Source organism: Tympanuchus pallidicinctus, unplaced genomic scaffold (genome assembly GCF_026119805.1).
Source record: "Tympanuchus pallidicinctus isolate F22 unplaced genomic scaffold, pur_lepc_1.0 scaffold9, whole genome shotgun sequence".
Classification (NCBI taxonomy): Eukaryota; Metazoa; Chordata; class Aves; order Galliformes; family Phasianidae; genus Tympanuchus; species Tympanuchus pallidicinctus.
In genome coordinates this window covers 6,621,701-6,744,801 of record NW_026294813.1, presented here as the reverse complement: position 1 = coordinate 6,744,801, position 123,101 = coordinate 6,621,701, and the positions used below count along the sequence as shown (strand labels likewise).

The 123,101-nt window shown below is 39.7% G+C and overlaps 2 protein-coding genes across 4 annotated transcripts; both read right to left on the bottom strand.

The window, feature by feature from the left end:
- Positions 1-6,815: 6,815 nt before the first annotated feature.
- IL6ST (interleukin 6 cytokine family signal transducer) lies at positions 6,816-41,969 on the bottom strand. Of its 3 annotated transcripts, none has more exons than XM_052670418.1 (16): positions 41,864-41,969; positions 34,129-34,209; positions 32,729-33,040; positions 30,852-30,984; positions 29,998-30,158; positions 29,513-29,664; positions 27,842-28,001; positions 22,912-22,994; positions 21,616-21,835; positions 18,043-18,216; positions 17,261-17,362; positions 16,592-16,738; positions 15,556-15,696; positions 14,222-14,318; positions 13,291-13,372; positions 6,816-12,495 (listed from the first exon to the last, which is right to left on the bottom strand). In XM_052670418.1, exons 2-16 carry the CDS (start codon positions 34,193-34,195, stop codon positions 11,776-11,778), a joined length of 2,751 nt encoding a protein of 916 aa, XP_052526378.1. In that variant the 5' UTR covers positions 34,196-34,209; positions 41,864-41,969; the 3' UTR covers positions 6,816-11,775. The 3 variants fall into 3 exon arrangements, with proteins under 3 accessions (XP_052526378.1, XP_052526379.1, XP_052526377.1); XM_052670419.1 differs by lacking the exon at positions 41,864-41,969 and adding an exon at positions 41,203-41,330; XM_052670417.1 differs by lacking the exon at positions 41,864-41,969 and adding an exon at positions 38,395-38,417.
- A 29,407-nt stretch (positions 41,970-71,376) lies between these two features.
- Positions 71,377-122,715, bottom strand: ANKRD55 (ankyrin repeat domain 55). Its single transcript, XM_052670486.1, has 11 exons — positions 122,383-122,715; positions 114,812-114,934; positions 113,043-113,173; positions 110,850-110,959; positions 107,181-107,241; positions 103,231-103,359; positions 90,336-90,520; positions 88,474-88,641; positions 86,327-86,988; positions 81,158-81,259; positions 71,377-72,034 (listed from the first exon to the last, which is right to left on the bottom strand). Exons 1-11 carry the CDS (start codon positions 122,420-122,422, stop codon positions 71,766-71,768), a joined length of 1,980 nt encoding a protein of 659 aa, XP_052526446.1. The 5' UTR covers positions 122,423-122,715; the 3' UTR covers positions 71,377-71,765.
- Positions 122,716-123,101: the final 386 nt, after the last annotated feature.

Below are 123,101 nucleotides of genomic sequence, written 5' to 3'. Positions count from 1 at the left end.
CTTCTGTAGGTACAACTCATCTGCAATTACTGGCATGGGTGTTTATTTTTTTCCTTTTATTATTTCCATAATGGTTGTAAACATTTCAGACCTTACAGGAAGATACAGACAGATACTGCACTTTTTTGCATGTATGCCTGTTTTTACTGAATAAGCTTGTATAAGAACACTGAAGTCTTGTGGTGATGACAACAAAATTATATAGACAGTGGGCAGCATATTATTTCATATCTGTGTGCAGTACAGTTTTCCAGTGTGTTGAATGTTCACAAGTAAGGAAAGCTTATATGTTACATTCACAGTTTGCTTCCTTGTAGTGTGTGAAAAGCAGAGTGTCTCAGGATGTAGACTTTCAGGAAGAGACAATGAGCTGGCCTCATTGCTGTTGCAAGCTAGTATAGCTTCAGCAGAAGAGATGCAATTATACAGATATGTCATCTATGAAACTATAACAATTCCTCTGAGAAACTGTCCAATGATTTGCTTTTGTACATATAAATACATGCGCAGTTGTGTCTGAGCCCAGATACAGAGAAATATCACAATTAATCTATTGTTTGTGCAGCAAAACTTGCACCTGTTTGTATAATTTATATTGCTGATGCCCATTGTTCATCAGAATGGATGAGATTGCAAGCTGGGATCTTTTATTCTAAAATATGCATGGAGTCTTGCCTAAAAGCCCACAGGATCCCACCCTTTAACCTGAAATACTAATCTGTGTATTTCCCATATTTGATGTTCTGCTGTTCTTTGCTGTTCAGATGTGGCTTCTTGTTTCAACACGTGCCTTGACTTGAGCACGTGGTGCTGGAAGGAGGATGACTGTGCCTAGTCCAAGGCTGTCTTCCTCACCTCTGTCAGTACCTCTGCACTTCCCATGTGGGAAAGCAGTGGGCTTGTTCCCTTCTCTGCTGAGTGCAAACCAACACTTCAGCAGTATGGGTGGTTGAGAAGCTTGAGGCACAGGCAGGCTGAAGTCCTGAACTACAGTGAGAGTATAGATGTTATCTTCCAGTGCTCCCATCATACAGATGGTTACTAAGATCAGTAGTAAGATAATCACTTTAAATGCTTGGTGATTGCAGCTGATAGAGACTCATGGTTAAGCTGAGCAGATGTTTGCAAATAAGGATCTTAGGGCAGTGGTGTTTGGCTGTGTTGGGTATATTTCAAAGTGGTGCTCTAAAAGGCTGGGAGGAACACATTCTGGGGATCGTTTGGTCTGCAGCTTGTACTGTGGTGCATGCAAGCATGCTGTGGTCATGAGAGCGAGCTTTCAGCTGGTAGCCTTTGCCATTACCAAATCTTCTGGTCTTATGCTGCCGACGATTAGAAATATCACAGGAAAAGATAACCTGAAACTCTAATTCATCTGAGAAATCTGAGATTTTAATTTTGAAATCTCCCTTAACAGATTTGAGCTGTAGGGCTTTGTTTTGACAGCCACAGGGTTTCAAGCATTAGGTCATAGCATTTTAACCCTGCCAGCCCAGATATCAAGATGCTAAAGATTGAATATCCTGATGTTTTTGTAACAGGCAATCTCAGTGGTCACGTGCACAAAACAGTGCCTTAACAGCAAATGTCATACTTGTTATTGCGAGAGGTAATCTGTGAAAATTTATTTAATAGCTTTATGCTTTGCTAGCAGCTGTTCTGAAATACTGAGCTAAGATACTCTCCCGAATGTTACTTAACGTTTAACAGATAGAGCTTATTTAACATATACATGATTTAAGATTGTGCAAAATTGATTTTGAACAGGCTGAAATGTGTGATGGAGCTAGCGTTCTGTGTAGCTCTGGGTTCCAGTACTCTGCAAAGAGAGCGAAGGGCTCGCTTTGCTGCTTTGTGTCAATGTTAATAGCAGGAAGCGGGGCGCATCCTCGCGGTGTCTAAGTCTGGAGCCCACAGCTGTATGGACCAACAGCTGGTAAGTCCAGGTAGTTGTTAATAGCACTATCCTTTGCCTCTTAGCAAGAAAGAGTAAACACGCAAAGAGGAGTAAGCACAGTGGTTGTAATAAGTTATTGTGATGAGCCTGTCTTACGGCTATTCATTGCGGCCGCCCCATCTTAAAGATAGTGTTGCATAAAGTGGTTGCTTTGTGTGCACTGTTCTGTCCTGCATGCAGAGAACAGTGTTTGTAAGCGGAGCCAACAGAGGGGCTTATGCATTCATTTTGTAATACTGTTCCTAACCATGAGGTCTGATTTTGTGAACTTGTTGTGTGTTCCAGTCTGATAACTTAGGAGCAGGGCTCTGTGTGAGAAGCATTTATTTAGCCTTTGTTTTTCCTCCTTCTTTGCTGTTCTGTTATTTAAAAGAAATTGTCTTTTTTAGTATTCGAGAAAGACGCAATTATTGTAGTGAATTTTTTTTTCGTTTTCAAAATCTTTCTTATGATTATTGTTTGTCGTTTTTCCATGAGTAAACAATCATTTTTTCTGCCATCTTGCTATTTAATTTAACTCAAAACTATTTTTGGCTGGCTATTTTGAAACCAGAACAGAAGAATGAACAGCGACAGTCTGGAAGTTGGCACAGACATCTGAATAAAATGTTCTTTCATGGAATGAAGTTTTGTTAATAGCATATCAAAACATGAACTGAAGCAGATGTGTGTATGTATGGTGTAGATTTATTCTCTAAATTTGTTTAAAACAGAACTTGCCAGAGAAGTAAGTGCAGAGGTGTTACTTAGTGCTGTACTTTGCTCATCCAGTGTCTTTGACTCTCTTCAGCCCTTAACAGGATGGCACACTTCTAAGAAGGGTTAAGGGGACGCAGTCAGTGGAGCAGCCTAGGGAAGCTCGCGGTGCGCTGGCGCCGTGCCCTGCAGTGCAGGCAGTGTCAATCCCCTGCTCTCTGCCCGCGGGGCTCTCAGCTGTGGGGCTGAGCTGTGGGATCCCGCAGCCCAACGGGAGAAGGAGCTGCGCTGTAGTGCGGCGCTTCTTGTTTCCAAAGCACCGCTTTAGTGTTAACGAGTCGCTCAGAGCAATGAGGGCAAGGCTTTCAAGTTTGAATGAACGCCACTGATGTTTTTCGGAAGCCTTCCTCCTGTTCTTCAGGCATTGCTTAGCTCCGGACTGCTGAAAGCCTCTTGAGCCAACTTGTGTGTGTTTCTAGACTGCCGTGACTGAGTCAACGGAACAGAAGCTTTGCAGTGAGTATTTCTCAGAAAAGCAGCCTGAATTTCCTGGATCTGCCATTGCTATCCTGAGAATGCCGTACTCCCTTGCCAAGGATCAGACAGCAGAATTTTCTCCATTAGATGAGAAACTGTACGTGCGGTGGATTCTGATGAAGAAATAATACTGTGTTTCGTAACCATGGGATTAATCAGTTGTACTCAGGGATGCCAGAAACAAAGCTCATGAGATTAAAATCAGGGTTAGTGCTCTGCCTTGTCCACTTGGAATGTCACTGAAAGGAACTCTTCGGCCTGAAGAAAGGGAGCTGGAGAGGCTCCGGAATCAAACTACAGCAAATTCTGCCATAATGTGAGAAAATCTGGACTATTCTTCTTACTCTTTTTTCTATGAAGTGAGCACTGCACACCTCTGGGACAAATCCTTGTGCAGCCCTTCTCTGTTGAGTCTGCACATGGTCTTTTGGGGATTCTGACTTTTTTTCTAATTGAAAACATATGTTTAAAAAACCTTCTGAATACAGGAATTAACCCTAAAGGCACAGTGTCTTTTTTAACAGGAGGCTCATTCTGTAGCTGCCCCACACCTCGGACCCCTTCCCTCCCATAGTCTCTGTGGCCATTGCTTTCTGTTGAGAGCCAACATCTCCCAGCATGATCCCTGTATTTGCTTCTGTCTGCAGTGTGTTCTTCACTGTTACACTGCTGGCTTTGCTCATTTTTGAGGACCACCTTTTCCCTCCTTTTGCTTTCCTTTGGTTTAATTGCTTTTGCACTGGTGATGAAGCTCTCCACGGTGCCATCTTAACGTGATTTCATACTGCACAGGCATTGTGAGGCAGGAAGCTGTGAATCATATTTGGTGCCAATTGCCTCATACGGCTTCAGTCTGTGCTCATTTTCACCTCTCCTTCTCACTTGCAGCCTTCTCTGTCCTTTCTCAAGGGAGAAGGAGGAGGGCAGCACCCACTACTGCTGTACCTCCACTATGCTGCACTGTGTGCTGCCCCAGAACCAGCTGTCTGCTCCCTCTGGCATCGCCTGCCAGCTGGGACTGTGCAGTGCCTCGGCCCCAGGCTTGTTGCCCATGTGCTCCCCAGGTTCCTGCCCTGAGCTGAAGTCTGTTCTCTGTGCCCATGTGCTGCCAGGGCCACCTCAAGCAGGGGATGGTGATGCCTATGCCCCATGCGCCTGGAAACTGCACTGTGCTGCTGTGTGCCACCCTGTGCCGGTGTGTGCCCCCTGTGCCACTGCAGTCCCAGGGCTGCTGCTGTGTGTCTGCCTGTGCCTGCATTGCTCAGTTCCTCCCACACCCATGGGAACAACTCCCACTGTTGGCAGATCCATCCATGGGGATGGATCTCTGTGTCATTACCTTTAAAGGAGTTGTACTGTGGTTGTTTTTGTTTACTTTGGGCGTTTCTATGTTGACATTTGTATTTAAATGACTCCACATGTTTGCCTGACCCTGCATTGCCTTCAGGCTGATTTCAAAGAGAGAAGTTGGCCACTATCTTTCCCAGTTGTGTAATCACAGAATCACTTGAGTTGGAAGGGGACCTTTAAAGGTAATCTCCTCCAACTCCCCTATAATGAACAGGGACACCTACAGCTACATCAAGTTGCTCAGAGCCCTGTTCAGCTTCGCGTTGAATGTCCACAAGGACAGGGCATCTGCTACTTCTCTGGGCAACCCATTCCAGTGCCCCACCACCCTTACTGTAAAAAACATCTTCCTTATACCCAATCTAAATCTCCCCTCTTTTCATTTGAAACCATTTCCCCTTGTCCTGTCACCACAGGCCCTGCTAAAGGGTCTGTCCCATTCTTTCTTATAGCCCCTTAGATACAGAAAGGTTGCTCTCACGTCTCCCCAGAACCTTCTCTTTTCCAGGCTGAAAAGCCACAGCTCTCTCAGCCTGTGCTCACAGGAGAGGTGTTCCATCCCTTGGATCATTTTTGTGGCCCTTCTCTGGATGTGCTCCAGCAGATCCATGTCTCTTCCGTCCTGAGGACTCCACATCTGAATGCACTCCAGGTGAGGCCTTACCAGCACAAAGGAGAGGGTCAGGATCACTTCACTCATTCTGCTGGCCATGCTTCTTTTGATGCAGCCCAGGATAGGTAAGTTGGTAGTCTCTGCGTCATCTCTTCTGTGCTCAGGTTTGGGCACCTCAGTACAGAAAGGATAATATGATGCTGGAGCAGGTCCAAAGAAAGCTGGCGAAGGGCTTAGAGAACATGCCCTGTGTGGAGTGACTGAAGGAATTGGGGCTGTTTAGTCTGGGGAAGAGGAGGCTGAGGCAGACCTTCCAATATCTGAAGGGTGCTTGCTGCGAGAGCAGGGCTGGTCTCTTCTCACTGGTGACAGGTGACAGGATGAGGGGAAATGGCCTCAAGTTGTGCCAGGGCAAGTTGAGGTTGGATATCAGGAAAAATTTATTCACAGAAAGGGTTGTAGAACTGGAATAGGTTCCCCAGGGAGGTGGTTGAATCACCATCCCTGGATGTGTTTAAAAACTGTTTCGATGTAGTGCTCAGGGACATGATTGTGAAGGGTTGTTAGGGTAGTATGGCTAGGTCATGCTTTAAGGTCTCTTCCAACCTGAGCGATTCTGTGACTCTATGATTCTTAAAAATGGGTGTGACGTGTCCATGTTTGCAGTCACGAGGGACCGCACCGGGCTGCCACGACTTCTCAGATACCAATGAGCGCCATGGTGTCAGCCAGTTCGTTTCCATCTCCTGTGGCCCGGGAGGCGCTGCCTCGAGTGGCAGCCTTCCTCCAGACCCGGGTACCGGCGGGAAATCGCCTCACAGCGTTTTTCCCCCGCCCGCGGAGCGCGGGGCTTTCCCAGGAAGGGAGCGCAGGCGGGCGCTGCCCGGTGACGCAGCCGCTCGGCGCCGTTCCCTCGGGACCGAGGTCACCGGGTTTGGGACGGGGCAAACGGCGCGGCCCGTGGCTTTCGGGGCGGGGATGTGCGCTGCCGCGGGGTCGGAGGCCTCCGCGGCGGGACCACGCGGAGACGGTGCGTGCGCGGCTCTCGGTCGTGCCTTCCTGCCGCGCTCAATCTCAGCGCGGGGGAAAAAGCTGCATCCGGTCCGCGGGAGCGCGTTTGTTCCGAATCGCACGGAATGCGGACGGGTCGCGCTGGGGCCCGGCGTCCCCCGGCCCGGGCGTCGCCGCGCGATGATTCAGCGGCGGAGCTGCGTGAGAAGCGCTTTGCCTCCGGCGCCGAACGCGGCCGGGAGGGGGAGGCGGAGGCGCGGCCGCCCGAAGGCCGCGCTGCGCTCTTGGCACGGGCTCGGCGGGAGCGAGGACTGGCGGGGGGACGGCTGAGCCCCGCGAAAACGAACGCGCGACCGTAACAAAAACAAAACGCGGAGAACGACGCGGCTGACGGCGGCCCCGGCTCCCGGCACGTCGCGCTGCCGCCCCGTCCGCCGGCGCTGCCCCGCGACGCGTACCCGGCGGAGGGGCTGGGCAAGGAGCGCAGCGCCGGGAGCGGCACCAACGCCCGTACCAAGGGACCCGAACCGCCCGGTGCTGCCACGCGGCGCGCAGCCCCGGCGGCAGCCGAGTGCCCCTGCCCGCACCGTGCCCGGGACGAACGGAGAGGGGAGAGAACGCCCCGCAACATCGACAGCGACTCCGACAGAGTTTGGAATTTTGTTCGTTTTTTTTAATATCATGTAGTAGACAAATGCAACGTTCAGGCTCAGCTGGGTAACAAAGACATTCAAACGTTACAGTAAAAAGTAAATTGTAGAAAGCAGCCTATGACAATACATCTATGACAATAAACATGCAGCTTGCAAAAGAAGTAAGGTGACATAGTGCTGTGAAAACACTTCTGTATCGACAGCACACGCACCCACAGCTCAGCCGGCTGCCACAGCATGCGCTCAAAGCTGGCAGAGGTTACACATCAGCAGTAGCTCAGGCAGCCGTTAACTCCATATGGTACATAATAAAATCTATTTAACGTTACATTCACTAAGTGTTCAGCATCAAGGCACTTTCCTTGTTAAATATCCCCATGTCTTACGACTACGCTTACCGAGATGTACATGGTGACATAACCTCAAGTACACCCTTATCCATTCTGCCCCACAAGAAGCACGTGAGGAGCAGACTGCCCACCACTGCGTGACATCGAATGAGTCCAGTCCATTAAAAAGGCCACGGTGAGCCAAGCGGATCCACGAATGAATGTGCTTTGCTGTGAAGAGTGGCTGCTGGGAGCAGTTCCACAGTCAGCAGTTCCAGAAGCGCAGTGCATTTGGTGCAGGTCAGGGCAGAAGGAAGCTGCACTGCAGCCGGCCACTGCCAGCAGAGCCACGCACTCATTTCTCACTGATCACCAAGGCGTGCTCCTGCAGCACATCCGCGATGTCATTGCCTGCGTCCACCACCAAGCTGTCCCTGCACACACACACCCTGCCCCTCACTGCACACCGTCAGTTTTCACTGCCCACTCCACCGCGCTCTGGCCGTAGTCATTAGAGTAGTCTGCAACAAGTCCTGTGGCCTTGATGTGCATCCTTGCGCACAGAGTCAGCACTGCTCTGTCTTATGAATGGCTCAGATTGCACAAGTGCTATGAAGGGAACGACAGAGAAAGCAGATACACACGTTCTAGCTTCATCTTAACGAATCCTTTCACTTTTAGGGAAAAGAAACGGGAGTTGGAGGATCAGCTGGAGAGTATGTGATTCTGCCATGCTCCAGACTCCTGCACCAGGCTCCCTGCAATACTGAGGGCAGGTGATCGCCAGCGGGCTGCTCCGCCACAGGTGACATGATAATTCTGCTGTTATAAACTGCTTCCAAATAACATTAAAGGCAAATACAGGAATATAAAATGCCTGTACGTATCCATCTAGCCAAGAGATCAGCATTTATAGGGAAGCAGGGAATTTTTAGGATCCAGCCATCAGTGGAACTTTTTAATGCACTTCAAGGAATGTACCTAAGTAGCTCTTAGTCTCAGTCACAAAACCGTCTCACAGAAGACAAACTGGTCTATTTAGTCCCTTTTAATGCATATAAATCACAACTGAATGCATACACATCCTGGAGGGGCTGACTACACCAGTTCTGAGTTGCTCTGAATTTCTAGATCCTATTGTGAAGTCAATAGGATAGCAGTGTATACTGATGTGAGTCTTAGATATTTAAGACCTGGCATTAATTAGATATGTTACCTAAGTTAAAGCAGCACGACTCCCACACTCCCTCAGTGTGCTCACACAGCCATCTGGTGGTGCTCGCAATTTACAGTCAAAGCCTAAGCTGCCAAACCCTGGGGCAGGCATAGGGGCTCTCCCAGTGTTGAGAACAACAGCCCTTGTGAGCAAGGGGCAGCCACGGGGACACTTGGCCCTGTGCCCCAGTGATATGGCCAAAGTTTCTGCAAATCTGGATAAATTATCACTTGGCTGGGCTGCTGTCACACAGATAATCCTAAGCTAATTTAAGAACATTTCTGCTCTGCTGTCCTTCGCCCTTGTTAGCCTGATGCTTAGCAGGTAGTTTAGCTTAAAACAGTAAGCAGAAACACAACCCCAAGACTTTTTCACTGCAACAGAAGATATTCCCATGCCAAGTGCCATGGAAACAAGCCAACACAGCCACAGCATCAACTCCACCAACCTCCTGTTCTAACAGAGCACACTGATCATCACTACAGAAATAACATAAGTACTTTTCTTGCAAACAGAGGAAGAGTTAGTCTGCGCCTGAAAGCAGCTCCAAGTGTGATTATACAGGAGAAACATTTCCTTATTCACCACGCCTACCTGCTGTAGAAGGGAAGCAGAATGCTTTTCTCACCCATTATCCCCTCCCTACTTGAAAAATTCCAGTCTGGGTAATCAAAATGGGCACTAAAGTGTCAATAGTAAAGTATAATTTTATTTTATTAATGCTTTTATTTAGTAAAGTGCACCATAGTTATTAAAAGAAAAAAAAGCTTTTCCTTTAGTTATCATGTTGAGGCCAAATTCGGAGAATTTCAGTGGCTTGATAAAATGCATTACGTACCCTCTAAAACCTGCGTGCAACTCTTAGATACAGCTCTGTTGCTGTAATGCATACTAAGTACAAAACGTTAAACCCAAACGCTGTACAACACAGCACTTTGGCACAAAGGTTTATGAAGTTGTAAGCAAACCTGTTACTCAGACTTTCTGTGGCTTCTGTAAGCTGTTCACCCACAAGTATCTCCTGCTTCGTCTTCGCAATTTTATTCCTAGATGCATGCATGAGACAGAAAGAGAGAAAGTGAATCTGCCACACAGAACCCATGCCAGGATATTCTGCACAACTATGTGAGTTCATTACCACTGACCCCCCGAAAAGAGGGAATCACTTCAAAATTTAACTTACTTTGGAAATGGTTCATGGTTAACAGCAACTGAGAACAAAATGCTTTCCCTCTACATGAGGGAAAGAGAACACTAACTTTAGGAACAACTGAAGTGGTCTCTCAGATATAACATATGTTACTGAAAGTTAGTATTGCTGGATCACAGATGAAAGATAGCCTGTTTAAAGCAACACTCATTCAAGCTAAGCAGCCAGACTGTGGCCATAAAAATTGCAGCACAAAACATTTCAGAGATCAGCAGAAGGTGAATGAGACAGCATGTGGCTGTAGGGCACTTCGAGCAAGCATGCACACTGACTTTCCCTTTTACTCATGGTTTCCATGGCCACAATGAAGTTTGACTGAAGAAGACACATCCATCCATGCACAAACTCACTGCTGCCATTTTCCAAGAGGAAATTCTGACAACAAGAATGCTCCTCCAGCCTTTGAAAAATCAGACACATCCTCCTCTGCCTCATGACAGCTGCAAGAAGAGGCTGAATGTGCTGAGGTGACATAGGGAGGAAGGAAGGTGATCTGTTCTGAAGAAAAGTACAGTTACAGTAACCTGCAACGTCACATTTTAGTTTAAAAAAAGTGCCCATACATGAAAAATACTGTAAGCAGAAAGGAACTGCAGAATGTTGAATGTTATTGAAGTTTAAGAACTCTGTTTTGAGTAGCCCAAATAGCATATTCTGAATTCACACTAGCACTGTTTCTTTGAAACAAAAGCATGAGAGGTGAACATCATACTTCCATCTGTTCTTCAAAGGCCTTTAGTAAGTACTCTGCAGGACAGCAGCACCATGTATCACAGCACTGAAAGGTTCTGGAGGTCTCCCTTCTGCTGAAGGAGAATTAAAACTCTCTTTTTGTTCTCACAGAACAGCATGTAGTGTTTTGAATGAAGGTTATTAGTGTCAAGTTAGAAAAGCTGACTAGACTAAGTTAAGAAAAACATCTACAAGAGTGTCGTAAAATTTCATCATTAGGGAAGAGGGCTATATTAATGCAATTGTATGTACCTGTAATAAAGCACAGACCATCTGAACAGGGTGAACTGAGACACGAGGAATTTTAGCAGCCACAGATATTATCTGTGGATTATGCTGGATAACAGATTCATATTGTCAGTAACTGTCAATTTCAGGGTAGTTGCTTTTTTTTTTTTTTTCTTTCTCCCCCTGAGCATTCAACGACTTGAGCGCTTTGGTTTTTGCTATGTTCTCTTTCAAGGAAGTCCTGTAATTCTGTCCTGTCCTGTATCTTCATAGTCAGTCAGGAAGAAGATCCTATTCCCCTTCTCCTGAGCAGTTATAGGGACTGTGAAATCCGTCAGCCCATTATTTATCTCTCAAGCAGTACACTGCCAAGGGGGCACATACTGTACAAAGGCAATTAACATGACCGGAGAGATGCAGTGTCATCAGGAAGCGACTGGGGTTCAAAAATCTTTGACTGATTCCTCGTCTGCATTTTCATCTGGATTCAACATTTAAACACAAAGGCTGAACTGTTGTGCATCCAATAGCAAGGCACACTTCTAGGCCAAATTATTATACACTTCATGTGCAAGCGTATCTAAATACAGAAGGAGTATCAGTGACTATGGTAGCACTCAGAGTCAAGCAATCATAGCATTTTTTACCTGCACACCATCACAACTTCTATGTAGGTTTTAAATGGGGATGCATGACTTGCACACTTGAGTTTGGTAAGTCCGAAACTGTGACACTGGGCCAAGTCAATTCAGAAGGTTAATCAAGCTGTTGAAAAGTGTATGATACAGTATTTTTATGCTTTAGAATACTGAACTTCAGTCTCATTTTTGCACAAAGATGCTCCAAGCAACCAAAGCTGGCTTTTTAGGCTTGTACACTGTCACAAATCAAAGTATTTCTTCTAGGAGGTCTGTTGGCCAATGTGATTAACTGAAACTTGCTATTTTCAATCATACGTAAATCGGATATGACAAGACAAAAAGCAAGGTAGCACATAGGCTTGTTCAGCTTTTCAGACAAATATGATTTCATGTAGTGCATAAAAGTAAGTCTCCAGTAGGTCTGGACTGCAGATTTTCCACGGAAACATAGTCCTTATTGTACTTTGTCAAATTATTCTTCACCTAATTTCAATATTTCTATCTGCATTCAGATAAAAATACCTAGCTTAATTTATCAGAAACACAGGAAAAAAAAATGTGAACAGGCACTAACGAAGGCCTAATATAGCCAGTCTCTTCTCTCACTGAGGCATATAACCCCCTTGTCTCACAGTCTGCGGGAGGTAACTTTTTGGCATTTCATCAACTGATGGTACGTTTCCCTCCACTGTTTCAGGTCTCACAGTTTGTCCTTCAGTACTTGTCTGCAAAACATCCGGCAGAGGAGCTTCCTGTGTATCTTCTTCCAGATCGAAGCCTAGAGATCTCTGACCTGAGATCTGCAGTTGTGCAAACCCAGCGAGATCCTCCTCATTAGCAGAAATAATCTGCTTTGCTCTTTCCAAGAATGGCCTGTCTGTCTTGGTTTCATCCTGACCACAATTCTGTTTGAAATACTGCTGCCTTTGTGGCATACCGTCACTCCCTCCAGCATGATCCTCTAATCTCTCTTCTGAATCTAGCAGAGGCTGAGTAGATTCAGACCTTGAAAAGACTTGTACAGGTGTTTGATCTCTGTAGCCATTAAGTACTACAGTTGAATACTGCACAGTGCTTGAAGTGTTCTGTGTAGTTTCACCTTCATCACTATCAGAGACGCTTTGCCTAGGAGAAGACATGCATGAGGATCCTCCAATACCACTGCTGTGCCCTTCTGAAGTACTTTTTTCCTTTTTGAGCAAATCAAAAGGTTTTAGATCTTGTTCTGAAAAAGACTTCTTGTCATCAGCTTCTATTTCTACGACGCTCACATCTGTGAAACTGCCTTCTGGGTACATCTGATCTTTAGAACTAAAGTTGTGCTGAAAGAAAGAGAAGGATGTTGCCTAAGAGGAAGGTTATTTAAGTTGAAAACAAGCAAAATATTTAATAACTTATTTCCTTTCCTGTAGTAACTCCAACATTCTTTATACAGTTTGCCTCCTTATTGAGCGTGGCAATACTCTCCAACTATCTGTTACAGAATGAAAGATGTTGTTTTATATTCATAATTCCGTAAGCACTCTAAGCACTGCAACTGGATGTGCAAGCTTTGCTCTAATTTTTAATTGTTCTGAAGAACTGTAAACAGAAAACCATTCACTATGCAGTACGGACCATTCTGTACAGAGGCCATGCACACATACTCTCAATAGCATGTTCAAAATCAGAGCTTAAGAAGATGTTAGACACAGTTTACTGAACAGAATTTCTTGTCATCCATCCCACACAGGGCACAGATTTTTCTGCCACACTTAGCATCCGTATTTTAGATCTCCCTCTCTTTCACACTTAACTGTACAAAGTGTTAAGAATCATAAGCTGTTTAATTAGTATTCTTTTCCCATTAATGAGTATAATAATCGGGGCTTGGCCCTCCAAACTAGTAAATTCAAGCTCTATGCTGTGAACTTGTGCTAAGGATCATGTATTTCCAACACTGGACCTACATGACAATTAAATCTTCTAGCCGTATCATATAATAATGTTGTGAAACTTACATCCAGTCTTATTTTGAACTCATAATTCTGTGTATTTCAGAAGGGAGAAGACTCCCTCTGATTAGTTTGAGGTCTTCTATATCAGGAAAATTAAGGATGCGGAAAAATGAGTATTACCTTAGCTGGAACTTGTGGGGACCACTGAGCAATGTTACTCTTGGATGGATCAGGGACGTTAGGCCAGATATGCTTTTTAATTCTGCAGAAGATTAAAAACAAGATTAAAAGATGCACTTCTAAATTCCTATGTGGATAATCTATTGCTATGTGGATGAGCAAATATTTAGTTAGAAAATATTACCTACGTAGGTATAAGCATACACTTTCATTATTCTGAGGTAACTATGAATATCACAGCAAACTTCACAACTAAAAACAAAATTTGGACATGTTCCAAGATGGCTTTTTCAACTATAGTCCATTAAGAATTGATTTTAGAAGCAGCAGGGATGTCAGAATGAGGAGGACAAATAGTTTTTTTTAAATCAGAAAGAAATGCTAGTTGACTGGGGACATGTAAGAGATGCTCTTTCTCAGGGAAAACACTTCAGCTCTCAGATAAAGCCACAGAGAAGAACTCTGAGATAAAATGAGCTGGAAGAGGACACGATATATGCCACTACATACTAAATAAGAACTGAGTAAACTTAAAGTTTGTTAACACTAAATAGCTTGAATATAGTTAAACAGAATATTCTGTAATTTGTGAAGACACCATTTTAGTCTCATCTGCTGACTTACACAGATGGTATATCCTAATAAAAACCTAACAAACCTAACCCTAACCAAGACTAGCACAAAATTCTCTTGAAGATTGATCTGTGGGACATTGTTTCAGTGATAATGATTCTCAGTAATAAACAAAATCAGTACAGAAAAGCCCTTGATTTTTCAAGAAAAATACAAAGATGTTTATTAATAACATGTTTTACTTTTTTCTTCCAAAGTAGCTGTAGAACACTTACATGTTCATAATGAATTATTGCCATATCTCATGTTACACCAAGACATACCAAGAAGAGGAAAGAAAGGCTTCTTTTACACTTACAAGTCACGTTTGTTGAAGCAAAACAAAACTCCAAGGAGTACAATCAACAGGAATGCTAGACACACAGGTACAACTATGGCTTCAATTTCTCCTCTCCCTGAGAAAAAAAACACAAAGCATTTTCCCTGAGAAAAGAAAACACAAAGCATTTACAGCCCTTTTTGGCATAAAAGAAAATCAGCAGCAACACACAGTTCCTTACAGGCAGGGACAATCTGAAACCAAACACATAGCATAGCCACAAGATTCAGCTTCAGAAGAATCTCTTAACTCTATGGAAAAAAATCCTTGTTTTTAAACTTAAGAAAAGCTCAGTTCAAATAATCTAATGCCTTGCATCAATAAAAACCACAGATTGCTCTGTAATGTTACAAATAATTTTTATAATTTAGGCAGATACAATTTCTAAGTGAATGCATCCGTGGTCCAGTTTCAGAGACCTACCATTTGCCGTATCATTATCATGACCAAATAACTAATGTAAGTTATCAGTTTATTCTGTACATCAAAACATCCTTTACCTATAAACACTTACAACTGCATTGTTGGCATGTATCCCTTCCCAAATGATGCATATATTTTATAAGTAAACCTTACAGAACGCTTAGGGAAGAGCAACACTATTCTGAAAAAAAAAAAAAAAAACACCTAATATTGCTGCTCTTACCATTATAAACAGAAAGCTCTGTAAATCTGCACATACAAGTTTGACTCTTCATAATGAGTTTCTGTAGAGAACTGTAACAAACTAATTGCCATTAAAATAGGAATGTCGAAGCTGAATAAGAGTTGTAAAGAATGGCATGTGCTGACAGGCATCCACATCAACAGGTTGAGATTCCCAGCCCAAACCTGCAACTTAGCAGAGCACCCCAATAAAGCAAATGAAGGCAACCTACATTCACATTAAAATAAAGATTCTAGACAATGTCTTTGAGACAAGAATAGGAGCCATCCAATAAGGATACAGTGACATTAAGAAAATTCTAATTACTCACACAAAGCAGGCCATTCACTGTACTCTAAGCAATACACGAGAAGCACATCTCAAGCCAGCATGTTTGCCACATGAGGAAAATTCAGAAAAAATGCAGAAAACACAGCCCAAAGGAACTGTACACGAATTCAAATAATAAAAAAAGTCAAATATCCTTTTGTGCTTGAATGTTAGACAGTTTCTTGCACTTTGTGAGTATGATGAACAACTGAAATACTTTTTTTTTTTTTTTTTTTTTTAAATCATCTTCCTCTCCTATCAGATTAGAAATTGAGCCCTTCTATACTGTTGCAACATCAATTCCTACTTCTGTTGATTTTTCCCAATTCTTCCTTACCAAATTTCTGTGTAGTAAAAGTAAAATCAGGACCACTTCTGCCTCCTTCATCTGTGTATGCCATCATCCGCACAGTATACAGTGTGTCACTGGTTAGAGAAGAGAGGGTATACTCTGTCTTGGATGGATCCACTGACACAGCTGAAGAGAAGAAAAATATACTAGTTTTCAGTATGGTTTACTAGATTTCCATAAACACAAAGGCATTAAGACATTACATCTTAAGAAACAACAGTTTCTGTGCAACGTGTGGCTGCACGGAAAACAACCATCACAGAAAGATTACAAATGTGTACAATGAATGCTGAGGTTAATTTGTTTCTGTTCATGTTTGAATTTATTCCTTCTATGTGATAATTCATTTGTCAATTTGCTATTTTTTCAGAAAGCAAACTGAAAGTAAAACTAAAGCTTAAAGGCCTCTAATATGCAAAATACACAGTTAGCTAGAAAAAAAATCTAGTGGATAACGAGAAGTAAGTTGCTCTTCCAGCTTATGTAGATCTAAAAAACCCCACCTTTCTACAGTGTCATCTCCCTGTCTTTGTCTGGTGCTCATAGAGACTATGAAGAACGAAAATGCACTTCAAGCAAAAACACAGTTTTAAATAAATAAATAACTAATCCTTCGCAGACTGAATGGTCTAGCTTCATCTTCAGTCTCAGAATGGTTGAGGTTGGCAGGGTCTCCTGATGGTTAGTCAGAACCTCCTGTGTTCCAGCTTGTGCCCATCTTGTTACATAGCCTCCTTGTTCTGTATTTAGACAGACACATGGACTACAGTAACTGCCAATCAGCCTTTGGAAACCAAACTCAGCAGCCAGTTATACAAAGACCGCACGTTCTTAATTCTTTATTGGTAACTTTCTTCTGTTGACTGCATGGGAGAGCTACACCTCTAACATCAGCTTTATATCATCAGAATAAGACTGACAAACATACTTGAGGCTGTTTCTTTTTTTCCAGGAACATGTATTAGGAAGGATACAGACTGAATACTTCAACACCACAAAGCATGTCTCTGCCTTCTGTTACCTGTTTCATTTCCATCGACAGTTTTGTACAGTATTGTGTAACTTCTGATGAATCCATTTTGCTCATCTACTGTGAGATGGTTCCATGTCAAAACAGCTTCAGCTTTTCCTACTTTTTTTGTCTGAACAGTTGGTCCTTTTGAAGGACCTGTAATGGTAGATGAACATTATTTTCTATTGCATATCCTCCCATCCATAAAAGTAGTGCATTAATGAGAACTGGATTGCTATTTCATAAAAGCTTCAATAGAATAGCTGGGCTAACTTATCTATAAAGCATTATTTTAACACAACATTATTTTCAGGCAATACAGCAATTTCAAAGAAGCTTTAAAAGGAATATCTAGAAAAATGCATGAAAAAGTAACCAGCACTCGAAGTCTTCCACTAAAGTCTATTACTCCTGACTTGGAATCTCAAATAAATCAAAGAACTAATATTATGTTGATAAAGTAACAAAATCCTGTGCTGGCAAAGGGTAACTCATACGAAGCCATCTATTTAATTAAATACTGTATACTAGCAGAATGGATGTTAAAATAGAGGAAAACAAATTTATGTCAGATTGCCCTTATGTGTAGAGCCACTGTCAATTATGTATGAAAGCAAAGGTTTCACTATTTTAGCCAAGATGTCAGTGAATGTGCTCCAGGGTGACTTCTGTACTCACGATCCTGCTGAAGGTAAGCCTTCACAGACTGTCCACTTCCCTGGCCATCAGCATACAGAGGGTACACAGTTATCAAGTAACACTTGAATGGCTTAATGTCACCTAATAAAGGGAATTTTAAGATAAGTTGTGTCAGAGAGTTAAATTTCTCACTATCTATGCCATTTACCTTAGATGCAGGGTCCCAAGCCTTGCCTGTTTTGTTAAATGCGCTTATAACTAATGCAGTAGATTGTTATTCTAGAGCTCATTTACATATTGCTCCAAAGAAATAACTAAGAGAAAAAGTGATTCATTAAAGTATAAGCAGACTTCAGAGATTTCTGGCTGTTTTCCTAATTCATTCTAATTAAGACTTTAACTGCCTACAACACTGAAACACATAATTATAGATGTGAGCCACTGATTACCATCTGAACAGAACAGTAAAGTTGATTGAGTTTCACTGTTTGTCCTAAAGATGCATGACAATTTGATACGGAAGGACCTCATCCTTTTTATGATTTCAGTCGCTCCCAAGAACGAAGAGATTAAAAGCAAAACGCAGGTAAGACTTCTTTTAGTTTAACATGAATTTATTTCAAAATGTAAAAATGAGTTGATCTGGCAAAAATATAGGTATTTCCATATACTTGTGATAAAATAAGACTAGTCCCTGCATTACTCCAGATTCCCACCCTATAAAGAGAAACCTAGTTACCATGAATATATTATTCCCTTTGAGAATATTCACTAGGTTCTTAGTGTTCTACAAGATATTTGCAAATTTGTAAGACAAGTACCTTTTAAGTATGTTCCCTGAATGCTTCCTGGTTCTACCTGCCACTCTGTGATGCCACCTGAGCTGTTAGACATCAGACTCCATTCAATTACGTATTTAAGAACATTATTAGGAGCAGTCCATCCTACCCACAATTTGCCATCTTTAGGTAGTGTTCTAATATTCCTCACAGGAGCTGAAATGAAAGAAAATAGAAAAGTACTAGTGACATTTCTTCCACTAGATAGTCAAAACAGCAGCTGTCTTGTCAAATGAAGATACTTTTGATTATTGTAATGGTGACAACTTGACAGAACCTAACAAAATGTTATCATTTGCTGAAATTTAGAAGGTTACATTTGAATTTGTATCAGAGAGACAAACAACACTATTCAACAACTGTAAATTAGACACACTTTTTCTTTTGTAGAATAAGTTGTCTTATTGCACAATAAAGAGTTACCATATTTCTTCCAAACTAAAGGGTCTGTTTCATAGTAAAATCAAATCTGCAGACCTTCTAAATTCCCATTCCAATCCTCAATATACTCTCGTACCTTATGAAGTCCTTCCAGCTGCAATACTACTATGTTGAAACATATCTTTAGTTGGGTCATTTAGTAGTTTTAGAATCTGTGGCTCTCCCCTAGTGTTTATGCACCAAGTATGAGACCCACTGATGACTTAATTTTTGTTACCTATGCTCCTCATTCTTGGATTGTGTAAGAGTGTAAGAGGCTAGATTCAGCAGATGAGGGCATTAAGAAGAAACCAGCCTGCATTTACTACTACCAGTGCGCAATAAAAGGAACACGATAAAAAGGAAAACGAACAGAGTTGTCTGCTTCCACCATTTCACAAGATACAGGAAACACCAGAGGGTAAGACAAGGACAGGATCAGAAAGGGGAGGTGAGTGGGAGGGAATACCACAAAGCAGAAGGAAGAAGAACAATAGCTAAACTGAATATGCACAGAGTAGATGACACTTGCTTCCCCAAATATTTTATTTTTAGAAAACAAATGTCTGCTATTCTAGAAGAAATAAAAAATACAGTGCACAGTTGCTCTGTGGACCACAAAGAGCAGTAAAATAACACACATATCTTGCAATTAATTCATGAATGCATAAAATAGTCATGAATTCCGGTATATGTAAGTTGCTCCAAAAGTAATGCCTCCTATTTTTGGAGTTTTTTTAAGCTGCTGAGAGAAGCTTGAGGATTATCTAAAAGGGGACTGGGGCAGTTAGTGGATGGAGTGGGTGTACAAGCTGTAGTTTCCTCTGTCCCTTCAGTGGCAGTGAATGATACTTAATGAAGAAGGAAAGCCAATCTCATAAACACGTGGCTGCGAGGCTGATGCAAACAAGAATTTCATCTTTTTTGACCACGGGATGGTTTACTCAGCACCTGGCCTGGTGGCTGCTGATGGGTCTCACCTGTCTCAAAGGGGGAGCAGGATCCTATCCCAGGAGCTGGCAGGGCTCGTAAGAAGAGAGAAGAGGAAGGATAAAACCAGGCCTGCTAGAAATGTGCCTAGGGGAAAGACTATGGGACTGGAGTTGAGACAGGCAGCTCAGCTGAAGTGCATCTACACCAATGCACACAGCATGGGCAACAAACAGGAAGAGCTGAAACTCATTGTGCAGTAGACAAACTTCCTGATGCAGCTGGTAGGAGAGCCTACTAAGGGAGATACCCTGCTAGAATCTCATCTACCTGCAGGGTCATAAAGAGGATCTAGGGAACCACTGTCAGCCTGAACTCAGCGCCAAGAAAAGTTATAGAGCAGATCATTTTGAGGGAGATCACATGGCATGTGAGGGCCAGCCAGGAAATCAGATCTAGCCAGAACGGGTTCATGAAATGCAGGTCTTCCTTGACCAACCTGATTTCCTTTGATGACTCACCTGGAAGATGAGGGAAAGGCTGTTGATGTAGTCCACCTAGGCTTCAGCAAAGCCTTTGACACTGTCTCCCACAATACTCTCCTGGGGAAGCTGGCAGCCTGTGGCTTGGACAGGTACATTCGTTGCTGCGTAACAAACTGGCTGGAAGGCCAGGCTGAGAAGTGATGAATGAAACTACAACCAGCTGGCAACTGCTCATGAGCAGTGCTCCCCTGGAGTAAGCACTGGGGCCTGTTCTCTAATATATTTACTGATGACCTGGATGGAGGCACTGAGTGCACCCTCAGTAAATTTGCAGATGACACTAAGTTAGCAGGAAACATCAACCTGCCTGGGGGTAGGATACCCCTAAAGAGAAAGCTGGACAGGCTGGATAGCTGGGCTGAGGCCAATGGGATGAAGTTCAACAAGACCAAGTGCTGGGTCCTGCACTTTGGTCACAACAACCCTAGGCATTGCTACAGGCTTGGGGCAGAGTGGCTGGAAGAGGAAACGGACATGGCGGTTTAGGTCAATGCTTGGCTGAACATGAGCTAGCAGTGTGCCCAGGTGGCTAAGAAGGCCAAAGGCATCAAGGCCTGTTTCAGGAATAGCGCTGCAGCAGGAACAGGGAAGTGATCATCCACCTGTACTCAGCCATGGTGAGGCTGCACTTCAAGTACTGCGTTCAGTTTTGGGCCCCTCACTATAACAAAGACATTAAGACCACAGAGCATGTTCAGAGAAGGGCAATGAAGCTAGTGAGGGGTCAGAAGCACAAGTCTTATGAGAAGCATTTGAAGGAACTGGAACTGTTTAGTCTGGAGAAGACAAGGCTCAGAGGTAACCTTATTGCTTTCCATAACTATCTGAAAGGAGGTTGTGGTGAGGTGAAGACTGGCCTCTTCTCCCACACAACTAGCAATAAGACTAGAGGGAATGGCCTCAAGTTGCACCACAGGGACTCAGGTTGAATGTTAAGAAGTATTTTTTCCTCCTAGAGAGTGGTTAGGTGCTGGAACAGGCTGCCCAGGGAAGTGGTGGAGTCACTGCACCTGGAGGTGATCAAGAAACATTTGGATGTCGTACTGAAGGACCTGGTTTAGTGGAAAACACTGGTGATAGGTGGATGGTTGGATTGGATGCTCTTGGATGTCTTTTCCAACCTCGGTGATTTTATGATTCTATTATTTATTCCCAAGGAAACCACAACATTTACAAAGAGGACAATAGCATTATTTGGTAGAGCAAATAGCTACAAAACACTGTTTTTGAACACAGTTACCACCATTAGCTGTGCTGGAAGAATTAAATGACACATCTTTGCTTCATAAGCACTTCCATGTCACATGCCAGTTTGTCAGACCTTCCTTCTGCTGCCACCAGTCACGCAACAATGAAATGTAAAGGAATATTGGAAGGTTCAACTTCTACTTCTGCCCCATCCACCAACATGTCTCTGATGTCACAGACCAGCACTCTAAAATAGGAGGCATTACTTTCAGAACAGCCTGTGTTCAAACTGCAGCATAATTAGAAGGAGTAAAGAGCGCACACGCATTTAACAGTATTACAACTCTATGTTAATGTAAAAGGTATAATTTTACAACACTGAACATTTTTTTTTTTTTTTTAAATCAGGGAAGACACAGAGATTCTATTATTCTATGCATTTGAATGTTAGAGAAGTTATTGTAACACTAACCTTTTGAATTACTTGATGGAATAAGCAGAACTGATGGAGGGGATGCCCCAACTCTGTTATGTGCAATCAGAGTCACTTCGTAAGTTCCATTTGGCAGCTTTAATGTAAGGCTTGTGGTAGTAACGTTGTACCTCCATGGCGGATGGGAGAGGGGTGGTTTAGCTCTGACAGTCACTTCATACTGCAAGATCACTCCATTGGCTTCAAATGGCTCTAGTGCCTGTCAAAAATACATTTTTTTGTTATATCAATACTGAACAAATGTGACAACCTTTATTAGCTTCGAAGCATAGTTTAATGGTTTAGAACTGAGAGAAAGACCCGTATATAAACAAGTCACATGATTAAGAGAATTGCAAATGGCTTTAGAGTTCATTTCTGTAAAACAGTACTCTCTAGAACTATTTCTTGTTTAAATCTTCTCACTTGACTCGTAATCCTATCCAGCTCTCTAACAAAAACACCTCTGTCAAGATTTCTGACGCTGTGTGGAAAAAAACTACATTTTCTACAACTTCACAACATAATGACATCAAAAGAATTTCATTTTATAGATTGGGTTGACCTTAAATGCAAAACAGAATGAGCAATTTTATTATAAGTAGAAAAATATTTGTGTCTATATTATCTGTAACAATATTAACTATCAGTGAACATTGAGAAAATGGTTAGATAGGGTGAACTTAAGTAACACCAGCTTTCCAATTCTAAGCTAATTAATAATGTCAGAGTGGCATATCACATACAAGTTAAATCAGAAAAGGATCCACATACAGGGAAGTTCACCTAAGGCATCTATTAAGAGAAAAATACTAATAAAAGAAAGCTAGATCAAATATAACAAAGTTCAGAAACCAGAAGAAAGCAGGAGATGGGGATTGATCATTGCATTCACTTTCACAGTAAGCCTACTCCATGCAAACACACAGAGCTATATTTAATAAGGCTGGTCTCTGGAATATTTCTAGGCTTAATGGATTTTGCAGCTGAAGGATTCCTGTATGATAGATCAGAAGGTGGAATGTCAAACTTTACTATGTGCAAGGGAGTTTCCAATTCCACACAATGCCTAGGAAGACAGCAAGAGGGAAATCTTGAAGTGGATTCTGGATTACTCACAAGCCTTAAAATCTTACTTTCAACATACTAGATTAAGAAGTTATGAAAAAATTAAGTTATTTCTTGTATCGATAACTGTTCAATCTCAGATATCTGCTAAATCTGTTGAGGTAAGTTTCCACGTAAAATCATTTTTAAAATAATATTCAATTTCTGCAGTTTAGCACATTGTTTTACCTTCCACATCAGTCGTACAGTCCAAAAAGCTGGTGAAGGAGATGCATCAATGGTCCTCCATACGGTTGGCCCTTTAGACGGTTCTTAAAAAAAAAAAAAAAAGTTGTTTCCTTACTTCCCTGAGATGAAAGAAGGCTTAGATGCGTTAAGTGAAATAGCTTAATGGAAAGGTTTCTTGAAGGGATGAATGAAATACCAGTTCTGCTCCAAACTCACAATATCAAAGTGAACATCACCACACTGAGCATCAGTGACAATGGCCAAACTTGTCAGGGCTAAGGCACAGCTAAATCCACAAAGTGCAGCTTGTGTTCAGAAGCACAATACCACGCTTCTGCATACTGACAACCTTACTGCACTTGGTAACCACTACACCTTCCCTACCATTCAACATCAAGTCACCTCAAAATGGCAACTACAGAATAGTTAATGAGGAGACTGGTTTCTCCCATGAAAAAATACCCTTTTATTACAAAAACACTGGAGGAATTTGAATAACAGAACTGCAGTATTTTTTGCACAATGCTACAATAGTTTTTGCTGTCAGTACCATTAGAAATTTAAGCAGTATTTCCATTGTAAGTTTCAATTAAACACAGAATGAATCTATCATAGTGCATAAAGTAAGAAAAAATGGCTAACTCTTGGCAAGGACTTCAACCACAAGGGAAAAAATAGGTCTTGAAATGCATTTAGATTTATAATCTTGCTAGACTGTGTTTGTGTGGGAGTTCTTTTATTGCATTTTCAAAGTTAATAATTACAAGTTTTGGCAGTTTCACATCTAAAAAGTGATGTCAAGTCTACAGGGTGCATCTTGCCTGTGCCTCTTATGCTCTACATCAGGAGGAAAGAGCTGGGAAATGAGGTCAAGTTCTTTATCTTATTTCAGTACACAGCTTTGATTCACAGAAAGTGGAAGCAGTACACACAAATACTTCACTTAATGCAGATCACGACTGCAACATGACCTGCCTTATGTTCTTTTTCTACATTAACACCTTGGCTCTCAGGCTAAAATAAAATATAGATGCTCAATCACTAACAGCGGTTTACTTTTTTCCTTTGCAAAGCAAGCTGCAACAGCCAAGCAGCAATGCAGTCTAGCAAGCAGGAAATTCGAAACTCCCATTGCTCAGTTTGAGACAGTAACCACAGAACACATCTCTTCCATGCAACAGAAAGCAGAAAAGCACTGTCACTGAAGTTGAAAAAAGTGGCTAGGCTATTGAAAGAATATTTTTATAATACCTCCCCAGAAAAAAATAATTTTTGACTAGAGCTGAAGGCAAGTAAGGCAAGTCATTTCATACTTACAAATTCCACTCTGCTTAATGGCAGGTTCTACCTACAAGTGTTCTTTCTGCTCAAATGTATACTCAACCTAAAACTTCATTTCCTAAGAGCTAGTTAGGATAAATAAGGACAGACTTCTGACCCAGTGCAGTAGTGTTTTGAAATAAAATTCTTTACTGTTTTTACACTGTTTAGAGACAGATGTACTGAAGTACTTGGAAGGCACTAAAGAACTAATTAGAAACTGCCAAAGGAAGACCAATCAAAAAAGACTAAAAGCACAGAGAAGGGGAAAAAAAAAAAAAAAAACAGACTTAGAAGCTAAACAAATACCACAAAGCGTTTATATTGTTCTGAGGAAAAAAAGAGGTTCCCTGTCAGCTATCAAGTATGGAAGTAGAAGTCAGTGTACTGTCTTCGTATTGGGTAGGATCATTATGGAACAGATATAAAGCTAACATTGCAAAGTAGAAATGAAACAGAACCAAACCAAACTACAATGGTTTCACACCTCACAATGCAAGAATTGGAGAAGTTCCTAACTAGTAATAACCAAGTTACTTGAGAAATAAGGCTTAAAATCCCAACAGTGCTTATTTCTCTTTAAAGCCAGAAATCAGCATGTGATTTCCAATTCTGCTGCTGATGATTTACAAGGAAACCAATCAAGCTTCTAAAAATCAATTTGCTCTGAAGGTAACTTATTCTTGCAATCCCCAGAAATCACTAGATATACAACTGTAATACACACAATTACATAGCTAGTCTCTTCTGCTGGACAAAAATACCTTTAGCTACAGTTGCTATTTGTGGGTACAAAATATATGTTTCCTGATAAGGATTATGAAGTAAAGCTGCTAAATCATTTCAAAATTGTCAGAATTCTCACATTACTGTTCAGCATCAATACCATACATTTGTGTCTTTGCCATTAATGTAGCATGTCACCAGGACATTTTGAACACAGAATGTAAGCACTGTGCAATTTTCTAGAATACTGGTCTAACAGTCTTAAACAAAACATACTGCCTGAAATTCAGTTTTCTAATTTGATTATACAGGCAATAATAATGGCAGAAGTAACTTAAACATCCAGCCATTTCATTTAACATTTGCAGCAGGTAGCTGTGTAGCTTTCATATAGGTTTTGCTGATCCTGTGAACTGGATTTCCTTGTCTGAGCCTTGCACTTAGTAATAATAATAAAAAAAAAGATAAATAGAATGAGAGACTTCTTGAAGTTCTTTCCTGCTCAAGTTATCCTTTTAACTCTACATATTTGCAAGTTTATCTAGCTATTTGCAGGAGGTGACACCACCACTGAAGATGTAAGCAAACTCAGAACAGAGTTTCACTCTCAACTAATCTATAAGTAACAAAAGTACTGACTAATTAGCAAGCAATACAAAGGAAGAATGAATATTCTGTTTTCACTAGGAGGTACAACTACAGACATTTGTTGAACAGAAGAGACTATATTAACACTTACTAAAAGCACAGCAGACCATAACAAGAAATTAGTTCACTTTAGCTGTAGCAAGAAACATATCATTGCAAGGTGTTTTGACACCAACAGAGGTTCAGATTCAAGAAGATAGCATTTTGCACCTCTTAAAAGATATATTTAATATTTAACATTCTTAAGTTAGTTCCAGTCCATTCTAACAGATGGGTCATCCAAATGAATGACAAATGTTCAATGGATCACAGAACATTGATGAACATCAACAAAGTCTGGGCTTGTATCTGGAGACAATGGTTCAAATCTTGTGGATGAACACAGTGCAGCAGACTGTTAGAAATTTGTTTGTCCCATTAAACAGCAGTACGCATAGATTTAGACTGTGTTTGTATACACATTTCACAGCTTGCTTTCCATTTGATGGAAAAAATGTAAGAATCCAGCCTTATATCCTAGAAGGTTTTGCAGTAACAATCATATGGATGTGATTTTAATATCAGTGTTCCAATAATTATTGCTCACTTACTGTTTTGCAATTTGAGTTTACAGTTGCTACAGGAAATGCTAAGGCATAAAGTGCTACAAAACAATAAAAATACGTAACAGAAAAATGCTAAACATAGTATGCTCAACTAATAGTTTTGGCAAAAACTCAGTGGCAGAAGGAACCGCCACCGTACTTAAACACAAACTTGCAGGACTGCCTCACTAGCAGGATATACTGAAATTACTTCCATTAGCTGTAAAAGCTAATACATACAGTAGCAAGGTGAGGTGTAGCTACTTTTCAAATAATGCACGTGTTCATGAGAAACTGGAACCAAACAATGCTGCTACGAAATACAGAATACACTGAATACGTATTTTAATGGAAGATGCCCCAGTGCAGTGACAGTCTTAGTACTATTGTCCGGAAGGAATATGACAGTCTATGATTAAATAGCACAAATACAGAACAGTTTATTAACAAGAGACAAACAGCTGACTGAATCACCGCAAAAAGCCAAATGGCCATGGCCAGTCAAGTTTATCAGTTGGATGCAGTGTGGATGGACCTTACACATGATGCTGAGTATTCGTCCTGCAAAGCTGAGGAGGCTGACCTTTGACTCCTCAGCAGCTTTTTCCCACTAGGGCTGTGAAATTAAAACTTAGCCTACTGGTTAAATATGCCCTATCTTTTGTGTTTGTTAATTGTGAAATATTTGGTGTAAATTAGACACTATGCACATCCTAGTGTGAGATACAGAGGTTGGTGGCCCTGCATGTGTTAGGGGGGTTGGAGCCTGATGATCCTTCAGATCCTTTCCAACCCAAGCCATTCTACAATTCTATGGTTCTATGATCCTGCTTGCCAAGTCCTTTATGGCAAGACTGAATATGATATGAACACTGCCCTTTAAGAGCTGCTACAGGTAAAACATCTTCCTCACTAACTCACAATAGCAGCAAATCCCTTTTCAGCCATATTGCAAAGGGAAAGGATACCTTAAATCTAGATCTACAGGATTTCAACAAAATCAATAACTATCATAAAAAAATAGAAACTGTGGCAAAATAATCATTTTTTGACTAAATATTGCTCAACTAAAGCCATTCTTCACATAGGCTCAATCTTGCTTAAAGACAGTGACTTATCCACGGTGTTCTCTTTTTTAAGACCACCCATATCAATGGCTACCTGACTAAGGATGAGCAGCAAGATGTAGCAATTGTGGGCAGTGTATCATAAATCAGTGGATGCAAGACACTGCAAAACTAGGCCTTGGTACTGTGACAAACAAGAAAGAGTAGCAGATGCAGGAAAAGTTAAAACAGTGTTCTATTTACATGCTTCAGTGAACAAGAGGCCACACTTCCATATGCATGTTCTTTTTTCAAGTGCTTCTGCTTGAAAAACAATCTTCTTGTTCATAATTAAGTGATGCTAGCTCACTTACTACTTTATTTGATGGCCTCCTTAGCTCTGAACTGTTCATGAACTAAGGCACTCTCTCTATTGAAAGAAAGCTTTCATACAGAAACAGATTGTGTTGCAGAATCAAGCATATCAATCAATCATATCAAATCAAATAGCTCAAATGAGGATGCAGAATTTCAATTGGCTATTGTCAAACTGCTGAGCACTCAGATATTTTTAAAGTTGGCAATCAGTTTTGGTATATTACTTACTATCTTCAGTTGTAACCCCAACTTTTTCTTCACTCCAGTCACTCCAAAACCCTTCTCCATCTTCCTTCATGCATCGAATTGAAAAGACATACTCTGTGTAAGGTCTGAGGCCTTGAATGCTGAATGAAGTCCTTGGTGAAGCTGTATCTTCAGGAGGAACCTGTAAAGGAAGGAAGATTTTACAAGCTGATCAAAAAAAGAAAATTTAGTCCTGCACTACTACAGCTTCACATTCAAGAGTAGTATCCACTTCAAACAGCTTAAACACGATATTACAGGATCAATACAACATTGTTCTTGTCCCTTTTATTTCTAAAAGCTTAAATTCTCAACCAGTGATGTGGTAGGAGCTCAGTCACAGCTCTATATATTTATCAGGTGCATCATGAAGCATATATACAAAAACAGGCAAGCAGCTATCTCAGAATAACTCTTACATTCTGTTGAATCTTTTCATATTTGTGCAACTCTCATAAACATAAGGAATACAAAGTTTCTTCCTTCTCCTGTAACTCCTCTTATTGATATGTAATGCTCTGAAACACGAGGATGGGTGTCTCCTGGATTAACCACCGCAGAATACCTGTGCTAGAAGGCATCTATCAAGCTAGAGTACGCAAGATCATTACTTCCAGTCTCCTGTAATTGACATGAAAATACTTTGAGATATTTTGAAAGTCTGGCATTTTCTTTTAGAGCAGTGTAGAACTTTATTAATAAAAGAATTTCTCTCCCCATAATTCTTTTTTCCTTTTAAGATGGCAACTGAATGCAAAAAAAAAATCTTACTGTATAAACAGAAAAACATATCAGGTAACAGATTAATGTTTTCATACACACTGATTCCAGCACAAGTAATTCTACATGTAAGTGAGAGTCTTTGGAGTTTTTTTCTTTTTTAATCAAACACTTCTGATTCAATATGTTAAATGGGGAAGTTAAAAAAAGACTTAATAGTACAACAGATCAACAAATTCTGAAGTTGCAGGATAAACTGTACTGAACAGTGTTGCACGAAATATCAATACAGGAAACCTTAAGTTGTAAATCTCTGCATTTAAAGCAAATGTTCCTTGAATGAGATACACTATCCTAGTCACAAGCAGTTTGCTATGCTACCTGATCCAACACTGTATTTTGTGAAGCTAACATCAACTACTTTTTCAAGAAGTCTCAAAATTCAAAATACTTTTGGATCTATATAGTGAAACAAAAACTGGACAATTTTTTATTAAAAAAAGAGTTTCTGGAATACCACTGCTCGGAGAATGTTAAGAAGAAAGGAAAAACTGACAAACTACTGAAGATACAGCCAGGGAATGACATAAAAGAAAAAAATTTCTTGAGGACATGAACATATTATACACGTATGACACACACTCATTTTTTCCGGTTGTGACTGTGTCAAGCTCAAGGCATGTATGCAAGACAATCAGACTGTTGTACCATATTCTTATAGCTATAACCAGTTTAAAAAAGCATCCCAGCATTCTAAGCTACATTTAGATCAGTAATTTTGCATCAAATGGGTAAAAATAGGCAAAATGAACTGTTCGGTTACCACATAAATTACAAGATGAGATGAAACACTAAGTAAACTTCAGCAGTAGTTTGACAAACTAGTGCTGGTTTACAGGTTAGCAGAATAGTCAGAAGAGACATTCTTGTTACCTGCATCCAGTTTGTATCACTACTGATCCTGTAGCGAATATTGAATTTCAGTTTCATCACAGCTGCTGAAATCCGGTTCTCCCAGGAAAGCTTCAGAACAGTAGGCAGTATTCCTGAGTTGACTGATAGGTTGTGTGGAGGCAGTGGTTTGACTAGAAGAGAAGAAGACAGTCATCCCTGCAGCTGCATTATTTTTCCATGCCTCTAGCAATTAGCACACTGTGCTGCAACACTGTCATTAAGGCCTTCCACAAGCCCAAATGGCTGCTATTTCACAAAAATTTCTAAAGCAGGCTGCCTAAGAACTTCTGGCTCTAAAAGCAATCTTCCAAATTCTGATTTTTGTTCAGCACAGTTCTATTCTATCTAATAATACTTAGAAGTGTTATATTTATAATTGAAAATATGAATAGCTGTTTAGCAATATGTACAGGAATGGAAGTCATGCACAGTACTGAAACTTTATTAATAGGGATATTGATTACCAATCTCAATGGGGTCAAAAACAAGATGTTCAGATTCAGCCTTCCCAAGAGCATTTGCCGCTTCTACCCAGACCTCCAGGTTAACAAAGAACTGAACATCAGAAATGGTACAAGAATTATTTACAGATTTCGGTATGCAGTCAGGAAAGCTTTCTCGTGACCTAAGTAAAGAAAAGCATATAAAATTTTATTTCCCTTAGAGAGTTTTCAAATTTAAGGTTTTCTAGCTACTCATACTTTCTACCACATTCATTACCCAAGCACTTTACAAAAACCAGGGGAGATGGGAAGCGGTAGGAGTTATTCCCAGAGAGGGACTGCAAATCTGTCTGTTCTGCTTTACATGAGAAGACATCATCTGAATGAGTTTGAAAAACATTTTAATTTGACTTCACAGGAGAAAAATTTTTGCTGAAGATTAAGATTATACTGTTCACCAACAACACTGAGTTCTTAAGGAATACACAGTAAACAACTACAAAATCCAGTTACTACATGCTGTTGTCTTTACCTGCTTAGTATGGCACAGAACCATCACCTAAGAAAAACAGTATATATTTTGGATCCACCCACATAACAATTAGGTGTACTGTACTCAAACTATCTTATATACTTCAGAACAGAAAAATTAAGATGCTACTGCTGTAAAATGACTGCAGTAAACAAATTTCAAGTTGGAGTTCTAAATTACTGTGAGCTGCTTTAGCTCTGCCCTCCCCTCAAAAGCAGGCAGCAATTTTTCAAAACACTGAATTTAAGAATGATTTCAAAGTATCAAATAACTTCAAGGAAGTTTGGTTTAGTCTACAAAAATTGCTTAAAATTGTTTAGATATTATATAAAGAGCTACTTACCACCTGTATTTCAACCTAAAATGAGTGTCCAGGAATGTATGATTTCCAGGGTTCCAGGTACAGTTCATAGGATATCTGAGATTCGACAGCTGATACACAATACAACTCAAGTTTTCAGGCTTCTCTGGGGGCACTGTACAAAAAGAATTAGCAATAATTAATACATACATTTCATCATGCACACAATTCCATAAGAATCATACTACACATTCTATTACAGCAACTTCAAAAAGCACCAGAAGTATTTTTAATCACATGTATTTTTAAAGGAGGAGGAAAACCAAAGTCGCTAAGTTTAAGCATCTACTCTGAGAAACCACATGCAAAATCAGGGGCAAATGCCTCAAACAGATACAAGGCAGATAAAAGTATCAGGTATCTCATCTACCACCCTACACATTTTAAATGACATGGAACAAAAATGATGATGAGCAGTTGAGCTGCAATGGCATATGCTGACTTTGCCAATAACTCGAGATATAAGGTAATAGTTACATCTCTTCTCACTCAACCCATATATGGGAGAGGGAAGATTTAGTCCCAGATACCTACAAGGAAGATACACAATCTTCACCAGCACACTTCAATAGCATGTAAGAAATTTTCCAAGAGCAGCTGATTTTTATTTATTTATTTTTGCTTCTTGAACTCAAATAATGGCATACAGAGCTAACACTGAGTTTGTAGCTTTTAGGATATCACCATTTACATCGGTCTAATATATTTAATCTATCTTCTTTTTAATATATTTATCTTCTTTTCAAGCACAAGATCCTATTTTAAGCAATCACCAACTTACAAACATACAATTTTGTTCCTCAGTATTTGTACTGTTCTGAAATATACCGTTTCTCTCACTGTTCACAAGACACTAACAGAATGAAAACAACTATGCACCTCAAAATTCACATGTGGATTACAACTCAAGTTATCTGTACTGTCATTTAATTTATCACAGGGTATTCCAGCTGTCCTCTACTTTCCCTATATTTCATCTGTTCCACCTCTCTTGGGAAGAAATGTACTCATCAGGATTTATAATGAAAAACTACTTCTCTGCAAAATCTTTTCAACTCATAACAACTCCGAATTGTATTATCTTAAATAGCAAAGCTAGAGCAGCCGAGTAATTCCAGTACCTTCTGCTGACAGTAGGAGGCAATGTAATTCACCAGCTATACTCAGGAAGGAAATTCAGGACACAGAAACACTTAACCAGCATTCTGTGAAGCGTTCACCAGTTAAGTCATTAATATTACAACTAAGTCTTGCCTCAAAGAACACCTGCTCAGAACTATGCAAGCGCAATCTAGATTGAATAAAGAAAGTTTACAATTAGGATTTACTTTCTCTAAGAGTACAGTAATTCAAGAAGGATCTTTCCTTCTAAAGGTTTAATTTAGTGGTACAGATGGACTAGATATTTCTCAGTCCACTAATGAAGGAAATAGTAAGCTTACTATGCTATTATGAAGGTAGTATTTATAAATTATTGCACTTCTTTGCACAGTGGGGGGGGAGAGAGGGAAAAAAGAAATCAAGGAAAGTTCAATTTCTCTTCAGCACCTTTTCTCAGTTAAACTCCTACCTTCTTTCTGAAATTCAAGGCTGCTTAAACACTTTTATCTGTGTGAAATACTCCAGAATATTTTCCATTTTTTAGAAAACTATTCTATGCTTATTCACCAGCTTTGATGACATAGATTTTGTAGTATTTTTATATAATTATCCAGAAGGTGAGGGGCTGGAAATAAACACAAAGGTGAACACATTTTTCATTCTTATCCCTTTTTCCACAGAAGCAATTTTCTTGGGAGCTACTATTGAAACAAGAATTAAGCCCCTCCAAAACAAAACAAAACAAACCCAGTACTTACAGCCTACTGTAACTGAAATTCCATAAATATTCTGCTCAATCTGTCCATCTGCTAAAACGTTGCATGTCAGTGGAGAAGCCAGAGAAGAAGTGTCATTAAATGTGACACTAGAAACAGTTACGTTTATTTCACGGTATTGTTCTTTAGGTACCACCTTATTTTTCATTTTCCATATAATCTGACTAGCATATATATTGCCAAAGTCAAGGCAACTCTCATTCAAAATGCACAATGCTGTGAAATTGGAACCCATGGCCAACACTGGAGACTCTGGAATGATGTGACCACATGATTGTACAAGTCCACCTGAAACTAGAAAAAAAAAAACATGTAAAAAAACAACAGCGCACTCTGCAACAATTGCTGCTACAACACTGCTGTAATATTGAAGACAGTACAACATCTGCCTAAGCAGGAAACTAGTTACCTGACCGTTATAAAACAGACCTGAGGGGCACAACCAGCCTACCATTACTTAGGCTTCCAAAAAAACGTTCCACCGAGAAGGAAAATCTCAACTAATAACCACGGGCTTTTAAAGAGACTGAGAGAAAAGTCAAGGACAGAAACATTGAGTATATGTTGAAGGGCAAAGAAACCGAAGTTATATAAGAAGTTATTTTCTGTTGAGAGTTAACAAGATCTGATGTGTGCACCTTTGTTGCAGCAGACTAACTGTAGAAGAATCACATGCAAATACTTGAGTTGAATACTTGGAGTTACTTATTTCAGAATCATTGTTATGTACAATAGTATTTGGGAATGAATGTAAACAGACATGTTTTTTTTTTAAACAATTAGCAATAAAATTGTGATTATTGCTATATAGGCATACAAACGTCAGCTCTTAGATTAAACATCAGATGACTGAAATGCTACCTTAATTAAACAGCCACAGAAAACATCTTTAGAATGATCACTTCCCACGCAACAGAGGTGGCCCATGGTTCCAGTTGATGACAGAGACCACAACTAATTCACTGAAAGCTTACTGCTTTAACAGCCGCTTAGTCTGATCAAGGTAAGCTTTCACCTTACCAACAACTTTGAAAAACCCACAACTTTGAAGCAATATTGCATTTAAATTACAGAAATCACATTATAGGACCTAACCCACCACTGCAGTCTGCTACAGTGACCCTACAGAGCAAGCTGTTACTGATGCGAGTCAGTTTCTCTGCCTCTTTACATTAAACAGCTGTAACCAGAAGCAGAGCTGAGTATTAGTTAAGCACTGCATTACTTCACTGCAAGATTAAGAACATAGCCTAGATATCAATAGATCTCTCATTTTCTGCCCCAAATCTGCCACACATAACTAAAGAAAAAGCAGATGTGTGCCTCAAGCATCCAATTAAAGAACTTCTGTAAATCTATTATGCTTAAGATAGATGACTTACCTTCAAAGGAACAAATATTCAAAAACAGATACAAGCAATGGACCGCCCAGTTCCACCCAGAAAACATGCTGGACAGAATTCCTGTTAAGAGATGAATGGAAAAAAAAAATTTTAATGAACTACTCTTCCCTTTAGATCATGGTCAGATTCAAATTCCTATTTGCTCTGTGACAATCTCTTAGGTATACCCTTCCTCCTCTCTGACCCTCCAGAAGTACTGTCTCCTTACTCTCTGGGAAAAGAATGGGCATTTATTTTTCCATTCTACTCACTGCTAATGTGCTCACAAGCTCAATGACTATTTAAGACAACTGATGGAGTTCAAAGTCTATTAACTTACACAAAAGAAGCTATCATACATGAAAAACTTCACTGGTACTTCTGTAGGAGCTCAGCAGTTCTAACAGTATAACACCATGACTCAGGTTTTAAAGTCTGTGAATTTGATTACCATTATCTAGCTTTGAAAGATGCTAATATAAGCGCCTTACATTAAAGTTCAGAATAATAGACCACAAAACCAAGTATCTCATTCACACTTAAATTACTTAAGAATTATGAAGCACGGCTTTCACCTTGGAAACTTTTGACTGCCACAAAAAAAATCACTACCTAGCTCATACAATAGTTGCAAGAGCTTCTAACTTCTGAGAAGCTGTTTAAGTTTCTAAACTACAGCAGAATTCTCTTGCTCTCAGTCTTGAGAAGTCCACGGAACAGTTCAAAGAAACTGAAGCCAGGGGTCAGCTTTCACCTCAGTTCTTTTGAGGCCAGTCTCTTCTCGTTTTCTTAACTCTCAGTTAGGAAATAGTCCAAATTAATAAAAGCAAGCTATATTATGTTTAATCTACCTCTATGTGGTTTGCCTACTGAAATGTAGCATCGAGTCCACAATGTTATTTCCAAAAACACTGTTCTAATAGGTAGGAACTAAACCTAGATTCTCTGGTTATAAGAATAATTCCAGAAATGCTAGGTTCAGTTCATCTTCTGAAGTTTTCACCAATCTGACAAAACTTAGTTGAAAATTATTCTGAACTTAATCCCAACAAAAGGAAATTCACTGAGAAATTTAAAACAACTCCACAGTATCCCCTAGAAAAGAAAAGCAGAAATTACTAATACTAGAAGGAAAGGAAACTGCAGATGTAACAGAAAACACTCCTGTTTTTTGACTACGCACTGTTCCGTGGTTACAAAAAGATGCAAGGCATGCCTTATATATATGTCATGCTAGAATGAGACTGTACAAATCATTTATGTACAAACATATCAATATCAATCTAGACTCACATTCCTTACACATTAGCATACCTAAACCCGCAGATTTAAAAAAGAATCTAAGTAGTATGATGTAAAGAAAATTTATTTTCATAGGAATTAGAAGCCAACAACTGAACAAAAGCTAATCTCAAGCCTCTAAAGCAGTGTCTTATCAACACAGATGTATTACAGTTTGGACTAAAATAATAGCTATTTAGCAGAACATTTGCATCCATACTTTAGAGTTCATTATTCAAATATAAAAAATTATTAAATAAAATTCAATATTACAAACACAGCTGATTAGAAAATTCGGTAACTTGGTATTTATAACTGTCACTAGATATTTATTTATAAATAAGATTACTGTTAAGCAGTAATCAGACTGCATGGAGTTCAGAATCAAAAAGCTTTTTCTTTTTAAATATGCAATGGTTTGAAAACCATCAAACGGTTTTCAGTGCAGCAAATCTTTAGATAAACTAAATGAAAGCGTACAGTGAAAATAGAGCAACTGACTTCTGTTCACTACAGATGCATCTTCTGCTACATCAAAGATTAGATTTTTACGCATCCATTTCTCTCTGCGTTTTAAAATCTCAATTGGTTCCACAAATTTAAGTAGATCCAGGCAGTGAGCAAGAGCAATGGCATTCTGTTGACTTTGGTCTTAAGTCCATGAGGAAATACTTGCACTTAGCCACCTCTTCCAGTGTCTTAACATACTCCTACATCCTACAGAAAAATGTGGAAGAGGTGAAAAGAAGGAATATGCACCACTTTCCTGCTGATTGCCAAAAACTGCTAACAAGAGCAGATGTAAATTCTATGCTAGAAAAAAAAAAAAGGAAAGAAAGGAAGCAAATGTAAAAAGGCAGAAAAAAATCCAACAATAAACAACACAGCATTTCTCTCCCAGAAAAAAAAAAAAAAAAAAAAACAAACTAAAAATGCTTGCTATCATTATTAGTGACATATTAAAAAAAGCTGTAACATCAGCTAAGTATTGTAGCAAAGTTATTAGTTTTCCTTCTAGTAACCATTTGGTTTGAATTAAACAAATTCACAAGGCTAAATCAAAAACTGTTGATGTTAAAATCACTAAGCTAACTTAAATATGACTCAGACTAATCAGAGAAAAGATCTCAGTCACCTGAAGGAACATAAACACAACTTAAAAAAACAAAAACCAAATCAGAAGTTAACAGGGACATAGAATTATAACATCTCTTCTGAAGTGTAATTCTTTTTATATGAAAACAAAATAAGATGAAGTCATCATTTTAAATAAATACCATTACTGAGCTTCAACCCTTTTCCCTACTTACCTTTCCTGTGCATAATCTGATTTACACATGAGAAACCTGAGGTCTGATTCCTTGCTACTCTGTACTTTGGAGAGCTTAGTATTCATTTTAAAGGAGGGAAAAAAAACCACACCACCAAAACAACAATCTCTCCACAGTCTATAATATCACTTCACTGTACTCAGCTCCTGAAAGGCAGAACTCAGAGTCATGCTCCATCATCTACAAAGGAGCATTTAATTGGAAATCCCACTTGCCTACAAGGAAGCAAGCAGATGTGAACTGTATCTTCAAAAAAATCACACTGAGCTCAGCATACATCAGAATAGCCTAAAAGCAGATAGATCTCACATATTCCTCCTGCTAATTAATCCAATTCTAAGATTTAAGCTGCAGACACCTGAGTCCACAAATAGGCTACTACAATGCCCTCTAATGCATGCTATTTTTAAAACAAAACATTAATTTCTCTTTTCGTAAGATTGATTCTTAAGTGAAGTTTAATTACGAAGGAAAGAATCCATCCAATTTACACTGAACAGTTCCATTCATCTTGCTGAGAAGACAGTTGTAGGAAAAAAAAAAAAAAATTATGGGCCTAATACTTAACAAAACAAACAGCCACACTTTACAGTATGGAAGAGATTTGTACAGATATGTTTGCTTTCCAATCCAAGCATGTAAAGGTTTGCCAGTACAGAAAACTTGCATATAAGCAAAGTACACAAACCTTGGCAAGATGGTGCCACTCAAGGAGACATACTACTAAATACTTATTGTTTACTGCTAACAGCTTTGTATGTCAGACTAAGTAGCAAGTCTGTACAAAAGAAAATTCAGACTCGGCAATTAGACAGCACAGCCAGAAATCTTCTCTTACAAACGGGTGCTTTGTGTTTGGAATCGAATGTGAAAGTTCAACCTGACACTTAACTAATGCTGGCAAAGCTAGTCTGTTCAGAAGCTTCTTTAGGAAAAAAAAAGCTAGATCAGCAACTTATCGACACTATGTACTTGTTCCAGATCACTAAAACAGTTTTTCCTAGCCAAGCTTAGATAGGCACAAAGCTAAATAAAGAAGAAAGGGAAGCAGAGAAAGAAATGGATATTGGAAAATATCATCATAGTAAAAACAAAAAAATATTATGATCAGTTTAGAACTACTTGTGGTGACAGTCTCTAACTCACATATTGTTACTTTTGAGAGGAAAAAAACTGTTAAAAATGCGGAGATTACTTCAGTAAATAAATATATGTGAAATACCTGCCATGAAATCACTGAATTTAATTTCCAAATCATACAGGACTTTTATTATTTTTCACATCCTCCTAGTATTTTGATACCAAAACACTAAGCAGCACTGGCTCCTGAGTCTTCAAACCAATAGCTCAAGCACTGCTCTATGGAAACTTAGAAATCTGCCTGAAGTCAAGCACCATATGCATGGAGTAGCAACAGCATTTGGTTATCACAGTTTTAAAATACTTTTCGAAGACATATAAGGGATTCAAGCAAAAGGAGTGGCTCTACTTATTCTAAGCAACATACAAAAACTTACTATTTTAACCTTGTAAGTTATGAAAAAATCCTCAAATGAATAACATGACAACTATAGTTCAAGTGACACACAAATGACAATTTCAGTTAAAGAAACTACAGCAAAGTGGCATCATCTTGCCAGAGAATTCCACTTACAAATCAGGCAGCACAGGTTACACCAAGACTTCACAATCAGTTGTTAGGTCTAGTAAGGCTAATCACCAGGTCACAGAAGCTCAAAGGCTGCTGGCAAACTGATTCCTGTTTATGAGGAACTTCTAGAAAAAAAAGACTCAAGCTTACACTTTTAAGCACTAATCTTTCACCCAGAATCCACATATCTCTGGTAAGCAGAGCGAGAAAGCTGTATATAGAAGTTACATTGCAAATCAGAGCTACTGGTTGAGGTTTCATAACAAGCAAAGGAGTGACTTTTAAGGTCCCTTCCAACCAAAGCCATTCCATGATTCTATAACCTTACACACATAGTATACTGTGAAATTCATACTGGGGTACCTTCACACTGAGGGTACCAATACTCCACTACAGAATAACCTCTATTGTTTATTTTGGAAGGGATCTCTGGGTCCACCTGGTCCAATCCTCTCTGCTCAAGCAGGACCACCTGGAGCACTGTGCCCAGGCTTACGTGCATGCAGCTTTCAGAGATCCCTTAGGAGAAGACTACAATCTCTCCAGGCAACCTATGCCAGTTCTCCACCAGCTGCACAGCACAGAACTGCTGCCTGGTGTTCCAGTTAGTGCCCATTGCCTTCTGTCCTGCACTGGGCACCACTGAAAAGGGTAGTACTATCCACTTTATCTAAAAATACATGGAGGGTACATTGATAAGATCCCTCAAATCTTCTCCAGACTGAACAATCCCAGCTCTCTCTCAGACTAATGTCATATGAGATGCTGTTGCTCCTTCATCACCTTTACTGACCTTTTTCAGCATGTCCACGTCTCTCTTGTACTGTGGAGCCCAAAACAGTACTCCAGAGGAGGCCTCACTACTGCTGAGCAGAAAAAAAAAAAAAAAAAAAGATCACCTTCCTAGACCTGCTGGCAGCACTTCATCTAATGCACCCCAGGGTACTAGTATCCTACTTTGTGACACAACCTGTTGGTTCATGGTAAAGCTGGTGTACACCAGGACCCTCTGTTCTCCTCTGCCAGGCTGCTTTCCAGCTTGGTGACCCCCAAGCTGGTACTGTTGCCTGTCTTCCATGTACAGACTCAGCATTTCTTGTTGAAATGCAATGCAATGGCTCTTTTTAGCTCACTTTTCCAACCTATGGAGGTCCCCTTGGATGACAGTATCTCTCAATTCTGGATCATCTGCAAATACAATGAAAGTGCACTATGGCTAATCATCAACATGTAAAACAGGAATGCACAGTATGGTGCACACAACTAGTCATTGCCACTCCACCTTCAACCACTAACCATCACTCTCTGGGCCCAGATGCTCACAGTTTTTCACCCACTTCACTGTCCACCCATACACCAACAACTTGTCTATGAGATTCTTATGGTAGTCAGTGTCAGAGGTCTTAGTGAAGGTCTGCAACAGCCCACTCTTTAGTTCCTACTCTTCAATTAATTAAAAATGCACTCACAGAAGCCTTTTCTGATATGTGTGATATCCCTTGGCTAGATTTAATTCCATTTAAAATTTAGCTTTTTTAACTTAATCCTCTGATGCTTGAACAACATCTGTACTCCTTTCAGACTCCTCATCCTTGCCTCCACTCTTCCTTATGATTCCATCTTGTATTTGAGTTTGGCCAAGAGCTCCTTGCTCATCCATGCAGGCCTCTCAGCACTTTTGCTTAACTTCCTCTTTCTGGGAATACACTGCTCTTGAACTTGGAAAAGATGATCCTTCAGTATAAACTAGCTTTCTTGGTTCCTCTTACTCCCCACAGCTTTACCCCAGGGCAATTCTTATTTTTCCAAGCAGATCTTTGACGAGACTGAAGTCTACCCTCCTATAGTTTGGGATATTACTTTTCACGTTCCTCTCTGACCCAACAAGGATCCTGAACTCTAGAGCCTTGTGGTCATTGCAGCCAAAGCTGCTTTTGACCTTCACATTCCCAAGTAACTTCTAACTGCTGGTGAATATGAGGTTCATAAGACCACATCTTGTACAGAAGTTACCAGCATACTCCAGAAACCTCCTGAATTGCTTATGCCCTGCTGCATCATCTCCTCTCACTTTCCTGTTGCAATACACCAACAAATATAGCTTGTCAAATTCAGAAATTACTTGATTTCAGCAGATGATACCTTTCATGAATCATTACTCCTTTGAAATTAACAACATTTAGGATGAGAAGTAAAACTAAATTTATGTTGTATGAAGAGGATAAGCATTCTCAACTGCAGCAAGTGTCTGAACTCTTCCGTTTGTAGACCTCTATTTTTTCTCCCTCTTCTAGCACATAACACCAGTAACAAAACTGTAACTCTACTGGATTCTACCTGGTTTCTCTGTCAGAGATACCTCACAAGCAACAAACAGCAACCAGCTGGCAGCCGCCTAGTCAGCCTGAAACAAGGGTGAGAACTATGAGACTGGAATTTATTTGCTCTTCACTGCCAGTGCATTTGGCAAACTGTTCTCCTTTGTGCCTGAATTTCATCAACTGTAAGATGGAAATACTGACAACAGTCTTCTTGAGGAAGACTGTCAGAGACTCACCACAAGGACAGGTGGAGTTCAGGGACACACCGGATGTGCACAAAGGACCCAGCCTGCAACTGCACCCACACATCATGAACTTCCTATGCTCTCGGCACTGGGCACAGTGTAAAACAAAACGTATGCTGCTTCCAAGATCACGAATTTTCTACATCCTGGACTACAAGGTACATGAAAGACCAGTACGTGCTACAACGCAAAGCACATTTCAGTGACAAAGAAGAGGCGCGCTGATACGTTCAATCTCACCAGACCTAAGGAAGTCTGGAAAACATACGTTCGAAAGACACAGCCACGAGCGGGGCACAGCACCTCCGTTAGGATCGCCAGCACACCGCACCACCGGAGGAAAACGCAGATAAACCACTCGCCAGGCCAACGGCTCGGTCAAACGGCACCGGCCCAGGACGGAGGGGTACTGCCGAGGCACTCCCTGCACACGGGATCCACAGCCAACCCCCGGCCCGACAGCGGGTAAAGCCACTCCGCGCCTCCGGGCTACAACCCACGGCGGCGAGAAGCGGCGTCCTCCCGGGGCCCGCACCGCAGGCTCCGGCCCGGGAAAGCCGCAGGGGGGTGGCTGGGCCGCAGGGACAAACGAAGGCCCGGCGATCGGCGCGGGGCGGTGTTCGCTCCCGCCCTCGCAGAGCCTTGGCCGCACGCCCACCCACCAGGCCCGCCCGCGTCGCACGGCTCAGCCAGCGGAGCCCGGCCCTGGCGCGGCGCAGCGCGGCGCGGCCCGGAGCGCCCCACCGGCCCACCGATGGCCGCCCCACCCCCTACCGGGAGGGGCGCGTCGAACGCGCGCGTCGAGCCCCCGCCAAAACCGCAGAAAAACGGGGCGACGGAGGTGAGGACGAACCAGCAAAAGGGAACCGCCCGCGGCCACGAGCCCCCTTCCGCACCGCGCCTTACCTGCTGTGCGGCACCGCCTCCCGGCGCCCGGCCGCCAGCTCTAAATAACGGCCCCGCCGCCGCCGCCGCCACCCCGTCGTCCCGCACGCGAGGCCCTACGCCCGGCTACGTCCTCCCCGCCCCCACCGCCCGTCCCTCCCGGCGGCCGCCGCCATTGGCGCGCGGGGCGCTGACGCCTCCGGCAGGGGCGGGGGGCGGAGCTTCCCGTAAGGCGGCGGCCCGTGCCGGGAGCCGGGCGCGAGGCACGGCGGGGCCGGCTGGCTCCTGAGGGGCGGCGGATGGCGGCACCCGCTCGCTTGCTTCCCCCGCTTCCCCCGCTTCCCCCGCTTCCCCCGCTTCTCTCGCTTCTCCCGCTTCCCCCGCCTGGTGCCTGGCTCCTCGCCCGGCCCCCCGGCTCCCACCTGCGTGGTGGCCGCTGGCTGAGACGCGCGGTCCTCGCTGCTCCGTCCGGGAGCTTTTCCCGGCTCTCTCGGTGTTTTCCGGTGTTTCGCAAGCTGCCCCGCGAGCGCGGGAGGCCGGAGCGCAGGTTTATCGACGACAGCCGTGTTAGCCGAGCGCTGTTATCAGGACAACCCTAGAAGAGGTGTTCGTGGAGTGTTGGGCTGCTAGGGTATACGCATGGTTTTTGTGATTTCTCGTGTGCCATGATTCACTAAGTCTCAAAAAATAACTTAGGTGCATGGGACACAGGTACTGTCAAATGCCCTCTTGATTTCAAATTGAATTTTCCGGTTCAGAAGTAAGAAGAAACGTGCTAAGTGCCACATTCACAGACTTGCACCTTTTAAGCGTCTCTGGCTATTTTTATTGGGGAATGTACTGGATGTCCACAGTGTACACCAGAGTTGCTTCCTGCCACTTGTGTTAGGCTTTTGTGTAATGTGTAATTCCGTTACAACTTATGGCCTTGAGTGGAGCATGAGTATATCTTCATGCTAGTTACCTCATGAGAGCAGTAGGCAGATAGGCCAGGTGTGTGAACAGGGTGTCTAGACTGATATTCTGCTTCAGTCACTGGCTTGCACGATCTGCTAATGGGAAAGATCGAGAACTTTCTAAACGGTAGTGGGAGATAATCTCACACATTTAATTCCAGTCTCTGTGTTTGATTTACGTCCTGAAATTGTTTAATATGCTCAGCTGTTGCTCTGTTACCAACTGAGGATGTTATGTATGAAGCTGGATCTGAAAGTAACGCTTCCTATTTTATTATATTGGCCAGCAGCATCACAGGTGCATGTTGGTGGTATGGCAGTAGAGATTGAACCTTCCCACCAATATCCCATTACATTTTTTTGCCATGTGACAGATGGCAGCAGAGGGGCAGTCTGGCAAAACAGTGGATGACATAAAATGCATGTGAAGAAAAAGCATGTCATTGAATTCTGCCACATGGAAAAAATGGCACCCATTTGACATTCATTGATGCTTGCTGAACACTGATGGAGACCAACCAGTCGATGTGAGCATAGTGAGGTGGTGAGCGATGTGTTTCAGTGACAGTGGATCACTTCCACTGGTGCAGACTGTTACAAGTGCAACATGCAGGCTGTTAGCCATGCAAGTTGCAAAAATGCATGGCTAATGGTGGTTACTATGTTGATAAATTTTGCTTTGTAGCTGAGAATGTATGCTACTAAATAGTATTATTGTGTACTTTGTATCTTTTCCCATGGAAATAAACAGGAGGCATTACTTTTCAGAGCAACTTACACATTTTATAGATAGCATAAAGTAAAGCTGGAAGAGCTTTTCAGAGGTTATTTAGTGTTTCCCTTTCCTCAAGACAAAATCACAAAATCAACTATCAATCACTGAATAATTCTGATAGGTATTTATCTTGCCTGCAGTTTAAACTTACAAGTTATGTTCCTATATTCAGCTGGCACACTTTCCAGCAACCTTAAATACTTGTGGTGTTACTATTTCTCCCATTTATAATCTCTGCACTTAGGAGGCTTTCCTAGCAGGCTTTTGTATGTTTAAACCATTCTTAAAGCATGAGGACAGAAGAGAGTTAGGCAGCGTTTCACAGTTTATTCACTAAGAAGAAAAGTACCAGCATTAAAATTTGTCACATTCTGGTTTCTCTTCAGGTTATGGTTCCAGGTGCGTTTGTGCTCGTGTTGATGTGAGAATGGTGTATAATTACATATTAGTATTTTTATGGATGTTGAAATGAGTATCTTTATGGATATCTCTGCTTCAGTATCCTTAAAAGAAGTCTGTGTTTGGCAACAGAAGTTTAAGTGAAGCTAGACTTCTGAGAGAGGAACAGCAAAAATAAATTTTTTTTCCCTCCTTTCTTTCTTGTTTTGGTGTCCTGTCTGATCATTAGGGTTCTTCTGGTAAATAGGTCTTGCCAAGCGTGAACTATCTCCCCACATCCCCCAGCCAACGGAAAGCCTCTTGTGACATTCTCATCCCGAAATCTGATAGCCTGAAGCAATTCTTGATTTATTTCCAGAACTCCTAGAACAACACACTCTCACACTTCAAATCCATTCCTCTATCAGGCGCGTCAACATATGTAGTGATTCCTTAAATAAGAAAGAATTTTTGTGTTTCACAGGCTGTTTATGGCATCAGTGTAAAATGATTTTTGCACAGCTGAAGTTGTGTACAAGAATAAAACAATTTGCTTGCAGTTTTACTTTTTGTATTGGCACAAACTATGATTAATGTAGTAACAATTGAGTTGTGTTATTCTGTATTGTGTGAGCTCTTTTGGGCTTTTACAAAAATTTCCTGCAGATTGGGAAAGCAGTGATAGCATCCTTTCCAATATATATATTATCTTCTCTTCAGAGCCTTCTCCAATCTCTCAGTGTACTGGGAGACTCTACAGTCACACAGTGGGTACAAGTCAGTCCTCTGTTTTCGATCAGCCCTAACAGCAACTGTGTCACTGTTGATGGTGCAGCTGCTGTCCTGAAAGATGTCCTGAAGACAGTCTTGATGGCTTCTGTTGATCAGTTTTTGCCTTGTCAGTCCTGTGATTTTTTTGTCAGGACTGCTGTTTGTCTTGCTTATGCTACTCCAAATAACTGGTTTGCCATCGATGTTGCAAATGTGTGGGGTTTAAACCCAGCAGCAGCTCAGCATCAGACAACCATTTGCTCACCCCACCCCACTTCTCTGGGAGACAGGACAGAGAATTGAGGGAAAAAAGTAGAACTTGTAGGTTGAGATAAAAAATAATAATAACAAAAAGGAAGAGAGGAATAAAAGTAATGATAAAAAGATATACACATAAATGTCTCTCTACAAAACAAGTGATGCACAATGGAATTGATCACCACCCATCAACCGAAGCTGAACCTGTTGTTAAACAGCAGCAGATCCTCCCAGCCAGCTCCCTGCAGTTCTGAGGTTTTTGCATGATGCCACATAGTACGGAATATGTTTCTGTCCTGGTTCTGTCCAGCTCCTTGCGCCCCTCCAGTTATTCACTGGCAGGGCAGTGTAAGAAGCTGAAATGTCCTCGGTTCTGTGCAGCGCTGCTCAGCAACTACTACAACACTAGTGTATTATCAATACTGTTTTTCTCCTAAAACCTAAGTACCAGATATTATGAAGAAAATCAACTTTGTCCCAGCTGAAACCAGGACAAAGTGGAAATAAGTGAAATTAAAATTTGTAACTTATATTTTCCCTAAATGTTTACCATCACTCCTAGATGTGATTTCTAGTAATATTTTCCTTCTTTTGCAGGCAGGACCGAATGTTGTGGGCAATTCTGTTACATCATTCAGTGAGTGAAGTTTTGTTATTATTCTTATGAAACTTATGTTTTTAATCTAACAGGCAGTTTGTTCATGTTGCAGTGATTTCTAGTTTTCTGTCACCATCTTCTCCAGTAATAAATGCTTCATTTTGAACCTTGTTGGTGGAGATAAAACTTAAAAGTGTGATCTTATACGCTGGGCCCAAAGTGTGTAAACAATATGGTACTTAGGAAGAGTAATCTTGCAAGGAATCCTCTAACCTGGAATATGAAGTAAATTGTCTGGACTATGTCCTTTTAAATTGTATAGACTGTGCTATCTACAACACACAAAGAATAGGACTGTTTTTAGAACATCATTAAACACATACCAGGTGCAAATACCTCTCCAATTTAGAGATAAGGATGTGGTGTGGGACCTTGTCAGAAGCCTTGCACAAGTCCAAGTAGATGACATCAGTTGTTCTTTCTTTGTTCACTGATGTCATCACTCCGTAATAGGCCACCAGATCGATTAGGCACGATCTGCCCTTGGTGAAGCCATACTGGCTGTCTTGGAGTACCTCATCTCACACATGCCTTTACGTCTCATCTAGGATGATTTGTTCTATGGAGATGGGCAATACCACATGAGGAACACTAGGGACTGGCAAAAATTTCTAGGTGCTGCTTGATTGTGAGAATAGAGAAATTTTTAGAGATGCTGTAGAGACTGCCTAGGAACAAACTTGTACCTTTTATAATGGATCATTTCAGCCATTTTGTGGCAGGTTGTGACAAGGTGTGCAGTTGATGCAAAATCTACTGAATCCCACAGCAGATGTGTTACAGGAAAAGATCTTTCTGAAATCTAGAGTTACCTTGGTGTAATGACATCAAGCCTCCCATCTGGGGTGTGAAAAGACTTCTCAGTCCAGGATGCCTGTGGTTTTGTTAGAAATGAGACACTGCCAGCACCAGGATTTTGGGGAAGATTTTTAGTCGTGGAGACATTAAACAATGAGACAGTGGTGATGTTCTGACCCAAGACAAGTCAGAGACATTTTCTGTGAGATGGTTGAATCACTGTATATAACTATTCATCTGGGGGGTTCAATGACACATCCAAACCTCTTACTGAAGTGATGGTGTTATTTCAGCTTCTGTTACTGTCCTGAATTTGAACTTGCAAATTTACAGTTTTCAGGATCCTTATGCCTAAGACATATCTCTGCATTCTGACATTATTTGGCAGTAAGAAATGTCACTTTTTCCTCCAAGAGTGAAAAGGACCAGTCCTTTGACCTAAGTGGCCAGTAAAGAAGTACTCTGGTGCTGAAGGCATTGTTCTTTTGGCCATGAAGTCGTGGTAAAGTCCCCTGAAGAAGAAAGGAAGATATAAGCTCTGAGGCAGCAGCAAGGCTAAGTGGGTGACGTAACTATTAGAAATGATTTAGTGAGGGTCGCAGCATTTCCCAGCCTCATAACTTACATGAGCTGCTGAGTGGCAGCAGAAAACAGACTTAGTAATTCATTACTTGCTTTTAAGAGAGATTAGAGAATGCTGTTTGTTCCCTAGAATGATAAGATGTTTGCAGTCTTTGTGAGGATGGGATAAAAGTTCACTGAGTCAAGCAGCCTCAGTTGAAACCAATGAAATACAAACAACCTAGGCAAAAGCAAGTCCCCTTGATACTGGGTAACACTTTTTGCACCAAGCAGCATGGTGTGGCCACTGGGTTTGCCGTGATGAATGAGTTGGTCCTCTTCTTTAGTACCCTTGTAGATAGTCGGTTACTAAAAATGGGTCTTAGAACAAGGTCTTACAAATTTAATTAGGACACACAGAACTCTAAACAGGCCCCAGCAATTCAGGAAAGGTCTTGTAATCATTGGAAGAAGTTGGAAATGATAATAGCTGACACCTATACAAGTGATGAAGTTGTCAAGAGATTTCCTGTTGGAATGAGCTTGATACAATATTTTTGTTGTGATTACTCCTTGATTCTCAAGAAGAGGAATGACATCATCATGAAGTTACAGCAGGGCATATGGATTAGAAAGAAGATTGGTTATAGCCCACAAGAATAAAAATAATGGCACATATGATAGACCAGTACTAAACCAAGAAATCAGCTTCTTTTTTTCTGGGGTGGAAATTATAAAGCTGATATTTTATACCTAGACTGGAAGTTTTAACTAATGGAATATGCTGCTAAGTAGTGGTTTTTTTTTCTTCTTCTTTTTTTTTTTCTTCCCCAAAAGACAGTGAGTTGAACAATCAAAAAAACTGGGATCTTACCTTTGCTGGAGAAACTTGGCCAAAAGTGAGGGGAGAAAAAAAGGAAAAGTCTTTTAAATCAAAACAAGCAACGAAACAGCAGAGGAGATAAAATGCGGAAAAAACTGAAATTCTGCAAACAGAGGAAATTCTTAAGTTAGAATGAGAAATACAGTGAAATTGCAGTTCACCATGCGGAAATGCTGACTCAGACTTGTAGCTGAGATGAACTCAAATGGTTCCATGAAGGTGTTAGGACATACTGCACTTATGCTGCCTGTGAATTTAAAATGCTTTTGGCAACTACGAAAAAAATCTTTGTATTTGTATTTGTAAATCTTTGTGATTCTGCATACACAGCCTAAAGTGTAGATGTGTCCTTGAACAAATGCTTAGGGCAGAACTCTTGGAAATTGGGCAAGAGGGCCCAACTAGAAATAGCAGAAAGGAGGGTGATGTGCTAAGAAGGACTGGGATTATCTTTCCTATGTGGCCACAAAGATGTTTATGAGATGTTTATGAGTCCAACAAGAAGTTGGACTATTCCAGAAAACATAGGTCAGTCTTTGCTGAGTAGCTTAATATTTGAACAAGATAAGATCATGTGTGAAGGACAGTAAACTGAGCCTAAATATGGGCTGGCAGATGTAATAATAGCAATAGAAAAAGTTGTTCTAAACTCAAGGCCAGAGTTGAGTCTGCTTTGCTGTAGGATGTTTCTTCACAGTCACTCTGTGTTAGGTTGATGTAATTTTGGATTCCTTCTAATAATGAATTCTTAAAATGTGACCCTTTTCATTCATTTCCAGTGAGCAAGGAAATAATCCTAGTCAAACTAATAGTGACTAATAATGGTTATTAACACCTTCCTTGTGTTTTGTTCCTATAACAATTTTCCAGTTAGTGCAGAACAAAATCACATGAAATACCTCTTCAGATTTTACGGCAATTGCATTGCAAGGCATAGAATTTCAAGTGGAGCTCTTGCTTGCGGCCCTCAACTTCAAAATGGAGCAGGGACAGCTGAGCTCTGCATTTTGGTTTCTCTGTTGCGTAGTGGAGCTTGCCATGCTGAGACTACAACTATCACAGAATCGCAGAATCACAGAATGGCCAGGGTTGGAAGGGACTTCAAAGATCACGAATCTCCAACCCCCTGCCACATGCAGGGCCACCAACCTCCCCATTTAATACCAGACCAGGCTGCCTAGAGCCCCATCCAATCTGGCCTTGAACACCTCTAGGGATGGGGCATCCACAACCTCTCTGGGCAGCCTGTTCCAGAACCTCACCACTCTCTCTGCAAAGAACTTAAAACTAGTCTGTGTGAGAGCTGGTCCTAGGTAATGGAATGACTAAGCACAAAGAGATAACACTGCCTTTTCATCCTTTTTCCAAATGCAAGGCATAGTTCTTAATTTGTATAGAGAGAGCAGGATCATAAAACAACACAACATTAGAAAAAAACTGCCCTATTTAAAATAGAATGAGGTATCAGGTATGCAAGATTCCTGCCATATATGTTCCCATACACAAAGAGAAGATGTTATAACAAACAACAATCTTGTACTTCAAGCTGCTCTGTTTCATAACTGTTAGTCATGCTGTTTGAGGTTCTGTCTCGCTGGAAAGTGCTTAGCAAGATAACTGTGCTTTAAAAACCTGAATGCAGTAGAAAATAGTTCAGCTTGACTTACTTTGACAACCTTAAACCTGCTTCCTGTGAATTCACACATCAGGGTAACACCCAGCTTCTAAAGACCTTTTCTGTTGTGGCATGCCGTGCATGTATTGAGCTACTGTTATGGTTAAAAAGGTTGGCTTTCTGATATTACAGTGAATACGGAGATTACAGAGGTGAAAACTACTAACAAATTCTACTTTTCCCCTGCTATACATACTGTAGACATAAATCGATACAGTGAGATAGCACTTGATTTCCAGGAAAACAGCTATCAGCAATGATATACAGTAAATTGCTTTAAAGTGATGCATATTGAAAAAGGGGTCTTGACAGCTTTGTGCTAGAAGTTTTCTACTTGAGCAGTTTTAAAACACAAAGGGCTGGAGACTGTCACTACAAGAAAAATGATGTAGGCATCATGGGGAAATACATTCTCATCCATAAAACCAAAGCTAAATTCTGTATAAGAGAATCCCTCATTCATTCATTGACGTTATTCAGAACAAATAAGTCTGCATGTAGAAAAGTATATTCAGCTGTGAGCATTTTAAAGAGAGAAATGTCACCACAAAAAAAAAAAAAAAGCATTCTCACTAGGAATCTTGTATGATTGAGAAATGGAAAGAATGGTAAAAATAGAGACCAGGAACAACTGAAGAAATTGTAACAAAATTTAGCACACTGGGTGCATATGAATGTATAAATAAAAAATACAAGAAGGAGTATAGAAATTTGTACATGAGATTGTAGTACAAAAAGATTGTGTATAAAATGAGATAAACAATAGAATGAAAGGAGAATAAGCTTTCAGTAATGATTTCCCATTGTTAAGACATACTAGACTGTGGTATAGCTTGCATCAGCTTTGGTCTTAAATCATTTATTATCTAGAGTGAATTATATGTTTAGATACCTAGGAAACTTATGCATTCTCTGGAAAACAGAAGAAACAGTAATGATTTGTATTAACCAACTCATACCACAACTGTATATCTGGTACAAAGTCAAGTGGTAAACATTTTTGCCCCACATGATTCATTGCCTTTGAAGATCTACTTTGTATTTCACATTTCCAGTCTCCCTGATCTATGTTCTCTTTCCTCTACTTTACCATTATTGCTTAGCATTTACTATTATCTTTTCCAATTACCTTCTGGTGCATGCTTTTTCTCTTCCATTGTCAATCTTACTTTCATATTTTCTCTGTTCTCATTAGTTTAAATATAGCTATTATAGCCAGAACTTGTGCAGAATCAGTCCTCCAGAATAACTGCTTTTAAAGTGTCTTTATAGCAAGAAAGCTAATATTTATGTATCTTATTTATACTATCATTCATACATACAGCAAGACGTGATTTTTCACTCAATTCTGCTGAAAATCTAAAGTTGCAGAGAATTCCTTTAGGTCTCATCTCACCATCTGCAGTATCAAATGCTTTGCAGTCAGAACTTAGCGATTAAAAATTGTAGTGGAATAAGGCATAAGAAAGCTGATATCCCAGAAGCTCATGGTCTTGCTGCACTATAACATATGGAAAGATACAGGCTTTCTAGCATAATCAAAGAAACGATCAAAGAAAATGACAGACAAATGTTCACAGTTAGAAATGTAACATGCAAACCAAATTGTCATGCTAATAGTAGACTAACTTTCCTTTACAGTAAAGAACATAAAAACAATATAATTGTCTACTCCTTTCTTTCTCACTCTCCTGTCATTTCTGGCAGAAATGTAAAAATGGTATTTTCTGTCATTTTTCTTTTGCCTTTCTTCTGTAATTGGGACTACTTCTCATTCAGTGTATAAATGCTGACTGAAATATGCTCTGTAAGCTGGGGGAGACCATGTCAATCTTGAAGATATGCACATATTCTAGATGAGATTCAGTATTGATATGTCTTTGAGACACATAGGCTGCTCCTGTTCATCTGCAAGTACCTACTTTAAAAAGATCTCTCTAGACTCTTCACCATCTTTGTAGCCCTCATTTGCTGCTTTCTAATACTTTTAATGCCTGTTCCGAACAGAAACAGAAACTTACAGGAAAGTGTGCTAGTGTTTGCTCCAAAGTTATACTTTACAACAAACACAAGAAAGAACTTCCTAACTGTGAGGGTGACAGAGCACTGGAACAAGCTGCCCAGAGAAGCTATGGAGTCTCCTTCTCTGGAAATATTTCAAGAACAACTGGGATACTTTCCTGTGCAATCTACTGAAGGAATCTGCTTTAGTGGGATGTTGGACTAGGTGATGCCCAGAGGTTCCTTCCAATACCTGCACATCTGTGATTTTATAGTATTGCTTGAATTTTTTTTATATGTTTCATAATCAGTATGAATAAGAGTAATTCAGTCACCAATTACAATTTATCCAACAGGTGTCAACGTTTTCACAATTACAGTATGCTTATATGCAGTCCATAGCAGTTTGAATAAATGTATTTTAGAAATGCTTATGAATACTTAGCTATTGTGAACCTCTCCCAGACCTTTGAGAGAACCACAGATATGTAAATTATGGTGTAAATTTGATTTGCAGTTTATTTGCAGCTTTAGGTTTCTTAGAACCTTCAGCATTCTTGAGAATAACCTAAAGTTGCTATCTCTGTTCTTCTGCAGTATAGTGCAGTGTGTAGGTATCAGGCTCTCCTTTTCCTGCCCCGTCTTCCTTTTTTTCTTCTTCTTTTTTTGTTTTTCTCTTTATTATTTGCTCTACTATATTTCCTCCTTCCCTTGACTTTTCTTTCTGGTTTTACTTGGTGCATGTCTTGGTGTCAGGAGGTAGATTTGGTAAAGTGGACTGACATCACAGCATGTAATCTAGGAGCAGATATGACCAGGAAAGTAGAGGCATGTGTGTTTGCAAGCTGCTGCCCTTGCATCTCTTTTTGCGTGCAAAGCTGACAACTGTAGCACTTAAAACAAGATTAGGTGTGGCAGAGAGGGGAGGGAGCTCAGGCCCTACTGCCTCCAGCATTACGATTTTGTGGCAGCCAGAAACAAGTATCTCTCGTACAGACAAGCTATTGATGATATGATGACAGGATCTTACAGCTTGCAAGGCAGCAGTTCCTGGCATCAGCTGAGTTCTTTCCAGCAAGTTCAGCCACTGATGTAGAAAAGAAAAATGCACACAATCTGACATATAAGCCTTGTTAAGTTGCTGACCCTTGTGTCTGAGGGATGAGAGGAAACTATTTTCAATGTTAACACAGTTCTCTTTCCTGTAAGCAGTAATTCTTTGTCCGCAGTCTTAAAAAAAAAAAGAAAAAAAAAAAAAAAAGAAAAAAAAAAAGAAAAAAGAATGAAGACAGAAGGGGTTTAGTTTCATTCATCTTCATGAGAAGTCCTCTTTACTGATGACTGATTTCAGCAATGTCTGGGATGAATGTAACAATTGTTTAATAATGTAAAGCTTTAAATTATATTCAGCCGACTATGTAGGGGAATTTTGCAGGCAGGAAGAAGTTAATTATCCAAAGCTGGATCCACATCAAAATTAGGCTTATTAACTCATACATTGTAAGCTTGATAGCTCTGCAGTGGTAATGGCTATACTTTTTTAATATCACTTGTGAGTATATGCTGTACTCTAAGAAGGTTCTTTGCCAGTCTGTTCAGGAAGCAACTTTTTGCCTGCTCATTAATCAGTTATGCTTTTCTTGAGAAAAGGAATGTAACTTGACATATTTAGTAGCCTCAAAGTTTACTCTGAAGAAAAATGAGTTCTATTGGTAATAATATTATGACTGGTTTTTTTTCCCCTCAAACCTAGTCAGAATCAGTGCAACCAGTACATTGTTGGTGTTCTTATTGGAAATAGCATAAAGTTATCTTGACATTATTTTGAAGAAACATATAATTTTTTCATCATACTAAAGATGCTAAACTAAACTAGCTGATTTGGTTCCCAAACTGTAAAATGGAACTTTCAAATAAAATTATAGACCAATAAAGCTAATAAGCATTTCCTATGAACCTTGTACAGTGAAGATGTCTGAGGAATTAGATTTTCATCCCCTGTTAGAAAAGTAAACATAAGTTTATATTAATTCTAATTTCAATTTAAGTTAATATGTATTTGATATTGAGTTATTTAATAATTGGATTAAACTGCAATTATAAAATTCTTCATAATTCTGTTCACTTCTACTAACCCCTCTTGTTCATGTGGAAACAAAATAATCAGTACCATGAGTTTGTAACAATCTACTGGAAAACAAATTGTCAGAAGAATTGTCTTAGAATCATAGGATCACAGAATATCCTCGAAAGGACCCACAGAAATTGTCGATCCAACTCCTGACTTTATACAGCACCAGCCAAAATCCAGACCCAGTGCCTGAGAGCATTGTCCAAAGTGCTCCTTGAACTCTGGCAGCTCTGGGCCATGACCACTGCCCTGGGCAGCCTGTTCCAGGGCTACCCTCTGGTAAGTAATGTTTTTGTAACACCCATCCTGACTCTCTCCTGAAGCAAATACTGATTTCAGAAGTATTTCCCATTGTCTTTTGAAAGTTTTCATCTTCAGTTTTCCAAAAACAGGCTACCCAACTGAGTGAGAGTTAACCAGAATTTTAAAAAAATGTCGCAGTAACAGAGACCTCCTATATTTTCAGCCTTTTTTACAGTCAGTGCTTTTTCAGTTACCATTGATTTTTCAAATATGTCAGTGTTGTTGAAACATAGATGATACCTCTGGTGTCAAGTTCTTTAGGACAGGAAGCTCCGATATAATTGTGAAGTAAAATAGAAAAAGAAGAAAACAAGGACAGGATGCTTTCTGCTTGGTTGACTGACATTCACATGGCTTGAAAAGAAAGGAAACACAGCAAATCTACTTCCTATTTGAGTCAAACCATAGTGCTAAAAATAAAACCAGAGATAACAGCAAGTACGTTTTCTGAAAAGGGCTACAAGTGACTATTGAAAAGTCACTGAGAACATAGTGATTCTGTCACATGTCTAATTATTAATAATGTGTTATGTTTCTGAGTTAATTTATTTGAATTTTTCTTGCCAATGGTAATATTTACCTACTCCCATAAAGTATGTAAAGATCTGAGAGGACCACAGTAGGTTGTCCTTCTAATATCATGCTGCCCAACACTATTATGGGAAGGGCTTCCTAGCTCAGCAGCTAGGAATGACACAAGAATGACAGTTGATAGTTTTGTCATCTTACTGTAATACTGCTCATGCTACACTGGTAGCATGGTGGAGACAAATCCTGTACTAGCATCTTTAGATACAAGTCTTTTCCTGCAAATACACAATAGTATGTAAGTGGGATCGGACATGCATTTAAATGAAGGATTTTACTTTGTGAGCCAGATTGTATGAAATTACTGGCTCCAGAACTTTAAAAATCTGTAAAATTTTCTTTTCTTTTTCCTTTTTTTTTTTTTTTTCTTTTTTTTTTTTTTTTTTCTGGGGACATCTGTTATTTCGCTAAGACTTATCATCAAGCAAAGCCTTTTGTGTTCTCCACTAAGCGTGATTAACGATCTGGCAGCTGTCTGTAGGTCTAGTTTCCCAAACTATAATTTCCTTCCAGGGCTAAACCTAGCGGGATGACTAGGGGCCTCCATTGGCGTCTGCTTTTTTGTTATTTTAAAAAATTACTTCCAGTATTTCTGCCCAGTACTTAGCATCCTTATTTACTTTAGAGTATTTCCAGCAGATGGGGAGGAATGTTTCATTTTCCTCATATTCAGCACATTTCCAAACAATGTTGATTTCTTTTTTTGGGGGCTATAATGGAACAAGATACCACTGGAATAGTATGTTTCATAATGGGTTTCTTTGGTGGCTGGGCTTTGTGATGATGCTAGAGATCTCTTAGATACCATTATTTTTCATCTACCCTGTTTCATTTCATCTGTGCTGTAAAAGCAGAAGTATAGTCTGCAGTGCTATTTTCGGCTGAAGTATACCAAGTCTCTTCCACTACCTCTTACACCTCTGCATTCATGAAAACCATGTTAACCATGTCTGACAATTTAGAAAACAAATAACTGTCCCAGGAAGAAGAAAAGAGTGCTTAACTTCAGGACAACAAGAATTGTTGGAAAAGGAAAACAAAACAGTGTTATCCCTTTTTTTCCTCCTGGTTTGGAAGAATGCCACATTTGTGTGCTACGGGAACTTAGAGTTTTACATTAATAAGACTCACTATGTCTTTTAGCTATATACATCATCAGGATTTCACACTGGTACAATGCATCAGACTTTTATTCTAGGTACATTAATTGTTATACCTGGAAGGCTGAGGAGCACTGTTATGAAATGAGTAAAGACAAGATTTTTAAGAGCATATTATCTTACTGGAGCTGTGCTGTGTGAGCAGTAGGTGCTTTGTTTTTAGTTGAGTTAAATATATGACACTGAAGTAGCTTGCTGTTATGGGGGCTGGCTGATAATAGTTGTACTTCATTATTACCATGTAAGGTCAAGAAAAAGAAAAACTGCTCCTATATTTTCTGTGGCCCATTTTCAAGTTTTATCTAGGTGACATTATTTTAATGAATGTTCTCAGCAGCCAAATTACTATATTTTAGAAGCAAGACTGACCTCCCAGTTGTATTTTATTTTTTTAGATATTATTTTTTTATTCAACTAATTCACCCAGATCATATATGATATCAGTTCTGAATACACTGAAATCAGTGTAGTTAAGAAATCCTTCACAAGGGTTTCTGACTCTTTTAAATCTGTGGTAAGAGAGGCAATATGCTAGCTGTATAGATAGACAACTGTTTTGCAGGCATGCAGCATAAGCTCAAGCATAGAACAAAGTCCAAGGAGGGACCCCGGGAATAGATCATGGTTCTGGTTTGCAACACAGGCTGAAGCTGTTTAGGACTGTGTGCTGGAGGAGTTGGTGTGGAAGGTTGTACAGTCCTTAGGGAGCTCATGATTTGGCAGGTGAATTCTCCCTTTACAGACATGCTCATAGCCTGTAGCTCCTGGCGTCTTGCCTGTTTTACTGGTTTGAAAATGGAGGGATGAATTTTTGTATATGAAAGTACCTCTGTCTAAGTTCACCTCAAATAGTTACTAAGCAGCTGCCACACTTTTTAGCTGGTCGCAAGCCTCAAGCCATGTGACAGACAACCCCTTTAAAAACAAAAACAAACAAAAAACAAAGAATAGCGCACACTATATATGCTTTTGTTTTTGTTTTTAAAATATTTAATACAAACACTTGCACTACATAGGAGATATTGTTCAGATACAAGTTAGAGTTTCCTAAAGAGGAGGAGAAATATTTGGTGAAAACCTTATTTGCCTTTCTCTTTTCATTTTCTGCATAAATCTTTCTAAGCTTATTCATGCTGATTATTGCATTTCCACTTTTTGAAATGCTTTCATCTAATACACGTATGTAAACCTTGCTGCAAATGTATCTCTCATGTAAAAGTAAGGAGTTTCTTCTTCACTCTCTGATAGCTGCGGAAAAACAGTACTCTTCAAAAGAAGAATAAAAAGAAGAGGAAAGAAAAAAAGGTTACGACCTGACCATATATTAATGAAGAATCACAGACTAGCTGCACCAACACAAAAAACTCCAGTGGTTACTACATATCCACCTCCTTGGGTACTCATACCTTCGTCCTTCATTTCAGTTCCTGCAAGCGTTTCAGGTCAGCTGCTATATAGAGATAAATGGGCAGAGAAACCTCTTTCTTTGCACTATTACATCTAGTCATTAGAAGAGCAAAGTTCCTTAGGTCTGCATAAAGCTGAAAAGACTGCAGGCATCATCTCCTAAATGCCTCAAAGCATCTGAACATTTGCTTAAAGCTTGATGTAAAATATTTAATCAATCATTTGGACACATTAAATAGTTACTAGCTAAATCACAAGCTATAAAAGTTGCAACTTACATGAGCAGTACTATAAATGAATTCTGAATACTGAAAATAAGTGATGCAACTTCAAGGGAACTAATGATGAAACTGTTGATTAAAATTTTGTCTCATCTTCCTAATATCATAGAGAAATAGATTTCTTAGATATGTAGAGATTAGAGTTAAATCCAAGGTCTGATTGACTTAATGTCATCTGGAAATAAACTGAAAAGCGTATAATTATTGTTAGGACAGTTCTATTTGAAAAAATAAAAGGTCACAGATGATATGTAGATGTATTTCAGACTCTTCTTGTGCCACTGGAAAGCCTATTGGACTCAGTTGGAATCACAGAAACCCCAACTGAAGAAGAATAGAAGGATCCTTATGATTATTACAGCGTAACCCAAAGACGTGATAATGAGATCTCTTCTATGAAGAACTGACTCTGATTTGTTTTGCACTGTCTCTGCAATAAACATATCTCCTACTGAAAAACAAAATCAAATCTATATCTTTTTACCTTAGGAGGACAGGAAATGTTTTAAAAGGTGTTTTAGAATTCTAAAGTTCTAAGGTAAATATTTAGAAAAATGCTTAAGACATTTTATAGTACTAAAAAAAAATAATAATAAAAAAATTATGTTAAATGTATCTGGAGGCTGTTGTGACATTAAAAAGATAGGTTCTGAAGAGCTTGCTCCCTAATTGGTGGTATGGTTTTCTGTCAAAACACAGCATCCCAGGAGCTCTACAAATGCTTTTTCATAATTGACTGGAACTTGTGAAAGTCAGCTCCGATTGGCCCGGTGTGCCCCTGCAATGATTTCACAGTTCCCCTGTGCAAGAATTCAAACAACTGTAGTTTTCAATTGGCCTTACTATGTCTGCGGTACACCAAATGCAGTCTTTTGTTTTAGTGATTATGTTTAAACACGTGGCTTCTAGAAAGAGTGATGGGAATTATGCCAGGGGTCAGAAATCTGCAGCAGGATTAAAGAGCGCTCTGTTAAAAAATCCCTTGAAAGACTGAGCGTGTAACTATTGCAAGAAGGTGGCTAGATAGAAGCTGTGTTGTATGAGGAAAGTTACTGGTTTCTTAGTTTATGTACATTGCTGACATATTTGGAGGAAACATGGGCTGTAACCAGTAATGTAAAAATAGCTAATACTTAGGGAAAGCCTAAGGAATTATGCTTATATGATGGTTATATTTTATCCACTGCTAAAATGTAGCCCCATTTACAGTGACTGCTAAAAGGGGCTGATTGGCATTACAAGAATTATATGGATCTGTGTTAATAGAGACTTCATGCATAGTACTTCATTTGGAAATACGTGCAATGTATACAAAATACTGATAAATTCCTACATTCAGAATAAAATGAGAATAAAAATCAAGTAGAAAGGGCTTCAGTCTTATTCGGAAGACCTTGTTAAATTGCCAAGATGATACAAAGGGTTTCAGTCTACATTAGAAGTAAAAGAGAGTGCTACAACCATAGGTAAAAGAAAGAGAATGCAGATCTTTCGTTTGAATGGTTTCATCACAGTATCATTTAAAGGAACCAATGATTTCATTTCTGAATGTTGTCTCTGAGATATCACAAAAGAAAATGCAGTCGGAATAAAGTTAATGATCTTTGTGATTTCTGTACCATAGTTGTATGGAGAAATGAGTAATTTTTATTACATGCCATGAACAAATGTTCTTTCTAATTCATGGATACCAGAAATAGGTGGCTTGGCCTTCTTTCCTCTTTCTCCAGAGTAAGACAGTGCATACTGGACTGTCAGCCCAAAATTTCATATTTTTCTTTTATAGCTATGGAGCTGAAACGAGGAGGTAAAAGAGAAAAACATTTTCCACTAGTCTGTAATCTACATTTTCTTGGGAGCTATTTTGATTACCATAGTGACCAAAAATAGGGGATGTTGGCAAGAAATAACACAATTTTCAATTACAAATTGCAAGTAGACATTATATTTTAAGTTTCAGAAAGATTCTAACAAAATGCATGGCTAAGTCAAGAAACCAAACCAGATATCTTTGCTGTATGATTTTAACTAAATTGTTTCATTTCAATGCTGCTGTTACATTTTTTATTCTGTGTGTAATTTGCTTATTTCAATTCTAAATTTAGAGTTTGCAGGATCTATTTCTTCTAATGTATTATCACTGCAGCAAGCATGAGATTTAAGTCTTCATTGCAATTCCAGGTGCTACTTTGGTATAACTAAATTAATTACATACAACTTAATAAGTAGTCACATCTCACATATAACAGATGGGCTTTAGTTCAATTAGAGTCTAATGGAACATGAATGAATAGCAAAAGATTTGCCTGCAGCATGGGAGAGGATGGTTGCAGTCTGATGCAACTGACTTCTGCCACAAGCTGTATTTCCAGTTTTGCTGACGGCAAAGTGAAAGAATGTTTTACATAATGGAATTCAGTCTTGTTTTGTTTTGTTTTGCTGTTTAAGCTATAGCACAACCCTACAGAGTTTCTTTTTTTTTCGCAAATCCCAACAGAAGTTAGTGTCATATGCCCTGCTGCTCTGTGACATTCCACTCTCTCAGAAACTTATTTTAGGCAGTTGTCTTAAAATCTTACTAAAGACTATTTAAATTGGATAAGTATTGCCAGAAAAAGTCAAAACTGTCAACACAGTCTGTCACTATATGACACAGCTGTATGAGTCTTAACTGTTCACAAATATACAGACCACATTCCTGAGGTAGTAACTCAGCCAGCTTTGCTGCGCTGGCCAGTATGAACAGTTGTAAGTAGGGACTTTAAATTTCATTTGTAGAAAATACAGAAGTAAGAGAGATCTTTATGGAGGAAAGAACTGAAACAAAGGAGAACATATCTCAGAATGCTTAACCACAAGCACTGAGCAGTAAGGCTCAGTTTCCCTACAGAGTTACTAAAAATAAGAGCAAGGAAACCTGAAGAATTGGTGATGTGAAGAAAGTGGCCTGAAATCCACAAGAAAATGAAGACTCACTGTAATCGTGACTCTAGTAAAGAGAAAGAATAAAATTATCTGGCTCTGCCTGGAATGCAGGTTCCCCTCAACATTTTTGAATGTTGAAGCTGGAATGTTACGTTGGCTGTTTCTTTGCATGCAGAAGCACAACCTTGTATATATTCTTGGAAAAAAATTAGATAAAGTTAGAGACCATCCTATATACTCACTTCTAGTGAATATAATATTTTTATTTATTCGCTAGTTTCAATGACAATAGTTACTTACACAACTACCGTGCAGATCTCTTTGAATCTTTTGGTGTAGCTGAAAAACACACAGCCTCACCTTGGAAATATACTACCTTGCAGTTGTTCCCTAGTTTCTCTGTTCCTTTTCACAATGCTGCTGTCTCTCCACATGGGTACTCAGAGCTCAACACATCATCATCTTTATTTCCATTTTGTTGCTATGCTGTTCTGTTGTGCTGAACTAGGCACCACTAATTCCATTTTGAATTTTGAAAAGGGTGGGAGTGGTAAGTGTAAGCCTCAGGAAGCAAATTCTAAAAGATGAGTTTAAAAAGCATTTATATTACAAATGCACTGAAAAATTTATTGGAGTAAGTGTAATCAAAATGCTATCTTCATAGAGAAAACAACATTTTCAGAGTACAAAACAGGCCTGAAGTGGTACATTCTTTATCACCAGTCTTGGTCAACTGGAGAGGTCCCAGAAAGCTAGAGGCTTGCCAATGTATGCCTTCAATGGGAAGGGTCAGAAAGAGAATCCAAAGAACTACAGGTTGGTCAGCCTGACCTCAGTTTCAGGGAAGGTTGTGGAGCAGATCATCTTGAGTGTTATCACACAGCATATGCAGGACAATCAGGAGATCAGGCCTAGCAATCATAGGTTCATGAAAGGCAGGTCCTGCTAGACCAATAATCTATGGGCAGGTGACCCGCCTGGTGGATGAGGAAAAGGCTGTACATGTAATCTGCTCAGGCTTCAGCAAAGCCTTTGACACCGTCTCCAACAATATTCTCCTTGGGAAGCTGGCAGTCTTGGCTTGGATAGGTACACTCTTTGCTGGATAAAAAACTCTCTGGACTGCCAGATCCAGAGAGTGGTGGTGAATAGAGTTAAATCAAGCTGGTCACTGGTCACGTGTGGTGTTCTCCAGGGGTCAGTAATGGGACCTGTCCTGTTTTATATCTTCGATGATCTGAATGAGGGAGTTGAGTCCACCCTCAGTAAGTTTGCAGATGATACCAAGCTGGGACTTGGTCTGCCTCAGAGGGATCTGAGGATTTACTGGGCAGAGGCCAAATGTAGGTCCTTCACTTCTGTCATAACAACCCCATGCATCACTGCCTGGGGAAGAGAGCATGAAAAGCTGCACAGAGGAAATGGATCTGGGGGGTGTTGGTCAACAGCTGTCTGAACATGAGCCAGCAGTGTACTCAGGTGGTCAAGAAGGCCAATGGCATTCTGACTTGTATCCTTACTCCAGAAATAGTGTAGCCAGTAGGACCAGCTAAACGATTGCCTGTAATCAGCATTGATAAGGATGCACCTCAAGTACTGCGTTCAATTCTGGGCTCCTCATTACAAAAAAAACATGGAGACCCTGGGGCGTGTCCTGAGAAGGGCAACAAAGCTGGTAGAGGGACTGGAACAATAAGGAGTATCTGAGGGAACACGGATTGTTTAGTCTGGAGAAGAGAAGGCTCAGGGAAGAGGTTATTACTCTCTACGACTACCTGAAAAGAGATTGTAGCAAGGTGGAGGTCGGCCTTTTCTTCCAGGTAACAGTGATATGACAAGAAATAATGGCCTTGAAGTTCAGCCAGGGCAGGTTCATGTTGGATATTAGGAAAAACTTCTTCTCAGAAAAAGTTGTGTGGTACTGGGAGATGCTGGAGTAATTGTCCCTGGAGATGTCCAAGAGATGTGTAGATGTGCCTCTGAGAGACAGAATTTAGTGGGCATGGTGGTGATAGATTAATGGTTGGACAGGATGATTTTAGAGTTCTTTTTCAACCTTAATGATTCTATTATTCCATGATCTGAAGTAGCTGGTTTTGTTTTAGAATTTTAACACACAGCTCACACTTCTTTACCAGAAACCACCCCAAACCAAACCAACCAACTGAAAACTAACAGAAAAACAGCAACACAACCAAAAAAAATACTGAACCCAACTAATAAACCAGCAAAAAAATCAAACAACAACAATCAAAACATCAAGTATTCTTATTCACCATTTTCTTACTCACTATACAGACAAAACTACGCAATCTAGAGGACTTTCCCAGTGTGATTGGGTAATCAGTTTTAAAATGAGTGACTGATTGTTTTAAAAACAATGTCTGGACATATTTATGCCATTACTTTGAGATGGTACCCCATACCAGGATGTACTGGAAATAATTACAGCCAATTGATGTTATGACATTTGATCTTGTTTTGAGAGTCCATAAAGTATAATTATGAAGGGTTATTAAGCCTCTCGTTATTTTGTGTTGATGGCATTTAAGAGTTAATACTGATCATCTGGCCACGTGTATAACATTTGAACAGCTGGAGGATCAGTGCTGACTACTGTCAAGGACTTCCCATAAACATAACCAAAAAAAAAGGAGTTATCTTGAGAAGTCAGGCTCTTGAAGAAGTCCAGACGACTGCCAAATCAAAAAGGTCACTGGGGTGCTTTCCTCTCTGAAAAGTCTTTCTGAGCTGAGCTATCATTTCTGTTATGAAAATGTATTTAAAAATAGCTTCAGAGTTGGTTTCTCAGACTAACTGTTGGGTAGAGATTGTTGGTAGATTTCTTGAAAGGAAGTAGTTCACACCTGTGGCAGCATTTATTTGAAGACCCTAAATAAGGAGAACATTTTGACACAGATTTCTGACACATCTCAGCTGCAGGCAGCTGATGGATTTTTTTTTTCCTTGAAGAATATTTGAAGTGGAAAAGTCTACTTGATTGTCTTACATAATACACTTGTTTAGGCATAGCAACCAACAGAAACAACATTCTCTTGTATGGAATGCAAAATCTGTTATGCTTCCTCAGACTGTGAACTTGGAGAAAACACATGAATGTGAAAATTCACTTGTTCATCTTGCAATGTTGGGATCAAAATATAAGTAGAGCTTGTACACATTTAATAGCATATTCAAAGGAGACCATAAATAAGTGAAGACTGGTGCAGAGAGGAAGGTCTACAGGATTTACTCACATTTTAAATTAGTATAAGTAATCATTTGAAACAATTCATGCTTGTTAATTTTAACTAGCCTAATTTTGGAACATAACCCAACGTCTGGGTTACTAAATTAGGATTATGGGTTTTAGAAATATTAAACAAGGTAGTTATGGCAATGTGGATTTTATTTCCATAGTAGCATGTTTCTGTGTGGCACAGTAATACACACTGATTTTCAATACTGACTGCTGGCTGAAAGAATGCTTGTAAGAACACCCTCAACACCATCAACACACAGTTGTTTGAGTTGATGAGTTTTGTTCAGGCTCACAGAAGAGAGTTTTAAGCCTTACTAAATAAGCTTTGTAATTTTTAAAGATAAGTCAAATAAGACAGCAAAGAAACTTGTTATTTAGATTTTACTGCAGAAATTTTCCAGTCGTTACAACAGGAGAACATGACTACACCCTCCTCCTCAGCACTTTCCTATGGTTAAGCTGTAAATACAGATTTGCATTCCTGAGTGCTGGTCATGCACCATTGTGTCTGGAAAATGATGTGCCGAGGTACTTACCAGGTGATGATGCAGAAAAGGTTTTGCTGACTTTGTGTGCCATATTTGGTGTCTCTCCATGGGCAGTATCAGAGGGCAGTGGCACTTAGATTTGGATCAGCTAAAGAGTGTGAAACAAAACACACTCTGTGAGAACCATTGCAGTGTTAATACTTATTATTGCAGAAAAGTTGTGTGTATTAGGTGGTGAGTTCAGGCAGAGTTCACAAAACCTGTCGGGAGAGCAGCTGAAAGAAGCTTGGTAGATATTAACTTGTTTAATCTCTTTTCTATTGTTTGGGATAGCAGAGTGAAAGTGTGACTCCAAAATCTCTGTGCTATTTCATCCTCCAAGGAGATCAAGGATAGAAAAGCTGATCTTGGCTAGCAGCTAATTTATCCACAGCAGCTATAGGCCTCTCCTAGTCCAGACAGTTATCACAAAAAGTAACTGCTGTGAAGAAGATTATCATCTAATTTTCCTGAAAATTAAGGCTCTTTCTCAATCCTGTAGTACTGTTCTGGGGCTGTGGTTTCTGGCTAGGATCCCCAGCCCTGCACGAACAGTCCATAGCCATGAGTAATGCTGCTTTTCAAACTGTCAGTGACAGCATTGTGACTACTACACGTCCCTCAGCAGGAGCTTTGCAGCTGAGCCGCCTTGGCTGACTAGTCAGGGTGGCTTTTGGCCAAGTACAAGCATAGGCCAGTGGCCAGGATCTAGTTTCAGACTCAGATTCTCTGCACTGTGTACTAAGAGGAGCCATGTGTATTGTGTAACTTCCTCATATGTAACATTAGGATGTTATTATTTACTGGCTTAGTGGGAAAATTGCAGTGATGGAGTGGCTACTTACTGCCAAATGCTAAATTTCACTAGACCATATAACAAGCCCTCCAGCTTGCTACACAAGCAAGCTCTCAGCTTCACAGCTTCTCTGTGAATTCTGGAAAACAGGTACTATCCTCATATAAAAACTAAGAGGAGAATAAAGCCTCCATGAGAGCAGACTGTCTTTGTATTCATCACCTTACCAGTGAGCACCAGAAGAATGCAAAGCTGATGGGCGCTTGCTTTTTCCATTTAGATAAAGAACTTACACCTGTTTCTGCAGCAACTTTAGAGTCTGTTCTTGATGCTTGTCAGACATGTGCTGATCTGACATTTTAAAAAGTAATGTTGAAAACTGATGGCAATAGATCTGACAGTATCAGTGAATAAAATTTTCATATGAAAAAAAATTTAGGAAGTATTTCTTGCGGTTGTAAACCAAGAGACCGAGGACCTCACAGTCACCCAGTTAAGAACTTGCTATCTGAATTCTTAAGGACTGCTCTGAGGAAAGTAGTAATGTAGCTTAAGTCCTGACACACTGATTTTTTTTATAATTTCTGAAACTAAATATTTTGAACTTTGCATCAGGAACAGTAGAGAAGAGGCTTCACCTGCACTTTTACAAAGCTCATAACTGCAGCATTTGGCAGAGTGTACAGTAGGCATGTATGTAATAGTAAAAACAATAAAACCTAATGTAAATTCATTGGGCATAAAAAAAAAAGAAAATCCCACCAACTTGTATAGAAGGAAGTAGATAAACATAAGGACCCCACTGCTCCTTACAGCCTATGCTGCTGACAGTTCTGTACATTTCTGAGTGGAAATTTTCATGCATACTAATTATCTTGAATTCATGAATGTGTGTCTCCTGAAGAAACCTAAGCAATGGCAAATTTCATAAGATATGAATTTCATAAGCAATTTCATAAGCTTTCATAAGATATGCCTTGGAACCCACAGTGCAAATAAGATTTCAATGTTATTTACAGAGAAATCAATCTTTTAGAAATGTTTAGCAGAGATAAAAAGACTGCAGGGACAGTGACAAACTTCAAGTGGCTTTAGTCTGTAGTTTCGAAGATGTTATGAAAAGACACCCATATCAACAGTGGAAAGGTAATCCTTGTGAGTGAGATTGTAACCTAGTGAATTGTGGAAAAAACAGACACTTTAACAGGAAAGGCCAAGCACAAAAATATTTTTAAAGTTTCAAGTACTAAATTCTCAAGATCATCCAAGGCTTTTCTGATAAATATCCTACACAGGATGTCTTGGATACATAGCAGGAGGGTGAATGAACATTTAAGAAGCTCCAGATTCCCAGACCAGAACAAAGTAAAGCTATCTGGTGTTAGGAGTGGGACAGAATGGGAAACAGAATCTCCTTATGGATTAATTCATCATTTTAAGAATTTAGTGTAGTTGTTCTCAGTCACAAATCTCTGCCTTGTTTCCCAGAGCCTACTATGAATAGTCACAGAAATAGAACATGACTGGCAAATTTTAGAAATAGAAAATGTTATCCATACTACTCTATACTTAGTATACGTAGGTTTAGCATTTCTTATTATTACAATTTATATTTCTAAAATTTGGTGTTTGGAAGGTCACGTGCAAGTATCTTTATAGAACCACTAATAGTGACATGTGGAATGAGAAATCAGCAGGAGGCTGTGCCAGGTAGGTATCTGCAGAGACTAGACTCAGTAGCAGTAGCTTCAGAAGACAGACCTTGACAGCATTGGCCAGAAAGAAGGGAACGCTTTCTGGATGGACTTAGACTTTACTTCTTGGCTAATGGCTGCTGCTTCACATCAAGTAGTTCCCAGTGCTTTTGGTTAGAATTGGCTTTGATGTTGAATACCTTACAATTTTAACTGCTTTGCTGGTAATCTTGAGTTTTTCCACCAACAGAGATAACACAAGAAAATCTCTATTTACTCTGAAACCTAAACCAAGGAACATAGGAAAATCTTATGAACGTTATGAGAGAAAAAAACCTTCCAAAATACAAGTCACAATAACATGCTATTGCAATATTTCTGTCTTCTTCAAAATTGTTACTATAGAGCAGATGTAGTGTAAGAGGTTTAATGAGAGAGTATGATCAAATCATGGAGAAGATTATTATAGTTATCAAAAAGCATTTGAAAGACTGCACAGTCACTTGTCACAGCCAACACAGGTTCACAAGGGAGAAGTCTTGTTAAATTCGGTTTCCTTTTATGACAGGGCTAATCATCTAGTTGACCAAGAGAAGTTAGTTGACGTAATGTTTTCAGATTTCAGGAAAGCTTTTGATACTGTTCCTCACAGTATCCTTCTGGACAAAATGTTCAGCATACAGCTAGACAAATACAAAATGGGATGGGTGAGCAATTGGCTGATGAGGTTACATCAGCCTGGCAGTCAATCATTAGTGGGGTTCTGTATTTCAGGGCCAGTTCTCTTTAACATTCTCATAACTGACTTAGTTAGGCTATTATATTAGACCAGAAAGTACAGTAAATAAATTTTAACATGATGCTAAATTAGGATGAGCTGTTGATTCCCTCAAAGGGCAGAGAGGACTTGCAGAGGTCTTGAATAATTAGAAGGCTAGGAAATAATCAACCCCATGAGTTTCAACAAAAGCAAGTGTCAGATTCTGCACCTGGGGCAGGACAATCTGGACGTATATACAGACTGGAGAATAAGAGGCTGGAGAGCAGCCTGATAGAAATGGATCTGCAGGCACTGGTTGGTGGCAAATTGAACATGAGGCAGCAGTGTGCCCTGGCAGCCCAAAGGGCCAACCGGACCCTGGGGTGCCCCAGGCCCAGCACTGCCAGCGGGTGAGGGGAGCGGCTGTCCCCTCTGCTCTGTGCTGTGTGGCTTCTCCTACAGCACTGGGTGTGGTTTGGGTGCCAAATATAAGGAGTACGTAAAGCAGTGACAGAGTGTCCAAAGGAGAGCTACAAAGCTGGTGAAGGATGTAGAGGACAAGGCGTGTGAGGAGTGGCTGAGTCTCCCGGGTTTGTTCAGCCCAGAGCAGAGGAGCTGCGAGGAGGCCTGATGGCAGCTGCAGCTCCTGACAGGGAGCGAAGGGCAGCGCTGAGCTGTGCTGTGTGTGACAGCGACAGGGCCCAGGGCACGGCATGGAGCTGTGCCAGGGGAGGGGCGGCTGGGGGGTGGGGACAGGGTCTGCACCAGAGGGTGGTCGGGCCCTGAGCTGCCGGAGTTCAAGGAGCGTTTGGACGGCGCTCTGGTTCGTGGCGTTTGGATTTTGGGTGGAGCTGTGTGGAGCCTGCAATTGGGCCCAGGGGTACCTGTGGGTCCCTTCCAACTGGGGATATTCTGTGATTCTATAATTCCATGATTAGATGAGCTCTGCAGCCTTTTTAGAATTGTCTGAAAAGTGGCTGTTCTTTTTTGCTTGAAAGCGGTAATTATGCTTTTGATGCTTTGCAGTAAAAGTATATAGATTGCATAGATTTTCCTTTGGTGATAAATGAGTACAGATCTCCAGTTGTGGGAGGAGCAGAGGTTTTTAAAATATTTACTAGAACGGAGTTTTAGATGAAATAGCTTACACTTTAGGTTACTTATACTGAAAGATTGGCCTTTTTATCACATACCCTGTTCATTGGCAGAATAGATTTGAAAGATCCCCATAATATTGTACATTTTTTTGTTTTACCTTTATTTTGAAATAATGAAACAGTGTAAACCTCCTTCACAATTTTCTGGAAGGGTGCAACACTGCATTCAGTATTAATCTATATGTAAATTATCCACTGGGATAATGTCAGTGCTGTTTTCAAAATCATTTTCCAATTTTACTCATATTAACGATATGTGGTAGGTGCAGCATGTTCCAGTAAGGAAGTGTATTATGTTTTGGTCAGAAAATGTATGCTGTATATGTATATTTATGATACATACGTGTATGTAAGATGTATATTTATTTTCATAACTCTGTGCCATGCCAAACTCCCCAGACGACTGAGTACTGCAACACTATGAATTAACATTCAACTAGTGCTACAAGAGAGTGTGTTAGAGATGCTTAATCTCTTGGGAAAACATCTCTGCTATTACCTACTGACCAGACATTTCTTGGTAATTGCTAATCAGCTTTGTTTTCTTTTTATCTACCCTGCAATTATTGTTCAGGAAAATAGCCAAGAGGTCAATATGGCTTAAGTAGGTATTGGTTCATTTGTTATCTTTTGTGCAGTGTACTGCAGTGAACACATTCCTCTGGAGGTGAAAGACTTAACACTGTTTGACAAGTTTATTTACCAAGGAACTTGGAACTTGGTTACCCAAGCACAAAGACAAACACAGCTGATGGTGGGAACATTTTGGAGAATAACTTTCAGTGCTTTCTTAAAGCATTATTTTTTAAAAGGATCTATATTTGGTAAACTGTGAACCACCATTTTACTAATGCTTTAGAGAAGAAATGCTTTAGAAAAGTGACCTGGATCTTGGTTCACATTACTACATATTTAAGATTGTTCAGGGAAATACAGCAGTCTACAGGCAATTAGTTTTTCATTCCTTTCCTGAAAAAAAATTTATTTTGTGTGTTAATGACCCAGGGGAAAACATTACTTCTTCCCAGAAAAGAAGTGGGATAAGATAGGAAAAAAACCAAACAGCTAGAGGTATCTCTTACTATCTGTTCACGCAAGTTGATTGTATAGATAGGAGGCAGTGGTACTGTATTTCTTGATTCAAGTGATTGCATCCGAGGTTCTCATTTTTTAAGGAATTTCTTTTGAAAGATAGCATTAACCTTGATCAAAAATAGTTCCTTATTAAGGTTTGTCCACACACGTTGCATTAACAATAATGTGTGTATTGCCTACAGTGACATTTAGGATTAATACAGAGGTTACTTGCTGTCATTCAGTGCTGAATGAACAATCTTTTCCTTCTTATCATTTCAGTCTTCACCAAAAACCATCTTCTCTGTGCCACTGATTTTTCAGCTTTGACAGTGCCCTAAGAGTTGCACTGAAATTTGAGTATTCTGCAATGTTTTAATGTGACTTATGGACCACTTGCCTCTCATGTGAGGTGCCAGAGGGATGTATAAAGAGGTTGGAGCCAGAATGGAGAATTTGGGGGAAGCAGCCGATGGGCTTCCCAGGCAGAGAAATTTAGGGACACTGGAGAGGTAGAGGCCCTGTGGAAAGGGCACCAGTCTGCACGAGCAGCTCTGGATTTTCCAGTGAAGTTGGACTGAGGCTGGTCATGTGAAAACATGCCAGATTTTTCCTTTGATAGGGCATGCTTTTGCCATGCAGTATTTTTTCCATCTAGCCTCGGGTACTAGGTTGCCTGTCAGGCACAAACACACAAGCTTTTTACTCCTATGGATTTCAGCAAGAAGCTAGATGCATACGTCACTTTGCTACTTTAATTTGATGTTTAGAAATAAATAAAACACCACATTATTTTTAAGTAAAAGTTCTCTTTTCTCTTTTTGTTGCTTCACTACAGCTGTTACGCTTTTTGCTTTCTGGCCCATGATAACCACCAGCCATTCTGCTTACACTCATTACCTGAAGGCATTTGAAAACTGTAGCTAGAGAGACATGATTATCTCCTCGTTCATGCTAGGCTTGTCTTTTACAGTGACACAGCAAAAGAAACATTTGCACAGATAATAAAATGTTTATCTAGAGACAGACAGAAACACCACATTCTGGTTGGAGCTCTTGATACAGGACAGATTTACTAGCAACACTGATACAGAACGGGTGATAAAAGTGAACTGCCCTCCCCCTTGTGCAGCCCACACTATTCTTTCCCCAGCGGTATTTGGTTGGTCCTAACAACCTCCTTCATAATCAGAAGTGGAGAAGCCTCCTGGGTAATAGCAGCAATATTTAGATAAGAATTCTGAGGCAAGAGAAGGTGGGTGTCTTTGTTGGCCTTTAGGACAAGACAAGCTTGTGAAATGTTTAATCAAAGACCCTTGCCATAGCTCTTGAGCTAAACAGCTGCCTATTTAGGTATCCTTCAGTTCGGGGGATCAAAGCACTAAAGGGATGCCTAATAACGTAGTACCATATAATCTTTGTTTCAAGAAAACAACAGTGAGCAATTGCATTTTTGTAACCGAGGAACATTAAATATTAAAAGAAAGATGTGTCAATCTGTCAGTGCAAAGTACAGTTTTGAACAGAATGTGCTTTAGCCCTGTCTATCCCACAAGGATTTGTGTTTCATTGTACTTCTCTGGCTTGAAGAAGTCACAAACTTGAAATGTAGAAGAATGTGAATATAGAATAGTAGAATGTGAGAAATAAAGACTCAAAAAAAGTTTGTTAAAACTTCCTTTTATTTTGAGATTATTGTTTTAATCTTAAAATGCTAATTTTGATAGCACACAGCTTTGGAATCAGCATCTTTACAAAATGTAGAGAATCCCCATCAATTTGTGTTTCTTTAATTCTGAAATGTAAATCACACAGAAAATGTTATTCTTTCTTCCATTTTTCAATGGAGGGTTTAACAGTGAAGTGCTGCAACAAGATTGCATGTTATAAGGATTCCATTCACAAAATAGATTTATGGCACATTAAATACTTAGTATTCCCATAGAAATGAAAAGTATAATGAGAATGCCTATATAAATACACTGTGCAGCATTTATTATGTGCAAAGAAACGTCTTTGCCATTGTTCATTTATACGCCTTACAAGAGCATCATTAGCACAAATTAATGAGTTTTTACTATATACTTATCTTGTAACAAGCTGAGATATATTTCAGCTGATGTGTTTGAGGCCGATGCAATGAGTTAACTTTCAGCGTCTGGGTTGGTGAGGAATTTTTCAAGCTGTTCTGCAGGGTTGGATCTCTTTTGGCTTGGGATTGCAGGTAGGACAAGGCTTGATCTCAGAGGCTCTTCTGATAGATTAGGCAAGAAAGAATATAGCAAATGATTGTGAGAATGTCCCCTTTTCTGAGATCTGGAGGGTGGCACTGGTGGGAGAACAACTGCTTCAGTCCTTCGGGAATTTAAAGGCAGGGATATAAACTTCTTAGCACCCTGAGGTGGTAGATGAGCTATAGAAAAGAAAAAAAAAAAAAAAGAAAAAAAAAGAAAAAGGAAAGGAAAAAAGAGAACGAGAGCACAGAAAGTGAGAAGTAGAACATTTTTACAAAGAGTAGGTTTGCTTTTTCTTGTGTATATACTTAGACCTGCTTGTCTTGTGTATACTTAGACCCTGCTTTTGAAAGAAGTGATAAAAATGGATTAAAAATGCCTACGGCCTTTCAGGTCTAATCGTCAGCTGTAAAAAAGAATTCTAATATCAGGAGATTTACTTATAAATAAGACCAAAAAAGTTCTACTGTTTACTTTTGATAAACATGGAATTCACTATTTGCAGGATATTTGTTGTGTTCAGAGAGACGAGATATCTTTTCTTCAGAAAACAGGCTGCATGAAACAGAACTCTTTTATGGTAATATATTAGTTTTAACAAAGCTTTTGTGGGAGAATGCTTTATTTTTTTCAAGAGAAATTGCAGAAAAAAATTGTAGCGGGATGAAATGGACATTTGGGATGCTGTGTGGGTTTCTTAGGTACAGTCAGCCATGAATGTAGGACCAAATAAATATATGCTCTGCATGTCACAGGCCACAAAAGCAGCTAGTACCCTCAGCACACTTAAGACTCATACAGAAACATGAGAGCCACAGCTGTTGTGTGTTTTGTGTATTACAGGAGTCATGGAAGAAGATGTGGATAAAGCATGTGTAACTTTCAACTTGCAATCAACACTCTAACAGTGCTGTGTTTTGAACTTAACACAGTTTTATGCCTTCCCTAAATTCATGTCCTCAAGCTGCTTCATTAAGGCAACTTCTTATTTCACAAGTTCTTAAAAGGAGAATTCAAGACCTTAATAACAGACCTATTTTTCTCTACATTTGACTTTATTTTATTCTCAAGCATTTAATTTAAACATTCATTGCACCTTTGTTTTTCATTCTGACCTTGTAATGAGTTTCCAACAGGAGTTAATACCATCCCTATTTTGGCTACAGTTTCTTCCTTGCTATTCTTCACATTAATATTTTCCTGATCACTGTCTCAATCCATCAGCATTTTCCTTCCATCTTCATCTGTCATACAGAGATTATTAATGTTTGCATCTGAGATGTTCTATTTTTCGTTTCATCCTAATAGTCATAGCAGCTTCCAGGAAGTTACGGTGTTTATCTTTTTTGGTGACTTCATCCTTTGAAATAAGCCACAAATGTTTCCTAGCAGTCAGGTACTCACAGCCATTCTGTGATTGGTATCCACTTGTGTCCTGATTCTTAACATGCAGAAAGAATTTCATTATTAAGCAAAAAATGACTTTTTCAGCCTTCTTCGAAAAGATAATTTTCCTGGTGCAAGTAGAAGGAGATTCTACAGAAGTTTCATAATAATCTTGTGTAATTCCAGAGAAACTTCTGAAGTTAATAGTGATTTAAAATGTTTTAAAAAAGGTTTAAATGAACAAATTTTTATTAGAAATTACAGTCCACGTCATCAATTGGTGTGAAATGGGTAACTACTGCAGTCAGTGCACCTATGGTAAGATGGACCTTACAAGTTAATTTTAATCTTAAAATTTTTCCTAAGCAAATTAAACCTTTAATACACTTGATGAACTTACAGACAGAATAATGGATGGAGTGTCTTATGTGCTGTAAATTAAAAAGACAAGAAAACAGGACATAAGAGATTACAGATAAGCTGATGTAACTTTCCCACCTAAAAAATTTCCATGCTAGATGTTTCTTAGAAGTTAGTCTTTGAACATATGAAGTCAAACTTCTCACTGCTCATCAAGAAACGTTATAAAGATTCAGTGGGACACTGGCACAGAGGATGCAGGAGAAGCGAGAAATTATGTAATTTTAACAAGGAAGAAACACTGACTTTGCCGCAAATTTTCAGAATAAGAAAAAGATGCATCCTTTCGACCTGTTGAAAAAGGCTCTTGAGGTGAGAACAGGTTTACAATGTAAAATTGCCTGGATAAATTGGAAAAATGACAAATTCAGGTAATGAAATTCAGCAAAGGAATATGCAAAATACTTTAGATAGGACATTTAAGACAAATAAATGAAAAAAAAAAAAAAGAATCCTAAACCACCAAATCAGCAGGAAAAATGGAAATAATTAGCTAGGTAAGTAGCAGTAGCACAGCTAACAGGATGCAGTCTGTGCTCAAGTAAAAAAAATACACTGCGATATTTCAAACAGAAACTCTGAACGATCCACGCCTCAGTAAAGAGGAAGCACAAAAGTCTTGTCATGCAAGCACTTCTGTATCTGTAGATTTATCAAGTATATAGTTAAGAAATCAGAAATTTACCTCATTGAAGATATGTCTTCAGTGGGCACTGGAAAAATTTTGCATCTACCAATTTTTGTGCTGTACACCTAGGTCACCCTGAAAGTAATGCCTCCTATTTATTTCCATATAAACTACAATGGATATAAACAGCACGATAATGCCATTTGATAGAGCATGTTTTTAGCTTCAAAACACTCATTTTCAACATAGTAACTACCATTAGCTATGCATTTTCACCTGAGATGAAAAGGAGCCTGCATGGAATGCTTGTAAAATAGATATGAGTGGAGATGCCACTGTTTCACAACTGCTGCAATCTCATCGTTGCTAGGACAATGCTGCACATGCAGCTGTTTTTCATTGGCCTGAAAAGATGGAGCTCAGAAGGCACCAAATCTGGACTACAGAGTGGGTGTGGTAGGGCAGTTCAACCAAGACTGGAAATGTGATCCACAGTCTTTACGCTCGTATAGGGCCTGGCATTATCATCTTGCAAAGAAAGATTGTCTTCTTTGGCTTGATTCTGAAAGTTCAAGCCTTCAGCTCAGTCAACTTCATGATGTAGCAATCAGAGTTGGTGTTTGTCTGAGTTTTCCAGGAAATCCAGAAGGCCCAGCCCTTTCCTAGCCCAAAAGGCAAGGCACATCTCTTTACATGCTGAGGCCTGTGTCTTTCTTTTCAATGGGGTATTCATATCTTCTCACTCCTTCGACTGCTATCTTCAGTCTGGCTTGTAGTGGTGATACCACACCTCATCACTGGTAATGATGAGATCTAGGAACCTTCAACCTTGTATTTGTTCAATACGTACTGGCAAACTTGCATGCAGTGTTCTTTGTATTCCTGTATAAGCATTGTCTGACCCACCACATGCAAACTTTGTGATATTCTACCATTGCCACCATCATTTCCAATGCACTGAAGCAGATATTCAGCTCCACATACAGTTCCCCAATTGTAATCTGCCGCTTTGTGTGGAGGAGCTGATCAGGATGGCTGTCAGGAATGTGGCCTTTCACGCTGCTGTTGTCACTGCTGAAATGCACAACCCACCACCTCACTGTGCTCACATCCACTGTTTGGACTCCATAATGTTGAGCAAATGTCAATGAATGTCAGTGGCTGCCATTTTTTTCTACATAGAGGAATTCAATGGCACTTCCATGTCAGATGCCATTCCGCTGCCATCACTCACTTGGCAACAGAATGTAATGGAATGGAATGCTGGTGAGAAAGTTCCACTGCTACTGCCACAACACCAACATCTGCCTTTGGTGTTGAGGGCCAACATAGTAAGATAGGAATTACTTTTGGAGCATTCCTTGTACACTGTAAAAGACTAAAGTTCTTACCATCTTCCCTTGTACTGTGTGCCATATGATCATGTCAATATTTGTTATTTATTTATCAAGACTCATCAGGTATTTAATTGTCGCAAAGCAGAATCTTCACCGAGAGGATTTAATAATTTGGAAGATATTTTTCCATTTCAGACTATTTTCAGTACAGTTCAAATTTTGATTCCTTGGCAGGCAACATTGTATGTGACTTGCCTGGATCTTGGCAGTTTAATTTAATTCACTGACCATATTCAAGGTTCAGTCATGTTCAGAAGTTCAGAAAATGGCATAGTTCCCCTTTATTAGAGAAAAAAATAAAAAAGCTTTGCTTTAGTTTATATTGAATTTGCATGAGTCAGAGGTAAACACAAGATGCAAGACCATATGCTGTGTGACACACGATAGAGTACTTTGTATTCATTGACGTTTTGGCATGAAAGCCAAATGCATAGTGAGAGGATCAGTTGTTTCCCTATGTTCAAGTATTCAATGTTTACATCTGTGTGAAAAATCTCTGGAAAGCTTTATGAACTTGATAAGCCCGTAATGATAGGGTTAAGTAGGGTGAAAGCTTTATCTTAATTTTACCCCTATGCACTGGGTAGCCATCACAAACCCGTCTTCCTTCAATGAAGGGAAAACCAGCATCTAAACATCCATACTGCCCACCTCGTTCTACATACTATACTCAGGACCTTTGGCTTAGGATGTGCTATAGGAATTTCAGACGAGGTCACTGATGATTTTGAAATAGTACATATTATGAGAAGTATTATTATTTGTACTGAAACACAGGCTACTGAACCCAGCACTGGAGTCCCTGAGATACAGAACCTTTTAGTTGAGTCACCACACTTCCTGAAGTTATATAGAGCAAAAGCACTGGTAATTATTTGTGTTCAGAAGGCAGTCAGCTACCCAGGAATGAATGATACTAAAAGAGCTACTAATTCAGAAAGCCTTTTTCACACGGAAGATACTAATCCTCAGATAACATTGTTAAATGACCTGCACAAATAGATCTTCCTTTTTTTTTCTTTTGTTTTTTTTGCTCAACAAGTAATAACCTCACAGTGGTTTCAGACCTTTCTTGCCACATGAAGAAGTGAGAGAAACAGAGAGTTCTTTTGAAATATTTCTGTATTTGCTTGGAAAATGGTTCTGGCATGGTGTGAGCAATGTGTAACTGCTTTTAAATGTGTTGTTTAGGGTCCTAGGGAGGGGTGTGTGATGAGGTAGGAAGGATGTTTGGGTGCAAAGTAAGAGATGTCAGTTCATGACAAGGCTACTCAGAAAGATATTTGAAATAACTCTTTGGCCCTGAGAACATCTGCAGTACAGGAGCTTATGGCTTAAAGTCACTGAAATCCACTGCTAATATTGTCCTACTGACTTAAATTTTAAGATGTATTTACTTAAAGGTTAAAACATCTCTTTTTTTTCATTGTCCTTCCTTTTCTAGGAGATGTTTCTTCTTTTTATTTATTTTTGACAAGTTTCAGTTCTCTTTCTAATTTTTGCTTGTTTTATCTTTTCAGTTCCCTGGTTGTTTTTTTGTTTGTTTTTTTTTTTTTCCTCTCCACTGGTTTTGTTGCATGCTTTTAGCACACATCTACTGCAATGAAACTAGTAGAAAAACACAAATGTTTGTACTCAAACTTCATTGCTGGAGCCATTTGCCTGAATAATGTCTGTGACTGGAAAAGTAATATTTTTAGGACTGGACGAGGGTGACTAAAATTTTGGCTCTGACAGATATTTGGAAAGCTCCAGGATCAAATAGGTCGTTTATGTTAACAAAGAAGAAACTTAATCTATTTGAAAATACAATCATAGAATCATGAAATCATAGAATGGTTTGGGTTGGAAGGGACATTTAAGGTCACCTAGTTCCAACCCCCCTGCTATAGGCAGGGACACTTCCCTCTAAATCAGGTTGGTTGAAGCCCCATCCAGCTTGGCTTTGAATGCTTCCAGGGAGGGGGCATTGACAGCCTTGCTGGGCAACCTGTTCTATTGTCTTACCATCCTCTCAGTAGAATTTCTTCCTAATATCTAGTCTGAATCTACCCTCTTCCAATTTAAACCCTTTTCCCCTTGTCCTGTCTCTATATGCTCTTACAGAAAATCCCTCTCCAGCTTTCCTATAGGTCCCCCTAATCCTAATCCATAGTACTGGAAGGCAGCTGTAAAGTCTCCTTGGAGTCTTCTCTTCTCCAGGCTCAAGAATCCCAGCTCTCTCAGCTTGTTCTCACAGGGGAAGTGCTCCAGCACCCTGATAATCTTCATGGCCCTCCTCTGGACCTGCTCCAACAGCTCAGTGTCCTTTTTGTATTGCAGGGCTATGTAACTGGATGCAGCAATCCAGGTGAGGTCTCATGGGAGCAGAATAGATGGGCCGAATCACCTCCCTCAACCTTCTGGTCATGTTTCTCCTGATGCAACCCAGGATAAGGTTGCCTTCTGCGCTGCAAGCTCACACTGCTGCTCGTGATGAATCTTTCATCCATCACTACTCCCAAATCCTTCTCCTCAGAGCTGCTCTCAAGCCATACTCTGCCCAGCCTGTGTCAGTACTTGAGATTGCCCTGGTCTGGATGTGGGACCTTACAGCTTGCCTTGTTGAACTTCATGAGCTTGGCAGGGGGGCCCATCTCTCCAACTTGTCCAGGTTCCTTTGGATGACATCCTTTCCCTCCAGTGTGTCAACTGCACCACTCAGCTTGATGTCATCTGCAAACTTGCTGAGAGTGCACCCAATCGCACTGTCCAAGTTGAAAGCAAAGGTGTTAAATAACACCAGTACCAACTTTGATCCCTCAGGAATACAACTCATCACCCATTCCACTTGGACACTGAGCCATTGACAACAACTCTCTGAATGCGACCATCCAGCCAATTCCTTATCCAGAAAGTGGTCCATCCATCAAATCCATTTTTCTCCAATTTGGCAATAAGAATGTCATATGGGACAATGTGAAATGCTTTGCACAAATCCAGGCACAACTTAAATAACTTTTCTTTTATTATCGTGAATTGTTGTTTGGGCAATAGTGACACTTGTATAAATGTACTTTGTTAGTTCACTATGTGATGATTATTAACTCTAATATGCAAATCTTATTCGCAGACCATGTTTTCTGGCACGAGACTATAACTAAAATCCCAGTTGTTTGTGTGAGTTTCTACAAAAACACCAGTGATTCCAAAACATTTTTGTTTTTTAGAATTTTGTTTACAACAATATTTTGAGTAGAAGACAGAGAATGTCAGTAGAAAGCTTGAAAACAGAAAGAAAGCTTGGAGCTCAAGTTTCTGAAGCAGTTCAAAGATTTTCTTTCTACCAACAAGGCAGAAATACCACCTCAATATTCCACAGCCTTTCTCATTTACTGTGCAGCAGCATGGGAGGATTCTGTATTTCCTGTACACAATCTGATGTTCTCTGTAGAGTTACCTCTGCTGTTTCATTTTTAGTAATGTTGTCATAATACAGTATTGCTTCATAAGTTCAGATCACGAGAGGGAAAGGATTTTATATTTAGCTCAGAAGACTAAATGCTTTAGAATCTGGCTAATCTACAGAATGACAAATAGTAAACTACAAATCCTTATTCAAAATACACTGAGGGATTTGAACACAAGAAAGTGAGGATGTGGAGTAGTGTTTGCGTGCAAAGGACATCCCAGTCCCTGGGTAGGTCCAGACTGAGACGCTCACTGAGTCTTGACACTCTGCGTGGGCTGTGGGAGCGGGGTGAGGCATTCCTTGGCCTTTGGGTAGGAGCTGGCTTCTAACTGTATTAGGAATGAGGAGCTGGCTGACACTGCAGAGGAAAAAAGGCTGCTGCTCTCTCTACTCATTTTTTTTTTCCAATCTTTTTCTCTCCAGTGTTACAGAAGCTTTCCTGAAACCACAGTTTTTAGAATGAGAGAACTGAATGATTCCCACTCTCAAGTAAGAACTAGTCTAGTGTTCAGGACAGAGTGGGATCTGTCTTGGAAATTAAGAAGGAACTTCTATTTTGGAAACTTGATTGTCTTGATCTAATCCTCTTCTCTCAAACTTTCAATAGCAAAAGGACACAAGTGCCCATGATGATATTTTTCACACTATCTATAGAAGGGTCACTGCTTATTTTGGCTTCTGTCTCACATGGCTAATCTTCCTATGGTGTGCGTTTATTAGGGTGTTGTCATCCATCTCTAGTGACTCTTTGCATATTGCAAATCACCTCGTTACATCATGTCCTTCCCTGGTTAAATGCTACCATAGACCAACAGGCAAATGCAACCTTTTCTGATAGTGAAAAATCCCACATTTATGAGATTTCCAGTCTCCTCTGCTCTGGAAAGCAAATGTAGCACCAAACTCTCCTTTCTGTTGGTACAGATCACTTCTGTTAGATGAGAACTACAAAATGAAGAGGAGAAAAGAATTGTGATCAACAGTATAAAGTCCATCTGGAAGTGAGCCAGTCAATAGTGAAATAGCCTTGGAGCTGATACAGGGGCCAATACCGCATAAGATCTTCATTAATGGCTTGGACAATGACACAGAGTGCATCCTCAGCATGTTTGCAAGCAATAAAAAGCCCTGAGGAATGGCTGATACAGCAGGTGGAAGTGCTGCCATTCAGAGAGCCTAGATAAGCTGGAGATGTGGACTGAGAAGGGTCTTGTGATGTTCAGCAAAGTGAAATGCAAAATCCTGCCCTTGGAGATGAATGGCATCCTGCATGCAATACATGCTGGGTGGGATCAGCTGCATGGAAAGCAGCTTGTCAGAAAGGAACATGGTGTCCTGATAGACATCTAGCTGAACAAGAGCCAGCAATATGCCGTTCTGGCAAAGACAGGCAACAACCCAGGATGTGTTAGGAACTGTAGCCTGCGGGTTGAGGGAGGTGGGGCATCCACAGCTGGAGTACACAGCTCAGTACTGGGGCCCTTGCCACCACAGAGACACAGACAAACTAGATCAAGTCCAGTGAAGGGTAACAGGGATTAAGGGACTGGAGCATCTGATATCAGAGAACAATCTGAAAGAGTGACTTTTTAGCTTTGAGAAGAGAAGGCAGCTCAGAGGAATCTTATGTAAAAGCCTGGCAGGGGGAGGTAAGGAAACGGAGCCAAACTCAGTGACATCCATGACAGGAAAAGACTCAGGGAGCACAGATTTAAATACAGGAAACTCTATTTAAACAGAAGAAGAAACTTTTATTCTGAGGGTGGTGAAACACTTGAAAAAGTTACCGGGAGAGATTGTGCAGTCCCATCACTGCAGATAATCAAAACCTAACTCTGTGGTACAGAGCAATCTACTGTAGGTAACACTGCTGTGAGCAGGGGTATTGGAGTAGTGCCCTTGAGACCACCCATTCTGTGTTGCTGTGAAGAAGGGGAACATGTGAGCTCCCTCAAACCCTCAGGTGCCACTTATGGAGTCACGCAGGGTGATAATGTAGTGAAGGTTTGCATGTACTTACATCTGTGAGCACAGTGGTTGGGTATAGGAGCCAGACTGCTCCGCACAGGAGTAAGTTCTTTTATTTTGGGTTGGTCTATGGATATCTTCTGAAAATTTTTACCTGTGGAAGAAAAATATAATCTATTATTATGTGAAAATACTTGTAAGCAATAAGATGCACAGCAGATCTCTGGTTTCTGGAAAAAAAACCCAAACTTCTAGTAATTCTCAAAAATATGTAATAATAAGAAATCACCAACAGAAAATAACTCTTTACACATTTAAATTATGACTTATTTTTTTATAAGCTTTTCCCTTGCTCTTCTATAGTACAGTAATTGCTGTTCAAACATCCAAATTCCAGTAGCCAGATCTACATTAAGGATATTGGGAAAATAGATAAAGTGATTTTTTACACAGGCAGATAGAGATTGAATAAGGGGGAGTGTTTTTAAACAAAAGTAGAGGAGATTTAGATTAGGTGTTAGGAGGAATTTTTTTTATTCATACCATGATGAGGCCCTGGCACAGGCTGCCAAGAGATGATGTGGGTGCCCCATCCCTGGAGGTGCTCAAAGACAGGCTGGATGGGTCCCTGGGCAGCCTGAGGTGGTGGTGGGGCAGCCCTGCCTACAGCAGGGGGCTGAAACTAGAAAATCTTTGAAGTCCTTTCCAACCCAACCAGTTCTATACAAATGGAGTTCAACTCCTAGTTGGAAAGTCAGGCTAGTGGTAGTCTACCAGCAGTAAAGATGAGCTTTGAGAGGGTTTTGCTGCAGGTGAAATATAGCAGAACTGACATAAATGGATACAGATTCTTATTAAACAATGCTTTATAGCAATTTGTTTTTATCAAGAAAAATAGATGCTGGGAAATGAAAATGTCTAGTTGTGTTTTTTTTTACGGGCTATGATTACAACGAACTCTGGTGTAGTACAAAAAGAAAATACAATGTATTAAGTGATATTGTGCATTTCACTTTATAAATGTCACATCAAATATAATAAAAAAAAAGAAGTAAGAAATCAAGCTCCAAGTCAACATTTTTCCCACATCCTTTCCCTGTCTTGATCATATTCTGTGATGTCTGAGTCTCTCAAAATTTTACTTTTTGTTATTCCTAAATCTGAAGTGAGTCTTGTGAGGAGTCTCAAGCTGTCTTGGTATGCTCCTTGCCCAGCATAGCATTGCATCACAGCTCGCTGCAGAACAAGCAAATGCTCTGTTGGCATGCAGAGATAAGGGAAGACAGAGAGTGGACAAGATTCTGGTCCAAAGTGGCAGCTGATAAACGTTGGATCACTCCATTGGCTCCTATGTTTAAAGTTAATGTATGCTGGGCTAATGCATGAAGAAAATAAGTGTTAGAGATTACCTGTGTCTAACACGCTTTGTTCTCCTTTTCTCATGTTTTATTCTTTAGTTACACTTTAATACCTCTCCAAGATAATTGCCGTGTATGTAAAATTAGTAAATGTCTTTTATACAAATTGAGTCCTCTGTGCACAAATAAATAAATACATAGATAGCAGAAACTCAAGTCAGCTGCTCCCACTGGCAATTCAAGTTACATTGGTTTTATTGTGATGCTTACTCTGAGAACTAATAGCTTTTTATATATGTACTGTAACTGCCTTGATAAAGGGGAAGTTGTTTTTTCCTGTAAAGGAATATGTTTATTTCATAAACAGGGATATCTGGCAGGAAAACAAAAGTACAAAGCATAATTATGTTTTCAAAACTAATAAAGAAACCCTGTATACAAGTTCTGGCACCAAGAGGAACTATTCTTCTGCTCTTCCTTCCTATATGTTCTACATGATATCTGAGAACAAAAGCTTTTCCTTCTTCAGACATTGTCTTTGTCACTGTAAGTGCATATTTATGATGGCATTTGAAATGGAAAAGAGGTTATTTCTTGATTACAAAATGCAAAATTCTTCACAGGTTGTTCTTTAATTTTAATTTTTGTTTGGATAAATTAACTACATTACCCTCTGGTTTTTTTGTGTTTTTTTTTTTTTTTTTTTTTTTTTTTTTTTTGTTTTTGTTTTTGTTTTTTGTTTTTTGTTTTTAAGATGCCTTCTTTTGCCCCTGTCGCTTGGAATATCTTCATTTATAAATTTTTCCAATAAAAAGTAGGTGCTAGTTTTGCAAAAAGGGATAATTGCAATTCTCGCAAGTACAAAATGCTTCAGGTAGTGGATGCCAGCTCAGCCATCTGACTCATAATGTCCTCTTCCAATATTGGCAGTAGTTTTTGGTAGAATTCGTCGTTGTTCTCCTCAGCAGATAATAAGACAAACCACGATAGGTAAGTCTCACTCCTAGTCACAACAACCGCTCCTTTGAATAAGTGTCAGGACTCAGCTACTCAGCTAGTAAATTGACTCATCTTTCACTTCCAGCAGCACAGAAAACAGAAAAAAAAAGCCTGTAGAAATTCCCATCTGTGTGTCAAGTGCCTTAGTAGCAATATGCACAAGAAAGAGCTCTGCCTTTATGGCATGGTCATGCAAGACAGTTAACACTGTGTGTCAGCTGAAAAAATAATTTTTAAATTGAGTTCCCTTAGATTATTGATGCCCACGATCCTCTTCTGGATACTCCATGATTAGAAGACGATGTGGAGCCACCACAGTCTTGAGAAACAGAGTATCAAGAGTTCATGGTCCATCAAAGACCAGATGTTGTTTTTCCCTTCAGCTAGGCCTCCTGCAGTAAAAAAGCAATGAGGAAATGTCTTTCTGGGAGAGCTGCCTGCACAGCACTGCAGGCTGGGTGGGAGCCAGGCTTACTCTATTCCTGGTCTCTGCAATCCATATAGGCACAGCACTTAAGGGTATGCTGGAGACCTGGAGGCCCTGAAGCTCATAAAAGCCCTTGTAGCTCTAATTCACAGTAAGGGAGGTAGTTTTAATTACAGGGGCAAATAGATTTAAACCACACATGAGCATGAAAAAGGGTAAGCTGTTCTTTTTATTATGAAAAAAATTTAGCCAGTATCTCAGCTGTGCAATGCACACCTGCCAAACGTTCTCTTGTTGCACTTGCTTCAGCGGAAGTCCTTCATGCTGTCTGTAGGAATCTTTTCATTGTTAGAAAGTTTTGTTAAAGAGAGCAGGTTGCACACAGCACTGAGGTTGCAGCAGTCTCCGGCTTTTTTTCTTTAGAGGCAGATAATAAACTGCCACAGGCCTGTTCTTTCTTTGGACATAGAAAAACAACTCCCATTGTAATAATTAGAAGGTAATTGATAGGTTTTTGCTCTCATTCATGCATACAGACTGCTCTTCCTCTATTGAATCATAGTGCAAAGCATGAAGCCCTGAGTGTTTTCTCAGTCATTTGCCTGGCTGTGTTTTTTTTTTGTCATAGCATGTTCGTAGAAAATCATCTTTCCTTCTGTCCACAACAAGCAAGGATTTAATCATACGATATTCTACAGTCATAAGAAAAATCTATAATTGTGTGTTAAATACCATGGTAGGTATTTCCCCATAAAATGTATTCATAGTCTAACTGATTTCATCAAGAAATATTCCCCATAATCATCCTCAGGTTTAGTTTGTCCACCTTAAGCTCATTCCTCCTCCTGCTGAACACACAAATGTTTCATTATATTTAGGTTGTAAGCTAGCCCTGCAGGTTTTCTTGTCTTCTACATGTGAGCTGAAGCTTGCGGACCTCAGCGTAGGATGAATTATGCTGGAACACTCCTTGACAGACATGTAGAGGTTGGGGTTTGTATGGCTGAGTGAACAGCTGAAGAATGTACAGTAAAAAAGTAGTTATGCCTATTAACCAGGTCTGTTTAGTTTTCAGGAACTTGGCCTGATGTTCAGGTACTTTTGAATAGCTCCTTTTTATGCTGGAAAACTATTTCCAGCCTCGATTTGCACAATGTAAAATCACCTGAAGTTCTGAAATTGCCTTATCTTCTCTTACTATTAGAAAATTGAATCCAGATTTGCAATTCTACCAATCTCTTCACTTACAAGTTAGTTTGCCGTGCCATGCAGAGCTTGATGGTTACCTGACTTAACTGTGGGCTCCTCTCAGAATGGGTTTCAGTTCTGTTCTCAGCATGTTTGCTAAGAGGAGGTTAGATTGATTTGTTGTGTAATGTTTACTCCTTGTAATGATGTACTGGTAAGTTTGGCAGCTGCTCTTATTTGCTTCATTTTCAGCTGGATATTACAGTGGTTGGAAGGCATGCTAGATGTGTTTAATTTTGGCGTGTGACTAGTCTCAAAGGAAATGAAGTTCAAGAAACTGATATGTTGAAGTGGACTCCAGTGCACATAGGCCATACAGCAAGATTCATTCAAACATAGATATGAGTCAAAGTACTAAATCCCAAACCGCAGTTTCAAGCTTCCTTCAGAATTCTGATACTCTGCTTCAATACTGCTACATTATCATTTCCAAACCACAGTATAAAAAGCATTTACTCTCCCTGTAAATTTAGCAACCTGAATTCATCCATAAGGAAACCTAAGCATAGCAGATTGAACCAATGGGCTCTCAGGGCTGGGGAATGGAAAGGGGTGACACTGTGCCCAGGAGTTAGCACATGCCTGTAGGAGGAAATGGGTACACTGCAAAGTCGCCCAGCGTGGCACACATGGGCTTACCTGTTTGCATTGAGAAGCAGCTCCTGGCACAATTAGAGATGCGAATACAGCACAGCTCCCTTGCATATCCAGTTCCAGGGTTAAATACAGACACAAAACAACGTGTGGGCCAGCACGTATTAACTTGCAATTCATGAAACATGTATGTGATCTGCAGGCACTTAGCTTGCTCAGGTACCTTACATGTTTCTTAACAACTTGTATTTTTGCTGTTAGGCATAATCAGATCTCTGATTCTCATAACTAGAACTCTGATATCTATTCAGATCTCTGATTTCCTATACCTAAGCTTGTTGCTTTTAGCTGTCAGCTGATATTCTATACATACGTTATCTGCAGTTATGACTGCTTAAAATCGTGGACTATCCCAAGTTGGAAGGAACCCAGAAGGACCACTGAATCCATTTCCTGCATGTACGAGGAGAAGAAACTGAAAAATATATTAAGTAAGTAGAATTCTCACAGGAGTGACTTATCTATTTTTTTCTATCTCATCTTTCCATATCAGTAGGAATTATATGACAACAGAGAGATAGAAGAAGGAAATTACCTGATGGAGAACTAGGAAGTGAGGGAAGGTGGGGAGGGCACAAATGCACATGGTGGGATGTATCAGAGTTTAAGCCATTTATCTCTTTGTCTGACGGAGTTCTAGTACAGGCTTTATAGGAGAGTATTTGGTTAGATTTTGTATTCCAAGGCTTATCCAGAAAAGACTGGCAGCTGCTTCTGTGATCCGGCAAGTCATGTTCACTCCTACTCTTTTGAGACTTGTGTGCAAAATGGTGAGTGCTGGTCCTGGAGGACATGCTTGATGTTGTGCTCTGGGCAGCAGTTAGGAAGGAATTGCTGGCAGTGATTGGGGGGAGGCTCTGGGTTCTGATGGGCAGAAGTCCATGACATTCTGCTGGCTTCTTTTCTGGTATAAGGTACTTTGTGTCTGTGGTCCTTCTTTTAAGGTCAGTAGTGGTCACACACTCATCTGGAATGTCTTTGCAGCTTGTATCCACAATGCAATCAAAAGTGGTGATGATGTCGTCTACTTCGGAGGTCTCCTCTGTAGCATATTGGTCTCTGCTTTTGTCTTTCTGAATGGTTTTCTGGTTTTCTTTTTTCTTTTTGCAGAAGATGTGGTTCAGCATACTGAATCTTCCTTCTTTCTTTAGGATTTTATTGTTCTGAGAGGGAAACTGATGAACTAACTCCAATCTACTGAAAGTACAAATCAAAATGTGATGCCATTACTCATCAAATCATTAATCAAATACTGTCTTTGTTAGCCTATGAGATGGGGTACATCCTGTTCAGATACATTTCTAGGGGTGGTGCAAGGAGGCAGAAAATGAAGATTACAAATTCATAGTTAACAAAGACTGATTATGATAGTACATTACTTCACTCTGATGGGGTTTGTTGCCTTACCCTTATGTTAAAGCAAGCTCAGCATAGCTGTCAGGAATAAGAATAAACTTTTCTGGCTTCAGCATCTACCAGCTGCAAACTTATTATTCTTAATAGTGAAGCAAGATCTAATAATTAGAAGAACACCCTGGAATTTTTAAGACCAAGTGGTCAGTGTATTATGTCATATTCAGAAAATATGATTTCCAGCAGCACAGTCACTGCTAACACTGTGAAAAAGACACTACTTCACATTCTTTTCTTTTCCTTTAGTTTCAGTTCTTGCCTTGCCTTGCTTTTATTATCATTATTATTTTTTGAAGTTGCTAGCCCATGTACTGAACAGGCCCAGCACAATTCCAGACCTGTCAAGATAATCACCTACAGTGGTGTTGCTGTAGTGATTTTTAGATGAGATTTTGACAAATAAACTTTGCAGGCCTACTCAGAGAAGCAGAGCACAGCACAGCAGGAGGAGGAGGCAGAGGTGTAGCATTACCTGTGTCTCACCATTCCGTAACACGGGAAATAATACTGACAGCTGACTGGAAAGGAGGGGCAAGCACAAAGAAATGTGATAAGAAGTGTCTTTGTAAGTTTGTGCTCATTTGCCAACATTGAAAAACTGAAATGAATTAAATGACAGCAGTTGAAATTGGAGAAATATGAAGAGAGAGAGGAAAATATAAACAATGGCAGAAGAATTATACTTTTTAATAGCAAAAAAAAAAAAAAAAAAGGAAACTGGGTAAGAAGAGATAATTGAAGTAGCCAACTAAGGAAGGCAGGAAATTATTTGGAAGCTCTTATTCTGAGGATGAAAACATGAAATTTATTTCACTGTCTGCCTGGCAAAGCTGCTTTTTGTTCAATCCCTTTATCTGGTTATATGAATACACAGCTCATGTACATAGATCTCAAAAATGTGGAAAGCATGCATCTAAACTTTGAAACTATATAGATTTCACGCACAAAGGTGACTGAGAAACATCTATGCCCACATTTTCTTGGTTCAGAACCCTCTGCTGACTGGCATACTAGCACTGTAACCGCAGAGATGAATCTTCAGAAGATGACTAATTTTAGTGTTGCTATTTTGGTGGAAAATTTGGGTTGTGTATTGCTTGTGAATTGAACCATCGCATAGGGCTCAAACCCTTCGGTAGCATACAGAAATAAGACTTATAATCACTAATACTTATAATACTTATATAATACTTATAATACTAATAAAGACTATTAATTTCTTTTCTAGTCAGTAATAACATGTGAGGAAGATGTGAGCTTCTGCTTTACCTGTTCTCCTGAGACAGCAGCTTAATGCATGCAGTGTGACCACAGTACATTGCGTATGTCAGAGGAGTGTTTTCATTGATGTCTCGAGGGCTGCTGTCTATCCCCAGCTCTAGAAGTGTCTTCACACAGTCAGCCTTCCCTGCTGCTGCAGCCCAGTGCAAAGGTGTCCTAGGGAAAAGTGAATATCATTAAAACAGATTAATAAATACACTATTGAAGCTATTAATGACACGATGAGGCGTGTTTTTATACTACCTCTGGATGCACAACAACCATTTTAAGCAGTTCACACTAATTTATCCTCCACTGATGTAGCTCCCAGTAAAAGGAGTAAAACCAGAGACCAGCATCTGTCTACATGCATTTATTTAGCTGTAGTAAAGATAGATGTGAGGCTGGCAGTAAATAGGAGGCTGGCAGATGCCTATATGTGGTATAAAGTAGCATCAGTTTCATTTCTGAGGTTGTAGAATAGAAGGAGCACCTGAAGTTTTCAGAGCAGAATTTGAAAGAACTCTTTGTGCTGTGCACTGCGTAGGGACAAGCCCTTCTCACTCTTAACACTGAACACAGTTAAGAGTGGCTGGCTTATGACTCTCCAGGAAGGTAATAGCAGAAAAAGCCTCCCTAGAACAATGAGAAAAGCTGGACATCTACCAGCCTGTAATTTCCCTTTTGATAATTTCTGTGCTCTTTGTTGGGCACAGACTGAACCAAATATAGTTGTCTTGAATTTGGTGGGAGAGTCAAGCTGATTTTCTTGTTGGCAGAGGCTTGCACACCATTGGAAACTTCTGTCCAGTTTCAGAATTGTAGTATTAGACACTTGTAAAATTTCTAAAAGCACAGAAAGCTCCACAAGGAAACTACTAGGTGAAAGAATAAAGATGACTTTTATGCCTGTTGCAGTCCCAGTCATTCCAGTTGAATGCAGTAGGAAACATAATAGAATGGAAATATACTATGTATTTATTGTTAACAGCTTATCTTTCCCCCTCTCCAAGTGTGATACCTTCTATGGAAGTAGCTAACAATGCATGATAGGAGGTTTGTTTTTTTTTTTTTAACTAAAACTCTTAGGTGTATATAAGCTCCTCCCTTCCTCTTTTCATAGAAACAGAGCCTTCTCTCTTACATTTTTCTGATGTTTAGAAATGTCTACAGAACTGTTGATTTTATTTTTGTTCCATTTCATTGGACTTTTCCATAAAGAATGCCATTATTTTAAGTACCTGAAGACCTAAGCCAAGAAAACTTTGGCTTATGCTCCACAGAGCAGGATAGTCAACTCAGAGTGGTCAATTGAGTCTGTTTGCTTTAATGAAATTGGAAGCGAAATTCTGGGGAAGGCCAGCATGGTTTAATACAGGGATTAATGATACAAGGATTTAATCATGGTAAGGATTGAGTGAGAATGGAAGGGATTCCTAATGGTATCTTTTAAGAATACTCTGTTAGCATCTGAACTGTAACAAGGAAATGTTGACATTTCTCGAATGCAAATAGCAGCAGATCACAGCTCCAAGCAGCAGGATCCTGTTCCATTGTTTTGAGAAGAATGTCCATTTTGACTGAAAAGAAGTCTAGTGGTGACAAGGTCCTTTCATACATAATCTTATCATTTCCTACCAGAACCACAAAGTTAAAAAACATTCATAGTAGCCAGTTGTTATATTCAATGTGATAGATGTGATTCGGACTGCTTTGCGGGGCTTCTGAGCAAACACACCATCTCTGTAAGTGCGGTTCATTAACTAGGCCATGGCCTGTGAAACAGGAAACATGATTATAGAATAAACAGACCTAGTCTCAGGTTAATAGAAAGGAAGCAGCAATTTCAGTTTCAGGGTTTCCATGGTTACCTGTCATCTACATCAAGGGCCTGCAGGTTGCACTCCGGGACTTTAGCCAGCTGGCTGATAATATCACTGTAGCCTGCAGCAGCAGCAATGTGCATACAAGTTTTGCCGTTCTCGTCATCGTAGTTTATTATTGATGGTCCTTGGTAGTGGTCCAAGATGATGGAACACAGAATCCTGTTGCCAGTCTGGGAGGAAATTCAGAGGACAAAAGCATTTACAGTGGAGCTTATATCAAACTGCATTTTCTCTGCTAGAGGAAAGTTAATAAAATGATAGTATTTTGTTTTATGTATACTAGCCTATTTGAATATGAAAACCAAAAGCTTCTAATCTCCTGCTGAGAACAGGATTTTGCTTTATTAATTTCCGAGCTGCAAAAATGATAAATAGTGTATCACTGCAAATATGTCCAAAAGTTACAGGGTGTAAATTACTCATCGAGTTTCTTTGAAGTAGCTTGGGGTTTTAGCTGTTTTGCTAAGACAAAGTGTGGAACAATATGAGCTGACATATTTAATAGAAATTCAGGATTGGAAGGGACCTCAAAAGGCTCACTCCTGTAAGCCTGTCCAAGTGTACCCAGACAAGCCATACCAAATATTTGCTTAAGTGGTTCTTGAAAGATTTCTTTGCAAATTTGCTCCAGTGCTTTAATACTATAATAGAAAGTTTACGCTGTTCCCTGACACCCAAATAAAACTGAACATTTCACGTCCTATCTCTGTGGAAATAGATTTAAAAGATCCTGATTTTTTAAAATAACAATACGGAAAAATTAATATGGAAAATTCTTCTTAGATCATAAAATTGGTACCAACACCGCTTCCTAAGCATACTGTGTACATTAAAGGCAATTAGTTTTTTGTTCCCATTCTTCTCAATGGAAGGCAGTTTAAATATTTCTTTGCTTTAATGATTAGTATCTCTGATTTCTCTTCACACTCCTGGTTGATTTATGTCTCTTTGTTTTTGTGCCAGTATTATTATTTAGATTAAATACTTATTTCCTCTAATTATTATTTATTCCTCAGATGTATTTACAATCAACCATTATATCCCTTCTCAGCTATTGTCTTGCTACTCTAATAAACCAAAGCCTTTTTAATTTTGCTTGTAAAATGTTCTATTTCTCTCTACTAACTCTGTCCTTTTATGTTTTAATTGTATTTCCTTGGGGAGTGATAATTAAAATTGTACCTAGTCATACACAGAATTGTTCTCACGTCTTTGTACCAGCTTGAGCTCTTCCCTTTATCTGTTAGAAGTATCGCTTTTGATATGACACAGAACAACATTTGCTTTATTCACAGCTGTGCCCCATTAGAAGCTCCTAATTGTTTCATATGTCTACTTTCTTATTTTCCACAGACAATTCCAAATGTAGATTTTCCACTTTCTATTAGGAAGTTTTGTTATTATTACCAAAGTACAAGACTTGAATGGTCTATGTATTCGATTTTATCCTATGTGCATTATTTAAGATTTCAAAATGATGTGGCTTTCCTTGTATGATATCTCCATTCTCTCCTGTAAATGTCTTCCATTCTTTTCTTATTGTCAGATTTCACTAGAAAGGCTCTGTATTTTATGCCAAGTTATCAAAACAGTATTAAGCAAGACAGATTTCAAGGATTATCCATGCCAATATTTTTTTCCAGCCTTGCTTCAACATTAATTATTAATTACTCTTTACTTCCTGATCTTGAAGATATATCTTTGCTTCTCAGTACCTTTTCCCCTTATTTTCAAAAATGTCTGCTTGCTCCAAATACATTGTTGAAATATAGTCAGTCATCCAGTTATATCTGAAGCCTCTAATGCACGAAACCTCTATTTTTTTTTCTCCTCTGATATGATGCAGATTCCTGATAAAGTTCTCAGCATTTGAAGAAAAATTTCAGGGTCGTAGAATCTGTGAGCCCCAGAACTTCTCTGTCCAGCTGAGAATTTTCTTAGTTTATCAAAATGTGTCCCTTTGAAATCAGGAGTTTTGCTTTGTATACACTTTGCTTACTCACCTATTCAATGTGGATGGTCATGCCATCCAAGTTTATTTCCTATCATCAGGCACTTTATAATATTATTAACCATCTTAAAATTATTCTTAGTATTAATTCTTAGTTGTCTGAATAGTTAATGAAAAGGGAGTATTGGTCTTTATGTCCAGTAACACCTGCATCTCCTTCATAATAACTGTCTTTATTCTCCAGTTGCTATGCTAACTATCAGTTTTTTTCCATACTAAAATAATTCTTGGATACATTTATTTGGCACTTGCATCAGAGAATTCTTTAGTCAAGTTCAGGGCTAGCTGAATTTATTAGTCTACTGTATACTTACATAAATTCAAATTTTACATTCGGCACATCAGGTTCAGTCTCTTAATAGTCTTGCACAATTCAACATTTGAATACAAATTTTTTCCACTCTTTTTACTGTTGTTTTATCTATTCACACACTATTTTTTCTCCAACCGATCTTCCATTTTCTAGACTAAACAAACCATTTCAACCTCTCTTCATGGGTCAGGTTTTTCATACCACTTACATACTTGGTGCTTGCTTTTGGCCTCTTTCCAATTTATTTACAGCCTTCTTCAACGACAGCACTCCAAATTACATAATTATTCCACCATGACTTTCACTCTGCCATGAAAAAAGGAAATTGCCACTTCCTGTACCCCACATGTATTACACTTCCGTTAGTATGTCCAAGAATTATGATTCCTTTTTTGTATCAACACCGTAATTTAAACCCTACTCAATTTGTTATCCACTTTGTTACTCTTCATTTTTTGTATCTTTTGCTTTTCAGAAATCTGTGTGGAGTACTATTTTACTAGCTTCTGTTCATTCCTAAAATTTATCAGAAACGTTTTTAATTTTGCATTCTACCAAGCAAGTCCACTGTGCTTGGTGCCTATTTGTTTTTACCTTTGGGTTATATACAGGTTTTATATTTCATTACCTTACTAAATAAAAACAGTCTTATCAGAAGTCATTGTGGAAAAGGACCCAGAAGTACTGATAACATGAGGTTGAGTATGAGCAAGCAATGTGCTTTTCCTACTAAAAAGGCTAATGGTGTTCTTAGCTGCACTTGGCACAGTATCAACATGACAAGAGAGATGATCCTCTCTACTCAGCACTGGTGAAACCATTCTTAGTGTACTGTGTCCAGTTCTGGGCCCCCCAGTACAAGACAGACAAGGACATATGGAAAGAATCCAGCAGAGGACCACCAATGCTGTTCCTGTGAGAAAAGGCTGACAGAACAGGGACTCTTCAGCCTGGAGAATAGGAGGATCAGAGAGTAATCTTATCAATGTCTATAAATACCTGAAGGAAGGGTGCCAAGAAGATGAAACTGGGGCTCTTTTCAGCTGTGCTTAGTTCCAGGACAAGAGGCAATGACCACAGTCTGGAACACAAGAAATTCTTGCTTGAACATCAGGAAGAAGATCTGTACTGTATGGGCAACTGAACACTGGCATAGGTTTCCCAGATAAATTGTAAAGATCTACAAAATCCACTTTTACATCATCTTGGGAAGCCTGCTTTGGGTGGCCCTGCTTGTGCAGGAGTTGGACCAGATGATCTCTGCAAGTCCTTCCAACAGTAACCATTCTGGGGTTCTGTGAAGATTTTGTTGGATTATCAATGAGCTGTCTCCCACCAAAGACTATTTAATCTGTCCTGGATGAGACTGATATGAACTATATAACGTGTAACATAAGTTTCCAAGAGGACTTTGATATCCCTTCACATTTTCTCAACTGGGATACCCTATCAAGGTGTTACTTTGATTCAATGACATTCAAACATACTCTATCTAATAGCTGTTTATCTGAGAAAAGCTATTTATCTGAGAAAAACAATAATAGCTTTGAAGATGGCTAATAGCCCTCTGTGCTGTTTTACGTAAGTAGCCGTAGAAGTAATGCCTCCTGTATATTTCCATAGAAACTACAACAGATACAAAGAGCACAATAACTCTTCTTGATAGAACAATTCTAAGCTTCAAAACATACTTTTTCAACATAGTCACCACCACTAGCTACGCATTTATGCTTAAGATGAATAAGAGCTTGAATTCTGCAGTTGTAAAGATCTGCACCAGGAGAGATGACCCACTGTTTCACAGGTGCTATGGTGGCATCACTGCTGTACAGTGCTGCACACACAGTAAGCTGAAGAGATGAAAGTCAGAAGGTGCCAAATATAGACTATATGATATGTGTGGTAGCACAGTCCAGCCAAGACTGAAAATATGATCCACAGTCTTCATGCTGGCATGTTGCTTGGCATTATTCTCTTGCAAGACAAAGGTCTTCTTCTCTGGCCTGACTCTGGAAGTTCAAGCTTTCAGCTTAGTCAACATCATGATGTAGCAGTCAGAGGCAATGGTTTGTCCAGATTCCAGGGAATCTAAAATGATTAGTTTTGTCCTATCTCAAAAGACAGAGCACATTAATTCACCCTCTGAAGTTTGCATCTTGAACTTTTTCTTCAAAAGAGAATTCACATGTTGCCATTCCTTGCATTGCTGTTTTGACTCTGGCTCCTAGTGGTAACCCCATATCTCATCACCAGTAGTGTTATAATCTAGAAAATTGCCACTTTGAGCCCTGCATTTGTTCAACAGATCCTGACAAACTTGCATAAGGTGTTCTTTCTATTTCTGTGTGAACATCCATGGGTACCAACTAGCCCAAGCTTGGTGGTATTCCAGCATTGCCACCATAATTTCCAATGCACTGAAGCTGATATTCAGCTCTTTACACAGTTCCAAGGTCATAATTGCCTGATTCACGTGGATGAGCTGCATTTTGTGCATATCTGCATTTTGTGGTGGGACATTTGTGCATAGCCACCCAGAATGCAGTCTGTCTTTCATATTGCTGTCATCACTGCTGGCTGCTGCCATTTTTTCCATATGGGGGAATTCAATTACACACCTTTGCTTCATGTGCACTTCCATGTTAGATGCCATTCTGTCAGACTGCTCCTCTGCTTCCATCTGTCGTGTAAAAACAAAGTGTAACAGAATATGGATGGGAAGATTCAGCCTCTATTGCCATAACACCAACATCCACTTCTGATGTTGTAGACCACCCAATAAATTAGGCACTATTTTCAGAACAGGCATCATAAAATTCAATTTTCTTTTTCTTTTTCTTTTTCTTTTTCTTCTTCTTTTTCTTTTTCTTTTTCTTTTTCTTTTTCTTTTTCTTTTTCTTTTTCTTTTTCTTTTTCTTTTTCTTTTTCTTTTTCTTCTTCTTCTTCTTTTTCTTTTTCTTTTTCTTTTTCTTTTTCTTTTTCTTTTTCTTTTTCTTTTTCTTCTTCTTCTTCTTCTTCTTCTTCTTCTTTTTCTTTTTCTTTTTCTTTTTCTTTTTCTTTTTCTTCTTCTTCTTCTTCTTCTTCTTCTTCTTTTTCTTTTTCTTTTTCTTTTTCTTTTTCTTTTTCTTTTTCTTTTTCTTTTTTAAATCATTCAAGGGTGCTTTCTAATATTTTCTGCAAAAACTTCTCTGTGGCTTTTCAGCTCTCTTTTTTTTAGGAATGCCTTCTTATCATTACATTTATTGTGGTTTTTTAAAGTTGCACACAAATTGTATTGAAATGCTTACATTGCCCTTATTCTTGGACTGATAGCTTCAAGCTGAGATCACAAAAAATGTAATCTTCCTGTTTAAATTTAGCACAAACCCACAGTATTATTGTTAGACTAGGGTGTTCAGTGCTAAATTTACCATAGGAAAATTATAAGGTTTTGCAGTCTTTCTATATATCCCTGAATTTCTTTCTCCGTTTTTTTTTTTTCCATTCAAATTCTTTTCAGCAGTGTTTTCTCACATTATTAATTATTTTTGGTTTTATGTCTTTATATCATTCTCCAAGGCTCTCCCCAGTTTAGTTCTTACTCACATCTTTATCAGTTGCCAGCTATTCATTCCCCTCAACGACCTATTTCTTAGGTCATTCATCTTGATAAACTTCATTTGCAAAGGAGAAATGTACTAACGCTTGCCTTTGCAAGGTGAATTCTCATTGTACTTTATGCGAGCTTTTATCTCAGACAGTGACAAAAAAATCACTAACATAAGGTTCATTAGCAATCACTTTCACTTGGTTGCAATTCGTTTCTCTTTAGGTTGGATAATATAAAGTCTAGATTCTGGTAGTGCTTTCAATGTAAGATAATAGTTCTTCAAGAAATATCCACTGTATGAAATACCATGAGGAGAATGGTGAATATTCAGGATGCTTTTCTTGCTTTGACATTTTTTCCACTTGTGTTGGCTCAATTTATCATCACTGTTGCTACAGCCTTTCTTCTTATAACTCAATGCTTGCATCCACCCAACTGATAGGTAAAGCTAGAATTTTAGTAGGGTATTCTATTGGCACTTAGCTAGTATCCTGTCAGAACATTACATTTTCTTCTCCAGATCTTCAGTCGTACATAGTACGGTGTTTTTAATGTTAAATGCACTGTATAGATGGTTATTTTTTTCCCCTTGTCAGAACCCTGGTGAAGTAGGTGATACAGTATCAAAGAGAGAACTGTAATGTGAGGGAGCCTGCAAAACTGCCTTGTGGCTACTTGTAATGTGCAGATGAGAGGCAGAGAGAAACAAGTTATGGGCTGCTTAATTATTTTCAGGAAATTCACAAAGTGTTTTTCTTCCAAGTGAATGTCTCTCGAAATTATGTGGTTAGGTTGTATTAGTTTGCCTTTGCATTTAGTGTGAATTTTAAAATATTCCTATATTTTTATACATTTTTAATGGATAAAAATTCCTTACCAGCAGTCCTCAATCTTGCTTCTTAACATTAGCATTTCACTTTAGGGTTTCCACCTTCTTCCACCTTCCCTCTGCATCTGTGAATACAAAGCTTTCTTTTTGATGTCTTTCTTCTCTGACCTTTAACAACTTGACTTTGACAACAACTATAATTTCACCCTGTCTGTAGCAGCAAGCAAATACTATTTTAATTCCTACTCTGAGAGGTAACTTGTTTTCATAAAGAAACACTATAAATGACTATAGGTTAAATAAAATTTTCATCAGTATTTCCATTTTCCTCCTGGAAGCCATCCCTGTTCATCATTGGTGCTCTCTGAATTGTGTGTAGTAGAATGCTGGCTCATCTCCCAGAGCTTTCATCCTTCCTCTTATCTCTCACAGACACGTATAGTGTATTTTAATATGAAGCTGACTGTAGCACCAAGAGGGCCCCTGAAGAAAAGAGCAAATAATGTTTTCTCCTTCACTGAAATAGAGTCGTGAGCCACTCCAAGGATTTGCTGAGCAGCCCATAGCAAAATGTGAACAGGTAGTTGGTCTGTGGATAGTTTTCAACTTCAGCTGAAATGATTACATTGCTAAAACGCCTTCTCTCTCAAAGTCACATTTTTTGATTTTGAAATTCTGTGTTTACTGAAAGCAAAAACCACTCCACAGACTTTTCCCACATCATTCTGCTAGTTGAGGCTTGAAAAGTCTTGATTTTTGACTCAAGGCTTTGCTGTCACAATTGTTTGTTCATACGAGTGAAATAGAACTGTTCTTCTAGTATAATCTTTTCCCTTAGAGGGCTGATGCCACTGAAATGCAGTTTTTATGTTGTGAGTACTATGGCTGTGTGTATATATATGTACGTAAATATATCATTACCATAACACAAGTTCAGAATTTCAACTTAGAATAAGTGCAAGATAAACTCAGTGCTGCTTTAACAGTGAGGAAAAGTCTGGTTGGAATCAGATATTAAGGGTATGTCAGAGCTACGCATCCATATCTCATTGTAAAGAACCATGTCACTATGAAGGAATTTTATATTTCAGCTGAAAAGATGCAATGTCTGTGATGGCAGCAGAGAACGAGTGCAGAGATAGGAACACCCTATTGTTTCTCTGCTCTCAGGGAAGAGAGTCAACCAGGCCTCATGCTGGAAGGGAACAACCCATAACACCATCTTCAGCTTTCTTCCTGCCAGTGATGCTTTGCCAGGAGTTGCCTGGAAGCAGCCCAGGCACTTCACAGGGTGTGTTTCTGATGGCAAACCAACATAAATTAACAACAACTCTACTGACGCCGCTGTAGTTACACTGGTGAGACGCGGCCAGCTAACAGAGCAGCTCATTCGTCTTCCCCTAACCCTGGTACTTCAGACTCAGACACCCACTGAGACAGTGTTCCTTCCCAACACAGGGCAACCGAGCTTGGCTTGACTTTGTGGTAATTTTGGGAAGAGAAAGTGTTCTTGTACAAAATACTTTGTCTTGTTGTCCTTAGAGCACTGCTTGCCTCTGGTACAAGAAGGGTACACGGTGTTTCTAAAATATTTATGCTCTCAACACCCTTGTTGGTTGTTAGAAAAAGCTACCAGGTGACAGCCACAGAGGCATGCTTGCATGGCTACCGTATGTTTCTGTCCCTCTTGCTCTCTCCTTGCTCAAACAAAAACCTGCATGACATACTGGCCAAATCTCTCCGAGAATTTTATTTTCACTTGGATTCTTGTATAATAAGTGCGTATGATTTATTGTGTTCCATGCCTATGACTAAAGTTACTTGGCAGTTTTCCTCTGCTAGTGCGTTGTTGTGAGGACTGATTTCTCTGGATGAGCTATTTGTTTACGTGCTTTGAAAAATAGGTCATATTTTTTTTTCTGCAGTAGCAGAAGGATTTATCCCATTCTGCTATCAGAGAAATTGAAAGCTTTATCTTCCAGTGCCTTTTTGTAAGCATAGAAAATTAGGACATTTACAGATAAACAAAAGGTGCGGTGCATGCATATGACTCATGTTCCAGCTTCCACTTACAAAGTTAAACATACACGGTGTGCTAAGAAGACATCTGGGAATGACTCTATGCTTCCCTGTGGCTTTTGTCCCCACCCCCAAATTCCTGCTAAGCTAAGTGGGAGTTCTGCAATTGATTTTCATAGAAATTTGATTGGCATGAATAGTTATCTTGTCAACAGCATGTTCGTGCTTGAAGAATCTACTGCTTAACAGTCAGTTATTTCATGTAAGGGCAGTTCTTTTTTTTTCTGACGATCTTACTGTGCTGGCAAGTTTGTATGTCAGTATTGTGCACTTCAGTGCCACTTACAAATCACAAAGGGTGCTTCAGCTTACAAGCTGGCATAAACAGAAGTGGGGAAGTACATGATAGCTAGGAAGGTAAGATGGAATAGCACTGAGGAATGATTCTGGGGATCGGAAGTCAGTTGACCATAGTGTAAAATTATTATAATCCTCCAAATTATAATAATATAGTCCTCCAAATTCAAAGCTTCTGATAGTACTGGAATATATTTTTTTCTTACTCAAAAGTATCCTTTTTGCAATTCCTCTTTCTCCTCATTTTGCAACTTGACAGCTCTCTCTACAGAGCCTTATTGCCATGCATGAGCACCAGCTTTACCTTCAATGGAATGACAATATTTACCCAAGAAAGGAATTTTTTAAGGATATGACTAAACAAAAAATATAAAATGAATCTGTTTTTCATTTGCTTCTTAGCAGTCAAAATTGTCTTCTAATGTCAGTGACATGAAAAAAGAAATTATTACTGTCCCTTAATAGCTGTCTCCAGGAAACAGCATGTAACATGGAGGAAATATACCCGTTTTTGCACATACTATGCAATGAACTCAGTTCGTACATTTTAAATAGCCTTTTGAGATGCCCTGAAGCAACATGGGTTAGTTCCTAGACATCCTGGAATGTCCGTGAGTTCACACCTTCCAAGGCAAATGAGTAACTCTGCTTTTCTTTTATAGTACATGTGAGATATTCTGGTAGTTCTGCTCGCAAGAAACTAGGAAATGAAATAATTGCATTGTTTCTATACAGCAAATATTCCAGGTTTGTGATTTTTAAAATATTAATGCTGCAAATCAAAATATTTAAAAAAATCAGCAGTGTAGCTACGCATGGCAGAAAATTATATTTGATGGTTTCTTTTAGTTGCTGCTTTCTTTTTATCTAGAGTTTCACATTTCTTAGCTTTACAAGAAAAGATTGCTGGAAATCTTGGTTTCATTGTTTGTTCTTAAAATGAAAGCTGATATTTTTACATAATCATATGACTTTGGGAGCCAGAGTTTTAAGAAAGAGACAAAGAAACTTCTGGTAAAATTCCTGCCAACTAGCAAAACAATGTAGGAAGCCTCCAAATCTTCCCATACTGTTTCTGAGATACTTATGATACTATTATGATATAGTGGCATGTAGTGTGCTACTGTGTAGTAGTATTGTATATATTGTATTTTACTGGGATTTCAATGGCATCATTATTTAGGACTTAAATAGACTTTACATTTCATTTCAATACCAATTAGCAGGTTCTGGTTTTAAATATGATTGCAGGATCCCATCATTTGCTGATTGGAATGAAAGGAGAGGAACACCTGAGACACTTACTATAGCCCGATCTGTACCAACTCATATTTTATGAGTTATGAAAAATTTGACAGAAGACTTTCTCACTTCAGATGAAAATGATGTGTGTTTCCAGTAGCATTATAACACATTTGCATTGAAGGCATGAACTCAGGCAGGAGAAAGTTGGTAGAGCAGACCTGAGGCAGGTGAGGCCTCTGCAGAGCTGAAGCTCTGCAGCCTCTGTTTGCCTGGTGGGACACCAAGCACAAACATCTGTTCTTGGAAACAGGGAGTGTGGAGCAATTGTTCTGTGCAGAATACTCAGGGGAACTGGGCTTCCAATAGTGGATGATGGTTTTTATGTGGTTCTGCTCTGTGTTTCAGCTCAGTGTGCACTGACTGCCTTTGCCCTGCAGCTTCTGAAACAAGTTTCTGTGCTGTGCCTGGTCTTCCCCTTACTGCATTTTTTAAAAATGAAATTAAACACAAGGCCCTATTCAGCCGAAAACAGGCCCCACAGCTGTTACTGCCCGAGCTCTGTGAGGCTCTTGTGCTCTGGAGATATAAATGCAATTCTTAAAGGAAAAATACCATCTTTCCAGGGGCTATGAGTGAAGTTATTAAACATTTTCCGACACTGTCTCTTCAAAGAGCATGATCCTGCCTTTGTCCTGGAGAGAACACTCATTGAACATACTAAAATGGATATGCGAGAATGATGGTCCCATGCAGCAGAGCTGTAATAGCAGAGAAAGCCATGGCTGTCCAGAGTGCCTCTTTCCCCTGAGCTTAATAAGGCAACAGAGAGTACTGGCTGAAAGTGTTTCCTCTTGGAAAAGCCTGTATAAGAGAAATGCTCACAGTTCTATTCCATGCTCTGGTATTTGAACCAGCCCTTCTTGACCTGTTGTATGGAGAAAAATGTTGATGGAATAAATGATTTATAAGGCTTCATAGCAGGAATCTGACAAGAAGATGAGAACTGGAGTTCTCCTGCTCTTCTTTCTTCTAACTTATGAGAGCAGCTTGGGGAGAAAGAAGAGGAATTTGTAATTTGCCTTCAACTGAACCAACACAGACTTTGTGCATTTGCAATTTTACCCCCTTTTAAGAGTTGTTTTGCCAATCTGTGGGACATAGTTGGAGGCAGGAGTTAACAGTGGAGTTAAATCATAACATTCATAAAACAGAATCAGCAAAAGATTAAGATGAGTGTCACTCAGAGGATCCTGAAGGGAAGGGGATTTGCCTTTGTCTTTCTGTTTGGTAGGCAGCTCAGCCTCAGAGCTCTGATCCAGATCACTGCCCCATCTGTGGCTGCCTGCAATAAGTTTCAGATGGCTCCCACTGGAAGCAGCTTGCAGGAGCAAGCCTCAACCAAATGCACATTGGATTTTAGAATAGATACCTTTAGCATCCATGGCACAGTAATGAAGGAAGTGACACAGGTTAAGGCTGTTCAGGAATAAAGAATGAAACTTTTGTTGAAATAACATCAGTTACAAAGGTTAAACCATAAAGCGTACGTGAACCATGGGAGTGAATCTGTGGTTGAAGCAAATAGGTTATTTGTTCTAGATATCTTTACTCATTTATAGTATATGGCAGCTTGGAGCTTTTCAATTTCTTTGGTAACACTGATTTTTAAGGATTTGGATCAGGTGAGAATGCATATATTTAGTCATTGTAGGAAAATGTTACTGAATTTTTGTTTAAGTTCCTTTTTTGCTTATTTGTTGTGCAAGTGTTTTGAGCACTGATATCAGAACTTGCTATGGCAAATGAGCAAGTAAAAACACATTTATGTGACTGCTCTCCCCTTTTCATCCAGGTTGTTTCCTGCAGTGAGGCTTATGTGTAACTTCTGAAAACAATGTTTTATTTTATATCAGTTACTATGACACATATTACCGATTGCATAATGGTGTTTAATCTCATGTGCATTTATTTATCTGTGTTTTCTTGTTTGTTTTTCTTTCCCCTACAGTGACCTCCCAGGAGATTTTTATCAACTTGACTTTTTTTTTGCATAGAAAATAGGGACACACAAGTCAATGTGAATTATGTTTGGCTCTTTTACTTCCTTAATTGCCACAAAACAGGGGCCTAAACGTTCAGCCAATTATTCCACAATTATAGCTGTTTAAATATGTTTTAATTTGCATTTACTGTGCTTTCTTACCACAGGTTGTTTGTGAGACTTTAAGTTGCTGATTTCTGCAACCTTGACTCTCTGAAAAAATGTCAGCATGAGTTCAGCATGAAGCATACGGGTAGTCCTTGTGGGATAAGAAGTTATTCCAGAGCAAGAGTGCTGAGCCTATGTGAAGTATGCCTTGCCCTCCAGAGCAGGCATTAGATCCTTGTCTTATGCTCACCAGCAAAATGCTGAGGGTGTTCATGAGTGCTCTTAGCATCCATTTCTCTCTGCTTAGTTCAACTTGGTGACTGATTCAGTTGAAGCAACAGTCCAGTGAAACTGTGGTTGTAGCTTACCTGTACAGCCCAGTGCAGAGCGGTTTTGAAGTCCTTATCCACTAGAGTCAGGTCTGCTCCCTTGTGCAGCAGGGTCTGTGCATGCTGTGGCCTGTTGTGGAAAGCTGCCCAGTGGAGTGAAGTCATTCCCTGAAAGCCACAAGCGCAGAGAGTAAATAAAGGTCATGCACAATAATGGCCTTTGCATCTCCTGTAGCTGCAGAAAAGCTAGACAGTTCTGAAACCACTGGGGATGGATTGACTCTTTTCTCTTTGCCTTGAACTGAAATAATTATTTGCAACTTGCTAACTAGCCATAATAGGGAACCTTGCAATGATCTTTTTAGAGTCAATGCAGACAATCAATACAAATACAAAGGCTTCTTTCATACCTGACAGTAACTGTCTTAAATGACGTGTGATCAAAACCATGATGGCTGGGGAGGTGGTTCCTCACTACTAAGCTCGGGTCCAGTGAGAGAGGCCTGTTTCAGGCGTGTGCTTTGTCATAACACAATATGGTGTTTAACTCAGACCTTATCTTTAATTCAAAATAAGAATTATAAGCTGACTCTAATCAGCAAGCTACAGAACTGCCCCAGTGACTCACAAAAGGACTCACAGTATAAACATCTAACAATTACAGTTTGTATTCAGAGAATCATAGAACCAAAGAATCATTAAGGTTGAAAAGACCTCTAATACGATTGCAACCATCAACCCACCCATCACCATGCCCACTAATCATGTTTCTCTCAGTGCCACATCTACGTGTTTCTTGAACATCTCCAGGGATATTAATTCCTCCTCTTCTGTGGGCAGTCTGTTCCAACGCATTACCACTCTATCAGAGAATAAATTATTCCTAAAATCCAACCTGAACCTCCCCTGGTGCAACTTGAGGCCATTACCTATCATTTAGGAAGAAAACATTGATGGATCTGCATTTTCATTCCATCTCAGGAGTGTTCAGTCTCTATTAATAGAATTCATGATGTGTTAATTTCACCTTCATCAACACTGTTTTATACACCTATAGTTTATTCTATGTCCATAATACTAAAGATGTTTCTAACTCACCTTTTCTTAAAATTCATTCAGATCATTCAGATGTGGTAACTTTTTAATTTGAGCAGATTTGCTTACTATCTTTTGCTATTGAAAATGTATGTCAAGGGTCTTTCATCAGATCCAAAATGGCAAAAAAAAAAACCCCAAAAATGTAAAGTGGAAAAGAAATAGAAACTTGAGTGGAACCTCATAAATATAGTTAACAACAATTTGGGTTAAACACAAGCTATAAGACATTAATGCAGACAAGCTTATTAGTGCATAAATACTAGAAGTGGTTAGCAGTGATAGAAATGAAAGCTTGAACCCCTTAACTTTTATTTCTCTGAACTATCAGATATAGTATAACTTTTCAAGTCCCCAGGTGGGTTGAATATGGGTGATGACAAAATAAAACAATTGAACAAGAGCAGTTTTGTTTTTAGTTAGGTTTTCCAAATCTTAATCATGGGGGTTTTTGTTTTGTAAAACCAGAAACAAGAATTTAATCCTGTCTCACAGAAATTAATGAGAGTTCTACCATTGATGTCAGTGGACATGTGTTTTGGTACTAGGAACCTAGTATCCTTGGTGGGCTCCAAAGACTTGTGGGTGCTGTTAAGTGAGAATTCAGTGAAGTAATCTCCATCTGGGACATGGATCCTTGCACCTATCTCTGGACAGTCAGAACAATCACTGAAAGAGGGGAAGCTCCAGTTTATCAGGCCAGATTTTTGTCATCTATGCTCAGTATGTCGATATGGGCAAAAGGCAAGATTCTTGAAAAATCAGATTTCTGTTCTTACTGTTGCTATCAACTGAGCCAGATATAACATGAGAGTGTAAGAACTGTGCATAGAGATCAAAGTTTTCCCTAGTCCAGGCTCAGTAGAAAATAGAGAGAGACATTAAGAAATAAGGCTTAGTGATACACAATAATGTAACATCTGGTAATTGCACTAAGGACTTCCTATGCCATCCAGACCTCCACACGATAACCATGGATTTTGTGAAAAAGCATTTTCTTTTCATTTTTTTCCTGTAGAACTGTTGTCAGATGATTTCTTTGGGTGTCCCCATCATTTTAGATGTAAAAAGCAGTGAATAATCATGCTCTTCGCATCTTCTCCATAGCATTTATGGTGCTGTGGACTTACATTATATTGCCCCTCTGACAGAGCTGAACGTCCTTTCATAGTTTGTGTGTTCTAGTTATTGACCTGCCTGTGAAAGGAAACCATTCTATAATAATCTTTGCAGATCTTTTCTGTTCCTTTTGCTGCACACCCTTTTTCAGATGACACTTGCAGCGAGCATTAAAGGTGTGGGCATACCAAGGATTGAGACAGAGCACAATGCTGTTTCCTGTTTTGCTCTCTTTTTCTTTTCTAATAATTGGTGTGTTCCACGTGTCCTTTCAGAGCACCCACAAGAGCACAGAGGACTGAGCTGGTGGTAGTGGCACACTCACATGTGGGCCTGCTGCGGCGGCAAGGGCCAGCCTGCTCATACCCATCCGACGTGTACACCTTCAGTGTCATCTGTGCTTTTCAGAGGGAGCATGGGGGTGATAACAGAAATGTCGAAGCTGCAGGGCTGTGAAGGTCTAGAAATATGTAATATTAAAATAATAAAGTTCCTAAATAGTGCATTTATGAAAAAATGTAGGGCCATAAGATACATTAAAGGAGAAAAAAAGAAAAATACATGGATGTGGATGATTGGTTAGCAGTTTGACAACCTCAGATGGAATCTAGCAAATGGGGACCAGAAGCAGTCAGCCTCTGTGTTTGCCTCTGCGAAGTATAGTGTGACACCGGTTATGCTCAGATTCCCTGCTTTTTCAGAGAATGTTTCTTTCTATCGTGATCTTAGAATATTTTTAAGTACATCTACAGAAAGCGATGGTTGTGGAAACCAAATGAAACTTTCAGATATATTTTTTACTGTGTGTGTTTCTGTAAAGCAGACGATGGGAGATCTGAAGTGCTTTGCTTTTGCCAAGAGACCAGCTCTGCTAGCTGAAATCATCTGTGAGGATCCACACTTTTCAGAAAGCATTGAATATTCAGGGCTTAATACTGAGAGTTGAACAAATGTCTTCCCTGTGACTGTGAGCTGGATAAAGTTCCAAATTGCATTCAGTGATGCATTACAATCACTATGGATTGAAATTATCATCCATGATTCCATGCAATTCATTAGCAATGTAACTCTATGCCAAGACAAACCAGATGTCTGGTTTAGGTTGCTGTAAACAGGGTCTGCAAACCATCCTGTGGACATGGGAGGCTCATGTGAAGAGGGAAAATTGGCAGCCCAGTGGTGAATCTGGCACCGTGGAGATAAGAAGCATCTTTGAGTGTTTGCTAGTGTGAAGAGAAACACATGGAAGGACATACAGAGTCTCTCTTGTGCCTTGGCTTCTCTATCTGGACAGTACATCTGGGGAGCTGACATTCTCCTGTGCATGCATGCAGGGTGCATGATTTGAGGATCAGACAATTTTTTTGTCTGATTTGAGGATCAGACAATTTTTTGTCTTTCTGTAATTCTCCGATGCTATACCAGGTTTCTGATATTTTTCTTGAGAACTTAATTCTTGGTGATGGAACGTTAGGAAAAAATGAAAATTAAGCCCATTGTCTAACTTAGGAAGAATCAAAAGCAATTTATGTCTTGGCAAGTGAAAGAAGAGACTGGTTAAAATAACTGACAGAACATGGAGAAATTTTATTAGTCTTAAGATGCATCATGCATGGTGGGAAAAATGAGATAGGGCTCTGCAGGGTTCAGCAAATGCATTATGGAAAAATTTGGCTTATGCATACTCTCATCATGAAGTTCAGTGGACTGCTGAACAGCATGAACTGTATGATCCCAGGGCCTGGGACAGTGGTTTATGGCACAAGCTCACTCACCTCATTGTCCTGATGATTAATTTCGCTAAGATTCGACTGCTGCAGGAGCACGTTCAGAAGCCTGTGGAAGCAATGACAAGCAAATAATCAGTGTACAGAACTGCTGAGTAAACCTGAAATTTTGACATCATTTGGGAAAGAAGACATGCAATTTCAAGACTAAGCAGTCTTAGTGATGGGCACAGGTCAGAGTCTTAGGTCTGGGCTAGAAAAGCAGTTAAGACTTTATAGCATACTGTAACAACTGAAGTTTTGTTCTGGGAATCAAAACCAGATCCACTAGGAAGTATTCTTATGTCAATTCTCAGGGTGAATCAGAGTATATTATACTAAATGTGTGCAATTTTTTGTAGACATTCATCCTCATTCTGTTTCATAAAGTTTTAAACAAACAGAAATGTTAATGTTTACAAAAATGTTTGTAGTGCTCCTTAACTGTCAGAGTAATGCAATATTGTGTATGTGCTGGCGTGTTTGTCTGTATACATGCATACAAACTGTAACAGTTACACATGTACTAACCAATTGCATTTGCCAAGGTTTTACAGTATTTTTGCTGGGATAGAGCCACTGTCGTGGTATAAAATAAGCAGTGCACTAGTTTGCTTTTGTTATGGGATATCAGACTACAAACACTCCCCTCTGGTGGAGGGATCAGCTACGATAAAACAGTCACTGAAATATTAAATGCAGTGATATTTTTAACACTGCAAAGGCTTTGCTTTTCCGTATAGCTTCCTATGAAAATATTCTGAAATCACTATAGCTTTAGAGAATGGTTATGGTTATAAAACATGGTTATGTTTCATACTGGAAGAAAAATTGTTTCGAGTAGATGAGTAGATGAGTAGACCAAGGAAATGACATAGTCTGTAACAAAGCCAAATCACATGGATGCTGTGGTAAATGTACTGTTCTTCTGATCTTAACAAAAGGAAAGTGAATCCTTAAATAAGATCATAATGCAAAAATGTGGCTCATCTGAAGGTGCAGGTTTGTAATAAACCTGCAAAACAGACTTTAAAAAACTTTTTATTATTATGTATATATAATAATATATACTTTATAATATAAATTTATATATAATATATATTTATAATAATATAATATAATATATATATATATATATTTTTTGCAAGGATGTTAATAGAAAATCAAGTACCACCTTGAAGTGGGAACTCTGATAAATGAACAGATAATGCACAGATGAATGTATGCAATCATGCATTGATTCTCAGACCTAGGATACTAAATAAAAATCTTTTGTTAATTTTTTGTTAATTTTTTTGTTAAAATCATCAGGGCAAACTTCCAGTACATTTTTCACGTTGAACTGTATTCGTCAAATCTTGGAGTGTTGCATGAGAAATTATTTTTTTCTTTTCTCAGAAATAAACAAGTAGATATTATTCAAAAGAATCTACTGTTGCTTAGGGATGATTTGTCTGTTCTGCTGAGGAGAAATCTTAACTGTTTGTCAACTGTTTGTCCTTCAGCGGACAGAAAATCCAACTTTATTTTTTTTCTAACTGGCATATCTCTAAACGGTGAAGACTGTGTAGATCCCAGCACTTGATCAGGCCATCAAGTTCATTTATATATGAATGCATTCACTTGTAGTAAATGGGTGCTATGCCTCTTTTTCTTAATCACACGATGAATGGTATTGTGGTGTCAAAGAACGGAAACTGAAGAGAAAGAAGAATTTTTATAATTGTTGAGATTAATTTGAAAAAAGCAAAGTGGTAGAACAGATTTTATAGTCAATTGGGTCAATAAACTCCAACCAGAATCTAAGAAATCCACTATTTGAAAACAAGTCGTAGTAAATGAGGTCTACTGAGCAAAGATATAACATGAGATTACTGTAGTATACTTGTAAAACCCCTTTATCACAGTTTTGTGATCAATAAGTTACACATTTCTGTAGTTTAACTTCAGAAATCTTCAGGGAAATCATTGTAGAGAAGGACATGTCACTCTTTGACTGTAAAGCATCTGTCAACAACTCTTGGCTCCCTTATATTCTCTATCTATAGATATTTGGCCACCCTGACTGAGATTTCTCTGTTATCTGTTCTAAAAGCTAGAGAGCAGTAAGTTCATGGAATCCCTTTCCACCTTTTCTCGAATGTAGGATGTGTATTGATGCAAATGAATCCATTATCACATTAAGATGTAGAATCATAGAATCACAAGGCTGGAAGGGACTTACAAGGTCACCTAGTAAGTGATCACAGTCTCTGGCATTCTATGTGGTTCATGCACTGGAAACACACAGGGTTTAGCAGAGCATTCCCAGATTTTAAAGTTTAGCTGAAAAAGCATTTCCTAACACACCACTACATGTGCCTTTTTGGTAATGACACAGCATTCAGGAGAATGGCAATGGCCAGGATGGAAAAGCTTGGCATGGGTAACCCCAGATGGCAAATGGTGTAAAATAATTGAACTGATGACAAATTCCTATTTAGAGTAAAAGTCTTTCCGTGTCCATGAAGAGTATAGAAAATATTCAGGTAGTGCTGTGTGTACTGCTAAACTATAGTTGCACCCTTTTGAGTAGCAGCTTGGCAGAAATGTACAAATGCAGTTTTCAGTTGGAATATGATAATGCACTCATACTATTGCAGAGGCTTCAAATTATTTCCTCAAAGTAATGCACGAAAAACAGTGATGAATGTGGAAAATGAAAAAAGCTGTCAAAAAGACTGTGAAGTAAGATCAGCAGAAGTGCAGAGAGCTCTGATGTAATATGGTTACAACAAAATCATAGTCTCCATGATTAAGTCGCAATGATATTTTATATCTGCTAAATGTTTTACCTGTCTCCAATGTCCCCAGACATGACTTACGTAGGAAACATGTTTGAACGAGTTTATTCAAATGTACAAATCAAGACTCAAAAAGCCCTTCCTATCATCACGGATGAAAATGAGACAAAGAATCTTTCTTACAACTTCTGATCTACGCATGCTTTAGTTATTACATCACCATCAGTAAGAGTAGTTAAAAATCACAGAATCATATAATCATAGAATGTTTTGGGTTTAAGGGACCTTTAAGATCATCTAGATCTTAAGGACACCTGCCACTAGACTAGGTTGCTCAAAGCCCCATCCAGACTGGCCATGAATGCTTCCAAGAGGGGGCACGCACAACCCTAACAGTAAAGAATTTCTTCCTAATATTTAGTCTAAATCTGCCCTCTTCCAGTTTAAAATCAAGATAGTCCACCAAACATCTGCTTCCCCTTTACAGGGGCTCAGAGAAATTGTCGTGTGGAAAATTTTTCACACATATGCCATATTGCTTGGAGGAGACGTCCAGAAATGAAGCTTCTTGTAAAATTTATCTTGGAAGGTAAAGAAGGGCTGAGGGAAACCTAGAGTTTCAACTTCTTTTATATATACATCTTTTTCTTGCTTTTGTGGCTTTGTATTGGTCTCCTCATTTTTCTTGGCTATATCTGTTATAGAAGTGTTGTGCAATGCTTTTTCTTCTTTCTATCCTCTGCTCTTTATGATAACCATTAAATGGAAGGGCAAATAACAAATGTAACTGTCAAGGCTAACCTTGTGACTTAGTCTCTCCTTTGAACTGTGAAGCTGAATTGAGGACTACCTGCTGAGATTCAATCAGCAAAAGCTGCGGGATCCTCAGACATACCTCACGTCGGGCTCTGCAGTAGCAGCGTGTAGTGGCAGCCTCCCGTTTTTATCAGGTATGTTTTGCTTAGCACCATTTCTAAGCAGGCTGACACAGCCTTCCAACCAGCCCTAAAAAAGAAATTGTATTATGTCAAAGGGGAAAGTAAAATACATCAGGCCAGGTCTTTGCTCAGTGGTTCTAGCTTTAGCATGTCACTGGCTGTTTCAGCCAGCTGAGGAAATGGTCTTTGGTTTCTCCAAGATTAGTCTCAGCACTGAGAATTTTTTCCTCTGGAGTCTGTCTCAGATTAATTCATCCATTAAAACAAAGTTTTACTTACACCATCTTCTTTTTTTCTGCATCTATGGCAAGTACTGAATGTGTAAAGTCATTAAAAACCTTCTAATTCCTGTAAACCTAACAAATGCTACACATATTCCTGCGTGTGAATTTAAGTATACCAAGTTATACCAAGAATACCAAGTTATACCAAGAAGTGAACACTTAATCTAATTTCTTTTATGGTATATTAGCAGGGATATCAAATCAATACTAATACGCCTTAGAGTGTAGTCTTCTAAGCATTGTTGCAGAAGTTTGAATTAGTGACAATGTTTGACTGAAAACAGCACCAAAACAGATGGGATGAATCAGTTCTTGGATTAAAACCTTGTATTGATCACCTCCACAAAACAACAAGTAAGCAATCTGATTGTGATTGCATAAATCTTTCAGTTCCAGGAAATGTTCCAGGAAAAATGAGTGTGTGTTTTAGTATTTTCTTCGAACCTCTGCAAGCAATCAATAAGGACCATTTCATCCAGTATGATCTATGTTGGATCAGCATTACCAGCATTTATAGAGAAAAAGAACAATGGAATCAGAACATATTTGTTGTGGTTCTTGGTGGAAGTATGACACTAGCAAATTCTGCATGGGATTGTGAGCACAGAGCTCTGTTGAATTCGGTTCTCTGGACAGACATCACAGCCAAATGCTCTCAAGACCTCTGATTATATCCATCACAGAAACAGAAATGGAAACTTTGAAGCCTGGGTGGCTTAAATCCTTTCCAGTCATTTCTTTTTCTTCCCAAAGAATATTTTTCCCCTGTGGGAAAAGGAGGAGGAAAAAAGGAGCATGATACTAATTATGGGATTTTTTTTTTTTTTAAAGTATCTGGCAGAGGAAATGTTTGTGCTGAAGTAAGTGGGACATACTCCTTGCACTGAATGAAATGGTCTGTTTTGCTACTTTCTACACATATTTTCTGGCTAAACATCTAACAGCTGAGGAGAAGCATCATTTTCATACTGAATTTGCAGGAAGAAATTAGATGCAAGGGATATGATTTAATTAAGCTGCCACTATTTCTGCTCAAAAGTACTGGCATTTATCCAGTCTATGGTCAACCCCTCTGACCAGTTAACATGGTCCCCTCTCCATGCATGCTGAATTCCTTCCAGTTTGGAACAGAAGACCAGGGAGAAGAGGACAATAACTGTGTGCTTCAGATGGAGAGCACCAGAGCACCACATCTCCCTTCCCCAACTTCTTCGTGGGATGTCTTCCTCTACTGTTGCTTGTAAGTGGGTTAATTGGGAGATTGGATCACTTAAGATTTGCACTGACACCTGAAGCACCTTGCACCTGGCTGTTCCAGGTCCAGCTCTATAGTGGAGAGAAAAGCAGTGCTCAGGTATGCAGGTAAACATGCCAGCTGACAACCAGAGTTGAGACAGAAATGCGCTCCCTGCTGAACAGTGAAAATCTGATACTGAGAGGGAGAAGAGAGAAGTTAATCTGCCTATAAAGAAAGGAGGGAACTTCAAGCTCTTTTCCAGTGCACAGGAAACCACTGACTTTTCTGAAACCATGAAGAGGACCCTGGACGTTGTGAGATTCCCACACCACATGTTGATTTTGCAACCAAAAGATGAAGGACACTCTGAAAGCAGTTCTGATTCTTTTCTCAGAATCTTACAGAGCTTGCAGCTTTGCACTATAGTAAACTTTCACCGCTATCTAGAAACAAATCATAGAATTGTGGAATCACCAACGTTGGAAAAGATCTCTAAGATCATCCAGCCCAACCATCCACACATCACCAATATTTCCCACTAAAATATTTAGTCCTTTTTTGATTTCTATATACAAATGGAAATCTTATTTGCTCAACCCATTTCTTCCTCCACCCCCCAGTCCTGATACCAGATAAGTTGCCAGAGATAAACTGGTACGTCCACATGCATCTTGTGTGTTAATATTGGCTCCCATCTTCAGTAAAAGCTTCACTGTATCAACCTGGCGCCCTGACACAGCATGCATCAGAGGTGTGCAACCTGGGGAAGAAAGTCAAATCACACAGAATGACAGAATTGCAGGGGTTGGCTATTCTTTTACAATTTTTATTTAGTCAAAGCCATAAGATAGAGACATTTTCTTATTTGCTGAGGTTAGCACTGGCAAACTAACCAGCCTTTTCTCTCGCGACTGTCCAACAGCTGTACTCAGCTTTTTGCGGGCAGGCGGTAACTCGGCAGATTACCACTGATTACAAAAAATAGCGTAGCGAAAACACTGCCTCATTAACTCTGCATCTGGAGAGAATATTCGTTTTCTACTTCCTGCATGAACTATTGGTTTCAGACACTGAAAGCTGATATCCTTCAAAATGAATAGTCACCAGGTCACGCTTGGCTAATTTTCTCAAACCCAGTTTCATCCTGTGTTCCTGTGTTCAAAAAATATATGAAATCAAACTCTGTTTCATGCAAAGATGTGTGTGTGTCCGATGATCTTCAACAACGTAATTTAATGAGTGTATTTGCCTTGGGATAGTTTTCTCTTGGTGAGAACTTATTTTATATTCAGCAAACCACTTCTGTGCTGGAAAAAGACTGAAATCCACCTTCAGACTTATTATGCAGATTTTCTTAATGTTCAGTGTTATGATATTACTTAACTGGTTTCCCTTCCTTCCATTCTTTTAACTGCTGAATAACAGCAAAGATTTTCCTGCAGAATCTGACAGAGCAATTTAAAATTACTAAGCTGGGAATAAACCTGAATGTTAGAAACCATAATATGCAACCAGGCACAAGTGAAGAATAATGATCCTTCCTGAATTCACTGAGATTGCTGAGCAAGTATACACTACTCAAGATAAAGTTATGTCATATCTGCAGGATATGGACACATGTTTTGTCTTGCAAGATTGATCTTAGTTACATTTGCTCATACAAACCAGAAAACAAGATTATTCTGAATCTGAAATGCTCCTCTTTGCTGATCAGTCTGCCTCCATTCATTGCCATTCATATTGGCAAGGATTGGAATATACAGGGTTAATCTCAACCCTTTGAAATAAGTTGCAATAAAATTTTTTTGAATAAACAAAGATTTCCTTGAGAGAAGCTTCCATAGATCTGTAGCTTTAAATCACATGGGAAATAGATGCATGTAAAAATCAACTCAGGAGAGTGCTTTGTAGGAACATTACATAGTAAACCGAGCAAAAAGGGAAAGGAGTGCAGTCTCACTGGTTATTTAGATCATCACACATTGCATGGTTTGCCTATGGGCAAAGAACCACAAAGAAAATATTGTATTTTTTGGTGCATGTCTGTGCACATGCTATTGAAGTGCAAATTACTGGAACCCTCTGCTCTAAGGATGTGTGGAATGTATGGCGTTTGGCTTTGATAAAAACACTGTAATGACAGAAATTTCTCAGCATCTTCTTAAAGGAGATAAAATAGCTTCTTGATAATGTTCTGATTATATCAAAACAGCTTATTTCTATCCGATCGTGCAAACTCAGGATGAAAGAGTATCTGGATTATGCATTTCTAGAGGATGTTCCAAAGAATAACACAAGTTTCTCATATCCTGCTTCTAAATATAATTTTCCAAGCACGAGAATCAGGACTTAAAATGGAAAATGGGATTCTCCTGAGAAAAAGCTCGGCCTTGTTTACCCTCGCTGTCGCAGCACTCCAGGATGGAGGGATCTTCTCGAATGACTGCAGTCAGTGTGTTCACATCACCGTTAGCTGCCGCCTGGTAAACCACAGTCAAGTCAGTCTCTTCTGCTGCATCACCTACAGGGAGGAGTGTGCCAATGAGTAAGCTGGGAGCAAGTACAAATGATTAACAGTGAAAATAACAACACATTTCACTGGAATGGTATGACTTGAGATGGAACAAAGTGTATCCAAAGAGCACTGTGGCTTTTATTAGTCATTTCAAACTTTCTTCATCATTTGCTTCCTCTAAAAACTCTTGGATGTAAACGTTGAAATGGCATAACAAAACCTCTTTGAAGTTTCCACTTCTCATGAGAAATCAAAAGAACATTAATGGAACATAACTTGAGAAACAGTGAAGTAAGGACTGAACTGGCTCATCTTGTGCTTGACTGCACTTCCATGAGAGAGTTTGGTATTGAAATACAGGTATTCTCAGCTCCTGCGCTTTCCTTGCACGCCTATAAAGATGGAGGATTAATCCCTCTCTCTGAGGTGTTTGGGGAATGCTCTCTGCGTGGGAGTGCACCTCCAGCAGCTCTGTTTTGTGTTAACAGTGCCTGTGCAAAGGAAAGTTAACTATTCTTTGAACCCGTGACTAAGGTATATTTCTTGTACAGTAAAGAGTACATTTCTGTTTGCTCTGCAACTTTACTTGCATGGATAGAGGGAAACTAAATAACATAAAACTCTGAAAGAGTTCATCCCCATTAACCTTGCATTAATTATTTACACTAACTATAATAGCTAATTCTAGCTACTATAATAACTGGCTATGAACTTCAAACACAAAAATGTTCCATTTCAGTTTTGGTTTCAAACATTTTCCTGTGTTTCCAAATAATGATGTTGGACTCTGATTTCACAGGCTGGCACTGTCAGGCTGGGGGACATTTCTCAGCCTGTCCCTGGACCTCAGTCAGCCCTGAGCTCATCTCTCTGAGTGCTGTGTCCAACGAGGACAGCCATAGTCCTGCCACAGAACCAGTCAAGGGCTGGCTAAAGAATGCATTCAAATGCATTTTTCATAGAAAGTATCAATACTCAACAATGTGACTGTCATTAACAGGTTGGAAGGGCATAGTTCTGCACATTTTCTACTAGTGATGGCTGGTGGACAGCTGCAGCTAATAAAAAAAGCCCCAAGCTCCATATTCTGAATAATATCTCTTAGATAAAGTGCTATAAAACTGTCTTACTCCTCAGCTTCTAAGTTTTCAGAGCAAACACAGAACAAAAAGCAGAGCTGCTTGAAATTACAAAGGCTGTGCCAAAAGGAGACATGTTCTGTTTAAAATGAGGAGTGATGCAAAGCCACATGCAGTCTTCCAATGCCCTCAGTGAATCTGTGCCTGTGTGACATTTTCTCAGTCCCCTGCACTTGCATAGGAGTACAGCTACCTGCATGAGAGAAGAATGAAATGGCAGAAAGGCACAGTTCCATGACAGAATATATATATGTATGTGCATGAAAATGTCATTGGTATTTCATGAGATTGTGAACTGATATTAAAAAAAAAGGGTTTCTATTTTCAGACATAGGCATTGACCATGTGTTAATATGTATTTAAGCATCTATCCAAATATAATATTCACAAACATGAAGATAGCTGTTATGAGGTAAATTTTCAGAGAAGGCAAGAGAAGAAAAATCTCTAATCTGGTTGTGAGGCAGACCGTGGGAGAGAGCTGAGGAAAGCTGAATTCAAGCAAAATCAGTTTCAGAGGCAACTAAAAACATCCCTCACTTAGATGGTTAATTTATGGAGAAATGATGTTTCGGCCTGTTGTAGAGTCTTTCCTAGGCACTCAGGAATCAATGGCAATCAATGACAATCCATGACAATCAATGACACAAGTTCTAATTTTTCTTGTTAGAGTAGGTTACTAACTTATGTTTTAATGTTTATTTCTTGCATTTTTTTTTTTTTTTTTTTCTTTTTTTTTTTTCCTTTTTATAATTTGGAAACATTTATTGCAAGTCAAAATGATTAGCTGCCAACTTTTAGTCATACTCTCTTGGTTGGGATTGGGATTCTGTGCTTTTAAACTCTGAGAGTTGTGCCAGTACGTGCAATGTGGAGCAGCATGTTGCCTTCATTATCTTGTAGAGATCCCTGAGTTCAAACTGCACTATTCTTATGACCTTCCACTCAGTGAATTTAATAAAAAAATAATTATTTTATATTGCTTTCTCAATGGAAGGGCAAACTTCACAAGCCTATCTTAGTCCTGGATTCCAACCAACCTTTCCTCTCTACAGGTAATGTTAACACAACAGATTTTTGTTTCCAGAGGAGTGAGTGAGATGACTTGTGGTAGCAAACTCTTTTGATCGTAACTTCCTTTTGGGCTGCACATCCCATGCTCCACATGCCTTTTGGCTTCAGGTGGGCTTTCAGACTCCCAAATCCAGCAGTCAAACGAGTTCATTTTTTTTTGTTTAAATCTGCTGTTATGATAAAATGCTCTAGTGTGCACTGTTGGTCAGCTACAATCTCATCTTTAATTTTGAAAAGAGAAGTTTTTTATCCCTGCTGACTCGAAGAGAAGTACATCTGCAGTGACCTGTACCATTCACCATGGCCACGGGCCAGTGCTAAAGAGCAGAACTGTTACCCTGCTGCTATGCTGCTGTGTTAGCAGAAGTAAAGCTGGTTTCTAAATAACACCATAGAGTCAAACAAAGGAAAGACGGGTTAAAGACTTTTCCTCATGCTTGTGTTTACTGGAAATAAGAATTTGTGAACTGTTCAGAAAAAAAAAAAAAAAGATAAAAAGTAGATGTTTTAAAGAGAATTTAAAAAGAGTCAATAAAAAAGTCTCTTTCATAATCAGTGTTAATATTAGCACATTAACATAAATTATATTAATTTTTTTTGTATCTTTTTGAGTGGTAAAAGATCCTTAAAGATGATTTTAAAATATTTGCCATTCTATTCATACATGGAAAGGGAACCTGGTTTAACTCCAGACTGGGCTTTTTGTTGTCACCCACAGGTGGCCTTCTCTGCCTGCAACAAAATCATCACCCTCTGCTGTAAAACTTGGCTGCCATGGAAAAAATGCAATCAGCTTCTACCCTGGGAAAGGCTGGTTTGTCGGATCTGGAGCCCTGGATTGGGGCTTGGGAAAACTGGACATCTGATAATAAATCTGTCTTCAGTGGTGCTCAGATTCCTATTTCCTCTCCACTCCACTTATGCAGATTTCCTTTTTCCTCTCCTGACTCGTCTTTCAACTTACACCTTTGATACAATTCTTGATTTCTACTCTGCTGGAGATTCTGCCATTTGTAGAACTAGACTTTTCTCTCAGGAACTCTGACCTGTGAGCTGCTGAGACAGATCCAAAACAAAAAGCGTGTTCCGCAGTGCGCTAGATGGAAAGCAAGGAACAAGGCAGAGGATCATCACAGGTGTTGTTCCTGTTGGCCACCTTTCAGGGTTATGCAGCAGGTGCCATGTGCACTGGCACACTGCCTCTGACAGCTGCATCTGGTGGCTGATGTATGGGAGAGGTATGGAGAAGCTGGTGTGGGGGAAGAAATCAGGTACAGACTGTGTAACAGAGTGACTGTCACCTCTGATTCATGTACATTTAAAACTTTCTGCTGTTTAGAATCATTGAATCATTAAGGCTGGAAAAGATCTTTAGGATTATCAAGTCAATTCATCCCCACCATGCCCACTAGCCATGTCCCTCAGCTCCACTTTAATATGTTTCTTGAGCACATTGTATGCTCTGTTTTCCTACTGTGAGTCAGGAGCAGAGTAATCCAGTAAGAAGAGGAAATGCTTCATCTCCTGAGCAGAACAGTTGCTTACCTGAATTGCAAACTGGTAGAAAGATGAAGGCATGGAAACAAATCAGAATCTGGGACAGATTCCCTCTGCTCTTTTAGATTCAAGTGCCTTATCCCCTGTGCCTTTGCTTTCCTCTGAGCAATTGTCCTCCCATGCAGAGAGATGGTGCAAAGCTGAATGAATGACGGATGACTGAATGAACAGTCTGCACCTGCTCTAGCGGAGCATGAACTCCAGTTCTGCTCGGGAACAGTGGCATGAAGCCAAGATTAGTTTTTGCCCTTCCTCACCAGAAGACCTAGCTGTCAGAGCAGTGAGGTGCATGGGACATGCTGTTCCCTTGGTGACAGGGGACACTGGGCCAGCAGAAACTAAAGAGAACTGTGTGGTGCATCTGGAATAAGAATGGGCAGACACTAATTCCAGTTCTGGAGCATGACCGAGGATGGGGATGGAGTTTCCCTAACACAACCTATGTGGCTTTGGTGGGCAGAGGAGCGGAAATGGTTATGTGGTATTCTGATGCTTCATATGGCAGGGACTAGGGAATTCCAAGAACTCCTGGGTGTCATTCACCAGGCTGCACCACGCTGCAAGTGATGTAGTCTCCTGTTCCATCCTCCTTTAGCTTAACCCTCCCAGGAGTGAGGGCACCTGTCCTCCATTTGCAAACGTGTTAGCTATACTTCTGTGGTTTTGCTGCCCTATAAATGCAAAGGAGCACTTAAGCTGTCTTATATGTGATATTTTGAAAAATATTGTGCCATTCGTGAAAGTGATCTTCAGGAAGTCCATCTCACAGCCTGTGTGTGGAGCAAGGGTAGGGAAAAACAGCTGTGAAGCTTTCTTTCATAGCTAAAATTCTCAGTAAGAATCACAGCTAAAAGCCAACCTACTTTTAATGAGCTGCAATATTTTAAAAATGCGTCATTTGTCCCAAGTACAATAAAAGCCTTTTGGTCTGAAAGGAGGTGCGTAAAGAAACATACAGAAAGATCACAGGATTCACAGCAATGAAAGTATACTCAATTAACACTCCTCTGACTTTCATGTGACAAGATTGTGCTTTATGCAATTTGTGATGTCGGCTGAACTGTTATTTTACAAAGTGCCTATTAGGTGTTGTAAGTGCCTGCTTTCTACTGCACTGGATTTGTAAGATCTAAATAATGTCACTGCATGTTAGCTGACTGTACACAGACTTGGCAATGATGGATTCAGACCCTGATAAAATTAATGGGCTTTTAGAGCTGAAAGCTGGATGACAGGATAATTTATGTTCACCAGCAAGAAGAAATATTTATACATACAATTTTCTGCCCTCTTTCAGTAAGCAAACATACTGTATTCCCACCCTGCACCCAGTAGCCAAGTGCCATATATCATTTCCCACTGCTTATTAGCAGATGCTGACAATTGTGTGATTTCACCAAGAAGATGCTGCTTACTTTCACCAAAGCACATTGAATCCCGGACAGCAACTGAAATGAGACAATGCAGTCTCACTTTGCTGCAATTTACCATTACAAACAAAGGTCTGCATCCACTGAGCATTCTCTTATCCCCATTCTCTGATGTTTTAAATAATACAGCCACTCTGGCTGTACTGGGGTAACCGATGTCAGCATTGGTGGGCCCCTCCTGGGCTTGGCACATGGGTGGATGAGTGCAGATGTTGGAAAACATAATTCAGTCTATAATATTAAGGATTCATTGATTGTTCAACGAAGTAATATAATCCCTGTGTGTATCTGGCTGTGAATGTGGCCATCCAGACCTTTTCCTGATTCCTTTGTTTAATTGTTAAATATCTCAAGCCAGGTACAGCACCTGAATGGCACCGAGCAGTACTGAGAGAAGAGGAAAGGCTTAGCTTCTGGAAGTCTCGCTCTGCTACCACTATTGCTGTTCATAAATAATATAAGCTACAGATGAAGGATATCAAAAGAATTGTTGCAGAGAGAGTGTAATTTTTTTTCTTCACCTATTATGGGAGGAATTTTCTGATGACTGGGATTGAGATGGGATTGTAGGGGAAGATATCAGACTGATGTATGTTGATCGCTGCGTTTAATACATGGTCTGCATTCTGTCATTCTCAGAAATCGCTCCAAAGAGTAACAATGCTGCTTCTCCTTGCAAAAAGCTCTTCATTAAATTGGTAATATGTCAAGGCACTCGATGTTATTTAGCGAAATTCACCATATGCTTTGAACAGAGCTGTCTGGTTCAGTGTCCCTGAAGTGCTGCTTCTGCTCGCCCGCGCCCCACGGCAGCCTGCGGGAGCGCGGACAGCGAGGCAGTTCCCTGAGCCGGCAGTCCCGCGGCCGTGTGCTGAGGGGCAGCGCCGGAGGGCGCCGTTTTCTGGGAAGATGCTGCACGAGCAGAGGAAGGTGGGGCTGGGAGATGGTGCTGTAAGGGAATAGTGATAGGATCAGCGTGGAAAATGTCCCAGCGAGAGGACAGCGGCAGAGCAGGAGTCGGGAGGGTACTGGCAGGTGTTGCCTCCCCGTTCTCTCGATTGTATCCGGATAAGGCGGTTTGGATCAGCGGTCTCCTTCACTGCTCCCTGCTCCCTAACCCTGTCTGCTCCTTCTCCGACCCTGCTTACACTCCATCCTCCTTACTGGCACCAAGCTCCCAGTCCAGCAGCCAGCTCCGCAGTTCCAGAAGCGCAGGGTGTCCCCGTGCCCTCGCTGCGCTCAGAGCAGCACACAGCGCTGCGGCAGCTGCAGGGCAGCTCCAGAATGGCTGTTGGAGCTGCTGAAGATCGGACAGACCACCACCTCCGTACTTCTGGAGGAAATGTTCCGCGCGTCATCTGAACATGACCCACGAGGTCCTGACCCTGTTTGTGTGGCACACAGCCCCTCAGTACCCGTGGTGTGGGGCCGGCATGGCCACATCAGTTGGGGCACTTTGCGAGAGTGTGCTGGAAACAGCGGCGGCCGCTGTAAACAGATAACAGATAATTTTGCAAGCTGACTTCGAGAGAAATTTATTGCAACACAGATGAGCAAACAGTGACTGCTTTCTGCTTTGAGAACATAAGAGGAATACTACTATATTTTTGATAGTGCATTAAACAACAAGAAAGAAAAGCTTGTCTAGGCAAATAAATACACAACGTTCATTCATTTAACTTAAAAACAGACAGAAAACAGGCGTTAGTATTTCCATAGCAACCTTATCATGTAGAAAATCTTCACTTCGTGGCATTTAAGGATATTTTAAATTCATAATTATGGCAATACTTACCTGTACGGCTAACATTTACTGAAGCAAAGTCAATCACTCATTACTGCCTAGTCCTCTTAGTGTATACAAACCAGCAGATATAAGAAAATAAGCTATTCTTATTTTTTCTCCATTTTAAATTACTTTGTTTGCTAATGTTTCTGTTGCCATATAAATATGCATGTTCACAAAAGCACAAATATATAAGCAAAAAATCTGTATGTTCATTTATTGATGTTGATGTAAGAGCAACCAAATACTTTAGTTTATCTGCTAAAGTATTTTATTTCTGTATGTAAATATAGCAATAGGCTGAAATATCTGTTTCTGAGATTGACAGAATTTACCTTCTCTGTAAGCAAAACCAATTTCCATGAGACCTGATCTTTTCCAAAAAATCTTACTGTCAGGGAATCTTAGTGCATCTGCATGGGAAGCATGGGAGCACCGGAGGTTTTGAAATCAGAAGAAGAGACTTACCTTTGTGCTGGTCAAATACAGATGAGGAACTGAAATCCATTGTGGTCTACCTCAATATTTGCAACGGGACTGGGCAAACACCACCTCCAGGGTTGTCGAGGAGGAATCCCATATATTACTATAAACAATGGTAGCTGTTGCCAACCTTCTTGTCAGAGAATTAAACTTGCTTTATGTCTTCAAGTTGTTGTCAGGGCAAGGACATTATCACCAGCCTGATGGGAATAGTATAATCTGTTTGCTGTGCTCTTAAAATGACATCCCTGGAAGCTTAGCTTTTACAGAACATCTCCAGTGAGTGAATTTGTCTGTGAGCATCTCCGAGAGATGCTGCAGCTCTCCCAGCCTCAGCAGCAGAGTGCTGCCTGTAGACAAACAAGCCTCAGAGCGTGAATGGGATTGTGCTGGTGCACAGAGCATGTGCAGAGCTGTGGTGCCGTGCGGGTGCAGCCGTCCTCGTTTTGCCGGCATGTGCTGCGCCCACCTGGCCCTGTTAGTGTGGTGCTGTGGTCACCGCGCCTGGCGTGCTTATCTGCATCATCATTTCAGAGATTACCTATTTGCTGACTTAACTGTGGTGTGCAGAATGTAAATAAGGAAGCTATTGCTATACCTAATTAATATGTAAGGTATAATGAAAGAGTGGTTCTCGAGAACTGTGAGCACATTACTATGGCTGAAGCGGGTAGTGATGCTCCAACAGAGCAGTGCAACAAATG

What these genes read in the sequence shown, in the direction of transcription:
- ANKRD55 (XM_052670486.1), bottom strand. Translation starts at nt 122,422, where the DNA reads ATGGATTTCAGTTCCTCATCTGTATTTGACCAGCACAAAG. An exon ending in TTAATCATCAGGACAATGAG is followed by an intron (nt 103,360 to 107,180) that starts GTGAGTGAGCTT and finishes TGTGGCTTTCAG; the next exon opens with GGAATGACTTCACTCCACTG. An exon ending in CAACCACTGTGCTCACAGAT is followed by an intron (nt 72,035 to 81,157) that starts GTAAGTACATGC and finishes TCTTTTCTATAG; the next exon opens with CTCATCTACCACCTCAGGGT.
- IL6ST (XM_052670418.1), bottom strand. Translation starts at nt 34,195, where the DNA reads ATGTTTTCTGGGTGGAACTGGGCGGTCCATTGCTTGTATCTGTTTTTG. An exon ending in TTTAGGTTGAAATACAGGTG is followed by an intron (nt 30,159 to 30,851) that starts GTAAGTAGCTCT and finishes TTCTTTACTTAG; the next exon opens with GTCACGAGAAAGCTTTCCTG. An exon ending in GTGATACAAACTGGATGCAG is followed by an intron (nt 28,002 to 29,512) that starts GTAACAAGAATG and finishes CTTCCTTTACAG; the next exon opens with GTTCCTCCTGAAGATACAGC.